At 42.2% G+C, this 144,179-nt stretch overlaps 1 protein-coding gene across 5 annotated transcripts; it reads right to left on the bottom strand.

Moving 5' to 3' along the window:
• Positions 1 to 24,443: 24,443 nt before the first annotated feature.
• On the bottom strand, positions 24,444 to 98,390 carry Fermt2 (FERM domain containing kindlin 2). 5 transcript variants are annotated; one of them, XM_070033171.1, is made up of 18 exons: positions 98,308 to 98,390; positions 96,600 to 96,765; positions 70,242 to 70,475; positions 55,005 to 55,139; positions 50,823 to 50,855; positions 50,276 to 50,501; positions 50,053 to 50,155; positions 47,768 to 47,875; positions 45,420 to 45,554; positions 41,987 to 42,036; positions 40,804 to 40,928; positions 32,985 to 33,091; positions 32,621 to 32,842; positions 29,913 to 29,936; positions 29,390 to 29,410; positions 28,551 to 28,675; positions 28,112 to 28,253; positions 24,444 to 25,697 (listed from the first exon to the last, which is right to left on the bottom strand). In XM_070033171.1, the coding sequence occupies exons 2-18, from the start codon at positions 96,754 to 96,756 to the stop codon at positions 25,524 to 25,526; spliced, it is 2,121 nt and encodes a 706-aa protein (XP_069889272.1). In that variant the 5' UTR covers positions 96,757 to 96,765; positions 98,308 to 98,390; the 3' UTR covers positions 24,444 to 25,523. The 5 variants fall into 5 exon arrangements, with proteins under 5 accessions (XP_069889272.1, XP_069889263.1, XP_069889281.1 ...); XM_070033162.1 differs by lacking the exon at positions 98,308 to 98,390 and adding an exon at positions 97,102 to 97,252; XM_070033180.1 differs by lacking the exons at positions 50,823 to 50,855; positions 98,308 to 98,390 and adding an exon at positions 97,102 to 97,251.
• Positions 98,391 to 144,179: the final 45,789 nt, after the last annotated feature.

Raw genomic sequence — 144,179 nt, 5'->3', positions numbered from 1 at the left:
AGCTCTCTGGTGTGGCGCCATGTCTGGACAGAGACTGAGCAACAGAGAACCATAGAGAGTAGTTTCACTCACCAGAGTAGAGAAGTGGTGTGGACGTGGATGTGAAGGCAGCAATGGTATTGGTGAAAAGTCTCTCGTGGTGTCTCAAGGCAATTTGTTTCATGAAAAGGGGTGGTTAGGAAAGTCTAACATTTCCAACTCAAAAACCCCATCCGAATCACGGCACCATATGTAAGGTATATTAAGTAGGTAGGTTTCAATAGGTAGCCGATGAAGAGAACACCACGTGCTAATCAGGCAGGAAAAGTTTATTTACCGAACTGCTGCCCAGCCATGCATAGTGAGAGGCATGGCTGGAAAGGAAAGGGGCCACCCACTTCTGGGCCAGGACTTATCTAGGCCAGGGTCAGGAAGAGGTGTGGCCACACTGGATCCTGATGTGACCTCGGGGTCTGGGACCCTCCTAAGGTCTGTAGGGAGGCTTGATGGGAGGCATGTGACCAGAGGTGGCCCAAGACGTGACCTTGCAGGAGGGGAAGGTGACTGCTTCCGGGTCTGCCAGTTACCTAAGTAATAGATACTGGGCAGAAACTTAGCCAAGAGGTAGGGAGGTGTCCCTATGCAGACCTTACAGTGTCATCACTAAGAATCTGTGTTCATTTGCAATTGTCTTTCCTTTAGAATCTAGTTGGATTTTTTTGTTTTCTAGTATTGCCTAACCCTTTCAAGACCTTAAATCCTCCTCCTCCTTAGTAGACTGTGGCTTTTCCTTTAACCTGATGCTTAAGAAATATTGCATGCCAAACAAGACCATATCTCAACATAGTATTGGATATCTTACAATATTAAATCATTTGTACTTGCTTTATTTATACTTTAAGAATAATTTTCCCCTGTTTTATGTCTTTTTTTTAATGTGAGTCATTGCTAACTAAAACAATCCACTAGTTAATAAGATTTTGAGTAAGATAAAGAAAAATAAAGAGAACTTTTAATCTTGGAAAATATATTTCTTCCTTTTCTATTTTCCTTCTTTGGGGGGAGGGCAATGTGGTAGTATTAGGGTTTGATCTTGAACTCAGGGCCCTGTGCTTGCTTAGGTAGATGCTCTACCAGCTGAGCCATGCCTCTAGCACTTTTTCAGATAGAGTGTCAAGATTTGTGTCCTAGCTGTCCTTCTACTACATTCCTCCTATCCATAATGATAGTCATATACCACCATACCCAGCTTGTTTAAGATGCGATATTGTACTTTTTGCCTTAAACTTCCATCTTCCCAGTGTCATCTGAGTAACTGGGATTGCAGAAATGAACTGCTGTATAAGGCAAGACATTTCTAATAATAGTAATGATTCCAGGAAATTGAAAGAGATATATACTAGTGGATTGTAAAACTGCAAGTGCTAAAATGTCAACTCTCCCAAAGTAAGCCCAAGCTTCAATAAATCTCATAATATCAGCAGTCTTTCTATAGTAGTTATTTAACAACATCAAAATTCTCTATACCAGTCTGGTGCCTGTGAAAGACCCCCTCCCTAACCAACCAGGCCCTGAGCCTCCTTTTTTTAGGGGAACAGAGTTTTGTATCTAACCACGCTATTTCTGGCTTCTGTAACATGCTTTGCTAAGAAAATTATATTACCCCCATATTCCCCCTTTTGATAACTAACCTCACCAGTTAATCAATAAGCCCACACCCTACTAACTAACCCCACCCCGCAGTCAGCCCCCTGGTGTGAGCGAACGATTAGGCGTCGACTCGGACAAAGGTCACTTCCTCATACCAAGGGCCGGAGACACACAACTCGGCACGTACACCGAGGGACCCCCTCGAACAGTGATTGGCCAAAACACATGATTTGTTTTAAAAGGATTGGCTGCCTGCGTGCAGACCAGGTTGTAATACTTTAAATTTACTGGCTGAAAAAGCGCGGGCACTCCTGTAACGGACAGAGAGGTCCCATAAAAGGACCATCCCCGGGACTGCTCGGGGTTCCCAGCCACTGACCCGAACCTTGCGGATCTCGAGGTCACGTGCACCTGGGAACCTGGGCATGCCCAAATAAAACCCTCTTGCCTTTTGCATCTGGTGTCGTCTGACTGGTGCTTGGGGCAGGGAGGTCCTGATATGGGGGACACCCGAAGTCGGGGGTCTTTCATCTTGGGGGCTCGTCCGGGATCGCCCCCTGACCCACTCCAGCTCGGACCCACCAGGAGGTAAGCCGGCCTTTGTCTTTGTCTCTGTCTGTCTGGTGTTTGTCTCCGCGCAGCGTCTGTACTATTACGCGTAATAGCTCTGTATCTGGGCGGCTTGAGAAGGAGCTGACGAGCTCGGACTTCTCCCCCGCCACCCTGGGGGACGCCTCAGGGATTAGAGGGGCTCGATTTTTCGGAGCTCATGTCTGGAGGAAGGAGGGAACGTGGAATCTCTCTCCTTCCCGGGGAAAGGAGGGAACGTGGAATCTCTCTCCTTCCCGGGGATTTTGCTTCCCCGTCTGAAAATCTGCTTTCGGTTTGTGACCGGAGCCGCGCAGCGTTTGTCTTAACCTGTCCGTTTTTGGTTCTTTTTGTGTTCAGTGTTGGTTTAACTCTTGTTCTTTTTAACATGGGTCAGGCTGTTGTTACTCCTCTGTCTTTAACCCTAGACCACTGGAGAAGTAATCTCTCTCTTCCTGGCCACGCCCTGGAGTCCTACTCCAGGGTGACCTGGAGGAAGGAGGGAACGTGGAATCTCTCTCCTTCCCGGGGAGTTTAGCCGTGGTCGGCCACTCCCATCTGAAGTTGCTTTTTCTGTTTGGCGCCTGTCTGTTTTTGTCTGTTTCTGTTTAGTGTTAATTGTCTCTGTTGTCTGTTTTGTTGCCCTTAAAGGGATGGGGCAGCAACTAACAACCCCCCTTAAGTCTGACTATAGATCACTGGAAGTTACAGCCTAAGCCGAGATTGTCAGGTTTTGGGAACTTGCTTGTTTGTCAATTATGAAATTGCCACTGACCACCTGCGAGTGGCCCCAGTTAGATCTCAGCCTCAGGCCTTGGCTTAGGGGGTCTGAGCGTGGGGGAGAACCTGTCAGTCTGAGGGGATGGCCGCTAGGGACTTCTTTCCCTTGCCCCAAGATGACTGGGAATTCTCCTCTGCCTTGGAAGGCCCCTGGGTCAACGTCTGCAGGAATCTAAGAGAAAAATTTCTCTGGAATGAGTAGAGGGGGTGTTGAGTCCCCTGGTAAGTGGTGAGATGTCGCCCCATTCACTGAGACCTGATTTTGTCTTTGTGACCACTTGTTTGTCTTGTTAACTTTAGTGTGTTTGTTTTATGTTTTCTGGGGTAGGAAAGTTCTGGGTGAGTGTGGCAGGCTCACCCAGCAGACTCTGGATTCAGCTTGCTGAGTGAGAACAGCACAGAGTTCCGGTAGGGATAAACTGGGGCCCATTAGTCCCCAACTCAGCCTTTGGTTCTTGTCTAGTTCTGTTTTAAAATTGGTACCAGTTTTAAATGTGGATCCTTGGTTTTTGTGTGTATCTGTGTTTTTGTTATTTATTTATTTAAACATCTCTGAGGGAATAAAAGCTCCAACTGGGCTTGGTCACAGACCTGCTATGCCCACCCTCCCTGCGAGGCATGGAAGGTTACTGGGCTAGTTTGGTTCCCTTCAAGCCTCAGGCTGCACCTTCTCCCAGTGGAGGCTGCTGGAGGACAGGCGAGGGCGTAGAAGGCTGTGTGCCTGGTTTGGACTTTTCAGCTAGTTCTGTCTAAAATTGGGTAAAATAAATAAATAAATAAATAAATAAATAAATAAATAAATCAGGCCAGTTTTGTTTTAGGTGACTCCCTCCCCCAGCCCTCCTCCAACTCAGAAGAGATTCAAAAGCCTTGCTAACAAGCAAGCTCTGTGAAAATGAAGCCCAACAAAGGTACCTAGTTCTAAAAGAAATACTGTCTTAAATTTTTGTTTAAAAACTTTAGAAGGCGTACATACAACTGATTTTGATTTTTGCGCACTTTAAGATCTGTGTGAGTGTTTTGTGTGTGTCTGTGAACGTGTTCAAAGATGAAAATTGTCAGCATACTGTAACAATTGGGTGAGTTTAAATTTAAAATTCAAAAGATTATGAGGTTTGGACATTACCAAAAATTTTAAAGAATCTTCACATTGTTTTAAATGGCTTTTTAAAGATTCTTTAACTTGCAAATTAGAAAATCTGGTATTTTAAAAGCTAATATTTTAAAATGCATAAGTCTGTTTATACTGTAATCAAGTTATCTGGCTTAACAAAATGCATTGGCAGTTTGGCATTTAATTCCTTGGCTAAAATTTGGGGAAAAATAATAAAAATTTAAATGTAAAAGTTAGTTTAACACTGTCAAAGATGTTACCTGTTCTGTCTGTCTAAAACTGTGTATTTCATTCGAGAACCAAGAGAAGAGACAGGGGGAAAAACTTAGAAGCCAACAGAAGACCTATCTTTAGGGGTAAGGGGTGAACAAGCAGAAGTGCAGTTCAGCTGGTCATGCATGGTGGGACAGGCCCTGGGAGGAGTCCACCCATGGTGAGGCAAGCTGGCACAAACGCAGTTCATCTAACCCTAAAGAGTCGGATTGGGTGTGTGCCTGCCTATTCCATAGGAGGGGCCAAGTGGCCCATCGTTGTTCTGTCTCTTTTCCCTGTGGATAGCCACTGAAAACATGATTAAAATGAGTGATGTGATGATCTGATTAGTATTGCTAAAACTTCCCCTTGGATGTGTTAACATTAAAATTAGGAAGGCCTTAAAAAGAGGGTTAAAAAGTTATTTGTATAATGTGACTTGCTTTTAATGTTTACAATTAGGATGTTTTTAAAAGTCATAAAGACACTAAGTCTAACTTTTTGGTTCAGTTATGATAATTGTTATTTTCTCATTAAGGAAAAATTGTCATCTGAGTTTAAAAATCTTAATGTATGTCTGTTTTAAAACGAGCCAAGAGGCAATGAGTGACACTTGGCCTCAAGATTTCAAGGGATCTTTTCAAAACGCAAATAATAACTAAAGTATAAAATATTAAAGGTGGTTAATAAGAGGTTTAAAAAAAAATAGGGAATGGATTTTTGGATATAAAGTTTAAATGTAAAATTGTTCTTGACATTGGCCTCAATGTGCACAAAGGAAAAATTAGGATTACCAAAATAATTGCTATTCTAGTTTGCTCTTATAGGTTTTTCAAGTTTCCAGCAAAGTCCAGAGCAAAGCACAGAGGATTCCTACAGTTTGTCAGATATAACTTTGACTCTTAATAAGTTTCAGGTAAGAGCATGCTTAAAAGCTACTTCTATGTTGACCACCTTGTTGCTTTCAATTGGAGTAAAGTGGCCTTTTATAAGACTCATTGATCTGCAAACTGGTTCAAAGCCAGCCCGGGCAGAAAAAGGTCCCTGTGAGACTGTCACCTCTACTCAGCCAGCAGAGTGCTGAAAGAGCAAGCAGAGATGCTTTGGGACTCACAGTGGCAGAGTACTAGCCCTGGACTGAAGAGTTAAGGGACAGCATTCAAGCCCCGAGTCTGGGACTCAAAGTGGCAGAGTGCTAGCCTTGAGCTGTAGAGCTGAGGGACAGTGCTCAGGCCCCGAGTTCAAGTCCAGCAACCAGCTAAGGAAAATGCCAATGAGGCATTTATCCAGTGTAGAGAAGACACTCCTGGGACAAAAACAATGGAGGAACATCCAGAGGCAGTAAGCCACTGCTTGGATGGCAGAAATGTCAGATCCTAGAGTCATTTGTGCGTGGCCCTTCAAAACTGATCAGAGCCGGGAGGTCATAGGAAGATAGTTTGGAAGCATGCCTAATGTTCATGACTACCTTGTAAGGGACAGGAACTTGCCAGTCCTCTGTGATAGTAAAAAAGCTAATGTTATAAAATATGGGGGGTAGTTTAAATCTTAACCCCTTTATGTGCCAAAAGCTCTAATTGGCAGTAATATTGAGCTGACACCAGTTACATGAAATTCATCTTCTCAGGAAAAAGTTTGTAAACCTGAGAGTGTGTTTCTATTGATATCTGTCTAAAGGCCTGCAAAGGTAACTCAGGCATTGTGTTAGGGTCACTAGAGATCACATTCCTAAGTCATCCAGAAAGATGCTTTTACAAACCAGAGTGCTAAACAAGCTACACTGCTATAGTTGGAGAAAAGGTCTGTGCAGTTGTCAAAAGTTAAATATTGTTCTTAATGACATCTAACCCTGATGGCCTCTTTGTAAAATAGGCTAAGGTTATAGGCTCCTGGCTAGGTAAGATCAACGCCCCTAAAGTCAGCTTGAAGAAGTTACAGAAGATGGACCTTCGCCCTTCTACCCCCATTTTAAGATCAAGGGTCCAGAGTCAGTTTTGGAAAAATGAGGCAAAATAGATAAAATAATTTTAAAAAAGGGCATTAAAAAATAGTGTTAACTCTTGTAGGTGTGCAAGGTGTGGAGACTGCATTTGTCAGAGATGGTTACAAGACTAAGCCTTCTGTGTCTATTTACTAAAATATCTGGTTAGTAAAAAGTTGTGATTTTGGTAAATTGTCCTCAACTATTGTTTAAAAGATCTTAAAAACCAACAGGATCAAAGCCTGCCAAGCCTATGCAATGTATCCTTAACCAGTCTGTGTAGGAATTTACAGCCGAGCATGAGGTGTGACAGTCCCTTGGAGCCACTGAGAGATCCTGCTGTTGCTGCTGCTGCTGCTGCTGTTACGGTTGCTGCTGCTGCTGCTACGGTTGCTGCTGCTGCTGCATACCTTAATGGGTAAAGTTCAACGACGGCCTGACAGTCACTTGGAGGAACTCCTGCTTGATTCCATCACCTGAGTCTGCTTCCTGGTTGACTGCTGCTAAATCTAAGATCTTGTGGGACATTCTTTTGGGTGATATCCAGAAACCCTCTCTTCCCACAGTGGATATTGGGGACAAGGATATCACTGGCTTGCTTGTCTTAGGCACTTCAGTGCATAATGACTGGAAATCCACTCTATGGTCACAGCCTAGTTTGGCTCTGGTATGGTAATAACCTGAGTGTGTTATCAATGGAGGTAATACTCTTAGCCTTAAAATCTAGCAAGCTTCTGCATCACAGTGGTGCCTTAAGGCTGTTCTAAGATAAAGGTTCTGCAAGCCAAAGGAAAATTGGGCTTGTAACACTGGAATTACCCCGTGTGTGTCAACAGCCGTTTTTAACCCAACTAGGGATTATTGTGTACTAGTGCAAATTTGGCCCCCCATCACCTACCATCCCGATGAATTTGTCCTCCAGTATTTCGAGAACCCTGTATACAGGGACAACAGAGAACCTAGCTGTTCTTTTGGGCCTTGGAGGAATAATGGCCGGAATTGCCACAGGAACCACAGCCCTGATGAAGGCAGATCAATACATGCTCCTACATCAGGCTGTAAATAAAGACTTAAAGACCCTAAAAAAGTCTGTCCGGGCGTTGACAGACTCCGTAAGCTTCTTAGCTGAGGTAGTCCTCCAAAATCGAAGGGGGTTAGACTTGCTTTTTCTAAAGGAAGGGGGCCTATGTGCAGCCTTAAAAGAAGAGTGTTGTTTTTACGCTAACAAAACAGGAGTAATAATCGAGACCCTAGACAAACTCAAAGAGAGGCTAGATAAAAGAAAGCGGGAATTTGAGTCCCAACAGAGCTGGTATGAAGGATTATGGAACAAGTCTCCTGGTTCACTACCCTATTATCCTCCTTGATGGGACCACTTATACTACTGATGCTAATCCTTACCTTAGGCCCTTGCATTGTGAACCGCTTGATACAATTTGTAAAAGACTGCCTATCGGTAGTACAGGCCCTAGTTTTGACCCAACAATATCAAGCCCTCAGACAACAGGGAACTGGTAGTTAAAATAAAAAAAAAAAAGGACAAAGCCTCTAAGGTTAGAGGCACTAACAAAAGAAATGGGGGAATGAAAGACCCCCTCCCTAACCAACCAGGCCCTGAGCCTCCTTTTTTTAGGGGAACAGAGTTTTGTATCTAACCACGCTATTTCTGGCTTCTGTAACATGCTTTGCTAAGAAAATTATATTACCCCCATATTCCCCCTTTTGATAACTAACCTCACCAGTTAATCAATAAGCCCACACCCTACTAACTAACCCCACCCCGCAGTCAGCCCCCTGGTGTGAGCGAACGATTAGGCGTCGACTCGGACAAAGGTCACTTCCTCATACCAAGGGCCGGAGACACACAACTCGGCACGTACACCGAGGGACCCCCTCGAACAGTGATTGGCCAAAACACATGATTTGTTTTAAAAGGATTGGCTGCCTGCGTGCAGACCAGGTTGTAATACTTTAAATTTACTGGCTGAAAAAGCGCGGGCACTCCTGTAACGGACAGAGAGGTCCCATAAAAGGACCATCCCCGGGACTGCTCGGGGTTCCCAGCCACTGACCCGAACCTTGCGGATCTCGAGGTCACGTGCACCTGGGAACCTGGGCATGCCCAAATAAAACCCTCTTGCCTTTTGCATCTGGTGTCGTCTGACTGGTGCTTGGGGCAGGGAGGTCCTGATATGGGGGACACCCGAAGTCGGGGGTCTTTCACCTGTAATCCTAGCTACTCAGGAGGCTGAGATCTGAGGATCATGGTTCAAAGGCAGCCCAGGCAGGAAAGTCCATGAGACTCTTATCTCCAATAAAGCACCAGAAAACCGGAAATGGTGCTGTGGGTCAAGTGGTAGAGTGCTAGCCTTGAGCTGAAGAGCTGAGGGACAGCACCCAGGCCCAGAGTTTAAGCCCCACAACCAAACATAAATAAATAAATAAATAAAGATTCTATATATGAGCCAGATTCTGGTGGGTCATGCCTGTAATTCTAGCTACTCAGGAGGCTAAGATCTAAGGATCGTACTCAAAGCCAGACTGAGCAGGAAAGTTCATGAGACTCTTATCTCCAATGAACCACCAGAAAACCAGAAGTGGTATTGTGGCTTAAAGTAGTAGAGTGCTATCCTTGAGCAAAAGAGCTTAGGGCCAGGGCTGGGAAGGTGGCTCAGTGGTAGACTTGCATGCATGAGGCCCTGGGTTCGATTCCTCAGCACCACATAAGCAGTAAAAACCGGAAGTGGAACTGTGGCTTAAATGTAGAGTCCCGAGGTACAGAACCCAAGCCCAGAATGCAGGCCCCATGACCAACCCCCCAAAAAACCTGTATATGAAAGAAAACATGGTATTTATCTTTCTCAGTCTGCCTTATTTCATTTAACATGATGCTCTCCAGGTCCAAGCCATGTCTTTATGGCTTCAAATACCCCATGGTATACCACAATTTCTTTGTCCATTCATGGGCACCTGGGCTGGTTCCATAGCCCATATTGTGAACAGTGATGCAATAAGACCTGTCTCTTCTTAACACTAGTTTCAGTTTCTGGTCTTACTCTTAGGTTTTCAATGCATATTGAGTTGCTTTTGTGCTGGGTGAGAGATACAGGGGTCAAGTTTCAACTTTGCACATATGGATATCAAGGTTTCCTAGCAGCATTTATCAAAAAGCCTGTGCTATAATATATGTTTTTGACATCTTTATTACAAATCAGTTGGCTGTAGCTACAGGGGCCCTATTTCCGGATTCTCTATTCTGTTCCAGTGGTATGCATCAGTTGAGATGGTCATATGATTTTCTTATCTTCTCAGCTGGCATGGATTATGTTTTTTGATTTACCTGTTTCAAACCATCCTTACAGTCCTAGTATCAAATCAATTTTTTTTTTTTTTTTGTCGGTCGTGGGGCTTGAACTCTGGGCCTGAGCGCTGTCCCTCAGCTCTTCAGCTCAAGGCGAGCGCTCTACCACTTGAGCTACAGCGCCACTTCCGGTTTTCTGGTGGTTTATTGGAGATAGGAGTCTCACGGTCTCTCCTGCCCGGGCTGGCTTTGAACCGCGATCCTCAGATCTCAGCCTCCTGAGTAGCTAGGATTACAGGCGTGAGCCACCAGCGCCCGGCCAAATCAATATTTTTTTAATGCCAATACCATGCTATTTTGGTTACTGCAGATCTGCATTATATCTTGAAATCAGGTATTATGATTCCACTTCAAGATCAATTTGATTATTTAGGGTCTTTAATGTTTCCATATAAATTTTATGATTTTTAAGAATAGTTTTGTGAAAAATATCATTGAGGGGAGTTGCAGTGAAACTATACATAGTTTTGGGTAGTGTGGACATTTTTTCAATATTAATTATTCTAATCCATGAATGTACAAAAATTTTCCATTTTTGTCTTTGATTTTTTTTTCTTCATATGGTTTGTTTGTTTTTTGGGTTGGTCATGAGGCTTGAACTCTGGGGCCTGAGCACTGTCCCTGAGCTCTTCAGCTCAAGGTGAGCACTCTACCTACTGAGCCACAGTACCACTTCTGGTTTTCTGGTGGTTTATTGGAGATAAGAGTCTCATGGACTTCCCTGCCTGAGCCTTTGAACCATGATCCTCAGATCTCAGCCTCCTGAGTAGCTAGGATTACAGGTGTGAGCCACTGGCACCTGGTTCTTTGATTTTTTAAATCAAAGTTTTGAAATTTTTCATTGTAGTTTGTCAGTTTTGGGGTTAAATTCCTAAGCATTTTTTTTTTCAGTAGCAATTGTTGATGGCATTGCTTTTATTGTTTCTTTCTCAGTTTCTGATTTTTGTATGTTGATTTTATATCCTGTTACTATAAGGAATTCATTTATTAGTTCTAATAAAGGCTTTTGGTAAAGTCTTTAGTTTTTTTCTATATGTGGAATCATATCATCTGTAAAGAGGGATGATGTGACTTTTCTCTTTTCCTATTGGTTCTAATCTTTGGTGAAATTCGTGAGTGAAGCTATTCAGTCCTTGGCTTTTTGTTTGTTTGTTTTTGTTCAGGAGACTTTTTATTGATAATTCAGTCTCATTATTTTAGGTGGTCTCTGCACATTTTTTATGTCTTTGTGGTTCAATTTTGGTAGGTCATTCATATGTATTCTGAAATTTGTTAGATCTTCTAGGTTTTCTAATTTGCTAATGTATCTTTTAAAATATATATTTCGGTGGCACCAGTTATATTTTTCACTCAGTAATTTTGTTTGGAAACAATAGAAAAAAGACTTAAATAGGGTCTTGCGTTTTAGCTAGTCTAAGTCTAGCAAAAGGTTTGTTGATCTTGTTTATAATTTTAAAGCACCAACTGTTTTATTGATTTCTTGTCTCTGTTTTGTCCATGTCTAGGAAGATGTTCATTATTTCTTTCCTCTTGACAATTTTGGTTTTGTTTGTTTTTTGTTTTTTGTTTTCTAAGTCCTTGAGATGTATCTTTATGTTATTTGACAACTTGTTCTAATTTGGTTTTGGTATCAAAGTAATATTAATTTTATAGAAAGAATTTGGTAGTATTCGTTCCCTTTCTGTTTTATGGAGTAGTTTGAGGATCATTAATGTTACTTGGTGGGGTTCAGAAAGTATAATAGAGGAAGTTCACTTGATCAAAGTACATTGCACACATTCATGGACACATCACAATTAACCCCTTTAGTACAATTAATTTATGCTAATAAAGTTGTTTCATGAGCAGACATCTGTTCTATTCTAGAGATTCTGTGCGTGGAAGGAAAGAATATGTATTGTTAGGCTGGGATGTAGCTCAGTGGCAAAGCGCTTGCCTAGCAAGTGCAACGTCCTGGGTTTGATCCCCAGTACCAAAAAAGAAAAGACAAAAAAAAAAATGTATCGTTCAGCTGTGGGATGGAATGTCTTGAAATGTCTATCTTATCTATAGTATAGATCAAATACTCTTTTGGTATTTAGGGTCTGGGTATTCTGCCCACTAATGTTGAAATCCACCCCTATTATTTTTTCAGAGTCAATCTTTCTTTTGACTTAATAATTTGTTGTTGTTTTTTGCTGGTCCTGGGGCTTGAACTCAGGACCTAGGCACTGTCCTTGAACTTTTGTGCTCAAGGCTAGCTCTCTACAACTTAGACCCTTGGCTCCATTTTTAGCTTTTTGGTTATTAATTGGGGATAAGAGTCTCATGGCCTTTCCTGCCTGGGCTGGCTTCAGACCATAATTCTCAGATTTCAGCTTCCTAAGTAGCTAGGACTATAGCTGTGAGGCACTGACATCTGAAAGAGTGTTTGTTTTATGAAATTGTGTGCTCTGGCGCTATGTATAGATTTGTAGTCCTTTTTGGCTGAGAGGATGACTTGATCATGATGTAGTGACCTTTACGAGTTCTTGTAATTTTTACATTAAAGTAAAAGCATAGGTACTCGAGTTGCTTTGAGTTTCTGTAGCTTGAGATATCATTTTTCACTCATTTACTCATTGTCTTTAATGGTGAAATGAATTCCCACCCTCTCTCCCTCCCCTTCCCCCTTTGTCTCTCTCCCGTAGTACTGGGGATTGAAGCCAAGGCCACACACCTGCTAGACAAGTGCTCCACTACTGAGCCATGACATCAGACCTATCTACTTTATTTTGGACACAGTCTTGCTAGGCTGTCCAGGCTGGCCTGAACTTAGGATCCTTCTTCTTCAGCTTCCTATGTAACTGGAAGTATATGTTTGTGCCACCACATCCAGTCTGAAATCAGTTTCTTTTTTTTTTTTTTCTTTTTGTCGGTTATGGGGCTTGAACTCTGGGCCTGGACATTATCCCTGCACTCTTCAGGCTCAAGACGAGCACTCTAGCGCTTAAGCCACAATGCCACTTCCAGTTTTCTTGTGGTTTATTGGAGATAAGAGTCTCCCTGACTTTCCTTCCCAGGCTGGCCTTGAACCTCAATCCTTAGATCTCAGCCTCCTAAGTAGCTAGAATTTCAGGCGAGAGCCACTGGCTCCCAGCATGAAATCAATTTCTTGTAGGCAGCAATACTGTTTTGTTTTGTTTTGATTTGATTTTGTTTTTTTGTTTTTGTTTTTCTTTTCTTTTTGTATCTTTTATTTAGAGAATTTTAGTTCATGAACATTCAAGGCTATAAACTGACAGGTTTTAAGCAGGTAAGCTATGAACCAGTGGCTCATGGCTATAATACTAGCTATTCTGAAGGAGGAGATTTGAGGATTATAATTTGAAGCCCTCTTAAGCAGACAAATCCAAGAGACTCTATCAGCAATTAACCAGCAAAAAGCCAGTTGAGGTGTTGGCTCAAGTGGTAGAGTAACAGCCCTAAACTGTTGAAAAAGGTGAGCAAGAGCTCAAGGCCCTGAGTTCAAGTCCAAGTAGCAGCAAAAGCTAGATAGGTAGATAAACTGATAAGAACTTACTCCTATCACTTGTTGATTTCTTTGTACTTGTTTTCACATTTTGTTCTTCTTACAGTCATCTTTATGACATGATGGGTACTGTTCTTATGTTTTTTCTTTTCCTTTTTGCCTTTGGTGTATCAATTTTTTTTTTTTTTTTTTTTTTTTGGGGTCCGGTTGTGGGGCTTGAACTCTGGGCCTGGGCGCTGTCCCTCAGCTCTTCAGCTCAAGGCTAGCCCTCTACCACTTGAGCCACAGCGCCCTCTTCCGGCTTTTTTCTTTTTGCATATGTGGTGCTGAGGAATCAAACCCAGGGCCTCAGGCATGCAAGGCAAGCACTCTACCACTGAGCCACCTTCCCAGCCCAATGTGTATCTATTTTTTCTAGTATGATTTATACTTTCATATGACTTCATGATTATAGTTACCTTTCTTTTACTTCTGAGAATAAGACTTCGCCCTTTTAAGCATCTTTTGCTGGGGTTTGTCTTGCAAGGTCTTTATTTCTCTTTAATTTCTGAAGAATAGCCTTGCTGGGTATTATAATCTTGTTAGTAGAATATAACGAAGAACTTCGAATATATCATTCTGTTCCTGACCTGTAGGCTTTTTGCTAAGAAATCAGCTGTTAGCTTTTCTCTTGCAGATTTTAGAATTTTCTTTTTTTAAAAAAATATTATTATTAAGGTGTTGTACAGAGAGCCTACTATATCATAAGTCAAGTAATGAGTACATTTCTTTTTTTGGACAATGCCACACCTTCCTTTACTTTCCCTTAGTCTCCCTTTCCCATTTTTACCCACAAGTTTTAGATTTTTTTTTTTTTTGATTTTGAACTTTTGTCAAGTTTATGTCATGATGAGGTCATTTCTTATTGTGTTTATTTGGTGTCCCATAAGCCTCCAATATATGGATGTCTGTATCTTTTCCAAGGTTAGGGAAAGGTTATTATTTCATTAAATAGATTTTCTTTACCTACCTTTATTTTCCTTGCCTTTCAGGCATTCTGAAAATTCAGATGTTTGTTCATTTTGCCTTGCTCCCTCCCTCCCCCTCGCTTCTTTACCCTTTTCTCTCTTTTAACTTCAAAAGACCCATCTTCAAAAGAACTAGCTTCAATTTCTGATCCTAGTCTATTGCTGAGACTTTTTTTGGGGGGGGGCGGTCCGGTTGTAGGGTCTGAACTCTGGGCCTGGGCGCTGTCCCTCAGCTCTTCAGCTCAAGGCTAGCGCTCTACCACTTGAGCCACAGCACCACTTCCAGCTTTTTTCTGCTTATGTGGTGCTGAGGAATCGAACCAAGGGCCTCATGCATGTGAGGCAAGCACTCTACCACAGAGCCAACTTCCCAGACTATTGCTGAGACTATTAACAATACTTTTATTTTGCTTTCTGAGCTCTTCATTTCCAAGATTTCTACTTGGTTCTTTGATAAAATTAGTACTACTTCTATGAATTTCTTATTCTTATTGTGTATTGTCTTCTTAAGTTTTTTGTAACATTTTATCTATATTCTAATCATCATTCTTTTAACATTATTGTCAGGCATTTTATCTATCTCAGTGCTTTGGAGTTTGTACTCGAATCGTGTGCTCTTGCAGAGATATATGTGCTTGTCTCATACCTCATTACTTTTGTGGGTGGCCTTCTTAGTGTCTTTCTCATAAAGATGTGTCTTAGTGTATAAATTTTGTTATGGGATGCTGACTTTGATTCTAGCTGGCATCATAGCATAGTCTCCCTGTAGTATCTTCAGCCATCACTACTGAGTTTGGCCACAGGGTGTAGTGTGGAGTTAGAGAGACCCACTGTCATGTGAGTGTGGGGACACCTGTGCACTGTGGTGCAGACAGTGGGTTGTTAGGTGCTTAGGGTGGGGCTACTCCTATAATGAGAGTGATGACTCCCATTGGATCACTGTGGATGCCAACTCTACTATTAGCAAGGGCTTCCAGCTCTACTGCCCTAGCAAAGACAAGGAGCCCGAGACAAGTCTATATAATGTGTGCAAATGCTGCCCCAGAGAGGTGAGAACTGCTGCACTCTGTCTGTGGTGCTCAGGCACAGTCTGGACAACAGTGCATGATCAGTTACTTCTAGGGGCTTGGAGAGGCACATCGCTGGGGTGGCAGTAGGAATTATGGCATTCCTCTCTGTTACTGGGTTGCAGTATATGACTATGAAATATGACTGTAACTAGAGCCCAGCAAAGTTCCTCTTGGGGCCTCTTGGGGCCCAAGGCCAGGACCACAGCTGGATTTCTCTCCGAGTCCCTAGTCTCCTTCAGCTCTAGTGCCTGCCTGGGAATAAACAAGAGTGGGTCCAGGCTGGAGCCAACTCACTTTCAGTCACCCTAGCTGTGCACGTCCAGGGCAGGGGAAGGCAGTAGCCATAGAATTGGACTAGGTGTCGGGCACTGGTAGCTCACATCTTTAAGCTTAGCTACTCAGGTGGTTGAGATCTAAGGATCACAGTTCAAAGCCAGTTCAGGCAGAAAAGTCCATGAAACTCTTATCTCCAATTAACCACCAAGAAGCCAGGAGTGGGGACCTATGTCTCAAAGTGGTAGAGTGCTAGACTTGAGCAAAAGAGCTCTCGTTCTCTCTCTCTTTCTCTCTCTCTTTCTTTCTTTCTTTCTTTCTTTCTTTCTTTCTTTCTTTCTTTCTTTCTTTCTTTCTTTCTCTTTCTTTTTTCTTTCTCTCCTTCCTTCCTTCTCTTCCTCCTTTTTTCTTGTTTGTTTGATTTTGAATTTGCACTTAGTTGTTTTTTTCTTTTTAGAGCACCTGTGACTGAGTTGTTTTGATTGGACCAATATTTAAGTTGGCTCTGTTTCCTGACTTCAAAACAACTAGTAGTAGGGAAAAAGCTAAGGTTTTTGGATCTAGAAATAGCAGAAAATACAATCTATAACTGGCTAATAATAATAATAAAGTATATAACTATATTCAATCTCAGGACTGGACACATTCAGTTCTCTCTGAGTTTAACAATCTTCACCCACTCTGTCCCCAGGGCTGAGATAGAATCAAGGGCCTTGCACTCACTAGGCAAGTGCTCTACCAACAAGCTACATCCCCAGCACAGAGATTCTTTTTATTTTATTTTATTTTTTGCTAGTCCTGGAGCTTGAACTCAGGGCCTGGGCTTTGTCTCTGAGCCCCTATGTGCTCAAAAGTAGCCCTCTATCACTCAAGCCCCACAGTTCTACTTCTGACTTTTTTGGGTAGTTTATTGGAGATCAGAGGCTCATGGACTTTCTTGCTTGGTCTGGCTTTGAACTGTGATTCTCAGATCTCAGCCTCCTGAGTAGCTAGCTAGGATCCCAGGCATGAGCCATGGGCACCTGGCTAGAGATTCTTTTATAAACAGCTTTAACTCCCATGTTGTTCTCATTGGAGGCTAATCCTTTCCTTCATCTCTGCCTTTCTCAAGGAGTTTGATTTGAGTCATGTAATCGGGAGCTTGGTCCTAGAGTTCCTGGGCTGAGAGACAGAACAGAGGATCTCACAGAGATCTCTCAGAGAAGGCGGTCAGCAAGACCCTCCAAGGTGTCATGAGCCCAGAGCCTGTCCCCTGGGAAGGGCCCCACTGGCTCCTTTTTTGTGCTTTACATAGTGTTTATGTTGGTGGCATTTTCTTTAGAGAACCAACATGGAATGTGCTAGAAAGACTTGTCTTTGAAGACTTTTTTCTTGTTTGAACTCAACAAGTAGTTATGAAAACTTCAAAGAAAAGAAACTGGTTAAAATATGGGGTGTCAGTTTGAACTCAGGGCCTGGGCACGAGCTTTTTCTACTTCAGGCTGATGCTGTACCACTTGAACAGCACCTCTACTTTCAGCTTTGTACCGTTGATTGGAGATAAGAGTCTCAGACGTTGCTACTGGGCTGATTTCCAACTCCGATCCTCAGGTCAGGATTATAGATATGCCCATGTCGTGAAGACTTCTTTTTTAGACTTCATAGGCGTGTACAAGGAGGCTACAATGGAACAAAGCTCATTTCTGTCTTGTGCTTCTTGGTCAAAGTCCTCCCTTCCTTCTTTTCTCCCCACATTGAAGCCTTGCTTGCTGCTCTCTTCTTTCCAGAAGCTTCTGGGTGCCCAGCATGTCTTGTTTCAGGAAAACAGTGTGGCTTAGCTGTGGGGGTTGAAGGTCTCCGCACACCCCTGCTGTGAGGCGGAGTTCCCACACTGGGCTCTGGCTGCGGGCTGGGCCTTGTTCCCAGTCCTCCCCGGAGGCCGTGCAGGCTCAGGCTCTCCTGCTCTCTCAGCAATCACCCATCTTTCTCCTCCTCCTGAATATAAATTTGAAAGTGCAAGCTGGCCTTCCCACGGGTCTTCTCCCTGACCCCTGGGCTTTTGACCCTTTACTGTGCTCAACTCCTTTATCTTAAGACTGCCTCCCCCTACACACTTCCCGTGTGGCTCTCCCTTTTTCATTGCTTCACCACTTCTTAAAAAAACATATGCATTTCAATGAACTTAGGTGCCTCACACGTCCTTGTGATTCTTCAGATTTCTTCAGAATGATTTTAATGGTTTGTCACCATCCCAGTCTGGTTCCCCCCCTCCCCCAGTACTTCAGAAACAGTTGGCTCAATTTAACCTCATTTGAGTAACTCAAACATGTCACTCCCCATATTTTAACCAGTTTCTTTTCTTTGACATTTTCATAACTATCTATTGAGGCTCTAAGGCTTTCCTGAGGCAGGGCTTGGATATTCTCCTTCAGCTGGTCTCTTGCTGGCCCCACTTCCCCATCCTCCCCTCTGGGCCTCCTTCCCGGCTATGTCTCCATGGTCAGGCACTTTTCCCTGTCACAGCTGGGGCCTCCTGAACACTTATCACCTCCATCGCTCACTTGGCAGTTAGTCATTATCCACATGTGACACACAGCAGCTCAGCGGATGTAAACTTCATCTTTGGCCCTTTCCATGGCTTACCTAGTACTCTTTCCCTTCTCTCCCCTCACAGATTTAGATTTGTTTACTAAAACAGAAGAGCCAGGCCAGGTGCTGATGGCTCACGCCTGTAATCTTAGCTATTCAAGAGGCTGAGATCTGAGGATCAAAGTTCAAAGCCAGCCCAAGCAGAAAAGTCTTTGAGACTCTTATTTCCAATTAACCACCAGAAAACCGGAAGTGGTGCTGTGGCTCACAATGGTAGAAGCACTAGCTTTGAACAAAACGGTTCAAGGATAGCACCCAGGCCCTCAGTTCAAGCCCCATGACTGACAAAAAAAGCAATGTGAAAGAGCCTCTGGCTTTCTGTTTACCTGCCTTCAGCTTCTGGAAACCACTTGGTCTTAGGCTAAGCAGGGTAATGTCTTCATTTCTTACAAGGGTCAGCCTGCAGCCACCCTGCCAGGATGAGGAATCCTTTGGAATGCAGAGGTCTTTTAGAAGCAAACATGCTGCTGGCCATCAGTGACTTGTGCCTTCTTGCTTACACAGAGCACCCTGTCCACTAGGTATTGAGCAATTAGCTATCATTTACCCCACCCCCCCTTTAAAGACACATTTGCCTAACATGGAAACAAAAAAAAAAGCAAACACAAAACCAAGCAAACCATGCCCCAAGCGTTGCTGGAAACAGCTTCTTAACTTAAAACTACTCAAAAGATAAAACAAAAAAGAGGGTTTATAATCAAAGCTTATAAGGTTTGGTTTAGAAATAATTATTGTTTACAGATTAATGTAATTTGACCCCCTGAGTTCTTGGTATGGAAGCAAAACACTGTCAAAGTCATGTTGTGTTTGCCCTCTTCCCCCTCTCCCTCCCCAAACAAAACAAAACTGAACACTCCAGAAGTTCTGCATTCCACAGATGAGTCTTAACCAGTGACAGGGAAAGAAAACATCTGTCCAGATCTTCCTAGGAAGAATTTGGGGCCTGTGACAGAGGTCAAGTTGATAAGGGTAGGCCTTGGTCTAGAGATGGGGCATTGCAGGGATTTAGTTCAGCTACTAGCAAAGAAGCATTTGTCCTTTCTTCATTGTGGAGTTAGTTGCTGGCAGCAGCATCTGTGTGAAAGGCTTCAGAAGAAGGAGGGAAGTGGTGTGGGGCTTCTTAAGACGGGGATTTGCATACTCAGCAGTTTTGAGTTTCTCTCTGATTTCCTTATAGAGGTCATAGATCTGAAATTCCTTTGTCCAGTCCCTCTGGTGACATTTATAGGACAGTGGTGCAGCCTGTGCGTAGGGAACAGAGCAGAGCCAACTGGACCCCCTGGGGGACTGGCCCCCTGGCCTTGGGCTCATTAGCTCATTCTTCAACTAGGGCAGCCAAACCACCCACCAATTAAGAGACTATTTGGCAGCAGAGGCTGGACTCACGAGCAGATGTAGATCAAAGCCAGAGCAGAGGAGCTGCTGGTAGAGCAGGACTCCTCCGCCAGGAAGTTGCTCTCCCATTAGGAAGGTTCTGGCAGCCATTGGAGCTTTTAGGTCTCTGCTTCACATGGGTATTTGACTCACTGTCTCTCCAGAGTGTAGCTTTAGCCAGGGTCAGTGGTTCACCGCTGTAATCCTAGCTGCTCAGGAAGCTCAGACTTTAGGATCCTGGTTCAAAGCCAGTCTAGGCAGGAAAGGCCATGAAGCTCTTATCTCCAATTAGTCACCAAAAAGTGGGAAGTGAACCTGTGGCTCTAGTGGAAGGGTGCTAGCCTTGAGCAAAAAAGCGAAGGGACAGAGCCCAGGTCCTGAGTTCGATACCACCCCCTTTCCCCCCACCAACATAGCTTTTACACCACAATGAAAAATACTTGTCACTTTTATTTTTTTGCAATTACTGAGGATTGAACTCTACCCCTTGAACCATACCCCTAACCCTCCACTTTCATTTAAAAATGTTTAAAAATCTTGCCATACTAAGTGTCTTCAGAAGCTAGATTTTTTTTTTTTTTGGTTCAACATTAGGCTGATGTTCAGCCATGTTCTATACAGTGGAATTTATTTTTATTAGTCTTGGGATTCCATTTGGGGACTGGGCTAGAATTCATTCCTCTGTTGGTGATGTCTATTCCAAGTTGTGTGTTGTAAGTACTACACCGCAAACCGGCCCCTCCTGCCTCTATCCAGCCTGTGGGAAAAGGATGGCTAGCAGCCTCAGGGGACCATGACCCACCTCATCCTAGAATTACAGAGTTGCAGGACACTTAGGCAATATCATCTGATGATGTGCAAATGTTTCTGTTCCAACTCCACTGCCATCAACCAGCAGCATGCCAATGATTCCAAAAGGATTTGGTTGCTAGATTTCCAGTCTTTTAGTGATACGGTAGATGTGAAGCTACTTTAATGGAAAACTGGTAGCTCAAAAGGCAGAACAGTACTTAATATGCTTGAGGCGCTAGATTCAGCTCCAGTTCTAGAAGAACCATTTTCCAGAATACTAGAAAAGCCAACTTGTTTTTCACATGTTCACTGGCTATGTCAGGTTTCCTCTTTTTAGACAATAACCCAACTAGTGTTTTGTCCATTTTTCATGTGTGTGTGTGTGTGTGTTGGTGCACGCACGTAATCCCAAGTGTTTGGTGATATTGGTATTCAAACCCAAGAATTCGTAATTGCTAGGCAGGAGCTCTAACACTTGAGCCATGAACCCTAGCCTTTTTTGCTTTAGTTTTCAGATAAGGTCTTGCTTTTTGTCTGAGCCAGCCTAAAATTACATCTTCCTACCCATGTTTCCTGCCTAGTTGGGGATTATAGGTGTACTACCAAGCCTGGCTTATTATTTAAGATCAGACTTTTGCTTGGGCTGGTCTCAAACTGTAGTTGTCCTATCTCTGACTCTCAAGTAGCTAGTATTACAAATATATTGTTCTCAGTATATTAATAGTTCTCATCTTAATGTAATTGATTTGCATTGTTCGTGTTAGAACAAAAATCTTTCCTAGTGTTATATGCTCTGTTGTGGTTGCAAAGTTTTTCTGTTCACATTTAAGTCTTTAATCTCTTTTTAAGCGACTGGACCTGTTACATACATGTATGAGGTAATGGTCCAAAATCTTGTTTCTGGACATAGTGGCCAGACTGAGTCTTTGGGAGGCCCTTGTTCTGTGCCCATGGCCTCAGACACCATAGTCTGGCTGTGTGCTGGGCTGCAGTCTCTCTCTGGACTCTGTGCTTACCCACTTTCCATATGGCTTGCTGCCATTTGCTGTCTGAGAAGGCTGGTTCCTCATCTGTGGGTTTTGGGGCCTGATTGGCCTCTTCCTGGTTCTACTGCTTCCCAAATGTTCTGAGAGCTAATTGAAAGGATTACTTCCTTCCATTTCACTTGGTCATAAAACTAGAAAGTTCCCAAAACTCAGAGATGAGAATTTTATGCTAATGACGTGTTTTCTTCATGCAGTATCTACAAATCGTATTAATACAGACAGGATTTTTAAGACTTGTGTGGCTGGTTGTGCTGTTTTAAATCACAGATTTAATTAACATTGAACTTAGACCACTTCCCTGATCAGTAAGTAAGACGGGTAATGCTGGCCAGGGAAAGCCACAGGAGACTATAATTAGATCTCAGGAAATAATGGTCCCGAAGTATTTTAAGTGCTTGTGATTTTTAGTTAAGATGCAGAGCCAGGCACTGATATGCAATCGGGAAGCTCAGCTGAGACTTATGCAGGAAACTGCACTTGGGGGCCAGAGGGTTTCTATGTATACATCCAGCCTGGGAAAGTTCATGTTGTTTATTAATGCAGAGCAAACAAGACAGGACAGCCCAGTGGGGAATAAGGTCGGCAGATATGGCTTTGGGGCTACTCTGCTTCCTGTTCTGAGTCGTACTGACACCCACTGAAAATGTCATTCCCCCTTCCAGACTGCAAATTTCCTATTTCCTGTCCCCCTCCCTTGTCACCCCTCCTTTCTTCATTCTAGAGCTGCCAAAGGAAAGCAACTGAAACAGATAAAGACAGTGTTTGTTGCAGAGCCCAGATCCCTCCAAGAAACCCCATTTTCCTGTGCGTGGCTGTGTAGATGATCATAATGTGTTTGGCAGAATTAAACGTGGGTCAGTTTGCTGGACCGGGTCGGTGAGGGCCATACTAGCACATCAGGTCAGTTCTTTTCCTTCTGCTCCTCCAGGGTGGCAGAGAAGGCAGTGCCACCACTGCTGAGTAGGGGGAAGAAGCTTTGGAGCTAGTTTTAGAGGACAGCATGGCAGGTGGCAGCTGTGCATGTGGACAGGTGGGGACAAGCAGTCTAATACCGACAGGATGCTGCAAAGGGGCTGGCATCAGAAAGCTCTGTTGGCAGACTTTCTGAATTGGCAGAGCAAGGTGTTGCCAAAGGTTAAGTGACTCATGAGAAACTGGCTGCATCCCTCATCAAACTTTACAGGGTGGCTGCTGTTATGAAAGAATTATAAGAGCCAGAGGACAGAGGGCAGAATTCCTCCACTTCACAGAGGACCCCTCCTCCTCCCCCCACTTCACCACACTATGTAAAAATTCCAGTTAACCCAGTGTGAATCTTTCCCAGGGACACAGATTAGCCTAATCCTTCCATGTTACTAGTTGGTAATGCACTGGGAACATTTTAGTAAGACTATAATATGAAAGAGAAGGGGCAAGCCAGGAGCCTGTGGCTCACGCCTGCAATCCTAGCTACTCAGGAGGCTGAGATCTGAGGATCCTGGTTCAAAGCCAGCCCAGACAGGAACATCTGTGAGACTTTTTTTTTTTTAATTTTATATTATTTTATTTGAGAACATACTGTACAGAGGGGTTACAATTACATGGGCAGGATAATGCATACATTTCTTACCAAGCCTGTGAGACTTTTTTTTTTCTCTTTTTTTTTTTTTTTTTTGGTCAGTCGTGGGGCTTGAACTCTGGGCTTGGGCGCTGTCCCTGTGCTCTTCAGCTCAAGGCAAGCGCTCTACTGCTTCAGCCACAGCGCCACTTCCTGTGAGACTTTTTTTTTGGTGAGACTCTTATCTCCAGTGGATCACAGAAAAAGCCAGAAGTGGTGTTATAACACAAACAAGTGGTAGCGTGCTAGCCTTGAGCAAAAGGAGCTTAGGGACAGTGCCCAGGCCCAGAAAAAAAAAAAAAAAAAAGAAGGGGGAAATGCAGTTATAAAATTCAATGCATATTGAACAACATTAAGGAAATTGAGGGGAGGGATGGGGAGAGAATTATGAGAGGAGTGACATGTACTACTTTGTTGAATGGCAACTCCCTGGTAGAACTAAAAGAAAAATAAAAAAAAAAAAAAAAAAAAGAAAATATACAGAGTGACAAAGTCTGGTACTGTTTTGAGTTGGGAATCAGCAAAGGCAAATGGCTTTTTTTTTTTTTTTTAAAGAGGTCAACTTTCCAAATTCAAGGTTGTATAGAAATGTGTTTTGAGATTACTGATTAACTACATTAGGGGCTTCCAACAGGTCTCTAAACTGCTGATGTGAGGAAAAGAGTTGTTTGGTTGGTGTCTATGTGAACCTGAATCACAAAGCACAAACCTGGACATGCATGGTTAAGCATCTGTCTGTCTTTCCACACCCCCAGTCTCGCAGGCCTGTTGGCCTAGAGGCCACTGTCCACAGTGCTCCTCTAGGTTCATGAAAGGTCTTTTTACTTTTTGTAGTACTGGGATTTAAACTCAGGGCCTGCCACTTGCTAGGCAAATGCTCTACTACTGGAACCACACCCCAATCCGTTTTTGCTTTAGTTATTTTCCAGATAGGATCTCACGTTTGGACCATATCCCTTCTACCTATACTTTCTAAATAGCAATGCTCACAGATACATACCATTATGCCTGACTTCTGTGTTGAAATAGGGTCTAACCTTTGGTCTAGGCTAACTCGAACTTTGATCTTTCCAGTCTCCACCTCCTGAGGATCTAGGATTACAGCGCAACTGGATGGGGAGCTGCAAACCTGGTTTCTACCCTACTTTTGATACCTGTTAATTATAGCTGGCAGCTCAGAGGAGGAAGAGGGAACACTTTCAAAGGCTAACATTTGTAGAAGGAAACATTTATGGACTATGAACACGAGCACAGAGTACTTGCCGGGGACTCTGCCATTGGAGCTGAATGTAGCAGTTGAGTGCTGGGGCTGCGAGGAGAGGCAGCTGCTGTGCTGGACTAAAAGGACCTGAGTGGGCCCCATCTCACACAGCTCTTAGGGCTTTTTGCAAGTGACTTAAGCAACAGTTAATTTCAAGAAGTTAATGCTATGTAAATACGAAAGACAAAAAGTACAAAAAATTAAATAAAAGATTTTGCTTTTATTTAAAATAAAATGCTTTTATACAATCTTTAAAGCATGGATTATTGTCAATACTGGTAATCACCCCACCCTGGCACCCTTTTGGGCTGTGAGCTAGGAATTTTCTGACTAGCACCAATGCAGACTGTAACAGCAGAACAGACCCAACCGGCCTGTCCAGGCAGGAGCTAAGGACACTGTGGCAAGTCATGACCATAACAAAGTCATTCTTAATTTAGCAGGTATTAAAACTGCATATTATACCTTTTAATGCAAGGATGCTACATTTAAGCCATTTGCTAGTTGTGAATAGTTTAAAAAAACTGTACAATTTTATAAAATTTGTGTTTGTACATTAGTTACACAAAATGCATACTTCATAGACCTTTTACTTCATATCATAATGCAGAAACTGCATATTTTAGGCAGACAGTGAATATGCTGGTGAATACTAAAAGTGTTGTAATACAATACGGTGTAAAAATAAAAACATACAATATACACACATGCTTGTTCAAGGACAAATACAAACCAAGCGTAACAGACTAACAGAATTTTCCTTCAAGGTCAAACAATGACATCACTAAAACTCAGGCCTATTTGTAGGCCTTATTTCATGGGGGGTGGGGCAGGGAGAGAGGAGGTGTTAAATGGTTACCAGACGTAGGATATTTTAAAATATGACATCCAACTAAACATACATTAAGACACATGCATTAAACATGATAAATAGACTTCATATAGGTTAAGCCCTGGATAACTTTAGAGTAGATGGCTTCTTACAGCTTGGCTAGCTTAAATCAGTGGCGGCTGGCTCCTGATTTGCCCACTATTTCCATTATCAATTCATGGTCTTAAGGAATGAGCCATTTGCCGCAGTCCACACATACACTGTATCACCATAGCAGATTAACAGTCGTGCTTGTTAGTGCACACAAAACCAGTCTGGTAAGGCAAAAACATTTTTCATGATAAAATGATACATTTCAAGCTTACTTTATTAAGCAGCATATAATAAAAATCAGCTTTGAAGTTAAATATTGTTATGGCCGTGAAGTTCAATTACACAGTATCTTTATTCACACCCAGCCACTGGTAAGTTTGTAGAACATCTCTTCATCTAAACTCTCATTTTGGTCTTTTGCACGTGTTGACAGAAATATGTAGCCACCGATGAATTCATGAACTACTTTGCAATCTACTTCAGTACAAATGAAGGACAATCGGACTTCATCTGCAAACTCTACGGTGACCTGGAATAAGACAAAGAACTGTTGATCCTGGTGACATTCCACAGGGCTGAGTCCAATGAAGTAACTGTGCTGCTGAAGGCCTGCCCTATCACCAAACTCTTGTCAGTCTCCAAATAATCACTCTTCAAAATACTAAACTAATAACTGGTGGCACACACCTTTAATCCTAGCTGCTCAGGAAGCCGAGATCTGGAGAATATAAGTTCAAAGCTATCCTAGGCAGAAAAAGTCTGAGACTCCCATCTTCAATTAACCAGCAAAATGAGAGTCTGGAAGCTTAGCTTAAGTAGTACAATACCAGCTGCGAATGATCAAGAGCCAGGCTCTGAGTTGTAAAAATGCCTTGAAGTTCAAAAGAATAAGGAAAGTGTATCAGCCCTTCCCCCATTCCTTTAGTTCTCAAGTGCTGAAAAGGAAGACAGAATGCAAAGGTTTTAGGTCAGTAAGTTCCCAAGTGATCTCTGGTGATTCAATTAACGAGAGAAAGTCTCTCTTCAAGTCCTGGGAGAAAACCCTATTTCCTGTATTTTATTTAATATTTGCTTCAACATTTAACCTTTATGTAATCATGTTTCAGTGTTTCAGAAATGTTTTACTAAGTAGTAAGAGCTGATACAAAATATTCAATATGCTTCTAAACCAAATACTTAGTAAAGGACTGTTATTCACTAGGTATGGTGGCTCACACCTGTGAGCCCAGCTATTTGGGTTTGTGTTGCCCTATCAATCAATAAGCTGGACAGAGGTAACTCATGGCTGTGACTTCAGTCATTTGGGAGGTTGTGTGTTAGAGGATTCAGGTCCGAGACTGGCCAGGGCAAACATAAGACTCTACATGTAAGAGAACTAATGCAAAAAAGGGCTGAGAGGCACAAGACCCTGCATTCAATCTAGTATTAGTAAATGTAACTAACAGGTCTTAAAAGATGAAGCCAAGAGGGAACTAAGGAGAGAATTCTCAGATGTAAGAATGGCAAAGAAACACAGAGGAAATGCTCACCATCCCTGGGCATAAAAGAAATGCAAATCAAAACAATGCTGAGATTCCATCTCACCCCAGTTAGATTGGCCAATGTTTTGAATGTGAACAACAAATGCTGGTGGGATGTAGGGAAAAAGGAACCCTACTGCACTGCTAGTGGGAATGTAAACTCATACAACTGCTCTGGAAATCCGTCTGTAGGTTCCTCAAAAAAACTAAACATAGACCTTCCCTGTGATCCAGCCATACCACTCCTTGGCATCTACCCTGAGCACTATGAACCAGGATATTATAAGGACATCTGCACACCCATGTTCATTGCCGCACTATTCACCATAGTCAAGATATGGAAACAAGCCAGATGTCCCACAATAGAAGGTGCATCCCCAAAATCAGAACCTATATACAATGTAATTTTACACAGCCATTAGGAAGAATAATGTCATTTCCAGGGAAATGGATGGAACTAGAACAAATAATGTTAAGTGGGGTAAGCCAAGATCAGAGAGACAAATAGTGCATGTTCTCCCTGATATGTGGAAGTTAGATCTAAAACACACTGGGATATGACAAATTACACAAGCCTCTAGATACTCACATACAGTGAGACCAAACGAGGATAGGATAGTCTTAGGAGAGAATCAAAAAGGGGCAATATCCAAGCACCTCTTTTTCATGTTATAAAATAATATACATATACTGAAATGAACTCCAAAGAAATGGAAACAAAGGACTTTTTCTTAATTTGTTTTTCTATTTCTGATGATTCCATATTCTTTACCTTATATATGGTGTATGAATGTGCATATCTGTGGAAGGGCTGTGGGAGGGCACAAGTTTCTGAGGGAAAAGGGTGAACAAGTGCAGCATGGAATGCACACTGATGAAAGTGAACTATGCAACTTGTGGGTGAAGATGGGAGGGAATGGGAGAGAATGAGGGAACAGATGACATTATATGAAAGGAAATATACTTATTACCTACTGCATGTAAATGTAACCCCACTGTATATCATCTCTAAAATAACAAGTTAATTAGTAAAAAGAAAACAAACAAAAAGATGTGGCCAATATTCTAAGCAAGTTGTTATGGATAGGTGAGTTCAAGTGAGCAATGAATAACCAGCCATATGTTCTGTACATTAAGAAGGAATGATAGGGCTGGGAAGGTGGCTCAGTGGTAGAGCGCTTGCCTTGCATGCATGAGGCCCTGGGTTTGATTCCTCAGCACCACATAAGCAAAAAGCAAAAAGCCAGAAGTGGAATTGTGGCTCAAGTGGTAGAGCACTAGCCTTGAGCTGAAGAGCTGAGGGACAGCGCCCAGGCCCAGAGTTCAGGCCCACAACCGGACCCAAAAAAAAAAAGGAATGATAAAAACTGTTTTCTTACTTTTATGGAAACACCTATATTCAGGTAACCTTGTATTGGCTTACCATTTTGATCTCCCAGTTTACATTCCACTGTTTCATGTTGCTAAACCGCCACGTCTTAATGGCATCACCTGTGCTGGCATCCATCCGAATCAATCTGTTGTATGCGATTCCAATCAGTTCTTCTTTTTTGCCCCCTTGAAACCTATTACATTATGGAGGGGGAAAAAACACACACACACACACACACACAAAATTACAACTCCTGGGGGCTATTTTTCTCCTGGTCTATTTTTCTTCAAGATAGGTACTCTTAAACCTAAGGAAAGCATTAGTTTTGTGTAAAAACAAGTGCAATCATTTTGAATGTTTATCAAAACTGAAGGTATACAAAAACGCATTCCATCACCTCTGGCAGTTACTGTGAAATGGGTTAGTGTGGTGATGGCTCTGCTGTCAATGCTCCTGTCTGATGCTCAGCAGTGATGACATGAACACTGACCTTGCAATGAAGTGTGTGATGCCGAATTCCGGCAGCGACTGCCATGCCTGAATGAATCTCATTTTGGCTTCGATCAGACTCATCTGAGCCACATTCTGATGGGCCTCCAAGATTCTTGCTGTTATCTAAACATGATCAAACATCCATACCATTAGATAGCATTGCTTCATGTTAATCAAGACAGTAATATACACAGACTGAGACAAACTCCAAAGATATGAAAACAAAGGACTTTTCCGTAATTTGTTTTTTCTTTTTCTGAGGATCAAAAGATCAAAAGACTGGATTATACACGCCACCACAAGAACATGAAAGAGCTGGGATTAGGAAATACAGCTACATTTGGAGATTTTTAATAAGGTGATAAAAGCACTTTTTCAAAATAAGTACTTAACTGTCACACGAGACATAGTCCAGCACACACATATGATAAGCTACTGTAGAACGGTATATTCCAATCTGTATGTATGTGATGAGTTTAAATTTAACAAGAAGTCAAGTTGGAATGAGTGTCTGGAATACAAATTTCTAGCAGCAATACTTGTTATTAGTTTTAAAATATTTGAAATCACCCATTAATTTTGAGGGATTTTGTGTGTGTGTGTGTGCATGCACATGTGCGTGCATTGCTAGGGATCCAATCCAGGGCCTTCTACATATAAAACAAGTCGGTTACCTCCATCATCTCTATTTTTAGAAATTTTTGTAGTAGTCATCAATGCTCTAACCCCCTTTTTAAATTGTATCTACTTTGGGATGACTATTCCTACCAGGAGGGAAAGCTATGGCTTTTAAATTTTTAATAAAATAATTTTTTTTGTTAAATATGGAGAACTTACCAAATCTCTTATATAGCCTGGCTGTAGATGGCAATGCGAGGAAAGAAAAAGGAAGCGGAAAGAAAAAAAAAAAAAGAGGCAGTCAGAAAAAAATGGCAATGAAGCGAAGAAAAAGCTGCGGCAACCTACAAACCAAAATTCCAGCCAAAACCATGCAAAACGGCTTCAGGTAGACACAGGCAAAGTAAATGCAAGAATGGAAATGAAAACCAGGAAGCAACAATTACTTTCCACCTAGAATACCGAGGGGCACTCCACACTGAGATGTTAAACGTTACTGAAATTCCGGCTACAAGTGTGTAGAAGAAAATAAAAGCGCAAATAAATACCTCCTTGCCCTCCTGCACCAGTCCTTACTTGTTAGGAAAGACTGTTTTAGTAGCAAAGTGAAAAATCATATTCAAAGGCTTTGAAGTCAAATCTATGATACATGCGCTACTTTCTAGAAAGGAAGCTGAAGGCTAAGGTCAGTGCGGTGCCCATATGGCTTCATTACTACAAGGAAAGCAAGCCCCCCAATTACCATCTGTTTTTTGCATCCTTTCTCCTGGAAGGGAAAGATAAAGAGATGCCATACGCTACCCTAGGAATTATGGCTAGAAACATGTTAGTTTTATCAGAGAGACATCTACCCAGGCTAACTCTTTAATATTAAAAATTGCATTTTGAATCGTTCATTAAAAAATACATGTGCAGCTTGGGGAAACTAAAGTTGGTTAACTATGGCAATGACTATACTGATGGCCCCACAGAAATCCTGTGCTTGTGCCTGGCAGACATGGATGACCCTGTAGTTGGGGTATGGGGTTCGGCTTACAACCAGAAAGGTCTGCCAGTTATGTCAGATGACTCATATGCCATCTGACCCATCACAGCTACTACACGTCTGCCTTGTAGGGCACCCACAAGGCACCGGGCAGTAGTTCATGGTTCCTAACTTCTGGGAATGACCTGTATGTCTAGTAAAGAGAAAGGAGGATTAGAACAGAATGTGCATTTGATAAGATCCAGGGTAGAACACGGCAGACTCCACACGCACTGCTCTCCTGGTATTATAGACAGCAACAGTGTTTCTGACTTTAAGAGAATTTTCATCTCACACTCCTGTCTAGAATTCCTTTTTTTGTAGAATATCATTTCCTGACACCTGAGAGTGAAAGACAAAATCTCTTATTTTTTACATGAAAAACAAGTTAAAAAATGGAATGAGAACTTCCTTTACTTTCCCTTTTTAACAGAACAGTCTGCATTCTATATGGCTCCCAGGGCAGCATTTCTTCCTCGTCCTCCTCCTCTCCACTCCCCAACTCTACACTGCCACATAAACACTTCCATGTTGCTTATACAACCTTGAAATGTAACACCAAATACTTTTGATTAAAGCATCTCCCCATTCCTGTAGAAAGCTAAATGATTTAGACCCATATAATAAACACTGTATTTAAAGTTAAAGAATTTGGTGTTCTGGTACTTAACAGGCTTTTTCGTGATGTTATAAAATTAATCCTTAACAAAGATAAAACAAAACTAGATAAAAACGCAATATTTATTTTAAAGGTCTTCTCTGCTCCCCTGCCTGAACTGGAGCCTTTCCTTTTTTGGCATGATATTCCGTGCGGAGGATACCGGGGGCACTCCAGCAAAATTCCCCTGGAAGGCTCTTTCATGATGTACTCAAGAACCATTTTCCTAAATAGCAAGCCTTTTATGGCATTCATTTCCAGGGCAAGAATTCTAGAAAGAGTAGACAAGAGCTGTGACTTCAAATTAAAATTTAATCAAACTTTCAAAGTTTGTGTAGGCCCTTCAGGTTCTATTAATATTAAGACAACATTGGAGTATAGACTATTTGTACCAAACTTGGAAAATCCATTCTAACAGCTGGAACAGGTAATAAATATTTGTTGGGAAATGTGGACTGTCTTATATCCCATTTACTTGGTATATATAAAGGATATGAAGTAAGGAACACAAAGCAATTAAAAGACCATCTTCATTTCCCTCAATATTTTAAAGACTACTCTGGGGCTGGGAATGTAGCTCAGTGGTAGAGTGTTTGCCTAGCATTCATGAAGCCCTGGGTTTGATTCCTCAGTACCACATAAACAGAAAAAAGCCTGAAGTGGAGCTGTGGCTCAAGTGGTAGAGCACTAGCCATGAGCCAAAGAAGCTCAGAGACAGTGCCCAGGCCTTGAATTCAAGCCCCATGACAGGCCAAAAAAAAAAAAAAGACTACTCTGTTGACAGTAATTTAGAATAAACAGGTTTGACTATTCCACCTCATTATCTGTTCTATTAATTTTTTTTTTTCTCTTTTTGAAGTGCTGGTCCTAGGGCTTGAACAGAGGACCTAATACTGTCTCTGAACTTTTGAGCTTAAGGCTAGTACTCTACCACTTGAGCCACACTCTACCTCTAGCTTTTCAGTGGCTAATTGGAGATGAGAGTCCCATGGACTTTTGTGCCAGGGCTGGTTTCAAATCGTGATCTTCAGCTCTTAGTTTCCTGAGAACTAGGATTACAGGTGTAAACCATCAGTGCCCAGCTTGTCTTGATTTTTACAAGGGATGCCTACTAATTTCAATAAGGTGGCAATAGTAAGATTTATTTTTCCTCTTCATAAGTTTTCATCCCCTTCCTTAAAGAGCTTGATTTTTTTTTTTTTGCTATCTCAAATGTGAATCTATTATGTGAATGAGATTAACTCTTTTCATTATTTCTTTGATACAATTTTTTTTTTTGGGGGGGTGGTAGTGGAGGAAAGAAAGACCCTATTTGGGACTGTGCTTCTTTTTTGTTTTAAATAATAGTAAGATTTTTTTTTTTTGGTTGGTTGTGGGGCTTGAACTCTGGGCCAAGGGGTCCCTCAGCTCTTCGCCCCAAATGAGCGTTCTATCACTAGAGCCACAGCACCACTTCCAGTTTTCTGAGTGGCTTATTGGAGATAAGTCTCATGGCCTTTCTTGCCTGGGCTGGCTTTGAACTGCCATCCTCAGATCTCAGCCTTCTGAGTAGCTAGGATTACAGGCGTGAGCCACCGGCATCCAGCTAATAAGATTTAATGACCCAATTTGACTAAAGCCTTTTTTATTTCCTATTTTATATATTATAATCAGGTAATGTGAAATTAAGGCTAAAAACTTTCATTAGGGGCAAAGAAATTCACAGTAGACATACAAAACTGTAAAACAAACCAAGATAGGGCAGTTGCTACAGGGCAATGCAAGTTACCTGCTTGTTCTTATACTTCTTCAGGTAGCGAGGAGACACCAAACATTCAGGGTTGATATCAGTGGTGATCTGCTCTGGTATTAACTGAGGATCTGGGTTTAAATGCTGCATCTTGAGGAAAGAGAGGATATTCTGAACTTCTAAGTTGTAAGAGCTGTCTGCCATGGTCTTGCCTTTCGAGGCCAATCTGCAGGCTGCCATCCAGTGTGCGTACTGTTTTTCCTGCAGAGAAGCAATGAGGGATGAAATGCCATGCTCATGTAAATGTCACCCGGTCACTTTCTGAGCATGATATAGAGGATGATGGACCAACTCAAGCAGGGATCACAGGAAACTAGCATTTACTTTTCTCAGGGAAACTTACATTGTCGCAACGAAGCCAGATTTCATTCATGCCCTCTGCTACTGGAATCAGGAGCTTAATGTTAAATTTTTGGCCTGAAATGTTTACATCTGGGGTGACTTCACATCCTGTAATAAATGAGTTAATTTTAAAAGTTCTGAATTTTACTTTTCAAAAATCCCAAACCAATACAAAGCCTCTGTGTGGGGCTTGAATATGCTGAATTGAGTCCCAGCCTGGGAGGGCCTCGGCAACATGTGAGGGGCGCTGGCAGACAGCAGCTCTGGCCTTCACATCCTACTGCACAGAAAAGGCTTTGGAAACACACGGATTTGTGGGCTATAAGAATGCAAACACATGGGCTGGGAATGTGGCTTAGTGGTAGGAGTGCTTGCCTAGCATGCATGAAGCCCTGGGTTAGAGTCCTCAGTACCACATACACAGAAAAAGCTGGAAGTGGCTCAAGTGGCAGGGCGATAGCAGAGAGGGGGAGGGGGGGAGAGAGAGAGAGAGAAAGAGGGGGGGGAGGGAGGGAGAGGAGGGGGAGAGAGAGAGAAGAGAGAGAGGGAGAATGCAAACAATAAACACTTAAGTATTCTCAGTTTTGGACATGTGAGGGCTCCTTAATGGATACTGGAATCTCGTTTCCTTTATGTCACCTGTCACTGCCATCCCTCCAAGGCTTGTGGCCTAATGTCTGTATTGGAGCCATTTCTTTTGGCAAGGAGAACACAAAGAGTAAGATGTTAAATATCAGTGTGTCTGAAATATCTTAGGTAGAGGGGTGTCCTCTTCAGAATAACTACCATAAATTTGAGGGATTTTTCTCTCTTTCATGTTTTCTTTCTTAAGGTATTTACTACACATAAATAACTCCTTTTAGAAGACGTTTTTTGAGGGGGGTGCATTGAGAGGGGTTGGTCATGAGGCTTGAACTCTGGGTCTAGGTGCTATCCCACAGCTCTTCAGCTTAAGGTGAACGCTCTATTCCTTGAGCCACAGCACCACTTCTGATTTTCTGGTGGTTTATTGGAGATGAGTCACATGGACTTTCCTGCCTGTGCTGACTTTGAACTGTGATCCTAAATCTCAGCTTCCAGAGTGGATAGAATTATAGGTGTGAGCCGTGAGAGCCTGGAGCAGAAGTTTTTTGTTTTTTTAAATAGAAGCTATAGAAACAAAGATAGTGTGACAATTGAAGTGGTAAAGGCCAAAGACTGTAAAGACTCACAATGTTTACACAAATGTCACTAATCCTCAATAAGATTTGGGTTTAGAGTAATCCTATAATAATTAAGCCTCTTTAAAAATCCCAAGACAAAAAAAAGGAGACAAAGTCAGAAGACTTCTGGTTCTTTTTTTTTTTTTGGTTGGTCATGGGGGTTGAACTCTGAACCTGGGCACTGTCCCTCAGCTCTTCAGCTCAAGGCAAGCCTTCTACCACTTGAGCCACAGTGCCACTTCCAGTTTTCTAGTGGTTTATTGGAGATAAGAGTTTCAGACTTTCCTGCCCGGGCTGGCTTTGAACCGAGATCCTCAGATCTCAGCCTCCTGAGTAGCTAGGATTATAGGCGTGAGCCACAGGTGCCTGGCAGACTTCTGGTTTTAATGTAGGCCAGAGACACTTCCTGCGTTTTACCTCAGACAGCTTCATTTCCTGCTACCTGGACTTTCTATTGCTATACAAACAGCCCATTCTGAACACACCTTTCCTGTCCCTGCCCACTCCACCGCACCCCCCCTCCCCCCTGTAGTGGTAGTGGTACTGCATTTCATCTCATGGCCTTGCTAGAAAAATGCTCTTCCACTTGAGCCACACACAGCTCTTTATGCATTTACTTTTTTTCTCTATTTTTTTTAAATTGTAAAGGTGATGTACAGAGGGGTTACAGTTACCTAAGTAAGGTAATGAGTACATTTCTTTTTGAACAGTGTTACCCACCCCACTCCTTCATTTTCTCACCGCCCCCCCCCACTCCTCTCCTGCATTTCCTTTTTTTTGGGGGGAAGGGGGTTGGTTGGTTGTGGGGCTTGAACACTGGGCCTGGGCTGTCCCTGAGCACTTCAGCTCAAAGAGCTCTACTACTTGAGCCACAGCGCCACTTCCAGTTTTCTGGTGGTTCATTGGAGGTAAGTCTCACAGACTATTTCTGCCCAGGCTGGCTTTGAACTGTGATCCTTAGATCTCAGCCTCCTCAGTAGCTAGTAGTATAGGCATTATCCACAGGTGCCTGGTTCTGCATTTACTTTTTCTTTTTGTCAGTCATGGGGCTTGAACTCTGGGCTGGGGCGCTGTCCCTCAGCTCTTCAGCTCAAGGCGAGCGCTCTACCACTCAAGCTACAGCACCCCTTCCAGTTTTCTAGTGGTTTATTGGAGATAGGAGTCTCACAGTCTTTCCTGCCGGGGCTGGCTTTGAACCATGATCCTCAGATCTCAGCCTCCTGAGTAGCTAGGATTACAGGTGTGAGCCACCTGTGCCCCGATAGCATTTACTTTTTAGACAGGGTCTCATTCATATTTTTGCCGACTGGCCTCAGACCCTGATCCTCCTGCATTTGCCTCTCAAGTAGCTAGGCTCACAGGCATAGTGATAGCACCCAGCCGTTCTTCAATCTAATTAATTAATTAATTAATTGCCAGGCCTGGGGCTTGAACTCAGGGTCTGGCCAGTGCCTACGCTTCTTTCGCTCAAGGCTAGCACTTTACCACTTGAGCCACAGCGCCACTTCTGGCATTTTCTGTTTATGTGGTACTGAGGAATCAACCTCAGGGCTTTATATATGCTAGGCAAGCACTCCACCACTGAGCCACATTCCCAGCCCCCATTCTTCAACTTCTTTAAGAGACTTTTGTCTTCCCACACTTTCACTTTCTCCCTACCAGAGGTTTATACCTCTTTCTCTCCAATCCAGTCTGGACCCCATTCACCAGATATACCGTAGACTTCCCCAGAACACTGTTTTAGCATTGGTTACACTCAGCGAAACCTTAATCCTGGTTCAGTCCAACTATCTGTCTTTTACTTACCCAGGCTGATTAGCATTGCAAAGGACCAGGTAGAGAGGGAAGGAGGGAAGAAGGGAAGAGGGAGAACAAACCCTCCTAACCCAACAATATAACACAAAACCTAGCAGATAAGTTTCATTAGAAATTCATAGCAATCCTTCTGAGTTTATACAGACACTGTCAACAATGTCAGTTTTAAATCTTCCCAGAGATAATTGCAGTGCCAATCATTTTCAGGGAACAATTTTATTTCTTATGAATCTGAGAAAAGAAGCACAGCCCCTTGGCTTCCAGCCACTACACGAAACCACTGTATTTCCACACAGTGTGAGAGAAATCTCCCCTGCTCACCATGTGGTCTTCTCTCTCTGGACAATATAACTCCCTTTTTCTGGTGTCCCGTTTCCATCAGCATTTAACTTCCAGTCTCACCAATCTTATACCATGAAACCTCTCTTGCCCTCACTGTATCCCACTTTTCTGTCACTGCTTTACTTTCTCTCTTCCTTGGCATAGATAGGGTTATTTATAAAGCCATCTATTTCCTATTTATTTCTCAATGACTATACTTTGGTTCCCATACCAAGAACTACTGAAACCCACTGAACCTGTTCTCATTAACCACCTCTCATGTTCCAATACATCAGGCTTTAACTGTATTACTTTTTTGTAGCATCTGGCATATGGGCTGCTCTGCTACAAGCTTTGGCCTTTATCTTCCCTTATTTTTGTAGTTTTCTTAGGCAATGTGTTATGTCCTAAACAGCTATACTTCATGACTAGCCCTGTCCTTTAGGCCTGGGTGTTCTGTAAGGTTCTGTTCTTAGCCTTTTAATATTCCAGACAACCATTCTAATAGCCACATTCACCACTAGCACTAATTGCTACATTGGTATCTGTAACATGTATCTCCCCTGAACCAAGGGATATTTTGAGATGCCTCACAATATTCTGAATTTACACTCATCTTTTAAAAAATATTTTGTTGTAAAGATACTATCAGAGGGGTTACAGTTACATGAACAAGATAATCAGTCTATTTCCCATCGAGCATTGTACAATCTTTTTTTTTTCTCTAAATTTCATTCTTCAGTATTTCAATCTTAGTATCACTGGATTGGCCCATCTGCACAGGTTTCTGCCTCTTCCCAAGTCAATTACCTGTTTGTTGATGGATTTTCCTCAGCATGTACAGAATCTGTCCCTCTTCCACATGGAAGAACCAGGGCCTCACAAAAGCCTGAACCAAGTGTTCTACACTGAACTAACCTAACCCTTGACTATCATCTCTCTCAAATTACTCTTCTATATGATGGCTTATCATAAATATGGATCTAGTCATTTTGTGTTAGTAATCTATGAGTAACAGTTCACAGCTGCCGATCAAAACACAACTTCTGGGTTTGGGGAGTGTAGCTGGGGTAGCAGAACTCTTGCTTGGCAGGCAGAGGTCCTGGGTTCAATCTCTAGCACTATAAAACAATCTTGTTATTTTAATCATGGAATTCCTGCCAGTTTCTTCTGCATTCTCTCTCACGTTAGCAGAAACCAGTAGCTATTAAGGAAGTATTCATCCTCCCCCTTCAATTCTACGTTCCAGCAGCGCAAGACCCATGGCAGCTGCCTGGCTTTTATGTCATTTGACAGATCTCTCTTGGAAAGTTCTGTTAACAATTCCCCTGTTCTCTTCCACAAACCCCGATTTCATCTTGGATCTTTTTTGATATGTGTATATGTACTGGTGGTGGAACTGAACGTAGGGTCTCCCCCATTGTCGGCAAACACTTCACAAATGAGCTACACCTCAAGCCGTATAACTTAGACATCACTTCCCCCATGAAACCTCTCCACCCTCACTGAGGAGTACCGCAGCACTCTGAGTCCCTTGCTCTTTGTTTTTAATTGATGGTGCTGGCTATGAACCGGGGTTTCACCCACACTAGACAAAGGCTCTGGCACTTCCCTGCTTACCCCGCTGCCATCCTGAGGCCAGAGGTATAATTTGTTCTACCTTCATGCATTTACCACCTAACAGTTTGTAGCATGGGCGTTCAACTAGTGTTAGCTGAATTGACCTCCAAGTACTTTGTGTTTTAGATCTCTAAGGGACCTTAATGACAATCCAGCACTTTCATTTTTCAGAGCAAACAAGGAGACCCACACAGGCTACTCTACAAAACTACAGGCTTGTTTGGTAGAAGTGCAGTGCAGGACCTGGGCTAAGGCCTGTCCTAGTGTCATGGGTCTGATGTGCAGGGCAGGGGAGAGGTGGGGAGAGTCTTAACTCCATGCCTGAAGTGACTTCCCAGCCTCATGGGGGCACGGTTATGACTGTGACAGGGACAGAAGAAGATGAGGCCAGAAGACATGCCTAGTGTCTAGGTCAACGGTGGACAGTGTGGGCTACTCCTCAGCAGCTGCAGAGGGACATGGGGACAAAGTTGCAATGGATTCTGAAAGTAACAAATAATGGCAGAGACCAAGGAACAAAGCTCACCTGACTTAACAGACTAATTTCAGAGTTTAAGCAAGTTATTCCAACATATGGAGATAGCAATCCTCGTGCATAACTGTAAAGCAACAGGTCAGAGGGCAGAATTCACTTGCTGAACTGTACTAAGAAAAATGAAGAATATATTGGGCTGGGAAGGTGGCTCAGTGGTAGAGTGCTTGCCTAGCATGCATGAAGCCCTGGGTTCGATTCCTCAGTATCACATAAACAGAAAAAGCCGGAAGTGGCACTGTGGCTCAAGTGGTAGAGTGCTAGCCTTGAGCAAGAGAAGCTCAGGGACAGTGCCCAGGCCCCAAGTTCAGGACTGGCAAAAAAATAAAAAAATTAAATCAAGAGTTTAGGCTCTAGCTCATGGTTGTACTGGGGAAAATTCTTTTTGTCTCAAGCATCACTGGCTGTTTCTGTAAATGTCAGCCCTTGGATGCTTTTCTGGTGTTCAGGAAGCCCAGGAACCCAAGGGGAAAGCCCAACTGTCAAAGTCAGGGGCTTTTCTTTGATACCTAAATAAAAATATTTTTAGTTAGAAAGGCCTATTGCTGCTGGGCATGTGGCTCATGCCTGTAATCCTAGCTACTGAGGAGGCTGAGATCTGAGGATCATGGTTTGAAGCCAGCTGGGTCAGGAAAGTCTGTGAGACTCTTATCTCTAATAAAACTATTCAGAAAAAGCTGGAAGACAAGGCTCAAATGGTAGGCTGCTAGCCCTGAACACAAAGCAGCTCAGGAACAGCTCTCAGGCTCTGAGTTCAAGCCCCAGGGCTTGAACTTCAATACGCATGCACATACAAAATGAATCCAAAGAGAGATTAGCTGGGCCACCAGGAGCAGCTCAGCAGTGGAAGGCCAAGGGAGGTATAACCCTTGCCACCATCAACTGGGCAGACAGAGGCTGTTATTGCAGCTCTGAGCTTGTTAAGAGACACACCTCACTCCTTTATCCACTGTCTCCAATCCCTGAGGCCAGCATGGAATTTCAGCCTGCAATGTATGTGTCTGATTGGAGTCTCAGTCTCACTGGGAATGAATTTGGAAAGTGTTTTCTAGCATTTGTCAAAAGGGAAGACACAGAGGAGCTTGGGATAGACACTGAGAAGACAATCTCTGCATCCTCCACCAGGAAAGATGGCATCTAGCATGGAGAAGGCTGTGTGAGCTCCTGAGAGACTGCTTCTCAGGGAACACAGACCTGAGAGGAAGTGAGCCACAAGAGACTTCTGTGAGTACTATCAGCATATGTAAGAGACTCACCAACAATCTGCCAGATCAGCTACAGGCTCTGTAAGGAAACCAAGTGAGCAGTGACCTCTAGCTGCAGGAGACCCAGGCCAAGAGAATTCTATTACCAGGTAAAGAAACTGTGAAGAGTCAACAGAAGCCACCAAAATGGGAAATAAAATCATGGCTCCACATTCATGAATAAAAAGAGTAAAGCTAACAGCTTAAGTTCTAACGAGGCTGAAGGAACAAGCCTGCCACTTTTTTTTTTTTTTGGCCACTGGGGAAAAGATGCCTGCTCCTTAAACATCAGCCCCTAGTTCTCAGCTTTGGAATGAACAAGGTGAAAGGAAACTGTGCTTGGAATCTTGGAGCTTAAGGGGGGCATTCTGGGCTTGCCCCAGGAGCCAGGCTGAGAGCAAAGCAAGGCAGACAAAACCAGGCAGCACAGGAGAACTTGGCCGAAGCCCCAGGGAGCTAGCTGTCCCACTAGTGAGCCAGGAAAACCAAGAAGCTGAGGACCCTTAGCAGGGCCAGCCCATTACCAGGGAAAGGTGGAGAAGAGGAGATGGCAATAATAGGTCTGAAGATGAGGTGAAACAGGCAGAGCAGCCCCTGTAGGAGGAGGAAAAACCTCAATGTCCTTAACACTGAAGGTCAGAAAACAGATAACCAGAAACTTACTTGATAAGAAAGAATAGTACTAGGGGCTGGGAAGGTGGCTCAGTGGTAGAGTGCTTGCCTTGCATGCATGAGGCCCTGGGTTCAATTCCTCAGCATCACATAAGCAGAAAAACCCAGAAGTGGAGCTGTGAAGTGGTGAGCACTAGCCTTGAGCTAAAGATCTGAGGGACAGCGCCCAGGCCCAGGCCCAGAGTTCAGGCCCCACAACTGACAAAAAAAAGAAAGAAAGAAAGAAAATACTACTTCAAAGGGACCACAGCAAAATATTCCTGTGGAATTCAATAAATCTATGGAAAAGAAATACAAAACATAGCTAATATAAAAGTTGCCATAGGAGGAAAGAAACTGCTACCTTACCACCATCACAGTGAAGTTTACCAAGTATGAGACAATTCACATTCCAGGCACGCAGGCCTTCCTTACCTCGTAGGTTCATCTGATGAGCAGGTGTGCCACTGGATTCTTCTCTGCTCTTATAGCAAGAAATAGATGTATCTTTGAAAGTGCACCAATACTGCTTGTAACCCTTTAAAGTCAGCTTTTTTGGCCTATGAATCAGATAAAAGGAACAGAAAATCTACTCTGAAGTAACTGTCAATGTTTAGTAGACAAATTTCACAGTATTGAAGTATGAGGCCCAATTTTACACATGCCATAGGGTAGGATCTACCCTCCCTTCTCAATCACTGAGGAAGATCCCAGTTTACCCAGAAAGGTCAGGAAAGAAAGGTAAACCAACTTGGAAGATTTCTAGGATCTTATTCACTTGAAGGTTCAGGGTTATCTTCAGCACAGCCTATGCTCTGCATGCCTGGCAGTGAAGAAAGATCTGAACTCTAGGATACGTTGTGCCAAACATAAAAGATGGCAGTGTAGCTAGGAAGGTACACGTGGATGAAAAAGGCAGGGCAGTAGTACTTGAAATCTTACCCTTATCTCAGAAATGTTACACATCTAGGCCTACTGTATCTTTAGCCACAGTAAATGGTTTATTCTAAAAAAATTTATACACTAGAAAAAAGAAAAAAAAGGATACTCTGTATCACCTCTTATTATTCTGTCCCTTAATACCTTTTTCACACCCACCCACCTAGTCCTGAGGCAAAAGCCTTAGCTTCCTAAGTGCTGGGATTGTACGTTTTCACTACCATGCCCAGCTTGCTCAGCTCTCTTGTTTTAGCTGGCTACAGCTGGATTGAATGTTTAAAAATCTAGATGGCTATGGTGGTCATTATATAAACTGACCACTAACAAACATAATAATAGCATCTGGAATTTTGAACAAGTAAACAGCCACTGGTGGTCATAGTGCATTATGTGCTATTGTATTAGTACGTTTCAGTATCTCTCTTCATGGTGCAATCTAGGTTTCACAGGCTTTTACTAAAAAAAACTGTTCACCAGATGAAACAAGGATCACTGTGACTTATTCTAATAAACATGATTATTTCCTATCATTACAATTTAGTTTTCATCGAACTGGTAAACCTCCTTACAGATCCATCTGATAGTCACACTTACTGTAAATTTAAATTGAGAACATGATTATAAAATAGACAGTAATTAACCCTTAATGTTTGGAATCCCACCCCCATTTTGCACTTACTTGAAAACTTTAATATAGTCAGCAAGTTCAGGAATGGAAGTAATGTCACCCTAGGGAAAAAATGATAAAATATTTTTCTTACTTTTTTTAAATTCGAAATTCTAATGTTTCATTTAGTATCTGATATCATGAACTTGCTTATTTAATAAAAAGAAATAAAATAGACTACAAACATTTAAAAGATGAAATCATATTATATGTTTGTGTGAACCATACATTTTCTTGTTACAAACAAGAAACATTTTCAAACAGCATAGAAAGTTGATGAAATTTCAAAGTGAAGACTGTAACTCTTTTTTAAAAAAAATTCTTACCATAGCCTGTTTATTAATCTGTGGAATCACAACAACACTAAAAATTCAAGTTTAGACAATCAGCATGTAAAATTAGGTACCTTGTTCACCTAACAATATTCTCCAGAGGCCTTCTATGTCTAATGATGATCAATGGAGAACTAAACAAATCACGAGTCCAGGATTTTAGTTACTAATGAATACTTATGTGACTCTTCACATGAACCTTCTGATATCATAGTCAACTAAGAAAATTAATCAAATAGATCTAATCTGGGGGCTGGAAATCAAGCTCAGTGGCAGAACACTTGCTTAGAATATGTGAGGCTGAAGGCTGAATCCCTAGGATCCCTTTCTCTCTGAAAAAAAAGTAATTTCAAATGGATTTGTCTTCATTTTTATTTATTTTTATTTTTTTTTGGTAGGTCATGGGGCTTGAACTCTGGGTTTGGGTGCTGTCCCTGCACTCTTCAGCTCAAGGCGAGCGCTCTACCATTTGAGCCACAGCGCCACTTCTGGTTTTCTAGTGATTTACTAGAGATAAGAGTCTCATGTACTTTCCTGCCCAGGCTGGCTTTGAACCAAGATCCTCCTCAGATCTCAGCCTCCTGAGTAGCTAGGATTAAAGGCGGGAGCCACCGGTGCCCAGCTTGCCTTTATTTAAAAAAAAAAAAAAAAAAAGAAACAAACAAACAAAAAAAAAACAGTCCTGCAGCTTTAACTCAGGGCCTGGGCACTGTCCCTGAGCTTCTTTTGTTCAAGGCTAGTGCTCTACCACTTGAGCCACAACTCCAGTTCTAGCTTTTTGATGGTTAAGTGGAAGGGTGACATTGTTCCATAAGAAATGTACTTAATTCCTAACTTATGTAACTGTAACCCCTCTGTATATTACCTTTACCAAAAAAAAAAAAAAAAAGTCTCAGACTCTTTCTACCTGGGCTGGCTTTGAACCATAATCCTCAGACCTCAGCCTCCTGAGTAGGTAGGATTATAGGTATGAGCCAACAACACCTAGCTTTGCTTTTTTTTAAAATTAGGTGTGGATGGGGGCTGGGAAGGTGGCTCAGTGGTAGAGCACTTGCCTTGCATGCCTGAGGCCCTGGGTTCAATTCCTCAGCACCACATAAGCAAAAAAAGAAAAAAGCCAGAAGTGGCGCTGTGGCTCAAGTGGTAGAGCGCTAACCTTGAGCTGAAGAGCTGAGGGACAGCGCCCAGGCCCAGAGTTCAGGCCCCATGACCGGACCCAAAAAAAAAAAATTAGGTGTGGATGCAACTGTGTGCCCTATAGCATTGCAGCCCAAAACATTTTCTCTAATAATGGAATCTTGTCTGATAAAGCAGCTAATGAGACTGAGGTACTAAGTTCTTCATTTTTTTTAGCTACTTGTGGATACTGCTCATATTGGGCAGAACAGTTCAACTAACTGTTCACTCATTAATATCAGAAATAAAAATTTATATATTGGTATTGAAGGTTGTAAGTGCTCCACCACTTGAGCCATGCCTCCAGCCCTTTTTTCCATTGGTTATTTTCAAGCTAAGTTCTCACATTATGACGAGGCCAACCTGGGCAATGATCCTCTTCTTGTGCTTCCTCGTGTCACTGGAGATTACTAGCACGCACCATTGCACCCAGCCACTGTGCTTCCATTGAATCTTAAGAACTTTTATGGGAAGACTGTAGCTCTTAATAGCCCCTAGAAAGCTGCTTCTCCAGCAAACTAATTCTGTAGCTTTAAAAATGAACTCAACCCAAATGATCACAAACAAGACCACACTAAAGCTACCAGCACAACTATGTTTATTGCAGCATTATTTACCTTAGCTAAGATATGGAACCAACCCAGATGCCCCTCAGTAGATGAATGGATCAAGAAAATGTGGTGTGTGTGTGTCTGTCTCTCTCTCTCTATATATATATGAATGGAATTTTATGCCTCCATCAGAAAGAATGACATCGCCTCATTTATTAGGAAATGGAAAGACTTGGAAAAAAATATATAAAGTGAAGTAAGCCAGGCCCAAAGAAACATAGGTCCCATGGTTTCCCTTATTTGCAATAACTAGTATGTGTCTGGGACAAGCAGAAAAGGTCAAAAGATACGTACATATGACCAGATAAGATGTTAAGCGAAATGAACCCCAAGATAGGGACACAAGGGATTTTTTCTTTCTTGCTATCGTTTCTAACATATTTATAATGTACCATGTGATTTTTTTTTTGTTTCTTTGTATGTTCCTCCCCCAGGGTATAACCCGTTTTCACTGTATTTGATGTCAGTGCCATGCACCTTGTATATACACTTCTCTAATTTGGGGAGGGGAAGGAAAAAACAAAATGCTTAAATAGGGATACAGGTTGACCCATTGTAACAATGAGATGTACAAGACACTATGTTAAAAAATGAACTTTACAATTTAGGTGGGGAGGGTGTAGTTGTGAAGGTGGGAGGGAAGATGGTAGGGGAAAAACAAGGAGGAGGCAACAATGCTTGATAGGAAATGTATTCATTACCTTGCTCATGTAACTGTAACCCCTCTGTACATATTAAAACTTAAAAAAAAATGAGCTCAGTACTTAAAAGACAGTGTGAGAGCTGATTCTCTACTTTTTCTTTCTTTCTTTCTTTTTTGGTTGGTTATGGGGCTTGAACTCTGGTTTGGGAGCTGTCCCTCAGTTCTTCAGCTCAAGGCAAGCACTCTACTGCTTGAGCTACAATACCACTTCCGGTTTTCTAACGGTTTATTGGAGATAAGAGTCTCATGGACTTTCCTGCCCTGGCTGGCTTTGAACCACATCCTCAGATCTCAGGCTCCTGAGTAGCTAGGATTACAGGTGTGAGCCACCTGCTCACATCTGTCTGGCTTGCTTCTCTATTTTCTGAAGCAAATCAAATGAAGAGATCATTAAATGAATTTCACCATGACTTGAATTGCAGGTTTCCTTGCAGAATTGTTTTCCCCCTAACTAGTGACAGAATGTGCAGTGTCAGGTCTTCAGCACTGGGAGCCACGCAGCTCACAAACACTATCCCTTAAACAATCTTTATGTCCCTTCTCAAAGCATTATCTCTCTCTCACTCCCATAAAAAGGTAAACATCAATTCAAGCTTAATCAACAGGTAAAAGGTTCACCCTACCAAAACTGTTGATGTTTTACCCCCTTCCAAAGTAATCTCCAGGTCTGACAGGGCAGCATCAACTTCATCAACTTCTTTGTCACTGTTATTCAAATGATTCTCTGACGTCATGATTGACAGCTTATTGATATGATACTGAAATCAGAAATGACATTTTATTGAAATGACTTGTAACTATAAAACTTAAAAATGGAATTACTATCTGAATCTATACTGGATGCCTTAAAAAAAAAACAACAAACACAAAACCCAAAAGGATCTCTTCATGTAGCCCAGGCCAGCCCCAAATCTTCCTGCTTCAGCCTCTCAAGTACTGAGATTATAAGCTTGTACCACCATGATAAATTCATAATTTAGATTAGAGAGTTATCTGGTCTTCCATTAAAACCTTCAGTTGAGCAGAGATCTTTTTTTCTCCTCTTCTTTTTTCAGTGCCATCATCCCTATGTCTAGAACAGGCCTTGGTAAAAATGAATATTGAGTGAATGTGCAGAACAAGTATAAAGTCTCGTAGAAATGTAGGTTTAACATTGATTGCTTTACCTTCTACTATTACTTAGAAGTAGAAAATTAACCTGATTGCCTCAGACTACCTAATAAAAATAAAAAGTAAAACCCTTCTAGAATCTGCATTGATACCAGTGGCTCAGGTTATTCGGATGCAAAAGGTCTAGGTATAGGACTTGCTATAAAATGCAGTTCTGTTTCAAAGGTATGTGGGGAATCTATTTTACATAAGGATGTGGATGTCTCAACAAGAATCCAGAGCATAGGTCATCTCTGAATAACAAACACTAGGATCTTTCACCATACTTGCAAAACTTCTTCCTGGTGGTAGTGGATGACTCCTAGCAGCCTTTGGGCAGTCTTTGAAAAGGAGATTTGCACTCCAAAATTCTCTTATGGAATCTGTGGATTATGCTTTGAGACTACTCATCAATTTCCATTAATTGAAATCTATAACCAACCACTGAGGTCACATCTAGTGGCTCCATGCCAAGGAGAGAAGGGTTGTAGCACACTGACATTCACAGCTGCATAGATAAGTCATTCAACAAATACTTTCTGAGTACATATTATGGCAGGCTCTATATGAATCTGCAGTATTTTTTAAATAAAGCACAGAGAAGCTCAGGGACAGTGCTCAGGCTGAGTTTAAGCCCCAGGACCAGCAAAAAAAAAAAAAAAAGAGAAAGAAATGAAAAAAGAAAATAAAACTGTAAAGAAAAGAAAGAAATCTTCATAGTGAAAGCTTTCCCCAAATTTCAGCTCTGTTTCCTGTACTTCTCTCTGAAGACTAAAGAGCATCAACTGGATCTGGACTAGAATCCACCACAGTTGGAGAACACTGGCCAAAGCCTGACTTAGAACTGAGAATTTAAAAAACAAAAATCACAATACACACTGCTTATGGTTTTATAAAAAAAAAAAACTACAAACAATACTGTAAGAAGACATGTAAATTCCAAGTGCTGCATCTTAAATTGAGATGGCAAAGTTGACATTTAGCAATCAATACCAGTTTACTGTTCCATCTAGAAACCAGATCCTATAAACTGTTAACAATAACAAAAACCTTTCCTATACTTTTGATAGTTTATATGTTAAGATTGTAAATATAAAAGAATAAAAGAATTGGCTTCTCCTTCAGAGTTTACCTTTTCACTTCACTACCCCAACTCATGGCTCCACAGGCAATTCCCCCATTCCTGCTCCCTGGGCTTTTGGGGAACTAGCTGGTGAACCTCACCAATGAAGAGCTGCCTCATTCATATGTGAAATTTAAGAAGGACGATAATCAATCTGGCAGTCATTTCTAAAAATGCTGATTTGAGATTACCACATACTAATGCTATTTTACTAGTGTGTGATAAGTGGGTGTTTTAAAGTAAGTGTTACAGTAATTCTCAAGCAGGTTAAATATGCAAGAATCACAACTAGAAAAACACCGGTTTAATCTAAGGACAATATTAGCTGACCGCTTCTTAACAATTATTATTTTAAAAGAACATTTATATTTTGGCTCCTGAAATATCGTCACTTAAAAGACACTCCTTCCCCAGCCATTCATAAAATGATGTGGTAAGCATCACCTTGGAAATCTGACTTTAAATCAAATGAGCATCTTTAAGCTAAGATACATGGGGTGCAGTATAACCTTCCCCCATAGAAAATAGAAGAGCAACCAAATATGCTACTCTTAAATAATACAAGTAATTTAATTTGTGTATTTAACTTTTCAAAAGTACTCACTATCTACATATAAAAGTTATTCTCCAATGTTGCTAGTCACCAAGTTATTATTTTAAAATAACCCCTGCCCTGCACCAACAGGTCCCATCAACTACCTGCAAGGCCGCAAACATCATCATTTCCTCTTCTGTGCATTCAATTTCTTCTAGGAGGATGGCCCACTTGGCCTGCTCATAAAGCTGATTGATTCTGATTGCATCATACTGCAGAGCAAAAGAAACACTTTTGTAATATATTGTCTTTTAGCATTAAAGTTTTCAACTGAATATTTTTTAAAGCTTCACAAGAAAAAATGAATATATGTATGTTTTTTTTTCTGGGATCTGTATTTACTAATATGTATTCAATTTTAAGAAAGATATCTACAGGGTTAGAAATACCTATACATAACCAGATCTAATTTTCATTAAAAATGACATTAAATCATGATAGAAAGTAATTATCCAGTATCAGAAGTAGATTCCAAGGCTATAGCTCAGTAATGCAGTGCTCAACTACCATATACAAGGCAATGGATTCAATACCTGAACCATAAGAATTTATTTTCTAGGATACAACTACTAAATATAGCTCTACTATAAGAATTCTTACAATTGTAAATCAGGTGTGATAGTCCATACCTATAATCCCAAGTTCCAGGCCACCCTGAGCTACACTCTGAGCAAGACTATCTCAAATAAACAAAAAAGAAATCAAACTTGCAGGTATGAAAGCAAGGTAGAACTACAGATTGCTTTTCAATAATCTTATTTAGACTTTGACACCTATACTACCATATACTGTTATATGGGTGTTTTTTGTTTTTGTTTTTCCTTTTGGTGCCGGTACTTGAGCTTGAATTCAGGGCCTCACCCTCTCACTTGGACTTTTCACTCAAGGGTAGCACTCTACACTTGCGCCATGTCTCCATTTGTTTGTTGGTTGTTTTTTTTTCCTGATTAATTGGAGGTAAGAATCTCATGGACTTTCCTGCCCACGTTTGCTTTGGAACCATAATCTTCAGATCTCAGCCTCTTGAATAGCTAGAATTACAGGTGCAAGCCAGAAGTACACAGCTAAAATTATTCTTTATGGTGTTGTCTAAATAATAATGAAAGCTCAACAGCTTTCTGTAATCTTAGGAAAACTCGGGAGGTAGAGCACAGAACTACAATTTGAGGTCACCCCAGGCAAAAACTTCACAAGATCCCATTTCAACCAATAAAAAGCTAGGCTGGGAAGTTGGCTCAGTGGTAGAGTGCTTGCCTTGCATGCATGAGGCCCTGGGTCTGATTCCTCAGCACCACATGAACAGGAAAAAAAAACAAAAAACAAAAAAAAACGGAAGCAGTGCTGTGGCTCCAGTGGTAGAGCACTAGCCTTGAGCTGAAGAGCTGAGGGACAGCACTCAGGCCCAGAGTTCAGCCCCCACCCTCCCAGGCCCAGAGTTCAGCCCCCGTGACCAACAGTACAAGCCTGTCATCCTAGCTACCTGGGAAGCATAAACTAGGAGGACTGAGGTCTAGGCTGACCAAAAGTAAAACCCTACTCAAAACATAACAAAAGCCAGGCACTGATGGCTCACACGTATAATCCTACTCAGGAGGCTGATATCTGAGGATAGAAGGTCAAAACCAGTCCTGCAAGTAAGTCTGGAACTCTTATCTACAATTAATCACCAAAAAGCCTTAAGTAGAGCTATGGCTCAAGTAGCAGAGCACTAGCCAAAGGCAAAAACAGCTCAGGGACAGTGTGACTATGCCCTGAGTTCAACCTCAAGAACCAGCACCAAAAACACAAAATAAAAAGATAACAAAAGCCAAGAGACGGAGGTAGGAAGGGCAAGTGGTATCCCTGACTAGCAAACATGAGGTCCTAGTTAAAACCCCAGTACTGCCAAAAAATTAAAATAGAAAAAACAATGTAAGCACACATTAAAATTTAGTATATTACAATCTAGACTAATCCAGATATGAAAAGGACTACAGGATAGCCAAGAGAGGATGAGCAAGAAGATTTAAAGTAGCTGTTCCAAGTATTTTCTGGGGAAAATCCTGATCTTCCCAGCCAAGCTAAATCTCACCCCAAAAGCAAAGCGCTTAACAGTAGCACAGATGATGCCAGCCACAGAAAAATAGGTAAGACTTGAGTATTAGGAAAAGATATTATAGCTCAGTGGTAGAATGCTTGCCTAGCATAGATCTTTTTCCATATAATTAGTAATCTAAAAGTACTGTAAGAGGTAAACATTCATAAATTTTCTTTCCTTACAGTACAACTGAAAGAGGTACTAAACAAAATAAAAGAAAAAAAAACCCAATGCTACCAGCTAGAGAGAGAGAGAGAGAGATAGAGAGAGAGAGAGAGAGAGAAATCAACCATCCCTTCAAACCCTTGGTACCTTTGGATTCAAATCAAAAAAGCTGTAATACTTGAATCTCAGCAGCAAGGCCTCATTTTCCTTCACATCTTGCTCCATGAGAGATCTTGAGGAATCAAGCCACCTGAGCCAATCAGTAAGAACAGCAAATAAAGCACCACAAAATTAACCAAATGCTTCTACCTCTAGTTTGATAAATTCTTCAACTGTATCTATACCTTAAAAACAAAAACAAAAAACTTACCCTTGGTTAATTTTTGCTTTATCAAGAAGAGCTTGAGGCTTGAACATTTTTGCCAAGATTTCTGGTGATGTGATTGGTTGACTGACAGCAAGTATACCAGGATTACCTTCCGAAAGAGCACTGTCACCAAACCATGCAGAAGTTGGTGATAGGGGGCTTCCATCGTGAGCATCGTAAGTGGGAGTCATTGTTCTACTATAAAGTCCTGGGCTTGAATATATACTTCCTAAGAAGTAACAAGATAAAGAGGCCATAAATATGAAGCACAGAATATTAGTTTTTACTAACAACATATACTACAACATAAAACACAACATAAAACACAAACTTCAGTCTGGAAGGAAAGCTTAGCACATTATTTTACCTGACTGCAAAGCATGTTTGACTAGCTCCACTTGTACAGCATTAGATCATGTCAAAAAAGCCATAAAAATATAACTAAGGTGGCAGAAATTGTGAGGAAGTCGATTCCAGGGAGTTAGAAAATAAAGGGTGTAGCTGAAGCAGACAGACCAACACTTTCTGCATTTAACTGTGGCAGGCTCACCTTTCAGAGGACCAATGTAAAGAACATCAGTGCCTATAGGAAAGGAAAGAAAGGAATTCAGAGGTAAAGGAAAGACAATATTAAGAGGACAGAAACAAAAGAATGAAAAGAAAATGGGAGAAAAGGAAAACCAGATAGTTCCTGATTGTGAATTATAAACTCAAGTTTATATATCTCAAGTGTATCTGAGAAAAGAACCTTAAGACAGGAAAGGTGACTCATGCTTTAGCCCTAACTATAGGCCAAGACCGAGAGGATCATAATTTATAGCCCATGGGCAAAAAAGTCACAAGACCCACATCTCAACATCTATAAAGCTGAGTGTAGTGATGCATGCCAGTCATCCTAGCTATAAATATAAATAGGAGGATCACGGTCCAGACCAACACAGAAAAAAAAAAGTTCAAAAAATAACTAAAGAAACAAAAGAGCTGAGGGCATGGTTCAAGTGATGTAGTGCCTGGTTAGCAAGTGTAAGGTTCTGAATTCCAACTTATGTACTATTAATAAGAGAGAGAGAGAGAAAGAAAAACTTTATAAACTTTAAACTAAGTCTAAAGTAAAACAAGTTTTTTCCTCAATCCAAAAGAAGTTGTGTACCAGTCAAGAATATAGTGAAACGTCCACAGTATTTATCATCATTTAAAATATATTGTTTTAAGACAACTCAATTTAAATAATTAAATCTATGTAAGTTAGGTAAACAATTTCAGAGTTAATATTTTCCCAGTGAATATCAAAACTAATTTCAATAGATTTAGAAAGTATTAATGTAAGAGGGTGGATAGGATGGTGTTCTAGAAAGAGGCTAACAAAGATACAATTTGCATTTCTTCTGAGGTCTTATTTTATTTTTAACAATTCCTTAACACAATAGGGCTAAGGCATACAGTTGAGGCTACATATAAGCTTGTAAAATTAGTATGTTTCTTCACTTAAGTAACAAAATTATGGAAATGAAATTTACTTTAAACATTTAAAAAAATTCAGAGTAACACTGGGTAAAAGCATCTCCCCCAATCGTAAATTCTGTTAAATTATACCTTGTTCCAGTAATCATTTCTTTTTAAAAAGTCACATAAGGATATCTTTGTAAATGGATAATGGAAAGAAACGCTTTCCTCCATTACCAAAGTGAGAATTATGCTTAAGAATCCCTCTCCTTCCAAACTTCTACTTCTATGGTGATGGAAACAATGATGGGTGAAAAATGATGGTGATGGAAGTGGTGCTGTGGCTCAAGTGGTAGAATGCTAGTCTTGAGCACAAAGAGGTTCAGGGACAGAGCCCAGGCCCTTAGTTCAAGTCCCACAACTAACATGCCCTCCCAAAAAATGGTGGTAATATTACTACCCTTTCTGTTATTAACCCAACCTAGTCTACTGGGAAGAGAAGGCAAAATAAAAAAATCAAAGGAGGTTTACTGAATATAATTCAACTTCTTACTAGCCACAGGATGCCTGATTCAACAATGCTTCTCATATGTGTTCTTCTGGCATTAGTTCTAAAACTGTAAGATGTAATGTGAATCCTTCTCAACACTAAACAACACTAAACAACACTGGGACAGTCAGTCATGGTGACTTTCAAACTTAAACTTGTGTGATACTGCACACAAGGGCTGACATTTCTCTAGCTCAGCTTGGCAGAGGTAATTCTGCCACAGTGAGTACAAAACATTACCTTCTAGCAAGAACTCGGGGATTCCAAAGTTCGTTAAGTAAATCTTTGCTAAGAAATGTCAGGACATTGAAAATTTGTTCCTAAATATGATAAGCTATAATTACTACTCAAAATGGTGTCAAGCTAGATATTAATCAGTTTTCTTCATCTAAACTTCCTAACAGAGAAAATGTTTTTCCTAAGTCACACACTTAATAGAACCAGACAACCACCAAGTCCTTTCAAGCCTCTTCCCACAAGCTGCTCTGACCTGTACTTTACACTTCATCTTTCTCACTTCATGGTTCCAATTGTTCTATAGGCAGTAACTCATTACTTCTCCCAACAACTCTATTTTTCATGTTAGAGAGATTAAAGAACTTGCTCAAGATCAAGAGCTCTGCAGAGCCAAGCCATAAATCTGCTAGCCCTGCTTGTTTGTAGTTGAACATGCTTGCCCTGTATATAATTCATTTGAGCCATTTCCAGCTAGTGTGCATCACTTATTCACAAACCCAGTACAATGTGACTAATGCAAAGTCTAGCTTTACTGCACCATGCCCAGCTTCAATGCTCATTATGAAATATTGATTTGTTCATTTTGTAACATACTCAGAAAACAATGGCTCTGTAGTGCACTAATCAAAATTTATCAATTAAATATACTTTAATGTGATCTTGAAATACCTTAGAGGTCTCTATCCAATAAATTAGTTCAACTGATTTATTCCTATGCTGTACTTTTTTATTTGCTAGGCTATTCTTTATTAGTATCACTCTTTCTGCTTGACTCTTTCCATCAAAGTTCTAGCAACTGGAACCTAAATGCTTAATTAACAAATTTAATTCCTTAGTTCATAAAACAATATACTGTACTAGAATGAGTAATTCTGTTTCCTGCCTAAATTTCTACAACATTCTTTTAGCATTATGTATTCCACCCCTTAAATATTGGAGTTATGTCCTTACTTCTTCCCTTCCTTCCTTCCCCTCTTCCTCCCTCCTTTCCTTCCTATCTTGTATGTGTATATGTGTGTTGATCCTGGGGGCTTAATCTCAGGGCTTGGATGCTAGTGCTGTCTCTGAGCTCAAAGCTTGCTCTCTACCAGTTGAGCCACAGCTCTACTTACAGTTTTTTGCTGGTTAATGGAAGATAAGGGTCTCATGGACTTTCCTACCTGTATTTGCTTTTAACTGTGATTCTCAGCCTCCTGAGGAGCTAGGATCATCATAGGGATGAGCCACTGGTACCGGGTGAAACCATGTTTTTGTAACCTATAAATTACCTGAGTATTGTCTTATTTCTATGTCTTAAAATATAATCAGAACCTGAGTAGTAACAGAGGTTACTTTCTTAAGCCAGGCACTGAAGACTCATGCCTATAATCTTAGCTACTCAGAAGGCTGCGATTTGAGAATTGGAGTTCAAAACTAGCCCGCTCAATAAAGTCTATGAGACTCCTATACCTAATAAACGGCTAAAAAGCCACAATGGAGCTGTATGTAGCTCAAGTGGTAGAGCACTTGTCTTGGGGACAACACTCATACTGAGTTCAAGCTCTAGGGCTGGTGCTTGAGTGCATGCTCATGCACGCTTGCGTGCGCATACACACACAAAGGTACTTTCCTAACCTAACTGTGCCCTAAGTTTTTTCATCCTAATAGTATGAACAATAACAAAATCTTCTTCAGAGAGTTATAGTGACAAGTGTCCATTGGTAAAATTCATATATAGTTTGTGTGCATTGCTTATACTTACGTGATATATGCCACACACTGAGTTAGATCCTGGTAATAAAACGTTAAGAGAGAGCCCTTGTTTAGGGAGCTCACAATTATTGGGAGACAATGTGCAAATACAATATTAAGTCTAATGACTGTGACCAAACTATATGTAACTGAGGCTGAAAAATTATGTAATAGGCAGTAATCTGAAAAAGCTTCTCAATGAGTAAGCCTTAGGTACTGATAGCATATGGAAGACTGATGCACTGCACTTGGGAAAAAAGAAAGAAAGAAAAAAAAAAGAACCTATGCTTCTATATTTCATAATGAGCATTAAAGCTGGGCATGGTGTAATAATCCTCAGAATGGAGGTGGGTGGCGGGGTGGGATGTGTGTGGATTATCTACTGAAAGTACTTCTAGGAGGCAAAAGGGAATACTATATTCAAAGCAAAGAGATGGTTTTAAGTAAGGTTTTAAGTTGTAGTGTACTAATTATTGGTTTTTACGTCTACATACTAAAAAAACAAAAACAACCTCCATTTCTACAATCCAAAGAGCTGAATCCAATTATAGAAGTATCCTTTTTGACTCTTCCAGCAAGGAAAATCAAGTTTCCTCTTTATTGATTTATCTATTAACACATGACAGCAACTAAATGAGTGATGATGATTTCATGATTAGAGAATGATTCTGAGGGACACTGACTACCTAACTTGACCACTGTCCCGACTAACAAGATCCATTTATTCTAAACCAAAAGACACCAGTCTGCTCCTTGATTTGTCAGACTCACCTGACCCAGGAGTGATAAGAGGCCCTTCTAGTTCAAGGGCCTCATCTTCAGACTGGTCATCAAGTTTTTTCTTTTTTTTCTTTGTTGGGTCTCTGGGTTTCTTTAAGAGAGAAAGTTCTTCGGGGTGTCTGATATCTGTTAGAAAATACAGATTAAATTAGAAGAAATTAAACAACAATTTATATTTAGTAAATCTGTTTAATCTATTTCAAGATAAGAATTTGCCATTTCCTGCTGTGTATATCTGTATCTAAATTCTGTCAGACACTGATGGCATATGAAGATTGATGTATGACACTTTTCAAAAAAAATCTACAGCAACAGAACATTTGCCTAGGCCGAACAAGGTCTGGGATTCAATCCCCAGCCGTTAGAAAAAAAAAAAAAAAAATCTACCACAAGCACTGTGTGTATGTGCGTCCTGGGGCCTTGGCACTGGCCCTGAGCTTTTGCGCTCAAAGCTTTGAGTCATAGCACTATTTTTGGTAGTTAACTGGACATAAAGTCTCATAGATAGTTCCTGCCTGAGCTGGCTTTGAACTGTACCACAAGCATTCTTAATTCATTTTTACTAGTAAATATTAGAAGCTTTATTTATATATTAGCTTTTATCTAAGGCTAGAAGTCAAGCTTTATATTATAATATAGTCCTCATACATTTTGTACGTTATAAGGTATACATAGTACATCCAGTGAGTGTAATTTTCTTTAAGCACTTGGTCATTAGCAAATCTCAATTAATTGATAAAAGCTTTTCTATTGTGTGTTTGATAGAGGCAAGTTTTTGTGGTTTCTGGGCTCTTCCCTCCTTACTCTTTGCCCTTTTTACTATTTTCATTTGAATCTGAATCAGAGGCAAAATGGCTAAGTAAAACTGACAAAAGAAATTAAGAATGATCCCAACAAAAGGGAATTTCTTACATATTACATTACATATTACATTATGTTCATGAATTGCCAAGACTTATTAAGAAGCTGGTTATTCCCACTCTGAGCTAAAAGAGTCAGTGGGATCTCAGTCAAGCTTCTGATTTTTCTGGGTAGAACTCAACAAGGATATTGCATATTTATGTGGAAATAAAAATCATCTTAGAAAATTTAAAGCAGTACTTAAAAAGAACAAAGTTGAAGGACTTACACTAATCGACTTTAAGACATAAAAACTGTAACACTAGTGCCAGGGCACTCACTAAAGTGGCTAAATTTAGTGCATGAAGATAAATCAAATAATAAAAAAGGGCCTCCAAATGGATCTTATAAGAACTGGTCAATAGTTTTTCACAAAGATGCCAAGTAATTAAAGGAGAAAGAAAAACCTTTTCAACAAACATTTCTCAACAATGAGAGATACATATGGCCTTAAAGAAAAAAAATACAAAACTGTAGGGGCTGGGAAGGTGGCTCAGTGGTAGAGCGCTCGCCTTGCATGCATGAGGCCCTGGGTTCGATTCCTCAGCACCACATAAGCAGAAAAAGCCGGAAGTGGTGCTGTGGCTCCAGTGGTAGAGTGCTTGCCTTGAGCTGAAGAGCTGAGGGACAGCATCCAGGCCGAAAGTTCAGGCCCCACAACCGACAAAAAAAAAAAAGAAAGAAAAAAAAACTCTATAGCCCAGTGTGCAAGAATACTAATTGGATGCTAGACTAAATATAACAATAAAATAATAAACAAATAAAACAATAAAATTGAAAAAAAAATCAGATTTCTTAGATAACCAAAAAAAAAAAAAAAAGAAAAATTTTCCTTTATTAAAAAATTAGCCAGCTTTGTCTTAGAAAAATATTAAGAAAATAAAGCAGCAATCAAATATTAGGCCAAAATATTTGCAAATATAAATGGAGAACCCATACAACTCAATAAGACCAACTTCATCAAAGATCACACTAGACTCCCATCAGACTGGCCAGCGTTTAAAAGACTTGCAAAACCCAGTGTTAGGTGCCATGATACGATGGGAATGTGGAAGAGGAACTGGAACTCTATTCAACCAGTGTGAATACAAAATGAGACAATATGAGGAGAGTTCAGAGGTTTCTTATAAAGGTAAACAGGCATCTACCATATAACCTAATCTTTTCCAGGTTTAACTTTAGTTAATAACACAAATGGATAAACAAAAATGTGACATTTGTAGTATCAATGAAAATGACTAGTTACAAGGAATAAAACTCATCAGTAAAACAATAAAACCCCACCTTTGACACATGCAATAAAACAAATCTAAATAACTCATACTAATTGGAAGAAGCTAGTTGGAAAAAAGAGAATATATAATTTCATTAATGAAATTTCAGAGAATGTCAATCAATCTCTAGCACCAGACAGCAAGACAAAGCTGAGGAAATTCTATTTGCTGATTGTGGTGGTGACTGGACAGGTATAATTGAATTTACTGAAATTCAAATTGTACACTTTAAATGGCTAGTTTACTGTATGTCCATTATATCACAATTGAGTTGATTTTTTAACTGAAGACAGCTCAAAAATACAACAACAAGAACAAGAACAACAAACAAAACAAACAGAAGCACAGTAGAAAGCAGGGGGACCAGGTCTGTAATCTACCAGGATATGAGAACAGACAAGACAGCACACATCACTGCATGACTTGAAATGCAGACTGCTGAATTACTGGATGACAGCTTTATACCTGAAGTTTATATAGCTTCAGGATATACAATATCTACTAAATGTGGCTCACTGTTAAAATTCAGGAAGCCTGAGAATAAGGTTGACCATACTGCTTCATGGCTGAGAGGTAAAACTTAAGACACATTTATACTAACTCCCTGTATTCTAATCCCAGCTCCAAGTATTTATTTACTGTGTGACTGACTAGGTAAGGTACTCAGCCTGAGCTGCTGTAAAAATTAAATACACACCAACTGCTTTGTAAGTATAGGTATCCTGGGAGTCTCCCCTTGATCCATGGGAACATGTTCCAAGAACCCCAATGGAAGCTTGCAATGGCAGACAATACCGAACCCTAGACATGTTACTATTTTTCTTGTACATACTTACATACCTGCTATGGGTTAACTTATAAATCAGCCACAATAAGAAATTAACAGAACAATTATAATTTTATTAGACTAATAAAAGTGATACTAACAGTCAGCTGGGCACTGGTGGCTCATGCTTTTAATCCTAGCTACTCAAGGGGCTGAGATCTAGGATTGAGATTCAAAGCCAGCCCTGGCAGCAAAGTCAGTGAGACTCTTATCCCCAATTAACCAGCAAAAAGCTGGAAGGAGAACTGTGGTTTAAGAGGTAAAGGCTAGCCTTGAGTTCAACAGCTCAGGAACAACATCCAGTCCCCGAGTCCAACACACACACACACACACACACACACACACACACACACACACACACACACACACACACACACACACACACACACACACACACGAATAAGCCTCCTACACACACACAGTGATGTGAATAAGCCTCCTACACACACACACATACACACACAGTGATGTGAATAAGCCTTCTACACACACACACACACACACACACACACACACACACACACACACACACACACACACAGAGTGATGTGAATAAGCCTCCTGCCCCTACTATCAATATTCTCCCCCTTAAAAAAAATACAATAGTCACCATTTTTGTATTGAATTGAGATGAAGTACATTCAGGCTTCTCAGTGGTAAGTCAGAATGGCCAGCAAAACTGCTCTTGCCTTTTAGGATCATTATGAAGTAAAAAAGGAGTTATTTAAATAGTAGCTGATCTGATACCACCAACACCATTAAGTGGCTGAGGAACAGGGTACATATATACTGCATAGACTCCCTGACAAATCAATTCACCACACCAAAGGGGGCACATTTAAAACTAATAAATTAATAATAATAAAATGAATAATATTTTAGGAATTTTCTATTTGTATCTTAGGACCATGCCTGACCACATGTAACTAAAACCTTGGAAAGTAAAAGCACAAATGATGTCTATTGTAATGTTTTTCTCAAATGTAAAGGAACAATCACAGTAGAACCATGAAAATAACAAAAATTTATGAGTCAATCATTTTAATACCTGCATTATATTCTACTGTGTAAATTTATCATAACTTACTCTTCTTATGATACTGTGCCCATTATAAATCTTCCAACATTTCTGTATATTTTTCCTACAGCATATTTTTTTTTGAAATTTATTACAGTGAAATTACTGCATTCAAGGTTGTGGAATTTTTAAGGCAAAAGTGGACCAAAACAGGAACTTGTGTTTTTAAAAATCTTGTGCTTATTTGGAAACATCTTGTTTTAATCTTCACTTAATTCCTTCCTTCCTTTTCTCCCTCCTCCTTTCCTCTTGGTCTTGCTCCCTCAGTTGGCACTCTACTTGACCCATGCTTCTAACCCTGCTTTTTCTTGGTTATTCTGGAGATGGGAGGCTAGAGGACTTTCTTGATCAGGCTGACTTTCAGCCACCATCCTCTGGATCACAGCCTCTTGAGTAGCTAGGATTCTAACCACTAGCACCTGGGATCGATCTATATCTATCTATCTATCTATCTATCTATCTATCTATCTATCTATCTATCTATCTATCTATCTATCTATCTATCTATCCATCCATCCATCCATCCATCCATCCATCCATCCATCCATCCACCCACCCACCTACCTACATTGTTTTACATTTCTTCAACTAGTAGTGATATCTATCTACTTCTGAGTTCTTAGTCATGAATATTTCTTTTAATTTTTATCAGACTTTTAAAATTTACATATAAGGCAGCAACTACTACATACTATACTGGACTTCCTCTCCCTCTCCCTCTCTCTTGGTTGTGGAGCTTGAACTGAGGGCTCGAGTGCTGTCCCTGAGCTCTTTTTGCTCAAAGTTAGCACTCTACCATGTTGAGCCACAGTGCCACTTCCAGTTTTTCAGTAGGTTCGAGGTAAGAGTCTCATGGGGACTTTTCTGCCTCAGCTGGCTTCCAACCACAATCCTCAGATCTTGGCCTCCTGAGTAGCTAGGAGCGCCTGGCTCTATACTGGATTTCTTTAGTATTTTTTCTTTGTGCAGGTCATGGGGCTTGAACTCAGGGCCTTGGTACTGTCCTTGAGTTTTGCTACTAAATTTGTAATCCTCCTGCCTCTACTTGTGTGTGCCAACATACCAAACCTTTTTTTTTTTTTTAATTCTTTTGTTTTTGGTTGGTTGTGGGGCTTGAACTCAGAGTCTAGGAGCTGTCCCTGAACTTTTTCACATAAGGCTAGCACTGTACCATTTTAGGCCATAGCATCATTTCTGGTATTTTGGTGGTTAATTGGAGATAGAGTCTCAGAGACTTTCTTGCCCAGGCTGGCTTTGAACCATGATCCTCAGATCTCAGCCTCCTGAGTAGCTAGGATTACAGGTGTGAGCCACTGGCATGTGGCATGACTGTTTCATCTATTTATTTTAATTATTATTGTTCTCATTAAGTATTTGTACAAAGTGATTAAAAAATCTCAAAGTCAGGTTATGAGCACATCAAACTATTTATCATCTAGGGTTTCACAACTAAAAATCAGCAATTTCTTCAATCTTATATACTCTGGATGCAAACTCATTTATCCCCAAACGTAATTTTTAGGGGCTTCACGATAGGTAATTACAATAAATTTACATCCAGAAACTCAGAAGATATTTCTTTCTTTCTGTCTTTATTTTGTCATGGGGCCTGAAATCGGCCTGAGCGCTGTCCCTCAGCTCTTCAGCTCAAGGCTAGCGCTCTACCACTTGAGCCACAGCACTACTTCAGGCTTTTTCTGCTAATGTGCTACTGAAGAATCGAATCCAGGGCCTCATGCATACAAGGCAAGCACTCTACCACTCAGCCACCTTCCCAGCCCAGAAGATATTTTTTTAAAGCCAACTTTATCTAGGGGGAAGGAGAAAGATGACTAGCACAAGCAGTCTCTCTGATTCGTGGCCTCCATGATGTGCTAGCTCCACTATGCTCTCCCCACCAGGATGGACTAAGTCCAAACTTTAAACCATTTCTCTCAGGTACTTTTGTCATAGTGACAAAGTCTGACCAACTAACCTAGTGATTTATGAGTGCACTTTTATTCTTAGCATACTCTTCCCTGGCTTTAAATGCTACCCTGGCCATATTGGGAGAAAAGAGGCATTAGCAAATTCCAGGAGGTCAGGTCATCGCTCTCTCCATTCATTCATTCTTTCTGGCTAAGTAAGTCATGTACTAGTAAATCATAAAAGATCTGAAAGGTACTGCAGGCACAAAATGAACCATACTTGGGTGATGTGAGGTACTTCCACTGTACCACCCACAGTCTGTGTCCAGTGGCAGAGGTGAAAGCAAGCAAATGTTTCTGGCATGTTGCCCGGGGCTTGAGAATTACTTCACTACATGATTTATATGTTGAAACTTTTGTTCCTAAGTCATTTCCTGTCCAGCTCACAGATAAGCTATTATTATAGTATAACAATGAATAGTCAATTCAGTTTTCAGTCAGTTATAAGTAGATGAAGTAGTTCTTAACTAGTTGAGCCTGTGAAAACTGCTTGTGAAGCCAATAATAATACATTAAAATACATACTTGGAACACCCATGTCCCTACACACATAATCTCAGTAGCTTAGAGCTCCCAGAAACTTGTTTTATAAAAGCTGTACAGGTAATTGAATCCAACTTCTCATTACTGAATAGTAGCTGAGAGAAGGGGAGAAAAATGACACCTTGATTCTCTAATGGTAGTAAGTTCCATACTGGAACTGAGTAGTCATAGGTTTTCATTTTATTTCAGTAACAACAACAAAAAAATCATCCATACCATTCATATAAGATACTTTTTCATTTACATGACCATTGGTGATTATGCTTCATATCAAGAAGAAATGAAACTTGTGAATTTAGGAATCGAAACCCCAAGTATAAGAGTGAGATTGGAGAATAGTATAGCTTTACACCAAAATACAGATCTACAGAAATATGAGGTATAAAAATTTTTTTAAAAAGGATCAAAGTGCCAATTTATTGATTAAAAAAACAAGCTACATCAAGGATGTGCAAACACAGAAATGTGAATTCGTACATTACTGGTAAAATGATCAACTGGCACATCAACTTCAGAGGGTAATTTAAGAATGTCAAGTCAAGCTTATTACCCTGGGAGAAATTTAACTTCTAGAGAAACTGGTACCTGTCTTAGTATACAAGATGTATTGTTTGTAATGGTGGCTACTAGAAATAAACTGAAGACTAATCTAGTCTAGACAGACTAACTGAAGGACAAAGAAGAGCTCTTAGGAAAGTAATCATTTTAGTTTTTACTTTCATTTTATCTTTTAAATTGGTATATATTAACTGTACTCAGTAAGGCATTTCCTGGTATTTTCAAAAACACAAACAATGTACTTTGATTCACCCTATTTCATCCTTAAATCTTCCCTGAAAGCTTCTGGCTGGATAAGAATATGAGCCTGTGCATTATTTTCACCAGTCTCCCAAAGTCACATACACAGAAAGAAGTAGAAGCCTGCATGTTTTTTTTAAAGTGTGTGTGTGTAAGTGGGAGACAAAGCATCAGATAAGCAATGTCAGAAAAAAATGTAAAGGAAAGGCAGAAGCCAGAAGCCAGATGAAACAACAGGAAATGGCTCATCGGTATGGAGACATGTAAGTAGAAGACACTGATGGGGACACCCAACTGACTCACTGGGCCAAACATCATGCATAGAGGCACTGAAATAGACTACGGAAAACAGTCTGCTAAACATTCCATTCCTGCTCCATTACTGGACTCAACACACATAACTCATCTTTATGATCTTTCAGAAAAAAAAGAAACCTGAATAGCCCCAGGGAAAAGATCTTTGAGATCACAATATGTGAAAGTTTACTCAATCCCTAAATACTGTACCTTCTGTCACCCTTTAGATGACAGCTAGTGCCCCTACTAAATATAGGGATGGACAGCAAATGATGATTAGACATTCAAAAGGCCTCCTCGGGTGTATGCAGACTTCTAAAGACATATCTTAAGATTTCTACACTTTCAGTATACAATGGAATAATACTCTAGTTATTGCTGTGAAGAGACTTTACAGTGGAAATAATGTAATAAACTGATTTTAGGAAAGTAATCCAGGACCTGGCACACTCAATATACTAGTGGGGGCAGGGTGAGCAACGAGGAGGTAAGTTAGGAGAGGTCAGATAACTTTGAAGAGAACTTATTTTTTGCTAATAGTTTTGTTGAGGATTTGTTTATTTGGTGCTGGTCCTGGGGTATGAACTCAGGGCCTGGGTACTATCTCTAAGCTCAGGGCTAGCACTCCACCACTAGAGCCACTTCTCCACATCTAGATTTTTTTGGTGATAAATTGGAGATTAGAGTCCCGTGGACTTTCCTGCCTGGGCTGGCTTTGAACTGTGATCCTCAGATCTCAGACTACTGAGTAGCTAGGATTACAGGTGTGGACCATCAGTGCCTGTTTTGCTAATGGTTTCTAAGAGGAAAAAAAGAAGACAGAAATTTAGGAAGTCATCAATTCTGCTGATACCTAAATTCCAACCTTGAAAGACTAAATAAAAATACCTAGGTGAGCCTAATTTCTGTGCCTAGACTGTTTTTCCCCTTCTGTCTCTGCTCACAAGTTGCATAATTCATTTTCCACATAGTATAGAATGAACACACTTGTTTACCTTCCTCACTCCCTTTCTACATTCCCCCTTTGCCCAAATCCCCTAATAAGCAGAAAAAGAAAACAAACAAAAAATGCACACATATACACACAAACACCATCACTACCACCAACAGCATAAATAACCCTTATCTCCATTTCCTGGAATTCAGGAAAACATATCTGATTTTAACATAAGTTAAATTTCACCCCAAATTATTACTCATACCTATTTGTTCAATGCAAAATTTATTCCCACAAAGCTTATGTGTAGATGGTCACAGAACTTTATTTATAATAGCCCAAACTGGAGAAAACCCATGTGCCCTTCAACTGGTGAATAAACAAAATAGGTCTATGCACACAAGAGAATACTATACAGTAAATGAACTGGTATGTAAAATAACATGAAGGCCAAAAAGCATGCTGCTGTTAAGCTAGTAGATCCATACCATTTATGTGACATTTTTAAGAAGGCCACATCATATTGGTTAAAGGCAGATTGGTGGTTGCTGAGGCTAGAAGGGTAAAGAGGACTGAAGAGAACTTTTCAGAGTGATAAAACATGTCACATCATCCTGGTGCATGACTGTAAAAATGAACTGAATTTTTCTGGTAAGATTTTCCTTTCCTCCCCTTCTCTTCTCTTCTTCCTTCCTTTCCTTCCCTCTCTCAGTCTCTCTTTCCCTTCCTTTCTTCCTTTTCTTTCTCACTGAGATTTTTTGTTCAGGGCTAGTGCTCTGGCACTTAAGCCGCAGCTCCATTTCCAGTTTTCTGGTGGTTAATTAGAGATAACAGACTCACAGACTTTTCTGCTTAGACTGTTTCGAACTATGATCCTCAAATTTCAGCTCCTGAGTAGCTTGGATTATATGTGTTAGCCACTGGTACACAGCAAGGTTATTTCATTTTAAAGAATGCCTTAAGAAAACTGATGAAAAGTTAAGTAAAATTAAAGGATACAACTTATGCAAGGTCTTAGGTATTACCCTCCTCCCTCCCCCCACCCCCACCATCCCCAACTTCTGTGACTTTTGCTCAGTTCTACTGACTATGCAAGCAGGCCTGTTGATGGATTAACTGGTCAAAGTTTTCTCCCCCTTTGGTACTGGGAATTGAACTCTGGGCCTTGTGAATGCTATGTAAGCACGCTACCACTTTAGCCACATACCCCAGCCTTTTTGTTTTGTTTTGTTTTGTTTTTTTTTTTTGGGGGGTCCGGTCGTGGGGCCTGAACTCTGAGCCTGGGCGCTGTCCCTCAGCTCTTCAGCTCAAGGCTAGCACTCTACCACTTGAGCCACAGTGCCACTTCCGGCTTTTTTCTTTTTGCTTATGTGGTGCTGAGGAATCGAACACAGGGCCTCAGGCATGCAAGGCAAGCGCTCTACCACTGAGCCACCTTCCCAGCCCCAGCCTTTTGTTTATAAGACAAGGTCTCACTACTTAATTTGTCCAGACTAGCCTCAAACTCAGGGTCCTCCTGTTTTGCCTCCCAAGTAGCTGGAAACAGGCATGTACCACACCATTTTGTTGTTGCTGTTGTTGCTTATGGGGCTTGAACTGAAGGCGTGAGTGCTGTCTCTGAGGTTTTTCACTCAAGGCTAGTGCTCTATCACTTTTCACTCAAGGCTAGTGCTCTATCACTTTGAGCCACAATGCTACTTCTGATTTTCTGGAGGTTTAATTGCAGATAAAGAGTCTCTTGGACTTTCCTGACTGGTCTGGCTTCAAATCTCGATTCTCAGATCTCAGCATCCTGAGTAACTAGAATTACAGGCATGAGCTACCAGTCCCTGACTTTACTAGTTCTTAACTCTCTTCTCCTCTGCTTGTTTGTAGCATAAGGAAACTGTGAACATTAGATATTTATGTTCTCTCAGCTTCCCTTGTAGCTAAGTAGTCCATGATCCAAGATGGAACAATAAGGTATGTAATCCTAGCTACTCAGGAGGCTGAGATCTGAGGATTGCAGTTCAAAACCAGCCTGGGCAGGAAAGTCTTTGAGACTCTTATCTCTAATAAACCACCAGAAAACTGGAAGTGGTGCAGTGGCTCAAGTGGTAGAACGCTCAGCTTAGGCTGAAGAGCTGAAGGCAGCGCCCAGGCCCAGAGTTCAGGCCCCACGACTGACCAAAAAAAGCTATTTAGTTTAAATATGCATTGTATAAAAGAAATCAGAATTTTTTGCTAACAGTGTCTCTTTCACAATTAGAAAGTAAAAAAGCAACTAAAATTCACTTAATCATTTTGTAGACCATTTCTAAGAGTTAAATTTAAAAGAAAATTAATTTTTAACTAATAAAAACTTTCTGGCAGTGAAGGTGTGGCTCAAGTGGTACAGAGCGAAAAAGCCAAGGGAGCATACTAGGCTCTGAGTTCAAACCCTAGTACTAGCACATGTGTGCACGCAAACACACACACACACACACACACACACACACACAAAGCTTTTTAGCAAAACTAGATTATTTCCCTTTAAGTAAAAAGTACTCTTCCAGCTTTGCTTCACTGTCCCTTTCCCATAGCTGGCATGCCCTTCCCATGACTGAGAAAGGCTATCAAGTAACAATGTATTTGGTAACTGGAAATGTCAGCTTTCCTTTGTTTTTATTCTGCTGCACTTAACATTAAGCAACTGCCACAAGAATGGACCCAAGAGAGTTCAACTAACTGAACCATGGTGACTAGCACTCAAGTGAATTCATTTTATGTTTTTGATTAGTTTGCTTGAATATTAATTAACTTAAAATATTAGGAAAAATCATTCCTGAGAATATGCATACATAGTCACGTCAGTATTCAATTTCCAGTGATGGAAAGAAAATAATCCACAAGAGCATCTCCTAATTGCTAAACTTGGGTTGGTGAACTTCTTCTATAAGCCAGATAGCAAATATTTTGGATCTGTAGCTCTGTTCAACTCTGGAAAAGCAACCAAAGACAACAGCTAAGAAAATGAACATGACTATATCTAATAGTATCTAATACAGCTTTATTTGTGAACAGTGTTTTTTATTTTTCTTTTGGAGGGTGGAAGATGAGACTGGTAGCTGGGTTTGAAATAAGTTTCAAGCTCACCTGGCTTGTTTTCTTGGCTGGCATTCTACCATTTTAGTCATGCTTCCAGTCAGGCTTTTTGCTGTTTTGTTTTGTTTTTTGTTGGTCATGTGGCCTGAACTCTGGGCCTGGGCACTGTCCCAGCTTAAGGCTAGCACTCTACCACTTGAGCCACAGCGCCACTTCTGGCTTTTTCTGCTTATGTGGTGCTGAGAATGCCCAGGCTCTGTTTTCAAGGCCTACAACCAACAAAAAAATAAAATGAAAATGTAAAAAAGCTAGGCCATGTGTGGTAGTGTAAACCTGTAATGCCAGCTACTCAAGAGGTGGAGGTGGGAGGAATGCAGACAGAGGTTGGGCGGAGTAAACATGCAAGATCTTGTCTAAAGCAGACTTAAAAAAAAAAAATGGTTAGGGGATAAGAGTAAAGTGATAGAGTACTTGCCTAGCAACATGAAGCCTTGAGTTGAAGCCCTAGTGCCACCAAAATCAAACAAAAGAAGTAAAAAAAAAGGAAAAGAAAAAAAAATTAAAAGAAAAAAAGTGGGCTGGGAAAGTAGCTCAGTGGTAGAGTGCTTGCCTTGCATGCATGAGGCCCTGGGTTTGATTCCTCAGCACCACATAAACAGAAAAAACCTGAAGTGGTGCTGTGGCTCAAATGGTAGAGAGCGAGCCTTGAGCTGAAGAGTTGAGGGACCGCACCCAGGCCCAGAGTTCAAAACTCCACAACTGACAAAGAAAGAAAAAAAAAAAGAAAAAAAAAAGCTGCGCACTGGTGGCTCATGCCTGTAATCCTAGCTACTCAGGTGGCTAAGATCTGAGGATCTTGGTTCAAAGCCAGCCCAGGCAGGAAAGTCCGTGAGACTCTTATCTCCAATTAACTACCAGAAAACCGGAAGTGGCACTGTGGCTCAAATGGTAGGCACTAGCTTTGAGCTGAAAAGCTCAGGGTCAGTGACCAGACCCAGAATTCAAGCCCCACAACCAAAAAAAAAAAGTGTTTTGTTTTTTTTTAAAAGCCCTTCATGTTTTGATTTTTTTTTTTGAGTGGTAGAGGAATTTTAAACCCAGAGCTTTGTTTGCTAGGCAGATGCTCTACCTCCTTCTCTTTTTGCTATCTCTTAGTACTAGTTATTTTTGAGATAAGATCGTGCTTTTTGCCTGGGCTGGCTTGGATCACAATCCTATTTATGTTTTCCTCTGTAGCTTAGATGAAAAAAAAAAGTCTACTGAACTTTGCAAGGCGGAGGGGGGCGGGAATGAGGGGAAGCAGTGGGGCCTGGGCTGGCTCAGGCTGCAGTTTTCCCGATTGTCTAAGTAGCTGGAGATTATAGGCATCCACACAGTCTCAGTGATGGGGTTAAGTGATTCTCATTTATTTGTTTATATAATGACTCAATGTTTAATAATTTTCTCTTATTCTTCAGTTAATGGTCATCGCTATGCTTTATACTGAGAATACAAATAATAAAAAGAAGTGGTTGTTATGTTCTATGCTGAACACAGATGGCTCATGCCTATAATGCTAGCTACTCAGAAAGCTGAGATCTAAGGATGCCTGTTCCATGTCAGCCCAAGAAAGTCCAAGAGACTCTTACCTCCAAAAAGCTAAAAGTGGAGCTATAGCTCAATGGTAGGGTATTAGCCTTGAACAGAAAAGATCAGGGATAGCTCCAGACCCTGAGTTCAAGTCCTGGGACTGGCACACAAAAAAACCAAAACCAAAACAAAATAGCTGAGCACCGGTGGCTCACTCCTGTAATCTCCTAGCTGCTCAGGAGGCTGAGATCTGAGGATCAAGGTTTGAAGACAGCCAGGCAGAAAAGTCCATGAGACTCTTATTTCTAATTTAGCACCAAAAAGCCAGTAGTGAAGCTGTGGTTCAAGTGGTAGAGCACTAGCTATGAGCAAAAGAGCTCAGAGTCAGTTCCTGAGTTCAAGCCCAAGGACCAGAATAATAAATAAATAAATGAATAACATATAAAGTGATCCTTTTCTTTCTTTTGGTGCAGGTCCATGATGGGGACTCAAACTGGATAGTAGCTGCTTTCACTCATTGGCTACTAGTATACCAACTGAGTCATGCCTCCAATCCCTAAAGTGATCTTTTAATGGAAAAAATTCAGCATGTAAGAACAAACTAGAAAAAAATCACTAAACTTAAGAAAAAAGTTACTTGTAGGAAGGGGAAATTTACTATGTCTATATTCTCGATTATTTTATATTATATTCAATGTATTATTTTATAATATATTCATGATTATTTTATATTATTTTTATAAAGTAGTTGTACAGAGGCTTAATTTTGAGTACACTGTTCGTTCTCTTCCTCTTTCTTCCTCCGAACCCTATCCGCAAGTTATGCAGTTCAATTTTTACATAATGTACACTGAATACAGTAACTGAATTTGTTCACTCTTCCTCCCTCCAGTATAAATAATATATTATATAATACATTAATAATTAGTATCATTTATCATTATTATTAAATTATTAGTTATCATTTTAAAACACAACATGAAAAGGCTAGAGCCCTTTTATTTGGAATCAAAACACAAAGTCACTAAATGCATCATGAATTGATTGTTTTTAAAGAATACAGTAGAAGTATATACTAGTGATAATGACAGCGGTTCATGCTGTCTCTGATGGTAGATTAGAGAAAGATCAGATGACTTCTGGTCATCTGACATAACTGGGTCAGCCAAAAATAATCCACTGGGTACTTCAGACAGTATAAAGAGAGTGAGTAAGGAGTGTTCAAGTTGGACAAGGGTTAGGGAAGACAACACTCAAGAGTCATTTCCTCAGGAGAGTGTTAGGCCTTCACTGAAGGAACTGACCTCATCTGCCTGAATTACTACAATCAAAGTGACTTGCGTGGAGGAAAACTCCAAAAACTCCCTGACCTTATCTGCCTGAATTACTACAATCAAAGTGACTTGCGTGGAGGAAACGCCCTCTGCAAATGTCTTTCCCCTGCCCATAAAAGCAACTAGATCACCAGAAGGAACAAAGCAAGAAATATGCCAATTCTAGACCAGAATCCAACATTTATTTAAATTAGCATTAAGAACTTTAAATATTAAAATCAAAATTTAAAATACATAAAAATACATAACTTATACCAGCTGGCACCAGTGGCTTACGCCTGTAATCCTAGCTATTCAGAAGGCAGAGATCTGAGTATCTCAGTCTAAAGCCAGCCTGGGCAGGAAAGTTCACAACTCTTATCTTCAATTAGCCACCAAAAGCCAGAAGTAGAGTTGGGGCTCAAGTGATAGAGTGCTAGCCTTGAACAAAAAGCTTGGGGACAGTGCCCAGCCCCTGAGTTCAAACCCAGTATGAGCACACAAAAACAAAAACCATAGGTTACCCCATAGGTGTATGAGCACACAAAAACAAAAACCATAGGTTACCCCAATTCCCACACCTTAGAAGAGCTAAATACCAGATACCAGTCATATGTAACATCACATGAAGTAGAGTTTAATAAAGAATTAATCGAAACTTACTGAAGGTCTTACAGATGTCTGACACAGCTTTGAAGACTCTATCAGAGAAGTTCACTTTCACCTTTACATACTTCATGTTGGGAAGCTGCAGGCGGAGCAGTTTGTGCTGTGGGGTGAACTGAAGCTTGGCGTCTGCCTGGATGCCATACTTATCCAATGTCCAATGAGTCTTAAGCAGCCAAGTTTTCTTCTTTTCCCACCACAGAGCGTGGTCAGACCAATCTTTTTTTACATCTACAGAAAGAAAACAATATAAAGAAGCAAAACACTTAAGAATAGAAAACTAGGTATTTAATGTAAACACAGTAAACTTAACTAGGTATTTAATATAAATAACACACAGTAAATGTGCTGAGAAAAAAACCTTGTCTGCCTTAGATAGCAAGTATACAAGGTAGCTCAGAGTGAATACTCAGGATGGTAGACAAATAGAACCCTGGGGCTAGAACAGGAGGATTAATAAAGAAAGGGATTGGTGAGTAAAAGCTCAGCTTTCAAGCATTCTCAAACAGGTAGAAAGGCTGTGGTATATAAGGTGCAGATATATATTTTGGTGCAGGAAACTGAGAATCAAAATGAACAAGCCCCAACATTGTAGGTGTAGAAGAGCAGCCTAGAAACAGCAATGTTCACAGGCAGTATCTTAAACTAAGAGAGTATGCTAAAAGTAAACCACATGGAAGAAACATATCATGAGTAGACTTTCATTTCCCTATGCATTGAAAAAATATTTTATCATAATATTAGAAAGATACCTGTTAACTTCAGCCCTGTTCACAATAGCCAAATGATGGAATCAGCTGATGTACCCGACCAACAAAAATAAAAATAGTAGTAGTCGTAATGTGTTTTAACAAGTAATCACTTGTGATTATAACACCATACTGAAATTTCAGTATTTCTGCCTGTCTTAACTACAATCTTCTTCCCTACATTTCATCCAGTCATTTATGCAAATTTTAGTATCAACATCAACATTAAGTAAACTACTTAATTTTCCAGAGGCTGAAAGGGAGGGAAAGAACTGTAATACTAATAAAACTATCTGAACTGTGCTCCCGTGCATGGCTCATGCCTTTAATCCTAGCTACTTAGGAGGCTGAGATCTGTGGATTGTGGTTCAAAGCTAGCCAGGGCAGAAAAGTCCATGAAACTCTTACCTCCAATTAATCACAGAAAAAGCTGGAAGGGGCGCTGTGGTTCAAATGGTATAGTGCTAGCCTTTAGCAATTAGAGCTCAGGGACAGTGCTCAGGCCCAGAGTTTAAGACCCAGGACCTTCCTAGTACTCCCAAGGCTGAGATATAAGTATCTGGGTTTAAAGGCGGCCTGGTCAGGGAAGTCTGTGAGATCCTCATCTCCAATTAACCACCAAAAAACTGGAAATGGAGCTGTGATACAAGTGACAGAGTACTAGTCTTGAGTGAAAAAACTAAAGGACAGCATCCAGACTTTAAGTTAAAGCTCCAGCCCAGCATGGGTGGCTCACACCTGTAATCCTAGCTACTCAGGAGGCTGAGATCTGAGGACTGCAGTTCAAAGCCAGCCAGGCAGGAAAGCCCATGAGACTCTTATTTCTAATAAGCCACTCAGAAAACCAGAAGAGACACTGACTGTGACTCAAATGGTAGAGTGCTAGCCTTGAGCTGATGAGCTGAGAGACAGCACTCAGGCCCAGAGTTCAAGCCCTATAACCGACAAAAACAAACAAACAAAAACAAAACAAAACAAAAGCTCCAACACTGGCATGCATGCAAATGTCAGTTTGGGTCCCAAAATACTAAGTTTTATCATTTGGGTTCCCCCAAAGGGCAACACTGAGATGAGAACTTGGATATCTGTAGCATGTGTGAGAAACACTGGAGTGAAACCCTGGAGGCAGAAAGGTAACTTAAGGGTTCATTAACTGTTGGGAGACAAATGAAGCTGGTCCTGAGGAACCAGATAGAACTTGTCTTAAAACTGACCTGTGAAGCAAAGAGAAGGCAGGTTAAAGGTTGCTCTTGGGGCTGTTCAGTTGCTAGCTCTCCCTCTCTGGCACACACGGGCTCCGGTAATGAGACACAGCAAGCTCAGAAATGCCCGTGAGTGAGGACAAAAATCTGCTACACATTAGGAATCTGCCTCCCATAACTGTGGGGTGGGTGAGGCTCAGCAGATGGTTCAAGGCCTGGAAGAAGTGCTGCTGCTTTTATAGCAGTAGCGGGGCAGAAACAATGCTGTAAAGTCACAACAAGGGACACACTCAAAACAATGTGGTCAGCCCAGCAAGAGATCTAAACATAAAGGCAAAAACCTAATTCTGATAAGGAGCTAAGTAACGTAAGTTACAGATAAGTTTTGACAAAGAAGCAACGTGCCGCCAACCAGAAAAGTTACAGTCTACATTCTAAAAGGACTCCAAGTCTAAATTATACTCAAGTCAAAACTACATCAACGGGGGCTGGGAAGTTGGCTCAGTGGTAGAGCGCTTGCCTTGCATGCCTGAGGCCCTGGGTTCGATTCCTCAGCACCACATAAGCAAAAAGAAAAAAACCGGAAGTGGTGCTGTGGCTCAAGTGGTAGAGCGCTAGCCTTGAGCTGAAGAGCTGAGGGACAGCGCCCAGGCCCAGAGTTCAGGCCCCACGACCGGACCAAAAAAAAAAAAAAAAACTACATCAACGGATGTCATTACTGTAAGCTGAGGGGTGGCAAACTATTAACTGCCTTCTACCTCAGGGTGGTTTTCATATTTTTAACTGGTTGCAAAATTCAAATTTGTGTCCATAAGTGATGAGTTTTATGGAGTATCTGTCCAGATACTGGCTGGCTATAATTGCTTCCATGGTTGTATGACAACATAGGTATGTTCCTGATGGAGACTCTATGGCCCTCAATACTCCCAACACCATACTGATTCTAGAGTTTTACATAAGACTTTCCCTGCTATAAGCAACGCCATTCTGGACCTACTCAGATAGTGATACAATAATATTGCAACTTTCTACTAATTAAGCATTAAACCGTGTCCTCATAAAGACAAACTTTTCTGATGTCCATCTCACAGCAAATGTGTAATGTGCCCAGGTATTAGCAAAGCTTGTGGGAGAGGAAAACCCAGTTAGCACGTTTATGAATCACAAAAGGATCTTTCCCTTTAAAGCTGACTCTTCTCATCTATTCTACCTCAAGTTTTTCATTAAAGGGGCAGCGAATGCACCTGTGTCCACCATCTTGTCTAGTAAGCTAGACAAGATGTACCAGGTGGTTTGGGTGGTGTTTACCACAGAAGGGAAGAGGCTCTGACTGGCTGGTAACAGCACTAAGATGACAAAAAAACAGAGGCTATCCCGAATGTCAAGAAACAGAAACAGAGGCCGGGCGCTGGTGGCTCACGCCTGTAATCCTAGCTACTCAGGAGGCTGAGATCTGAGGATCACGGTTCAAAGCCAGCCCGGGCAGGAGAGACCGTGAGACTCCTATCTCCAATAAACCACCAGAAAACCGGAAGTGGCGCTGTAGCTCAAGTGGTAGAGTGCTCGCCTTGAGCTGAAGAGCTGAGGGACAGCGCCAGGCCCAGAGTTCAAGGCCCACGACCGACAAAAAAAAAAAAACAGAAACAGAAAAATAAGCATTCTGGCAGCAAAGTAGAGGATAAGAGTGGGAGTTTTTGACATGTTAAATGGTAGATGTTTTGGTGGCATTCTTTTCTTTTTTAATTTTTTTTAGGGGGTCCGGTCATGGGGCCTGAACTCAGGGCCTGGGCGCTGTCCCTCAGCTCTTCAGCTCAAGGCTAGCACTCTACCACTTGAGCCACAGCGCCACTTCTGGATTTTTTTCTTTTTGCTTAAGTGGTGCTGAGGAATTGAACCCAGGGCCTCAGGCATGCAAGGCAAGCACTCTACCACTGAGCCTTCTACTCTACCTTCCCAGTCCCTTGATGGCATTCTTTTAAGATTCCACCTACTACACCAACCCCATCAACATTACTTATAAAGTAATTACTACTATAGAATATTAGCATTAGACTAATTGGGCTTTAAGCAGGGGTGACTTGTGTTTCAAAATAATCACTAAAGACCACACTCCAGTGAATCACGCCTGTAATCCTAGCTAGTCAGGGGGGCTGGGAAGGTGGCTCAGTGGTAGAGCGCTTGCCTTGCATGCTCGAGGCCCTGGGTTCAATTCCTCAGCACCACATAAGCAAAAAGAGAAAAGCTGGAAGTGGCACTGTGGCTCAAGTGGTAGAGCGCTAGCCTTGAGCTGAAGAGCTGAGGGACAGCGCCCAGGCCCAGAGTTCAGGCCCCACGACCAGACCCGCCCCCCCCCCAAAAAATCCTAGCTAATCAGATGGGAGTCAGACCAGCTGGAGCAGAAAAGTCCTTGGGACTCCATCTCCAAAATAACCAATGAAAAGCTGGGACATAGGTGTGGCTCAAATGGTAGAGCTCCTGCCAGCAAAGCAAGCCAACAGAGCCCCGAGATCAAAATCCAAGCCCAGAAAAAGAAAACCATAGTATAGTATAGTATAGTATAGTATAGTAACACAGAATGCCAAAATGAATGTGAGACTAGGAACAATGCCTACCTGAAACACAATGGCTGCACAGTGAGGAAGTATAAAGAGGAATACAGGCAGCTTTTCTATAATAAGGCACAGAGAGATGGATACCATATGCACAGAAAGGAGATGGCAGATTCAAGGAATATTTTTGGTTTTTCTTGTTAAAGCTCCACTCACACAGTATCTCCACAAGAAGTCCCACAAGTGGCTTTCCTTAGGATACCCTAGACTATATTCCATTCTATCTACCAGTAGCAAAAAACCCTGAGAAAAGTGATCATACACCAATTGAGAAGCAACTGCCTAAGTAAATTTAAGAGCCAACTGCTAATCAAAAAACATTTAACTGCACCACCACTGGGAGAAAAGTAGAAGGGTGTCTCAAGGCAAGAGTTCTTCCCCGCCCCCCCATCCCCCCCCCCCTGGTCTTGGGGTTTGAACTCAAAGCCTGAGAACTGTTCCTGAACTTTTTTTTTCCCCCCTGAAGGCTAGCATTCTTCTAGTTGAGCCACAACTCTACTTCCAGCTTTTTAGAGATAAGAATCTCATGGACTTTCCTGCCTAGGCAGGCTTTGAACCCTGTTCCTTATATCTTATCTTCCTGAGATGCTAGGATTACAGGTGTGAGCCACTGGTGCCTGGCAATGCAAGACTGCATCAAAGGACTCAAGCTGTCTAGTATTTTACAGTATAGCTTATTTCTACTGGCACAAGTTAAATCACAGGTACCGAAAGATTTCTGATATCAATACATACTTAAATATTCCTTTATTTAAAGAGCAGAAGCAATCAAAAACATTATGATGACTTTAAAAGGAAAGTGGATTCCAGAAGTAAATAACAATAGATATCTACAACTTAACGCAATTTCCCCCACCCTCACTGCTATTAAACAGCATAAAACAGCAGCCCAGTTGCTCAGGAACTTAGGTCATAGATTTCCCCCACTTTTACCAACAAGCTGCCTCAACTTCTCTTCCACCATGTTCCACTGACATCCTCACACTGCCAGCCTCTGTACTGACCATGGCAATAGCTCCTGAACTGCCTTGGTTCCACAGCATTTTACCCAACAGTCAGAGTGACTTGGTCAGCACTTTTATGCCAGTTCCTGTGAAGGCCAAATTCTTTTCAACAGCTTCCAAGTGCATTTAAAGCAAATCCAAATGCCTCATCATGGCCTATGGAGGCTCATGACAAGGGCTGTCAACTCCAAGTTCATTCTGTGCTACTGTTCCTCTGCTCCAGACACCCTGGATCCTCAGTAAGTTCTTTTCTGTCTCAGTGGCCTTGTACATCCTATTCCACTCTATCTTTCATATTCTTGTTTTTAATGTTGCCAGTCCTGCGGCTTGAACTCAGGGCCTGCACTCTGTCCTTGAGCTTCTTTGCTCAAGGCTAGCACTCTACCACTTGAGCCACAGCTCAACTTCTGGCTTTTTTGGTCTTTAGTTGTAGATTAAGAGTCTCACTGATTTTCCTACCCAGACTGGCTTGGAACCATGATTCTCAGACCTCAGCGTCCTGAGTAGCTAGGATTATCGATGTGAGCCACTGGTGCCCAGTCTCCATCTTGCATTTGCTTAGAGAAGTTTTTCTTACCCTGTGTTAGCTTTCCATCATTGCAATAAAATAACTTGGTACAATCAAGTTGTAAGGACGGAAGGTTTGTTCTGGTTCGTGATTTTGAAGGTTTCAGCCCATGGTCTGTTGGCACTGTTGCCTTTGGCTTCTGTGGAGGAGGCAGCACTTGTGGTGCAGTTACAAGGCAGAGAGAGGAAGGGCCAACATTTTACCTAGGTCTTAAAAGATATTGGAATCTACCAGCTGCCCAGAGGAGGGGAGCAAGAATTGACAAATGAGACTACCTCAAATTAACAAGTTTCTGAAAAGCAAAAGAAACAGTCACCAGAACCAAGAGACAACCCATGGAATGAGAGAAAATCTTCTTCAGCTGTTCAACAGATAAAATTAATACCCAGACTATACAAACAACTCAAAAAATTAAACAAAAGAACAAAGAATCTACCATAAATGAGCAAGCCAACTGAATCACAATTCACGAAGAAATACAAATGGTTAATAGATAGATGAAGAAATGCTCAGTATCCTTAGTTCTAAAGGAAATGTAAATCAAAACCACACTAGGATTCCATATCATCCCAGCAGAACATCAGTCATTAAGAAAACAAACAACAATAAACACTGGCTAGTATACAGGACAGAGGCAAGGAGAGAAACTCTTAAACACTGTTGATGGGACAGTACACTAGTGCATCCACTATGGAAATTAGTGTGCCAGCCCAGGCAGAAATGTCCAGTGAGACAACTATCTCCAACCAACTATTAGAAAACTAGAAGTGGAGCTGTGGCTCAAAGTTGAAGAGTACTAGCCTTGAACCAAAAAGCTCAGGGACAGTACTCATGCCCTGAGTTCAAGTCCCACATCTGACCAGAAAAAATAAAATGATATGGTATGTGTATACTTGGAATATTACTCAATCGTAAAATGGATCATGTCATTAGCAGGAAAATGGATAGAATTGGAGGATGTATTGAATGTGACCAAACAAGCTAAAAAAAACCCAACAAGATATTTTATATTTTCTCATTTGTGGAAGCTACCCCCTGAAAGATGTATATTCGTGTGAGTGTGTGAGTGTGTGTGTGTGTGTGTGTGTGTGTGTGTATGTGTGTGTGAGAGAGAGAGAGAGAGAGAGAGTATATCTGCATACTTAATTATATAAATGGGCAAACACAGAATATGAATCTAATTAAGGGACTACTTTGAAAAAGGGAAAGGGAAAAAGAAAGCGAGTGATTTTGAAATACACTGGACTATATATACAAGCAGCATAAAGAACCTCAATGAAAGTTGTTCATCAATAGGGAGTTGAAAGATATAAGGAAAAGCTCTGTTGGTGGTGGGGAAGAATTACTGAGAGGGGGCTGGGCTGACCAGGATGAAAGAGGATGGATACTGTCAAAATAAATTGTTGGTAAGTAAGGAAATAGAACAATGAAACCTCTTGAAATTGTGTTAGTAAAGTGGGCAGGGGAGAAGGAGGGCCAAGGAGTGGTTGGGGGCTTGATTGGAACACATTATATACAAGCATTAAAAAAAAAAAAAGATATGTGAATTCTAGCTCATGCCTATAAGTGTAGCTACTCAGGAGGCTGAGATCTGGAGGACTGAGGTTGAAACCAGTGTTGGCAGAAAAGTCTGAGATACTTCATCTCCAAAGGGACCAGCAAAATGAGAGCTGGAGACATGGCTCAGATGGTAGAGTAGCAGCTGAGCAAGCAGAAGGTTCTGAGTTCAACCCTTCCCCCACCAGAGGGGGGGGGGGAGGGAGAGAAAGAGAAACTATCCTATAGACACAGCGACTCTCCATGAGACTGCCGTACAAAGGACTCATGAGAATGGAATAAAATCTGTATGAGTGTCTGGCAGCAGGAACCTTACTATTCTGAGAAGCACAGCCTGACCTTAGGCAGCAGCTGCTGGGAAGACAACAAATACAAGAACAATGGCTCAGTTAGAATCCTAAGTCTCAATGACATTTAGTGCACCTGGGGAAGGACAACTAGAAGGGAAATAGCCAAGCTGATAACTGAGTAATCACAACACTATAATTCACTTATTTAATACATCCTGAGCACTTGGCACTCACTCACTTAATTTTTAAAACACACTAAGAATAAGTACTTTTATAATACCTGTTTTATAATGTTTATAATGAGAGAAACAAAATTCTAGAATTTGGCCTAAGGTAACAAAAGTTAGCATGACATGAGTTAGGATTTCAATCCAAATTCATTCATTCATCCATTAATAAAGATAAAGTTGTTTTAAAGAGAAAAAAGAATCAGGGATATGTTGAATTTGAGGACAAAAAGACTAACTGATTTCCAGAGGCCAGACATGGTGGCACACACCTGTAATCTCAGCTACTCAGGAAGCAGAAATTGGGAAGACTGAGGTACAAAGCTACCATCATACCCAGAAAGTTAAGACCTCTAAACAAACAAACTGGGATTGATTGTAAATACCTGTCATCCCAGACACAGGCAGGATGACAGCAGTCTAAGAATGAGCCCTGTCTAGGGGTGAGGGGCTAAAACCAAAAAAGGGCTGGAGTTGTGTCTCAAGCACCTGCCTAGAAAGCAAGACACCCTGAGTTCATCAACATCAATGCAAATCAAACAAATAAATACATTCAAACAGTGCCTGCTTTTTCCTAGCAAATTAACATGTAGAACAAGCATCTCTTGTGCTTTGACATAGGAAAAAATTTATATTTTCTTTTTTTAACTTTGGATCAGTGTCTATTCTGAGTACTTTCAATGTCTGAAATATTTGATTGCTCTCCTTTAATGAGTGGGGTTTTTCCTGGCATCAATTCCTTTGGGACATCTTCCTCCTACACCACCCTCCATATGTCAGTAAATTTATCTTTACTAAATTCCTTTGGTTGCATGCATATCTAGAGTATCACAAATAAAGGATGTACTATTTCTTCTGTGGCTCCATTTACATATAATTTGCATCATATTACTACATCTATTATGTTTCTTTATTGTACTTTTTTTTTTTTTTTTTGGATCATGGGGCTTGAACTCAGGGCCTGGTCCCTGTCACTGAGTTCTTTTGCTCAAGGCTAGCACTCTACTATTTGAGCCACAGTATCACTTCTGGTTTTTGAGTGCTTAACTGGAGATAAGAGTCTCATTAGGACTTTTCTGCCGGAGCTGGCTTCAAACAGCAATCCTCAGATCTTAGCCTCCTGAGTAGCTAGAGATTACAGGCGTGTGCCACTGGCTCAAGCCACCAATGCCTGGCTGACTTTATTGCACTTTTATCTTTATGGTTCTCTTTTAATTATCCATTTTTATAACATAACACACGAGTTTGTCACTGGGAGATAAGGAGGTAAGGCAAGCATACACTCTGCTGAATGTAAACTGTGTACCAGATATGCAGTGGCAAATCACTGACAAGTATGTAGTAAATAATCACAGATGGCATGCAGTGACCAACCAAAGACTGACTCTAAGATAACATTACACAATTAAAGTGGGAGGAGTTAAAATGTGAGCCATGTTGTTAGAAAACTGGTGTTATTTAAGTGGTAACTGAAATGTGCCTACTGACTGCAAAAAGCAGTGATTTCAAAATCAGTCCTAGGTTGGGAATGTGGCTTAGTGGCAGAGTGTTTGCCTAGCATGCGTGAAGTCCTAGGTTCAATTCCTCAATACCACATAAACAGAAAAAGCCAGAAGTGGTGCTGTGGCTCAAGTGGAAGATTGCTAGCCTTAAGCAAAAGAAGTTCAAGGATCTTGCCCATGTAATTGTAACCCCTCTGTACAGTATTTCCACAATAAAATAAAAAAAAAAAAAAGAAGTTCAAGGACAGTGCCAATGCCCTGAGTTCAAGCCTCAGGACTGGCAAAAAAGAAAATTCTATTGTATTTCAAGAAACATTTTAAATCTATTAGTAGAAGCTACTGTTTACATATCAAATTCCCAACAAATTTCAGTTAAAGTAATGCTTCCATTAATCTAAGGAAAGCATGATTTTACAGTAAGGCTTCAATGGCTAACCACTGTAGACAATGTCAAATTATGAAACCCCTTTAGAAACTGCTATGGTTGAATGTCTGTATCCACTCAAATTCCTATGGTGAAATCCTAGTCCTCATTGAGAGGATATGAGCAGATGGGGTTTCTGGGAGGACAACAAGTCAGAGTCCAGATCTAGAAAGGTGGGAACCTTTCCTCCCCTTCCTTCTCTTATTTTTTTTGGTAGTACTGGGATTTGAACTTGCACCCTTGCACTTGCTAAAATGGTACCCTACCATTTGAGCCATACCTCCAGCACTTTAGTTATTTTTGAGATAAGGTCTCCAGACAACCTGAAACTTGATCCTCCTACTGTCACCTCTTATGCAGATGGAAGACAGGCATCTGTTACCATGATCAGCTTTTTTTTTCTTTTTCTTTTTTTTTTTTTGGTCGGTCGTGGGGCTTGAACTCTGGGCCTGGGCGCTGTCCCTCAGCTCTTCAGCTCAAGGCGAGTGCTCTACCACTTGAGCTACAGCGCCACTTCCGGTTTTCTGGTGGTTTATTGGAGATAGGAGTCTCACGGTTTCTCCTGCCCGGGCTGGCTTTGAACCGCGATCCTCAGATCTCAGCCTCCTGAGTAGCTAGGATTACAGGCGTGAGCCACCAGCGCCCGGCTTTTTTTTTTCTTTTTAAAGATACACCCCTGATAACTGTTTTCCCAGGCTGGCTCAAACTGCAATCCTCCCAATCTCACCTCCTAAGAAGCTAGCATTACAGGGTTAAGCCACCACAACCCATTTGGATTTGTCTCTAAAGGATAGCTATATTCAAAAGATTAAGTGTCATTTTAAACTTCTCTCAGAAAACATTAACAAATACTGATTACCTTCAGATCTGAGCTTATAAGCAACTTTCCTGCAGAAAGTCTTTCCTACATATCAGGTCAAGTACTCCAGTACTAACACGATCTCAATTACCAGAACACTCACCACATTACTGTAATTACTATTCAAAAAAAATTTTTAAATAAGATTTTAAGTGGACTGAAGGTAAAAAATGAGTTAAATTTGTTCACTCCAAGTTTTCTTATTTAAAAATACTAAGAAGATACATGAGAGAACAAGTGCAGGCATTAACGATCGTCACCTTGCACTTACTTAAAGTAAGTTTATCTTCTACTTCCCCAAACTAGCTACACATCACAAACACTGTAATCCCCAACTAACCCAGAGTGCCTTTCTTCTTCCTAACTTTTCCATCTGGCCTCTTTATATAAGACCAGTCCATTACTCATACTTTCAGATCTCCATCATCTTGCTGTGCTCAAATGTCAACTATTTGGCAGTTTTCAACAGAACTATCAACTTAAAGCAATTTTCTATTTTCATTGTGGTTACCAGAAAACTGTTCATGTTGAAAATAGGAATTAGACTGCATTACCTAAAATAATACTTGGCCTTCTACAAATGTTTGCTGTTGCTCTGCCAATGAGGTCAAATTCACGTACCTCCATCCCCACAACCTAAATAGACACCATCCGTGTACAGAATTTCATACATGCAGAAATGTTTGCAGCTGAATGGGTCATCTCACCTCTGGCATTCTAGGTTAAGATATTTATTCCCCAGACTCATGAGGTAAGATGCTTTCTTAGTGAGAAGTCCAGCACCCAAGAGGAATTCCTCAAAGTAAGCACGAGTTATTTATGGCTACTACTAATTAAGTGCGTTAAAAAAAAACCAAACAACTGTCCTAAGCCAGGCACAGGTAATCCTACTAGGAGTAGCTCAGGAATATCTGAGGAATGTTGTTTGAAGCCAGCCTAGGCAGAAAAGTCTATGAAACTCTTATCTCCAATTAACCAGCAAAAAGCCAAAGTGGAGGTGTAGCTCAAGTAGTAGAGCACCAATCTTGAACAAAAGAGCTAAGCAAAAGTGTGAGGTCCTAAGTTCAGACCCCATACTTGCACAAAAAACAAAAGCAAAAACAAGAACATTCTAAGGGCTTTTCACACCACTACATATGTAATTTTCACTACAACGGTCGGAGGTGAGGTATATTACTTAGAAGGCAACTAAATGGCAGGGCTGCTTAGACTCCTCTAATGAGATCACAAAGTCATATGGAATAAAGCTACTATTTCAAACTCATGCAGTCTAGCTTCAGAGAAGGACTAAAAGACTCCATAACCATTAAACAGAATTGATTAAAAACAAGAAAATCTTCCAATATTCACCTTATTGACAAGAGTTAAAGAGTTTCTAATTAAGCACTACAATTAGAATATTTTAAGTTACAACTGAAATTTGTTTTAGGCTTAAAAAGTATTTGAAGGGGGCTGGGAAGGTGGCTCAGTGGTAGAGTGCTTGCCTTGCATGCCTGAGGCCCTGGGTTCGATTCCCAAGTACCACATAAGCAAAAATGAAAAAAAAAAGCCGGAAGTGGCACTGTGGCTCAAGTGGTAGAGTGCTAACCTTGAGCTGAAGAGCTAAGGAACAGCGCCCAAGCCCAGAGTTCAGGCCCCACGACCGGACCCAAAAAAAAGTATTTGAAGGGTAACATTTTATTACTACTTATACTAATTCTACTAAATACTAAAAATTTTGTTGAACCACATTTAGTTAATATATTAGCTCTTAGTTACATAAACAAAGTGAGATTAAACATTAGAAGTTCTATAATTTATCCAAGGACCTGTTATTACTTATGTGGCCAGGTCTTAGACTAAATTCACCTTCTAAAGAAATCATCTGTCTAGCTGAATTTATGGAAATGCTCATTTTGGCAGTTTAGCTACAATTTTAGATGTGCTAAAGCATAAACTCTACTGCTCCTAAAACACCTTTGCATTTGGTTCTTTATGATATTGTGAATATTGGTAAACAGTAGCACAATGAATTTAAAATACAATTCTACTGTTGTAGAGAATTAAATTACTATTATTGGCCTCAGCTTCATAAAAGATATAGTTTCAGGGCTGGGAAGGTGGCTCAGTGGTAGAGCGCTTGCCTTGCATGCATGAGGCCCTGGGTTCGATTCCTCAGCACCACATAAGCAAAAAGAAAAAAGCCGGAAGTGGTGCTGTGGCTCAAGTGGTAGAGCGCTAGCCTTGAGCTGAAGAGCTGAGAGACAGCGCCCAGGCTCAGAGTTCAGGCCCCACGACCAGACCCCCCCCCCAAAAAAAAGAAAAAAAAGATATAGTTTTAATCTTTTACAAAATACTATTATTTCCACCGCTTGGTGTAAGATTTATAAACCACCAAAATAGCCCCAAATGCAATCATTATTATCACAGATATTATAACACTTCCTAGGCATTAACTAACAAAATCCTATCTCCATCTCATAGATAAGGAACCAGAAGTACAGACAGGTGGCAGGTCACAGAACCTAGTACACACATAGCTGAACAGGGTACAGGATTTTGACAGGCAGGGAATCTGACAGGCAGACTGCCCCTCAGAGCCCATGCTGCGCACAAGAACACTCCACCTCCAGCAGAACCCATTATTATCCTGCAGGGGGTGGAGGAAGTGTGTGTGTGTGTGTGTGTGTGTGTGTGTGTGTGTGTGTGTGTGTGTGTGTGTGTGTGTGTGTGTGTGTGTGTGTGTGTGTGTGTGTGTGTGTGTGTGTGTGTGTGTGTGTGTGTGTGTGTGTGTGTGTGTGTGTGTGTGTCCAGGAGTCCGTGTGTGTGTGTGTGTGTGTGTGTGTGTGTGTGTGTGTGTGTGTGTGTGTGTGTGTGTGTGTGTGTGTGTGTGTGTGTGTGTGTCCAGGAGTCCTGGTTCATGCCTGTAATCCTAGCTACTCAGGAGGCGGAGAGCTGAGGAGAGCCGAGGATCTCGTTCAAAGCCAGCAGGGCAGAAAAATCTGTGACACTCTTATCTCCAGTAAACCACCAGAAAACTGGAAGTAGCACTGAGGCTCAGTGGTAGAGTGCTCACCTTGAGCTGAAAAGGTAAGGGACAGCCCCCAGGCCCAGAGACAAAAACAAACAAACAAACAAACAAGCACTTTTTTTTGTTGTTTTTGTTGGTTATAGGGCTTGAACTAAGACCTGGGGGCGGTCCCTTAGCCTCTTTGTTCTCAAGGCTAGCAGTCTACCCTGTGAACCAAAGCCCTACTTCCTCAAAACATTTTTTAAATTGATGTATCATGTGCTTTTTTTCAAGTTAATTTTGATAGTTAAGAATTCTTTCATCTGCACTAAGAACTGTATTAAGGAATCCTGAACTGGGAAACACCCAACATACAACTTCATCTATAATCAATAATATAATCAATAATCAATAATGATGTTTTATTGGTGCTTTATTTAGAATTGTGTGTGTGTGTGCGCGTGCGCACGAACACACTCACTGATCTTGAGGCTTAAACTTGGGGCCTGGGCACTGTCCCTCAGCTTTTGTGCATGCTACCACTTGAACCACAAGTCCACTTCTGCTTTTTTGTGGTTAATTAGAGAAAGTCTCTTTTTAAATAATTAAATAAAAATATTTTCTGCAGACAGTAAGGGATTCTGCTGAAGTGGAATGTTCTTGTGTGCAGCATGGACTCTAAGGGACAGACTTTCCTCCCGGGGCTGGTTCTGAATCATGATCCTCAGATCTCAGCCTCCTGAATAGCTAGGATTAACATGAGTCATTAGTGTCCAGCTCTGCATGTTTCATTTAAGAAAAATATTCTTACATTGATGTTGTAAAATTATAATGAATTTTTAAAAACTTGATGCATTTAGAAGTTACAGTATGGTATAAAAATTAAAGACTGGGCTGGGAAGGTGGCTCAGTGGTAGAGTGCTTGCCTTGCATGCATGAGGCCCTGGGTTTGATTCCTCAGCACCACTTAAAGCAGAAAAAGCCAGAAATGGCGCTGTGGCTCAAGTGGTAGAGCAATCACCTTGAGCTAAAGAGCTGAGGGACAGTGCCCAGGCCCAGAGTTCAGGCCTCACGACCGACCAAAAAAAAAAAAAAAAAAAAAAGATATCATTTTAATCTAAATTTAAAATATTCCATAAACTATATATAAATATTGGCAAGCCAACATGAATAAATATAATATTCTCAGCATACAAAGCAGATCACACTTTCATTACTGAATTTCATCCATAATGGTATCTCTCCAGATACACTTAAATATATTTAGGTGTTTTATTGTTTTAATATCTTCTAATCTACAGAGATACTATATTCGAAGAACAATTTTCAAAAGCTACTATGATAGTACACTTTACAAAGGGCAGGGGACAAATTTTGAATAACCCCTCCCCTCCTCTGACCCCATCCTCCTAACTCCTCTAACTACATAGTACATGGCCAAGATCTGGAACTAAATTTAACTCATTTCTTCTACAGAATTAGACCAAGAGATCATTCTTTGCTTGAAAAACTGCACTGTAGGTCCATTTTTATGAATGAAAGTAGTTTCCAATGGAATCAACAAACAAGACTATTCTAAAATAAAAATAATTGTTAAAAATTAAAATAATATTTTCACTTGGTATGATGTATTTAAATTGACATAATTGTTTCCTTTCAAATACACAATCACTCATTTATAAAATGTATAGAACAAAATCGTTTAGACCTTTAGGTGTTTCACATATGACAATTTGGGGGAGGGGGGTCAGTTGTAGGGTTTGAACTCTGGGTATTGTCCCTTAGCACTTCAGCTCAATGTTAGTGCTCTACACATGAGCCACAGTGCCACTTCTGGTTTTCTAGTGGATAATTGGAGATAAGAGTCTCACCATCTTTCCTGCCTGGGCTGGCGTTGAACCGAGACCCTCAGATCTCAGTCTCCTGAGTAGGTGGGCCTGTAATCCTGGCTATTCAGGAGGTTGAAACCTCTAATTCTACTTGGGAGACTGAGATCTGAGTATCAGTCACCGGCTTAACACCTGTAATCCTGGCTACTTAGGAGCTTCGGTCTGAGGATTTCAGTTTGAAGCCAGCCTGGGCAAAAAAAGTCTCTGAGATTCTTATCTCCAATGAACTACTCAGAAAAAGCTGGAAGTGGTGTTGTGGCTCAAATGATAGAACCCCAGCCTTGAACAAAATGAGGCTCAGAGACAGCACCTAGGCCCTGAGTTCAAGCACCAGAACCAGCAAAACAAACAAGTAATAATAAAAACAAAAAACACCTGATAAACTGAACGTCATTAAAATGAAGGACATTTGCTGGCCACCAGTTGCTCATACCTGTAATCCTAGCTATCTAAGGAGGCTGAGATCTGAGAACTGTGGTTCAAAGCCAGCCTGGGCAGGAAGACTATGATACGCTTCAATAAATCATCAAAAAGCCAGAAACAGAGCTGAGGTTCAAGGGGTAAAGCACTAGCTTTGAGCAAAAAACCTCAGGGAAGTGCCCAGGCCCTGAATTCAACCCCTAGGACTAGTGCACATGCACACACACGTGTACACACACACAAACTTCTGCCCCTTGAAGATACAGCTGACTGAGGTTCTAGTCCTATCAAGATGCATTATTAAAATTGTCGTGTCTCTATGAAGCCTTCTGGTAACCCATTTCACCAGAAATTTGAGTAGCAGTAAGGTTAATGAGGTCATCATTTATAAAATCAGGAGTACAGATAAAGGCAAAGGTATGAAAGGTTCTGATCCTGTACTTGCTCATTAAAGATTGCAGCGAACTATGCTAGATGGAACATGGAGCATTGCTCTACACTTGCGAAAATGCCATTACTATGTGGCATGAATACATGTATCTGTGAGAAATAAAGGAAGAGAGGGAGAAAAGGGGAGGGGAGGGGAAGAAGGGAAAAGTTGTAGACTGTTAGAAAATATTTGCAAAACCAAAAACTGACAACATGTATCCACAATACAAACTAAAACTCATCCAAAAGACGGTACACAAGGTAAGTGAGTACCTGAAGAGCTCCTCCATATCCTTATTTAAATGGCTGAAAGTGAAACAACAAAACCTGACAATTCTGAGGGTTGGGGAGGACTGGGACCAACAAGTTATTATTATTTTTGTGCTGGAGATTGAACCCAGCAAACTAGAAATTCTCACACTATACCAAATGGAATTAAAAATATAATGTGCTGACAGCTTGGCAGTTTCTTATAATTTTAAGCACATACTTTGGGTCCTAATTAGGTATTTTTGTTATCCAAGAGAAATAAAACTTCAAGCCTGGGACTGGAAAGGTGGCTCAGTGGTAGAGTGCTTGCCTTGCATGCATGAGGCCCTGGGTTCAATTCCTCAGCACTGAAATGGCACTGTGGCTCAAGTGGTAGAGCGCTAGCCTTGAGCTGAAGAGCTGAGGGACAGTGCCCAGGCCCCATAACTGACAAAAAAAGCCTGGTGCTAGTGGCACACGCCTGTAATCCTAACTACAGATCTGAGGATCATGGTTCAAAGCTAGTCTGGGCAGAAAAGACTGTAAGACTCTTATCTCTAATTAACCACAAAAAGATGAAAGTGGAAATGTGGCTCAAGTGGTAGAGCATTAGCCTTGATCAAAAACAGCTCAGGGACAGTGCCTAAGCTCTGAGTTCAAGCTCCAGAACTGGCATGAGGAAAAAAAAATTTTAAGAAAAAAAATACTATAATGCTGCAAATAATTTGTTAAGAATGATGCCTCATAAAAAAAAAAAAGAATGATGCCTCATGTACAATGTAATTATAGCATAAGCTAATTTTAATGAACATACTGTATACATTTCAGAAAAAAATTACAGCAGAGATAAATTTGTACCATAAATCAAATTACAGTGTCACATCTCTTAAAAACAAAAAATTGCCTTATTTTTCAAAATATTTCTTGGTCAGGTATATCCTTTTTATTTTATTTTTTTTTTTTATTTTTTTTTTTTTTGGGGTCCGGTCGTGGGGCCTGAACTCTGGGCCTGGGCGCTGTCCCTCAGCTCTTCAGCTCAAGGCTAGCGCTCTACCACTATGAGCCACAGCGCCACTTCCGGCTTTTTTCTTTTTGCTTATGTGGTGCTGAGGAATCGAACCCAGGGCCTCGAGCAAGCAAGGCAAGCGCTCTACCACTGAGCCACCTTCCTAGCCCGGTATATCCTTTTTAAAGGAAATGAAGAAACTATTTAAATGAGAACACTACAGACAATGATGAGCCTGTGGCTCAATGGTAGAGTGCTTGCCTAACATTTCCAGAACCTGAGTTTGATCTTCAGCATCTCTAAAACAGTATCAACAACCAAAGGACACACCAAAAAAGCCTTTCATACTTTACCTTTTTTTCTTACAGTATTTAAAAGACCAATGTTTGCACATACCAAGAAAACAATTTTGTATCATTCCTTTGTTGGAAATGAGTAAAAGAATAAAAACAAAAAATGCTCTTATTAAATGTATTAAGTAGAGAATTAATTTACTGCTGAACTATCATGGCTATAAAATTTCCAAGTCCTTGAAATACTACTTTCTACTTATTGGTCTACTGCATTTCAGAAATCTCAGGAAAACAGCAGTAAAATAGTTCTTTGTTACATTTCTGACACAGGTGTTTGTTTCAAAAGCCTAAGAGTGGAATGGCAACTATTTTTCCTGTTGTTTACGGGTGGGAATAGAAAATTCCCCAACTAAACTCTGAGGAATACAATTTCCCACTAATAAAGCCAAAACTTATTAAAACATTCCAGATTACCTTTTAACCATCTTTTCCTCCTCTCATCAATTCAATATTCTCAGAGACTTTCAATCTACTTAAAAAATAACCACTCTCATTTACCTAGCACTAAAAATGTCTATAAAGCATCTTCATTATATATTGTCTATTTAATTCTCATCAAAATCTACTAGGAACCCCATTTCACAGTCCGAGCTTACCCAGCATGTAGGACTAGTTGTCCAAGGATAATACAGATCAGTAAGTGATAGGGCCAGCATTCAGGGATAAAAGATCACAATGCCAACAACTTACTCCAATGGCTCCAAAAGGTGAGAAAACAAATGCCAAAATACTAACACATGGTCCAGATGAAGTTTATACAGTATTCATTGAATTACCTTTTGAACCTAGTTTCAAATTTTAATAATTGAAGTGCTGGATATAGAAGTTAAATTTGAAGTGTTTTCTCTCAATTTTATTCAAAAGCTTTTAGACATTACCAACAAGGTATTTTCTAAGTAACTGAATAAAACCTGATATATTCTTTTTTAGTACTGTATCCCTATAAATAAGTCAATTCTAGTTATGAAACAGCACTTTTTAGAATGAAACCATATTCTAGAATGAAGCAAGACTTTATAAAAACTAGGCACAAAACATAGCAGGAAAAAATTTAAAGGCAGCAAATGCCATACAATGTACCTACATATTCCACACTTTGAAAGGTGCTGTAAGATTACAATAAAGTTTAAGGACTGTCCTCTATTCAGTTCCTGTGGCTCATTTACAAACTGTGTAAAAACTGAGTGTATAAACTGAGTGAATTTGTTATCAGACTTAATTAAGACTTGATTCACTTTAATATGTTTTCACTATTGATCCTTCCACCCCAACTCCAACATTCTTCGAAACCTTTTTTGGTGGTTGTACTGGGGTTTAGAATTCAGGGCCTTGTTAAGTGCCAGCACTTTTTGCTTTAGTTATTTTACGGATGTAAAGTCTTTGCTTTTTTTTTTTTTTTTTTGCCCAGAATGGCTTGGAACCCTGATCCTTTTAACTTGCCACTTTCAGACTGGCCTCCAACCATGATCCTCCCACTGTTGCCTCCTGTAAAAAAAAAAATCTCTCTCCCTCTCTGCCAGTGTTGGAGCTTGAACTCTGGGCCCTGATTTTTTTTTTTTTTTTCTCAAGGATAGTACTCCCACTTGAGCGACAGTGCCACTTCTGGTATTTTTGAGTAATTTACTGGAGGTAAGAGTCTGGCTGTCTTTCCTGCCCAGGCTGGCTTCAAACAGCAATTCTCAGATCTCAGCCTCCTGAATAGCTAGGATTACAGGTGTGAGCCAATGGCACCCAGCAAAAATTTCTTTAAATATATTTTACCACAAAGGAAATGAGTTTGCATTATGTAGATATTTAACTTCTATGATATCAACCATAAGCCCTCAAGAGAAAAACAGTATTATAACAGCATGGACGTGGTCCCACTAAGTGCATGCATCTTCGCCAGGGAGCAAAGTATGACTATGGGAAAGTAACTGTCCACAGTTACGCCCATCTCTCTTCCTGTATGTATCTTGCCAGCTCTGATCCCAGTGTTTACAGCATTTTTTGTGTAACAATGCTCCTAATGCCGTCTAACTTCTTTACCTGGTGCTCACTGAAGAAACGTATTTTTGGAGATGCAATAAATTAATACTTGGAAATCTCTTTAGGGAATTGTGTGTGTGTGTGTGTGTGTGTGTGTGTGCCAGCCAGTACTGAGTCTTGAACTCAGGGCCTTGAGCTCTTTCTTGTTCACAACTGGTGCTCTAATAAGCTACAGTCTCCAGTTCTCGCATTTTGCAGGTTAGAAGTCTGGATTTTTCTGCCCTGGCTGGCTTCAGTCAGGAATCATCAGATTTCAGTCTCCTGAGTAGAATTATAGGTGTGTGGCCACCATCTCTGCCAGGCTTATTTTTAAGGTATGTGTACGTGCGGGCATGCTATGCCCATGCCAGTTCTGGGGCCTGACCTCAGAGCTTGGGTGATATCCCTGAGCTTTTCTGCTCAAAGCTAGCACTTTACTACTTGAGCCACAGCTCCACTTCTGGCTTTTTGCTGGCTAACTGGAGGTAAGTATCTCAAGAACTTTCCTGCCTGGGCTGGCTTTGAACTGTGACTCTTAGACCTCAGCCTCCTGAGTAAACAGGATTTTTAATGGTAATTTTATTAAGACCTATGAGGTTTTTTAGTGTCATGTATGCTAACTTCACAATCGAACTGGATCTCAACATGCAATTCTGGCAGAAATGTACTTTGTTATTATGACATAATATACTTCAAAACTAAAGGCCCTATTCACAAATTAGTTAGTTCCATATACCCTTTTTTTAGTCATCCTGAGTCCTTCAAATTGCCTTTCTGCATCTGTATCGTGGGACCTGACTTAACCCAATGTCATGGTTCCTTACTCTCACAGAACCAGCTAGAAGAAATTAAGTCGCATAGGCAATTCTCCCTCCAAGCTCATGGAGCTGGGAGCTGGAGACTTCCATTCAGTGAGCACTACATTACTATCAATTCTTTACTCTCCATCTAAAAGGAATTTTGTAGAGAGGAAGAAATTGGTCTTTAAAAAAGCAAATGTTAGGGCTGGGAAGGTGGCTCAGTGGTAGAGTGCTTACCTTGCATGCATGAGGCCCTGGGTTCAATTCCTCAGGACCACATAAGCAGACAAAGCCAGAAGTGGTGCTGTGGCTTGAGTGGTAGAGTGCTAGCCTTGAGCAAAAAGAAGCTCAAGGACAGTACCCAGGCCCTGAGTTCAAGCCCCAGGACTGGCAAAAACAAAAAAACAAACAGAAAACACCAAAACAAAGACCATTCATTTATGAATACATTATTTTATTTTTCTTTATCCCTTTCTTTCTTCTAGTACTAAAGATTTTTTTGTTTTTTTCATGTTTTGTTTGATCTCAAGGTCCACTTGAGCCAAACATCCAGCCCTTTCTTCCTTTTAGGGTTTTCTCCAGATACAGTCTTGCTTTTTTCTCCAGGCCAACCTCAGATGAAGGTCCTCCAACCTGTGGTACCCAGTATAGGTGGGACCATAGATGCATCCCCATTATCTACTTTTTTTTTTTTTTTGGGTCCGGTTGTGGGGCTGAACTCTGGGCCTGGGCGCTGTCCCTCAGCTCTTCAGCTCAAGGCTAGCGCTCTACCACTTGAGCCACAGTGCCACTTCCAGTTTTTTTCTTTTTGCTTATGTGGTGCTGAGGAATCGAACCCAGGGCCTCATGTATGCAAGGCAAGCACTCTACCACTGAGCCACCTTCCCAGCCCCCCATTATCTACTTATTGAGTTATTGAGATGAGGTCTCTCCATATCCCTATCTTTCAAGTAGCTAGAATTACAGCTGTGAGCTACTACATCTGGCTAAGCATTAGTACTAGCTTAAATCCTTTTTTTTCTGGTGTTACTGCAGCTTGAGCTGAGGGCAAGTGCTCTACTACTAGGGTCACATTCTCATCCCCACTTTTTTTTTCTTCAGTACTAATGCAGAATGACAAATGTATTTTACATTAAGAATTAGAAAGAGAACTTTCAAATTTTTGAATTAAAGTCAAAGTTGTCAGGTGCCTATAAATCCTAGCTATTTAGGAAGTTGAGACAGAATATCAAGGTTTAAAGCTCAGCAGGCGAGTCCATAAGACACTTATCTCCAGTGAGCCACCAAAAAGCTGAAAGTAGAGCTGTGGTTCAGGTGGTAGAGTGCCAGCTTTGAGCAAAAAAGCTAAGGGAGGGCTGGGCAGGTGGCTCAGTGGTAGAGTGCTTGCCTTGCATGCATGAGGCCCTGGGTTCGATTCCTCAGTACCACATAAGCAGAAAAAGTTGGAAGTGGGGCTGAGGCTCAAGTGGTAGCGTGCTAGCCTTGAGCTGAAGAGCTGAGGGACAGCGCCGAGGCCCAGAGTTCAGGCCCCACAACCGACAAAAAAAAAAAAAAAAAAAAAAAGCTAAGGGACAGAGGCTGGGAATGTGGCTTAGTGGTAGAGTGTGTGCCTAGCATACATGAAGCCCTGGGTTCAATTCCTCAGTGCCACATACACAGAAAAAGCCAGAAGTGGAGCTGTGGTTCAAGTGGTAGAGTGCTAGCCTTGAGCAAAAGAAGCTCAGGGACAGTGCCCAGACCCTGAGTTCAAGCCCCAGGAATGGCAAAAAAAAACCCCAACAAAACAGCATTGTACCCAGACCAAGTTCAAGCCCCAATAACATAGAAAATAAAATAAAGTCATAAATCTAAGAATAATATCTTGGTGACCTTTCTGAAATGCTTTATAAAGTGCAAAAATTATTATTTATGCTTTTTTTTCACTTAATTAAAATATCGCCATTTCACCCAGCCCCAATGGCTCACACCTGAAATCCTAGCTACACAAGAAGCTGAGATCTGAGGATCATGGTTCGAAGCTAGTGCAGGCAAAATGTCTCTGTGAGACTCTTACTTCCAATTAACTACTAAAAAAATAAAAGTGGCACTGTGCCCCCCACAAGTGGTAGAGCACTAGCCTTGAGCATAAAGAGGCTTTGGGATAGCACTCAGGCCTGGAATCAAGCCCCAAACCACCACCACCACCACCACCAACAACAACAACAAAAACCAGTTTGTAGCTTCACAATAAAACTGATATTCAAGGGCTAAACTACCATCTCAAAACCTTTTCTGATCACAAGGAGAAATCTGAGACAAAAATCAGGCAGCCAAGCTGGGCGCCAGTGCGTCACACCTGTAATACTAGTTACTGAGGAGGCTGAGATCTGAGGAGCACGGTTCAAAGCCAGCCGGAGCAGGGCAGGAAAGTCCGTGAGACTCTTATCTCCAATAAACCACTAGAAAACCGGAAATGGCGCTGTGGCTCAAGAGGTAGAGCACTCGCCTTGAGCTGAAGAGCGCAGGGACGGTGCCCAAGTCCAGAGTTCAAGCCCCACAACCGACAAAAAAAAAAAAAGTCAGGTAGCCTTTTCCCAGAGCTTCACATGTGCACACATCTTAATGTAAAGTTGAAAGGGGCCATCCTGGGATCTTTGAAGTCCAGAAAATGAATTCCTGCCTTGAACATCACATAGGAAGACAGCCTGAAAACATAATGCCTCAGTATTCATTCAGGATCCAATGACATTGAGAGGCATATCAGACAGGTATTTGGAATTCTGAAATTGTAAGTGGAGGCTGCTGAATACCTTCTGTCATTAACTGCTCCTTGGCCATTGCAGCCAGGTTCTGTTAATCACCCATCACTGCTCTGCAATCCAGGAATGCCAGGCTGTGTGCCATTACAACCCTACCACCATCTCCACCTCTTATCTGGATTCTGCAACCTGCTTTGATCTCAGCTAGCCACTGCTGACAAGCAGTCATCCAGTTTGCCCTTCAATACTGTCAGTGACATAGGTCAGAGCTTCAGAAGGCAAACCTGAAAAATTACAAAAATTCTTTCCTAATTTGACAAAGCCTGGTCTTGTGCACATTAAATGCTGCCCTGGTCAACTTCTCCATCTACTTGCCAGTAAGTAACAAAATAACTTACTCAAAATACCTAATTCTAAAAATCTGCAGCCAAAAAAATAAATAAATAAAAATGAGGCCCTACTTTTTCAAACAGGAAAATCAGAATTATGCTGACAAGCACTTTTTATTTGGAGCTTAAAACAAGTGAGATTAGTTATTCACTTCAAGAAAGGATTCAGGGGCTGGGAAGGTGGCTCAGTGGTAGAGTGCTTGCCTTGCATGCATGAGGCCCTAGGTTCAATTCCTCAGCACCACATAAGCAGAAAAAGCCGGAAGTGGCCCTGAGGCTCAAGTGGTAGAGCGCTAGCCTTGAGCTGAAGAGCTGAGGGACAGTCCCCAGGCCCAGAGTTCAGGCCCCACGACAGACCCCCCCAAAAAAAGAAAGGATTCAGATGAAAAGGTTCATATGCACCCCATTTCCTAGCATTAGGCTCCTTTACACTGCATTACAACTGAAAATCCATTAGCATTAAAAGATTACAATTACAATAACAAATTAAAATTACTTAAAATTCATATCAGCTCTTACTGAAAATACTTTATCCTCTACATGTCTATTTTTGACCGATTTCATAACCAGCAATTATAATCAATACAACAATATAAATATAGTAGAAAGCATTATTTATTCATTAAAGCCTGGCTTTTGAGAATTACAAGTTGTCTCAGTCACCTTCAGCAGCTCCTTTTCAGCCATATTAAAAAAAAATCTTCCTAAAGACAAATATTTTTATAAAGTCTCTTTATCACATATAAGGCAAACTGATACAAACGCTTGTTCCCATTTAAAACAGGAAATGCAAATTACATTTGATATTTTCATCATTAAATAATCTCATGCCAGTGCGTCCATAGATATTTCAGCGACTAATTATCCCAACCAGATAAAACTGTTAACTGACAGTTAATTTGTTAACTCAGCAAAATGTAATTTTCAAAAGGGAGGGAGGGAGGACTCTCCCTGGAGCCTACCAAGGGGCAGCCCTAGGGAGGAGACTACCCTGCAAGGAGTTTTCCTTTAGTCCTTCAATAATTAAAAATTCCCTTTAGGATCACAAAGAAGGTCCACTTAAATGAATTCTGTAAGCCTTATCAGATTGCTATTTCAAACAATACTCTTAGTAAGAAATACATTCCCTGATAACTAACTTCTCTACTTTTCCTAATTGGCTTGAAGAGTTAAGTGCTGTTTAAAAGAAAACAGACAACAAAAACAGCCCAAGAAAGACAATCCCATACATACTACCTTACCACAACTACATTATACAGAGAAAGCTTTAGAACCCCAAGAAAGAAGTCCCCCTGAGTAATGACCTCCAGATTCATCTATTTGGTGGATCTTTCCTGGTGAAAATACTTCCATTCATCACAAAATATGTGTGTGTGGGGGGGGGGGGGAGGGAATGTTCTTAAGACTGTAAGCTATCCTACCATTTAACACCGGGTCCGAAGGCAGCCCGAATTAGTTCGAGTCGCCTTGTAGCACAGAGTTCGTTCTCTGGCTTGGTATTAGTATAAAACGGAATGCTCGAAATAGCTGACTTCCGAAACGCACCACGGAGACCCAGTTGGCCCCACAGTGCCCCACCCCGGGGTAGGAGTGGAGGCCGGGACGTGTTTTGTATTTCTGAATGCCGTCCCGTCACGTACAAGCAGACACTCCAGACCCGTGAGTGGCACATTTTCCAGTTCGATGGCGCACTGCCCTCCACACCAAGCCTCACCCACACCGGGGGGCGCGCCGAGGGGACGTGGAGCGTCCCCGATCGCAACACACCGTCTCCCCCGACCCACCCCACCCCACCCCGCACGGCTTCCAACGGCAGGATCGGCCGCGGAGAAGAGCTCAGGAGTCCGCCCGCCTCCCTAACGGGCAGGCTGCACTTAGGAAAACCCTGAAGAATGGAACCGAACAGATGCCAAGGGGGACAGGTCTCCCGGCTTAAACATTGCCAGATTTCCCTTTTTTTTCCTCCAGAGCCGGGGACGCGAGGCGCGGATCCGCGGCGCCCCCCCCTCCCCGTCGACGGCCTCGGGCCCCCGTCCCCTCCCCCCTCCCCGCGCTGCGGGAGTCGGTGCGCGGACGCGGTGAGGGTGCTACTCACCGAGTTTTTCCACCAACTTAAGCATCACCCCTCCGATGTGCACCTCCCCGGTCACCCGGAGGGTGACGTCGCGGTTCAGGTCCGTCACGTGCACACTCAGTTCCCACGTCCCGTCCGCGTAGCAGCCATCTGGCATCCTTATCCCGTCCAGGGCCATGGCTCCTTCCTGCGAGCGTGGAGGAAATGGCTCTCGTCAGCGTCAAAGGAAGACCAATCCCCCCCGAGCTCGCGGCGTGGGCCGGGAGAGGGCGGAGGACCCGTGCCAACGCCGAGGGAGCGAGGACCGACCAGCGGGCTGGCGGGCGCGCCCGGGTCCCGGTCCCGGTCCCAGTCCCAGCCCTAGACCCGGCCCCGGCCCGCGCGGCCCTCTGCGGCCCCGGCGTCGCCTGTGCTACACAGCCCGCGCCTAGCGGACCTCGGCGGCTTCTCCAGCCGGCCGCAGCCTGGCGCCCGCGGCTCCCCGCCCCTCCGGCCGGACCTCAGCCGGGCCCGGGTGACTCACCGTGCGCTCCGAGCGCTCGGGGTACGGGGCGCGCGCGGCAACAGGCGGGCGCGAAGGCGGCGGCGACCGCGTCCTGCTCCACAGCCGGCGAGGCGCACCGTCCCAGCCCGGCTCGAGTGGCTAATGGAGTCCCGTCGTCGCAGCCCCTCGCCTGGCTCCCCGCGCTCCACCCCTCTCTACCCGCCCCTCCTTCCCAGTCCACCCGGGCTGGGCGCGTCCGCTCCCCCCCCCCCCCGCCCTCCTTCTCCTCCTTCTCCTCCCCCCCCCTCGGCCCTCAGAGCCGCCCCGCGCTCCGCGGGCCAGGAGGAGGGGGGCAGCGCGGCGGGGCGGGGCCCCGGGGCGGGGAGGGGTCGGAGGGGGGAGGAGGGGCGGGGCCGGTGGGCGCCGGAGGCCGCGGCGGCAATCTCAGCGCGCTGCCCTTTTATGGAAGAGAAGGACCCGGCGCAGGGATGGAATCCAACATCCGGGCTTTGGGCGGCGGGTTCTGGGGAGGGGGAGCGCGGGGAGCGCGGGCGGCCTCTCCGGGGACGCGGCTGGCCGGCGGGGCGCGCCGCAGGTTAGCGGAGCGCGGGGTGCGGGCTGGGTGCGCCCCCCCCAAGGGACGGTGCGTCCCCTCGCTCCCCACAGTAGGGTGGACGGGAGAGAAGGGGGCTTGTCCGTGAGAAAAGGCCACAGGAAATTCCCAGGGCCGGGACGATGGGGGGGGGGTAGGGGGGGGATGCGGTCTTCCCGCCCCCTTCCCACCCCTGGAGCGGATCCAGAAGTGTCCCCGTGGTGAGGGGCGCCGTCTCGCCCCCAGGAGCTGGAGAGAGGATTGGGGTGGTGCACGAACTCCCCAAAGTCCACGCAAGCTCCCTGAGCACCCCCACGGAGGAATGAGGATCCCCCCGAGGGAGGGGAAGCGCCCCAACCGCGCTGCCAGCGAAGCCCGGCACCGAGGACGGAAGCCCCCACCCGAGGCGACTCCGGGGCGGCCTCCCACGTCTTCCTCCCAGGGAGAAGCCCTGGCTGCGGTGGCTGGGCTCCCAGTCGCGTCCTTCGGCCTGGACGTGCCCTGCGCGCGCCTGTGTGCAGCCCCTCCTCCCCCGGCCACTGGGAACCTCAATTGTAGATGGAGGGACCTCGTGGACCCCGCCACCGCCGCGCTCGGAAGGGATTCCACTCGCCCCGTGCCTGCAGGCCCAGGGGAGAAGGGAAGAACTTTACCTGTGGCGGACTGGCCGGGGATGATGATCAGCCCGGTTCCTTGGCCTCTGCACAGTGCCTGCTGCGCTGTGTAGACGGGACTACTCACAAGCAGCAACCCAGGCAGACTGCCTTACTAGCAAATGCACGACTCCAAAATATCCAGGGCAGGAAAGACTCCCTAACAGATACCGCAAAAGATGCCCGTTTTCTAAGTCGCTTGGTCTCCAACTGTCCCAACCGGGCAAATAATCCAGTGTTCTTGCTCCACAGCTGGAGGGTAGAGCCTGAAGAAAGCGGGTGGGACTCTTAAGTGAACACAGTAAAATTTAGTCAAAATGCCAGAGGTTTGGCACACACACACACAAATAGGAGAAACCACTATAGTGAATTTAAGCTAGTCATCATGGAGAAATTGATGCGTTGTTTCTAGTCTTGCTGCTCTCCAATTATTCCTACCCATGAATGTTCCAAAGCGTTCATGGACGCACAATATAATTGTCTAAGAAGGAAGAAGTGTTTATGTAAATTATGATGTTAAAAGAACATAGACTAGGGTGAACAAATGCAGCAAAGGTACTCACTAGACACTATGTTGAAAATATACAACTTGTGGATGGGCTTGGGTGAGAAAAATTGGGTGAGGGGAAGGGGTGATATTGTCCAAAAAGAAATGTACTCTTTACCTGACCTATGTGACTGTAGCCCCTCTATACATCGCCTTTACAATAGCAATTAAAAAATTTAAATACACAGAAAAACGTAATGAAATAGGGAAATCCTTGTGAGGGTAAAAAAAAAAAAAACTACATGAAGCTATGAAATCAAGAGATTATCTGGTTTTAAATATCAGAGAAAATCCAGGCTCAAACCTATACCCCTAGCTACTTAGTAGGCTGAGATCTGAGAATCCTGAAGCTAGTCCAGGCAGACAAATCTGAGACTTAGTTCTAATTAATCAGCAAAAAGCCAGAAGCAGAAGTGTAGCTCTAGTAATAGAGTCCTGTCTTGAACAAAATAAACCTAGACAGAGCACCAGGCCCTGAGTTCTAGACCCAGTAGTGGAACTCATTTAAAAAAAAAGAAAAGAAAAAAAAGCTGGAGGCTGAGATCTGAGGACCAGGACTTGAAGCCAGCCAGGGCAGGAAAGTCCATGAGACAAGGTCCACAGCTACCTAAAAAGCTGGACATGGAGCCGTAGGTCAACTTTGAGCAAAAGGTTCTAACCTTGAGCAAAAGGGGCCCTGAATTCAAGCTCCAGGAATAGCGCGCACATGCACGCATGCGCGCGCGCACACACACAGACACAGACACACACACACACACACACAGAAAAAAAGAGGGAAAGAAACTCACCAGGAGCTGGGAAGGTGGCTCAGTGGTAGAGCGCTTGCTTTGCAAGCCTGAGGCCCTGGGTTCGATTCCTCAGAACCACATAAGCAAAAAGAAAAAAGCCGGAAGTGGCTCTGTGGCTCAAGTGGTAGAGCACTAGCCTTGAGCTGAGGGACAGTGCCCAGGTCCAGACTTCAGGCCCCACGACCGGACCAAAAAAAAGAAAAAAAAAAAAAAAGAAACTCACCAAATGTTAAGAACCCATCTTGGGGTTGAAATCATGAGAGGTTTATTTTTCTCATACTCATTTTCTATAAACTCACAAACCACGTTTAGGGGTTTTCTATTACCATCAAGCTTGGCATCCAGTGTCACAATTTCTCTGTCCATGCAATTGCATTCACCATGGCAGAGTGGCTAAATCAGCTGCAGGACTCCTGGGTAAGGATATTTAGAGGTTTCCTTTTGTGTTTTTAGTATCCACAAATAAAATTGAAGTTCTTTAAGAGCAGAGATTTTCAATCCTTTGCACTGTACACACATTATGAATATGTTGGAACAAGAAAAATAGAAAAACATGCCAGTACCACATCCATACAGAGTCAAAGAATCTATAGGTTTATCCCATGGAGAAAATTAGAAGAAAATTTATTAAAAAATAGAAGAAATTTACACTTTAAAGTTTTAAGTATTTCTGCCATCTTATATAGCAACGTATAAAGGATTCATAAACATGATAACACACATTATGTTTAATACAAAACAGAAACGAGATTGGGGGTCAGAGAATTAGAAGAGTAGGCTAGGGATTTAAAATGGGTCTGGAAATGAGTTTCAGAATTGCACTGTAATGACTTGTGCATGTACTCCAGTAAGCTGGGAATAACTGCAGCTTCTCAAATTGTGTATGTGTGTCTGTGTTGGTAGTGGGGCTTGAACTCAGGATCCCCACTTTTGTGTAGCTTTTTGGCTCAAGGCTGGCACTCTACCACTTGAGCAACACTTCCAGTTTCTGCTTTTTGCTAGCTAATTGGCCATAAGAGTCTCTTAGATTTGTCTGCCTAGGTTGGGTTTGAACCTCAATCCTCACAACTCGGCCTCCTGAGTAGCTAGGATTAAAGGTGAGAGCCACAGGTACCAGCTTCAAACATGTGTTTATAAAACCAAAAACCTGCTGGTGCTGGTGGTTCACACCTGTAACCCTAGCTACTTAGGAGGCTGAGATCTGAGGATCTCAGTTCAAAGCCAGCCTGAGTAGGAAAGTGCATGAGTTCCTTGTCTCCGAAAAAGCTGGAAGTGGAACTGTGGCTTAAGTGGTACAGTAGCTAGCCCTGAGCAAAGGAAGCTCAGGGACAATGCTTAGGCCCTGAATTCAAGCCCCAGGATGGGGGCAGGGGGGCGGGGGAAAGAAAGGAAAAAAAAAAAAAAAAGCAAGCAAGATGTTTAAGCAGTGTATGCACCAGGAGGCAGTTAAGTACCACAGGAGGAGTATAGATCAGGGTGGGCACAGCTGTTCCCTTCAGGCTTTGGTTTTGAGCATTTCAAGCTGTTGCTGCTTTGAAGATTAACAAGGAGCCAGTTCTAAACCTCTGAAGCCAGGAATGTTTTTGTTTTTTGAGCTTATCAAGTGAGGTCTTCGAGTGCATTTCTTAAATATTTACTTCCACATTCTGTTTCCAATGTATTTCATGCAGGACCTCATCAGAAACTCCCCCACCCTAACTAGGCCCCCTAAGATGATGTGATACTTATGGTACTTACATCATACTGAGAAGTAGCCGACAATGCCAGTGTTTGGAAGAACAGCTCACGCATTAAAAGCAGCAATATCCAAATAAGGTGCCAAGCACTGGACTTAGATTTAGACCAAATGATATCTCACAGAGCTGCAGTCAAACGCAGCCCTGGGTCATTGTAATCCTCAGATTGACTTCAGCTTTTCCACTGAGCCTCTTGGTTCTATTCTCTAACACAAAATTTCTAAAAGGTTTGAACGAAGAAAAGAAGTCAGAGATAAGAGAAAGTATGCTTTTTCATATGCTTGTGTAAAAGGGGCTTAAATTTGTAATAGGAAGTCACAAAGGTGAAATGTCATGAATCATTCCTGTCAAACACTAGGTGAGCCTCATTCTTCTTGCCAAACTCGGCAAAACTGATAGTGAGAAAGAATCATGGGAAGTAGGCTGTGACTTCTGAGTGGGAAGGAAGCTTACAGAAGCACTTGGCGGGAATTAGTAGAGATTCCTTGTAGAAATCAAGAAAAGGTAGGTATGGGTGGCTCACTCCTGTAATCCTAATCCTACCTATTCAGGAGGGTGAGATCTGAGGATTGCTGTTTGAAGTCAGTTGGGGCAGGGCAGTCAGTGAGACTCTTATCCTCAGTTAACCAGAAAAAAAAAAAGCCAGAAGTGAAGCTGTGGCTCAAGTGGTAGAGTGCCAGACTTGAGTGAAAAAGTAAGGGACGGTACCCAGGCTTTGAGTTTAAGCTACAGTACTCACACAACAACAATGAAGGAGGGAGGAGGAGGAGGAAGAGGAAGAATAAGAAGTCAGACTAACCCCTTTGAAACCTTGGCTTCTTAGGACATCAAGGAATAAGTAACAAAAGGAAAATTAAAGGAATTCTATTTCATCAAAATGTTAGAGTCTAGGAATGTAGCCAGCCCATTGCTAGGGCACTTGCCTGGGGAATGCTAGCACTACAAAAGTCAACCAACCATATTATTTTGAGGAAAATATTTGCAAATACTATATCTATTAAGGGACTTGGATCTAGAGTAATATAAAGACCCATTAAAACTTCACAGTAACCCAAGACAAATAATTTAAAATAGGCAAAGAACATGAGTAGATAGAAGGCATAAAATTGGCTAATCTGCACATAAAAACACACTTGAGCAGTATGTTCTGGTGGCTCATGCCCTAATCATAGTTACTCAGGAGGCTGAGATCTGAGGATTGTGGTTAGAAGCCAATTCCAGCCAGGAAATCTTCAATTAATCACCAAAGAGCTGGAAATGGAGAGCTATGGCTCAAGTGGTAGTGTCAGCTTTGAGTGAAAAAGCTAAGGGACAGCTCCCAGGTCCTGAATTCAAATACTAGTACACACACAAAATAAGATACTTGACATCATTAGTCAACAGGGAAATGCAAATCAAAATCTCAGAGAGATAGCACTTCCTCTCCACTGGAAATACTGGAAGAAAAAATATGACAATGGCAGCTAGATCTGGAGAAACCTCCATTCTTACACATTGCTGAAGCAAAATGGTCAGTTCTACTGTAAACCAGTTTGGCAGTTCCCTTGTAAAGTAAACATGCTATGGTCAGAATGTTCATGTCTCCACTGAATTCCTGTTGAAACCTTCCTCTCTAGAGGATGGTAGTAAGAAGTGTAGATTCCAGTTAGATCATGAAATCTCTCCTTTGATTATATCACTAACTCTCTTAAAAGGGGTGGCAGGCAAAACATTTTTTACTCTTTACCTGACTTCACTGTAACCCCCTGTACATCACCTTTATAGTAACAATAAAAAATATTTACACCAGGTGCTGGTGGCTCATACCTGTAATCTTAGCTACTCAGGAGATCTGAAGATCGAAGTTCAAAGCCAGTCCAGGAAGGAAAGTCCATGAGACTGTTATCTCTAATAAACTACTCAGAAAAAGCCAGAAGTGGCACCATGGCTCAAATGGTAAGCGCTAGCCTTGAGCAAAAGAAGCTCATGGACAGAGCCCAGGCCCAGAGTTCAAACCCCAGGACCAGCAAACATAAAATAAAATAAAATTTAAATAAATAAATAAATAAAAAGAACGGGGTGGTGGTGGTGTAAGGTGCACAGCTAGAACACAACCAAAAGGGTGCTCTCAGCAGACCCAAAGCTGGACTTCTCAGCTTCTAAAGCTGTGAGAAATAGATGCTTCTGTTTATAAGCATCCAATTTAGTGTTATTTTGAAGCCTAAATGGATCAAGCATCATAGGACCCCCTAATTTTACTCCTAAGTATACATTTGCAAGAGGATTGAAAATATACATAAAACCTTGTATCCATGGGCTGGGGATGCATGCAACTCAATTGGGGGGGAGCACTTACCCTGGGTTTGATTCTCCAGCCTGGAAAAAGCAGACAAAACAAAATAACCAACCAACCAACCAAATAACAACAACAACCCACATAACTTAAAACCTTGTGTATGAGAAATATTAGGATAGACAAAACCAAAGACGTAGAAAGTAGATTTGTGGCCATCAGGAGGGGGGTGAGATGTAAAAAGAGAGTGGGCAATAGTCCTAATGGGTGCAATGTTTATTTGGGGGGTGACAAAATATTCTGCAATTAGTAGTGATTGTTGCATGTTTCTGAGAAATCTCACTGAATTACAGTAGATTTTGTGGTGTGTGAATTATGCCTCAGTAAAGCTCTAATTTAAAAGCAATGATTCATTTTTAAAAAATGAGAAGGGAGAAAAAATAAAGGCTAGATTGTGAAGCACAGATCCATTCTGAGGTCTGGTATAGTGTGGACTTCGAAAGGTCATTAGCACAGATACCTCATAACTGAAATCCTAGCTACTCAGGAGGCTAACATCTGAGGACTGTGGAAGCCATCCAGGACAGGAAAGACCATTAGTCTTTTACCTCTAACTAACCACAAAAGCCAGAAGTGAAACTGTGGCTTAAGTGGTAGAGCATAGCCTTGAACTAAAAAGTTCAGAGATAGCACCCAGACTCTCAGTTCAAATTCTAGTATAGGTGCGCATGCGCGCATACACACACACACACACACACACACACACACACACACACACACACACACACACACACACACACACACACACACACACACACATTATTAGCAACCTGGTGCTGGTGGTTCATACCTATAATCCTAACTACCCAGGAGATGTTTGAAAGCTTCCTGAGCTGACAAATTGGAGACTTTGATCTCCAATTAATCAGGCAAAAGCTGAAAGTGGAGGTGTGGCTCAAATGGTACAGCACCATTGAGCAAAAACCAAGTGATCACACAAGGCCCTGAGTTCAAGGCTTAGTACTGATGCATGTGTGCACGCTTATTCACACGCTTGCGCTGGCGCACGTGCACTCGCATGCGTGCACACACACACACACACACACACACACAAGTTATTAGCAAAGTGATGGGATGTTTTATGGAGAGGAATGTTTTATGGGATTATATGAGAGGCAGAAGTCAACTTGCTTGCTTCCCAGCCAAGAGAAAGAAGGAGGAAATGCCAGAGAAATGATGGAGAGAGGACAGAAAGTTACACTCTGAGGTTGAAACCCTAACACCATTTGACGGTTGCTGTATGGTAGGCTTCCATGTCATAAAGTCAATGTCCAAAGATTAATCTAGTAATATGTATGTATGTATGTATGTATGTATGTATGTATGTATGTATGTATGTATGTATGTATAGATAGATAGATAGATAGATAGATAGATAGATAGATAGATAGATAGATAGATAGATAGATAGATAGATGCATGATGAAATAGGTACTAAGATTCAGAAGCTTGATTTGGAATCTGTTCACAACTTAGATTGAGAAAGAAAAAAATACAACAACTAAAACACTTTAACTGGTATGTTAAATAATAGAATGAGGTATGTAGAAGATTCCAAAAGGATTATTATTTTAAAAAATCTCCCAGGCAGATGCTGGTTACTCACACTTGTAATCCTAGCTACTCAGGAGACTGAGATCTGAAGATCACAGTTCAGGCAGGAAATTTTGTGAGCCTCTTAGGCTCTTGACTCTTAGACTCTTGCTCCAATTAACTATCAGAAAACTGGAAGTGGATCTGTGGCTTAAAGTGGTAGAAAGCTAGCCTTGACCAAAAAGATCTCAGGTCAAGCCTCATAACCTCAAAAAATAAAATAAACAAGCAGAGTATTTGTAATGGTCTTTTTTTTTGTAATGGTCTTTAAATGTGCTATGCTTTAAATGTACCTTAAATATCCTCAAAATAACCCTGAGGGTAGTAGTAGTAGTAGTAATAGTAATAGTTGTTACTATCCTTATTTAATAAAGTTAACTGATGGCTACATTTGTTATCTAGATATATAAATTGTTATAAATCAAACTGCTGGCATTTGCAAGCATTGAGATTAGAATTTAGGCCTAAAAAAGTGGTTAGAAATCCTTCAAAGTTTTTATATTTAAATGACCAGGAGAACAGGGGAGCAATGAACTGGAAAATGATATTTGTAGATGCTGATTTCAGGGATGAGAGAAAGATGAGGAAATTTTATAAAATGTCTAACTGCTGCTGCTGGAATTATATCCTACAGTAAAACTAAGAGAGAAATTAGATATATAAGCCTGGTGATCTTGGGAGCGGATCAGAAAGCACTGGGAAATCAGTACACAGGTGAGCTATAAGGAATGGCTCAACCCCCTCATTGAGACTAGGGCAGAAGCAGGAAGAAAAGTCATCTAAGGTAACAGAAGGATCAGAGGGGGAAAAATCAGGTTAGTCCAGTAACAGGCAAGGAAAGAAAATAAAGGGAATCAATTTCAAGAAGGAAAAGATTGTGGTCAGCAGTATCGAATGATGCAGAAGAGGACAACAGAGACTGGTGACAATTACTGTTGACCTTGAAGAGGACAGTTCTAGAGTTCCAAGAGGTCCTGGGCAGCAGCAAAACAAGAAACAAGATTGTAATTTGAAGGGACAACAGAAGCAAAGATGTTGCCCACCCAACCCTCCCCCCCCCCCCCCAAAAAAATAAAAGAGACCTGAGCATAAGACTCTGGACAATACAAGGAGGAAATGATTGCTTAAAATCAAAACCAAGATTTCTCATTGGGATAATTCCAAAAGATATGAGGGAAATTGGAGTGAACACTGCCAAGCCAGTAGAAATACACAGTAATTTGCAAAGACAGGAAGGGTTAGTGGGAGGCTCTGAATACCCTGTAACAGTGAAAAGGCTGTCAGGATAGAGAAAATTGAGGTCTAAATGTATTTAAACAAATACCATCAATATTAGTCTGTGAAGAGGGTGGGGCTGGTTGGGTTATTGTGCTGCTCAGATGAACGCCCTCCAGGAGGTCAGATCTGGGTGGGGATGTAAGAAAGGAAGGATGTGATCGAGAAAGATTATCTTGGTTCAACTAGGGCAGAGATTGAGAGGCCCATAAGGGAAAGTCAGTGGTTACATCATAGGTGCAGAGGGCCCATACTACAGGTGTGCTCAGGGTGGGGTAGGGAATCCACTGGTCTGAGACAGCCAGTATGGCCAATGCTGTGTGTCACTGGAAGGACACAGGCCAAGAGGCCAGTTTCTACAGCTGCTTCCATCCTATAATGCAAAACATTACCCCAATTAGAGTTTGTTTGTTAATAAATATTCTAGGCCTCCCTGCTGATTTTACTGGGATTGTCCAGTTGGTTCCTTCTAGTTTCTGGTGGCAGGTAAACTCTTAACTCCCAACCCCCATTCTGAGAATCAATTTCTACCTCTTGCTCTTTGTATTATAAGGCTCTTTTCAAATGCATACAGTCTCTATTCTATCCAAGCCAGAAGTTGCAGTACCACTAAAAGAGCCAAACCAGAAAGTCACCAGCATTTCCAATTACCCTGGGGCCAACTCAGTCCAACTTGACAGGACAAAAGTGCTTTTATCAGCTAGGTCTTAAGAAGGTATTCTCAGGTGACAGAGAACTGGCCAATAGCTGAACATTGCCATCTGGTGCCTGGGAGGTGTCATTGTAAATCTTCTCTCTCCCTTGAATTAATTTCCATTAATAGCTCATGAAGAATTTATTAAGCATTGGAAATGGTGTAAAACAAAAAGAAAAACAAAAAAACCTCCTGGTAGAAATTCAGCAATATGGATAATGTTTGCAAGTCTGTATAGTAAGTGAAATAAGCCAGTCACACTCGCACACACACAAAAACAAATAACAGATGTGGTCCAGTTATATGAGGTACTTAAGAGTAGTCAAAATATGGAAAGGACATTTAGAAGAAGGTGGTTTTGGATGGGCTGGGAAGGGGTGAGTGAGATGTTGATAGAGGTGACATTGATCAAGACATGTTTTATTCATAAACTTCTTTGTTGAATGACAAATCCACTGTACAACTACTTAAAGATAATAATTTTTGCCAGGTGCCGGTGGCTCACGCCTGTAATCCTAGCTACTCAGGAGGCTGAGATCTGAGGATCGCGGTTCAAAGCCAGCCTGGGCAGGAGAGACCGTGAGACTCCTATCTCCAATAAAACCACCAGAAAACCGGAAGTGGCGCTGTAGCTCAAGTGGTAGAGCGCTCGCCTTGAGCTGAAGAGCTGAGGGACAGCACCCAGGCCCAGAGTTCAAGCCCCACGACCGACAAAAAAAAAAAAAAAAAAGATAATAAAAAGGTTTCCAGGGGAGAGAAATTGGGGGTTATTGGTGGGTAGCACAATATTATGAATGAATTTAACTGTAAACTGAAAAATAGTTAAGGAGGAAAATATTACATGTTTTACCCCAATAAAAACTGGATTTTTTTAAAAAGCTGTGTGCCAGTGGCACATACTTGTAATCCTACCTATTCAGGAGGCTGAGATCTGCGGATCTTGGTTCAATGCTAGCCCAAGCAAGCAAATCTGAGGAAGTCAGATTAATTTCCAACTAACTAGCAAAAAGCTGGACGTGGAGGCATGGGTTAAGTAGTAGAGCATTAGTCGTGAGTGGAAACCAGGTGAGAGTGTGAAGCCCTGAGTTCAAGCTGTAATATTGGCACAAAAAAAAAAAGTTGAAAAAAGCTGTTCACTTGGGATCCAGTCTCTCTGTAGGATTGTCTTCTTGGAGATACCCTATTCCCATATGACTCATTTTTCCTGCTGTAGCTAATTTCTCCCCTTATTTTTAGGTCATTCTTCTTGTCCTATTCAAAAACTCTACTATCTCTAGTTCCAAAACATAGAAAATAAGCTGTCTTGATTACACATATCCCTCCACTACCTATTTAATGCAATAGTCTTCTTAAACAAATAAAAAACCCCACTCACTTGGGATGCGTATGTGTAGGATCCCTATGTCTTTAATTCTAAATTACCTCCCACACTTAGGCCAGGCCTCTAAAGCAAACAAGAATTTATGCCTCTTGGACTTAAAAATAAGTGTTTTTGATCTGAAAGTAATGAAGAAGCAGTAAATGACAGAAAAGATCTCTAATCTTCCTTTTTGCTCATGATAGCAGAGAAATTCTGCACTGGAAACAAAGTCTAACTCTTGACTCACACTAGAGCCTAGATGTGATACTGGAGGGAGGATCCATTCGTTTTCTTCCCACAGTTTCTTATCCTTTGAAGTCTAAAACAGCTTTCTTTCATCCTGTCAGTTCTCAGCTATCTCTCCCCCTCCCCCTTTCTCTCTTTCCTCCCCCTCCCTCTCCTATTTATATTTTCTCTCTTTTCCTCTCCGCAGCAACCCCATTCCCCCCCCCCCCATCTATCTGTCATCTTATCATCTGTCTTTCTGTTCCCAGGAATTGAACCTGTGCATGCCAGGCAAGTGCTCTACCACTGAGCTATGCTCACTACCCCACTCCCACCCCCCCCATCCCCCCAAGCCCTCTGGGTTGGGTGGAGGTGGGATATTAGCTGTTTGCTTGTTTTGTGGTACTGGGAATTGAACCCAGGGCCTTAAGCTTTGCAGAGAAGTGCTCTATTATTCACACCACAACACACCCCTGTTTGTTCTATTTTGAAGATGCCATATAAACTAGAGTTCTCAGTCACCACTTGGAGTTGTTTAATTTGAAGTTTTTCCCACATGATGGGTACCATGTATATTTATAGACGTGTTCTTTTCTTTCTGTCTGTGTGGTGCGTGTGCCTGTCTGTGTGTCTGTCTGTCTCTGTGTACCAGACCTGGAGCTTGAATTCAGTGCTGTCCCTGAGCTTTTGTGCTCTACCATTTGAGCTATAGCTCTACTTCCGGAGTTTTGTGGTTAATTGGAGATAAGGGTTTCACAGATTTTCCCTGTTCAGGCTGTCTTTGAACCACAATCCTCAAATCTCAACCTCTTGAATAACTAGGATCACAGGTGTGAGCCACCAGCACCTGGCATACCATACTCCCCCCCCTTTTCTTAATCTATTCTTTCGGGGGGAGGTTATGGGGCTTGAACCCAGGGCCTAGGCACTGTCCCTGAGATTTTTTTGCTCAAGGCTAGTGCTCTGCCTCTTTGAGCCACAGTGTCACTTCTCGTTTTCTGGGGATTAATTGGAGATAAGAGTCTCATGGACTTTCCTGCCTGGGCTGGTTTTGAACGGCGATCCTCAGATCTCAGCCCCCTGAGTAGCTAGGATTACAGGAGTGAGCCACCAGTGCCCAGCAATCTATCTTTTATTATAGGTGTCCCAGCTAAGAACTATCAGATGTTAAGGAAAAATCACTTTACTTCCTCAACCCTTTTTAACACTTTACTAATTTTTTGGCCAGTCCTGGGGCTTGAACTCAGGGTCATATTCTGGACATTGCCATATCCTGTTTTGTTTCCACCTGTCTGTCCATTCTTCCTTGTTGGCTTTTCCTGTAGCTTAGCTTTAAATTCAGCTTGCTCTAGAGCTCTGTCTAGGACCTGTTTTGTTTTCTGCATACATGTCCTCTCCAGCTAATCTCTTCCTATCTTTAGGCTAATTAAGGTACTATAACTGAAAACCCCCAAGATTTTAGCCCAGATCTGTCCCTTGTGGCTCCAGAATTACAGATCCACCTGTAACAGACACGTTGAACTCTTCTTGCAGTGGGACTCAGAGCTTTTTCTCTAATATCTGTTCCTGTTCCAACATTGTTCATCTCATCAAGTGTTACCATTATACCTATTTGCTCAAACAAACAAACAAAAAATCAGCCCTGATTTTTCCACTTCCCTGAACTGCCTTTCTCCAGTGACTAATTTAGCACTGAGTTCTGTTAGTCTGTCTCTAAAATGGATCCAAATGGATTCACCTCTCTCCATCTCCACCATCCCTCCCTAGTCTTCCCTCTTTATTCAGTGGCTCCTAATTGCTCCATCAACTCCTCCCCCTCCAATCCATTACCTAGTCCAGTATCTAGGATAAGCCTCTATCTCAATACTTTACTCTCTTCTTAGGAGCATCAGCAGCTTCATCGCACTTAGAATGAAACTCAAAGTTTTTACCACAGCTTGAAAGACCTCCCATATTCTGACCTGCTCCACTCCTCTGACCTGCTGGCTGTGTCCATCAGACAAAACCCTATTTTTCCATCTTAGCACATACCACTCTTCTTGCCCTGGAACTTCTCTGTGGCTTTCTGTTTCTCAGCTCAGAACTGTTTTACTTCCAGTTACCTTCTATCCTTGGCTACTTTTGTTTGGTATAAGACATCAGATATTTGAAATGATCACATATTTGTTCATTTATCTCCATGCCCTTTCCATCATTGGAGTGTGAGCTCCTTTAAACAGAGGAACTCCAGGTACATGCACTCTTAGAAGGCCATTAGAGCTTAGACTAGGAGTGACACATTGCTGTTTCTTGGGCCCACTGGTGCAGATACTAGTGCGACATCTTTGAGAGCTGAGCCATGAGCAAGTGTATCATTGTGCAGAAGTGGCCTGTTCTCATCTTTCCATTCACCTCCACTGTCCTTCAGTAGTCCTTCTGGCTCCTGCCAACCTACTCCTATTTTCCACTAACTGAAATCATCAGGACATAGGCCTCTGACATACTCTAACAGACATCCAAACCCCTTGTGCCTGCACAAGATGTCCTCTTGTCCAGCAGGCAGAATGGGTGTTCCTGCTCCCATCAGAGCATAGTCTACCTGAACCTGCATCCCCTTCCCCAGGTGTCTCCATCCATCGGAGCTTCAGATTCCCTAAGAGTCTCCATCCATTGGAGCTTCAGATTCTCTCCTTAACACAGACTTTTATTGGGGGGGGGGGGTCTGATTGTGGGGCCTGAACTCTGGGCCTGAGCGCTGTCCCTCAGCTCTTCAAGGCTAGCACTCTACCACTTGAACCACAGCACTACTTCTGGCTTTTTCTTCTTATGTGGTGCTGAGGAATCGAACCCAGGGCCTCATGCACGCAAGGCAAGCACTTTACCATTGAGCCACTTTCCCAGCTCTTAACACAGACTTTTGTTCCTGTGTTAGTACCAGGGCTTGAACTCAGGGCTTCAAGCTCTCATTTTGGCTTTTCCCACTTACACTGGTGATGTACCACTCAGGCCACTTCTCCAGTCTAGTTTGTTTTCTGGTTAATTGGAGATAGAGTTCGTTGGAGTTTTCTGCCTGGGCTGGTTTTGAACTGTGATTCTCACATCCCAGTCTACTGAGTAATTAGGTGTGAGCCACTGGTGCCTAGCCTGACTTTAAAAAAAAATAAGTTTTATTAATGCTTATACATAATGGGGTCGCAGAAAATAGCTTGGCTATAATTGAAGAGACTGGACACAGGCACTTATTTCTCTGCTGAGGAAATAAGGAAACAAAGTTGCAGCTTGTTAAACTGTGTTTATGGGAAGCCACTGTTCATACTGAGCAAACCAATATGGAGTTACTAGAGTAAGAACCCATGGTTCTAATCAAACAACTTGAAATGTCAAAATGATTTTTCTAAAACACAGGAGAAACACACCACCATTAGACTGGATTTGATTTATCTGAAGAAGCACAAGGGCATCTCCTGTTAAAATAACAACAAAACCCCTTTGGGAAGCTGGGTGCCTGAGGCTCAAACTTTTAATCCTAGTTCTCAGGAGATGAGAAAAAGAAGTCTTCAAATAGAATCTTCTTCAGTCTTCAAATTAGATCTTTCTATAGCTAGATTATGAAGGTCACACTTGGGTTGGAGAGGCTATACTTTAAAAGATAAACACATAGCCGGGCGCTGGTGGCTCACGCCTGTAATCCTAGCTACTCAGGAGGCTGAGATCTGAGGATCGCGGTTCAAAGCCAGCCCGGGCAGGAGAGACCGTGAGACTCCTATCTCCAATAAACCACCAGAAAACCGGAAGTGGCGCTGTAGCTCAAGTGGTAGAGCGCTCGCCTTGAGCTGAAGAGCTGAGGGACAGCGCCCAAGCCCAGAGTTCAAGCCCCACGACCGACAAAAAAAAAAAAAAAAAAAAAAAAAAAAAAAAAAAGATAAACACATAAAATCAGAATTAAAGAAAAATAGGGGCTGGGATGTGGCTTAGTGGTAGAGTGCTTGCTTAGCATGCATAAAACCCTGGGTTTGATTCTTCAGCACCACATAAACAGAAAAAGCCGGAAGTGGAGTTGTGGCTCAGGGGGCAGAGTGCTGGCCTTGAACAAAAGAAGCTCAGGGACAGTTCCCACACCCTGATTTTCAAGCCCCAGGATTGCAAAAACAAAACAACAAAAAAGAAGAGGAGTAGTACTGCATAGAGAATAACATTGTTCTACAATAAAGTGAAGACAAATGAAGAAAAGGTTGTGAGACTCTTATCTCCAATTAGCCATAAAAAAAACCCTAAGTGGAGGTGTGGCTCAAGTGGTAGAACACTAGCCCTGAGTAAAAAATCCAATTGAGAACTTGAGGCTCTGAGTTCAAGTCCACAACAAAAATGAGAAATACCAGGTACTGGTGGCTCACACCTGTAATCCTCAGGAGGCCAAGATCTGAGAATCTGAAGTCAGCCCAGACAGGAAAGTGTATGAGACTCCCAAGCATCAATTAACCACCAAGAAGCCAAAAGTGGAGCTGTGGGTCAAGTGGTAGAGAGCTGTCCTGGAGCAAAAAAAACACCTCAGGGACAGTGCCCAGGCCTGCCCAGAACCAGCACCCCTCCCCCACCTGCACCCCCCAAAAAAGAAAGAAGAGAAAAACCCTTTGGGAAAGAGGACATAGTCTAGTGGTCGGTTAACTATGTTATGTTTAATCCCTCCCCAAATGATAATAAAAGATAATTTTTAACAAATTTTGAGAAGATTCTGGAAAAAGCTGTTTAGAGCTTTAATGTTTCTATTTGTGTATTTTTTTTTCAATTTTTTCTTTGACAAGCTTCGAATGAGGAGCTGTTGTAGAAATATGTGGGTAAAGTACTGGCAGACAAGGACCAAGTTACACACGATCATCCTGGTGTTGACTCTGCCTTTAATGAAAATGACAGTTCTTGTCTCCCAACTACAAGAGATGCCTTCCACCAGCAGCAACCTATGCCTTACTTTAGGCAGAAAAGGCACATATAGATAATTTTTCTTGTGCCGTTGACTCCTTTTTTTTCTTTTTTTTGGGGTCTGGTCGTGGGACCTGAACTCTGGGCTTGGGCACTGTCCCTCAGTTCTTCAGCTCAAGGCTAGCGCTCTACCACTTGAGCCATAGCGCCACTTCCGGCTTTTTCTGCTTATGTGGGGCTGAGGAATCGAACCCAGGGCCTCATGCATGCAAGGCAAGCGCTCTACCACTGAGCCACCTTCCCAGCCCGTTCGTTGACTCTTGGTTGCACTTAGCTCAACATAGTTCTGATGCAAAAGCAGCCAAGGCTGGGATGGCCAGTTCTGCTCCTTCAGAGCCTGCTCAGACAGGTCATCCGAACAACTAGCCTCACACAGCCAACCATTCCAGAACATCCCCTAAAATCCTGATGACTTCTGTAAATATATTCTGTAAATATATTCCATGGGGATCCATTGCCAGGGTCCACTTTCACTTGATAGCTGCTTCTTACAAAGGATCCTGAAGGGAGTGTCACACCTTCACCTTTCCTAATGTCTGGGCAGATTTGACACTGATGGTCCATTCCTTAGAACCTTCTCCTTGGTCTTCTATTGGGCAAAAGAATTAAACTTGTGCATTCCTGGGGCTCACACCTGTAATCCTAGTTACTCAGGAGGTTGAGATTTGAGGATCAAGGTTTGAAGCCGGCCTGGGCAAGAGAGTCCTTGAGACTCATTTCCAATTAACACCAAAAAGGCCAGAAGCAGAGCTGTGCCTCAAGTGGTGGAGTGCTAGCCTTGAGTGGAAAAGCTAAGGAACAGCACCAGGCCCTGAGTTAAAGTCCAATGCATGTGCGCGTTTGCATACACGCACACCTCAAACCCTATTATGGCCCAAGAGCCCTGATTGACTCCTGTGCACTCTGCTGGCTCCATCTTTTTATATGCTCTCTCCATTGGGCATTTCTTTTGCCACCTGGAATCAGATTTCCCCCTACCTCAGGGCTGTTGTACAGGGAGTCCTCTACCTAGATGGCTCTCGGGTCCCTGTGACCAATAGGATATTATGATTGGCAAACAGGCCCTGCTCACAGCTGGCCTAGACTAGTTCTTCTCAATGTGTTATCCCCAAGTCACAGCCTAATTGTCAACCAGAAAAAAAACTAGAAATAGAAACTTTCACCAGGTGCCCATGGTTCATACCTCCTAACTACTCAGGAGGCTGAGATCTGAGGGTTGCAGTTCGAAGCCATCCTGTGCAGGAAAGTCTGTGAGACTATTTCCAATTAACTACAAAAAGCCAGAAGTAGAGCTGTGTCTCAAATGGTAGGGTGCTAGCCTTGAGCAAAAGAAGCTCAGGGACAGTTCCCAGGCCCTGAGTTCAAGCTCCAGGACTGGGAAGGAAGAAAAAGAAAAGAAAAAGAAATACAAACTCTCAAACCTCATCCCATACCCTCATCCCTGGAGTTGGAAGCTCCAGGGTAAAGTTCTGAGATTGGTTTTGTTGAGACCTCCAGATGATTCACATGGTTTGAGACTTCTAGTCTATATGTAGCATCCATATAAGCTTCCTGGGTCCCCATTCCAGGAGGAGGCAGCAGGTGCTGGGAATTTAATACTCCTGGAGAGACTCCCTAACTAGTGAGGGATGGGAGTGATGGATAATGTACCGGCTTCTACCCGTGAGAGGCTTGGGTGTTTCACAAAGTCTCCCTATCTCTTGTGGGACAAAGTCCAGTTATTCAGTGGTTCATTTGCTCATTAGTGTCCCTCTGTTAGTATTGGTTTTCCTCCTGCTATGGGAGCAAGTTGTTATAAAAAGAGAGCCTGACCCTTGAGCTCTCTCTTTTTTCTTTTTTGTCAGTGATAGAGCCTGAATGCTGTCCCTAGTGCCACAGCACCACTTCTGGCTTTTTCTGCTTAGGTGGGGCTGAGGAATCCAACCCAGGGCCTCATGCCTGCAAGGCAGGCACTCTACCACTGAGCCACCTTCCCAGCCCTGCTCTCTCCTTCTTGTTTTGCCATGTAACTGTTCTCTCCCTGCTGGCCCAGGTTTCTGTCTTGATCCCACCCACCCACCTTGAATGCAGCCAAGGGGCTTCTCCCTAGATGCCAAATAGATAGGATCACTCAACTTTGAAACTTTAGCTTCGGAACTCATACGTTAAATAGACTTTTCTTTTCTTTTAGAAATACCCAGCTTCTGGTTATTTTGTTACAATAACAGAAAGAAACAAGATCTCTCCCTTTCCTACTCCTTAACAACACATTCTAGGATCACTTCTTAAATAAATCACTTATGCCTAAACCCTTGTCTCATTTACTGTTGTGGGGCAAACTCACACAAAGACACAATGGAAATACTCTTGTAAAGGATGCTTTCCTTCACTCCTGAATTATATACATTTACCCTGTTGTATGCTCTTTGTCACATTCATTTGAGTCATAGCATTTTTTACAGTCTATATAGTTAGGTTTTTGCTATTGCTTTGATTAATATATATCATCCCACCTGGATGGAAGATTGCCTTTTCTATATCCTCCTGCAATCTAGTTTGTCCTCAGCACCAGTGCCAAGCACAAATATAGACACCTAATAAATGTTGGCAGACCCAAAGTGGACAGATGAATAGGAACCTTTTATTCATGGCTTGTTCAAGACTTATCTGAGAAATCCTCAGGTGTTTGCCATCTTTGTGCGAACCATATTTCTGCATATTTTTCTTTTACATTCCTTCTAAGACCTTTACAAAGTCTTCATTATATGTGTAGGACAATGCCATTCTCCATGTACTACTACTTCTCTTCCTTAATTCTGAAATTTGTGTATTTGTTTATCTTTTAAAGTATAGCCTCTTTCAAGTTGTAGCCTTGAGCAAAAGATGCTCAGGGACAGTACCTAGGCCTGGAGTTCACGCCCCAGGACTGGCAAAAAAAAAATGTATAGTATCTCCAATTCAAATATAGCCTTAATAATCTAACTATAGAAAAGTCTCCAGTTGTAACAATGCCTTTTATCTTCAAACACCAATTTTCTTTCAAGTCAATGAAGGATATAAGAGAATTGTGGATGTGGCAGTATCCGAGTTTGAACTCAGAGCCTCACACCTGTTCATTCAGCTAGTACTCTACCAACTGAGTACTGTTCATTCAGCTAGTACTCTACCAACTATGCCTTCAGCTTGGCTTTTTGCTTATTATTTCAGAGATAATGCATCTCAAAGGTGTTTTTCCTCTGGGTTGGCTTTGAATTTTTATCCTCTGGATTGCAGCCTTCCGAGTAGCTAAGATTACAGGTGTAAGCCACAAATACCCCAGGTTTTGTGTTTTTGTTTTTGTTTTTAATCGGGTTTGTATTCTTGACCTTCTCATATGTAAAGGAGGTGGGCATCTGAATATATATGAAGTCATTTTTCACTTCTGAGAATTGTCAGGAGGATGTGGACTGCAGCTTTGTTGGCTTTCTACTTCAATACACTAAAAATAGATCCAAAGCTTTATCTCTAGCCCCTAAGAACCTGTTTCTTCAGGAGCTCTAAATAGCAGTTTGGAGCTTATGTTGTGTGGGTTTTGTTTCTTGGCAAAAATCTTTCAAATTAATAATAGAAAAGTCCCAATATGTCCTCCAATCTCTCCAGTCCCCAAACCAGAGCAGAATCATTTCCTACATTAGGCTCATCTAATGTTTTATCTGATTTAATTTTTAATATTTTGGATGATGACTTTCACAATTTGCCTGAGGAGGCCATTTCATAATTTAATATTTATCTTCCAGATACGGAGTGTTTCCAGTAATCAACCTGAATTTTTAAATCTCATTTTGTTCTCTTGGAGATGAAGCACTTCGTCCCTGCAGAAGGCAAACATTTGCAAATATGCTATCTGTATCCACAGACTCAAAGTAGGCAATCGATTTCTTCAGTCTTCAAGGAAATCCATGCCTTGAACTACTGATATTCATTGCTTTCCTGAAAACCTAGCATTTTTTTGATTCTTTTATTAGCTACTTGAACTTTCTCTTAAAAAATCATTTATTGGCATATTTGTGTTGGTACTAAGGCTTGAACTCGGGGCCTAAGGGAGATCCCTTAGCTTTTTTTCCCCCTCAAGGCTAGCACTCTACCACTTGAGTCACAGCTCCACTTCCAACTTTTTGGTGGTTAATTGGAGATAAGAAGCTCACAGAAGCTGGGCACGGTGGGCAGTTCAAAGCCAGCCAGGGCAGGAAAGTCTGTGAGATTCTTATCTTCAATTAACCACCAGAAAACCAGAAGTGGCACTGTGGCTCAAGTTGTTGAGTGCTTGCCTTGAGTTGAAGAGCTCAGGGACAGCGCCCAGGCCCAGAGTTCAGGCCCCATGACCCCCTCCCCCCCAACACACACACACACACACACACACACACACACACACACAGCTCACAGACTTTCCTGCCTAAGCTGGTTTCAAACTATGATCCTCAGATCTCAGCCTCCTGAGTAGCTAGGACTGTAAGTGTGAGTGAGCCATTGATGACTTTTTTTTAAAGTTTTTTTTTTTAACATTGCGACTTTTTTTAAACAGTGGCAGGGGATGTGTAATGTGAGGGCTTAGGGAGCTGGATGGAGACTGTGCGGTACACAGGTTTCAGGGGGTAGCAGGGGCCACTGGCATCCACCCAGGAGTGGCACAGGCGCCCATGGAAAGCTGCCGTGGGCTTCTCTGTGGAAAGCAGAGAGGCCAAGTGCATGTGCAGAGCTGGGGAAGTCGAACCCCGAGAACCCATGATCTCTTTGTGGACTGAAATAATGAAAACCAGGATGGATTACAGAGACATTTAGAGAGTAAACTTGGAATAACATTTATCAAAAATGAACTTCAGGAAATGGAAGCAAGAGTTTTTTTTTCTTTATTGGTGCTTTAGTTTTCCTTTCTTCTTGTCTTCTTTGTTCATTTATCTGTCTTTGGGAGGGTAAGGGGAGTCACAAAAATGGAGGGACAAAAGGTGAGCAAATGTAGCAGTGGTACTCACTAGACACTATGCTGAAAATGAGCTATACAGTAGGTGGGGATGGGAGGGAAAGACTAGGAGAAAGCAAGGGAAGGAATGAAAGCCCCCAAAAGAAATGTACTCTTTATCTGACTTATGAAAATGTAACCTCTCTGTACTTCATCTTTACAATAACAATTTAAAAAGTTAAAAAAAAAACTTGGCCAAAATGGGAGATAAACAGATGTAGGCTGTAAGAAAGTTGGAAGGAATCCCAGACCTCCTGGGTCTTCAGCTTGGATCATAGGGGGAGCAGGGAGCTCCCTTTTAGAGCTACCAGGAGCAAGACCGGGTTCGGTCAGGGAAATGTGAATTCAGGTCTGACAGGTAGAGTCTGGTGGTATCTGAAATACCCAAGTGGAGATGTTGAAAAGCCACTAAACACATGGATCTGGACCTCAGAGGAGACAGCAGGGCTGGAGGTATGCACTTGTGGGTCATTGTACTAAACACATACACATACACATTCATAGCTGCAATTATGTGATATAGATATATTAGCAAATATTAGCCTTGCTCCTTAAGACAAGTGGATTATGAGATTACCTAGGCAGAAAGGATAGATGTTGAGGGAAGTACCCTGGAGATCTCCAAGAAGAGGTCAGATAAACTCGGCTCAGGTGGCTCATACCTGTAATCCTACCTACTCAGAAGGCTGAGGATCACCTGGGCAGAAAATTCCATGAGACTCTTATCTCAAATTAACCTGCAAAAAGCTGGAAGCCAGTAAGTGGTTTAAGTGCTAGAGCACTAGCCTTGAGTGAAAAGACACAAAGCCCTGAGTTCAAGATCCAGTACTGGCATCGTCCCCCAAAAAAGAGGTCAGATAGAGGAAAGGTCACCCACAAAACTGGCTGAAAAGCCACCAAAGAGATGAGAAGAAAAGGAGAGCCAGGTGCCAGTGGCTCATGCCTATAATCCTAGCTACTCAGGAGGCTGAGATCTGAGGATCACAGTTCAAAGGCAGCACAGGCAGAAAAGTCCCTGGGAGATTTTTATCTTCAATAAACCTCTCAAAACCGGAAGTGGCTCTGTGGCTCAAAGTGGTAGAGAGTGAGCCTTGAACAAAAGAGCTCAGGGATAGCTTCCAGGCCCTGAGTTCAAGCCCCATGACTAACAAGAAAAGAGAGTGTGGAAGCCAAGGATAAAGGATGTTTCAAGACCTTATGTGTTCTATAAGTTCAAGATCTAATAGGTATCTCTTAATTTTTGTCCCTTTTTATCTAGGCTCTCCGAGATTGTTTTAATTTTTACTTACTATTTTTAAGTGTATTTAAATACTATCACAAAATAACTTATATCTGGTTATTTATTTATTTATTCATTTATTTAGGTTCTGGAACTTTAACTTAGGGCCTCAAGCTCCCACTTGGCTTTTTCATTCAAGGCTGATGCTCTACCACTTGAGCCACTTTAGACTTTTTTGCTATTTAATTGCAGATATGTGCTCCTCAGCCTTCTGAGTAGCTATGATTATAGGTATGAGTTGCTTTATACCCAGCTCACTGGGCAATTTGTAAAGTGCAGTCATTCTTTGATGATCATTTTGGAGGCTAAGACATGCAAGGTGAAGGCCCCAGAGGATCTGGTGTCTGGTGAGACAGCTCCTGCTGTGATTCCAACCTGGTGGGTGAGGAAGGTTGAGCTCCTTTGGGATCCTGGAGATGGAGTCCCGGACTTCATTATTGCTGTCTTTAATACCATCACAGTGGGGGCTAAGTTTCAACATCCAGGATGAGACCTCTCATCTGAAGTGCTTGGGACCAGAAGTGTATCAGAAACTCTGTTTTGATCATTTGTTTTTCTGATTTGCATAGACTTTACAGGTTGAGAATCCCTAATGTGAACAACCCCAAATCTGAAATTCTTCATGTAAGTTCTCAAAAAGTTCCAGATTTCAGAACCTTTTAGATTTGTCTTTTCAGCATAGGAATGTTCAACCTGGATGAATTTGGGGGACACACAAACATTCAGACCACAGCATTACCTACAATGGAAAAATACTTCACCGCACATAGCTCTCTGAGTGCTGATGAATGCCATTCCTATGCAAAAGTCCTGGGGTTTATTTAGTATCATTTTCTACAGAGAGAGAGTGTGTGTGGGAGAGAGGGGGGGAGGGACAGAAAGGGAGAGAGAGAGAAGAGCATGCTGTGGGCAATCTTCTCAAGGGCAAAGAAGAAATGGAAAACCAAGCAAATTCTTACTGAAAACTTGATGAGCTATGCCAATTGATCAGGATAGAGTAGGGAAATAGATTGTTTTGCATTTAGGACTTTGGAGGTTGTGAGAGACTGCTGTGGTATAAATTCTATAATATTGGATAGCCTTTAATACCTACACATTGAGAATATTTTGGCATCAATAATTCATAACTCAACCCATCAGGGAGCACCATTGGGGAGACTTTGAGGAGAGGTTCTTTCCATGTCTGGATGATGCTTGTTTGGGGGTCTGAACAAGAACAGGTATAGCTTGACTTTTGTCATTTTTAATCTTGGACTCAAGTTTGTCTACACACACACACACTGCTTCTGGTGCTTGAACTTCAGCACTCAGAGCCTGGGCACTGTCCCTTACTTTTTTCACTTTTTTTTCAATGGTACTCAACCACTTGAGTCACAGCTCCACTTCCAGCTTTTCAGTGGTTAATTGGAGACAAGAGTCTCATGGACATTCCTGTCCAGACTGGCTTCAAACCTTGATCCTCAGACTTCAGCCTCCTGAGTAGCTAGTATTACAGGAGTGAGCCACTGGCACTGGCATGGTTTGTTTTGTTTTGTTGCCAGCTATCAACACTCTCCTCTGTATTTGTTTGTAGTTATTACAGCAAGGATTATGAAAACTAGATAACACAATCAGCTTGCAGACATTCCGACAGCTGCGACATAGCTTTGTTCAGTGTTATTTTGATGATGCCTGCTGAAGAGCACATGCTCACTATGTGTTCTGTAAATAACCGAATAAATGTGAGATCATCTTCACTCATTATTCTTTAAATGATGAAGAGCCTTCCAGACCCTGATGGATCCTTTCCCCTCTGCCTCCTGTTTGCCCAAGCTGGGCAAAAGGCAGCTGAACCCTTTGCAGATGTCCCACATCAGGTGGAGGCAAGGCTCAAGCCAGAAGAGCCAATGATGAGCTAGGACTTGCAATCTGTGGACACTCAGGAAGTGGCTCTGCCTTCCAGATGACTGAGTGCCATCCATGTATTGCAGTTCACAGTCCCTGAGGTCCTGCTTTCAGGGCTCTATCATGAATTAGTTAAGGTCACTGGCCTGCTCACTGGCTGCATCTGAGACTAATACGTTCCCACAAACTGGACAAAAACCAAGTTTATTTCCTCTCTGAATGAAGAATGAAAGGGATGACCTTGACAATTATGAAGCATGAAGCAATTTCTTGAAAAGCAGTGTCATAAATCAGCAAAGGTCCAGTTTAGAAAGGCTGAGAGAACAAAGCATAAGGTATGGTTTTGTGATAAATAACCCTTGTCTGACTTGTCTAATTTCCTTCAAAGCTGATGCAGAGGCCTAGTGAAGGAAAGAGAATAATAAATTAAACACACTTTTAAACCTACTGAAACTTTCCATTTTGTCTTGTATTATAATTTAAAACAAGAAAAATATCCCTGAGGTCGTTACATAGGTAAGATTAACTTGTAAAGAAAATGACTGTCAGCCACATTGTAAGTGTGTTTCAAAGGGATTTTGAAAGGATGATGTTTTACTGGCTCTACCTTCACTTACGGAAAAACATTTATTGAAAGCATATGCTTAGCCGGCGCCAGTGGCTCATACCTTTAATCTAGATCCTCAGGAGGCTGAGATCTGAGGGTCAAGATTCAAAGGCAGCCTGGGCAGGAAAGTCCCTAAGACTCTCATCTCTAATTAATCACAGAAAAAGCCAGAGGTGGCACTGTGGCTCAGGTAGTAGAGTACTAGCCTTGAGCAAAAAAGAGCTCAAGGACAGCACCCAAGCCCAGAGTCCAAGCCCTAGGACTGGTGTACATGTGCATGCAGACACACACACACACACACACACACACATACACACACACACACACACACTTTTCAGGCATAAACTTAGATGTTATAGACATAAGCCCAGAACAAAATAGATAAAATCCCTAGACTAAAGTGACTCCAGAGAGAAAATATACATAGGTTTATTAGATAGTGTTAAATGTTAAAGAGGAAATAATGAGTCTAGGAATGTACCACTTAAACAGAAAAGGCCAGAAGTGGCCCTGTGGCTCAAGTGGTCAAATAGAGTGCTAGCCTTGAGCAAAAAGGAGCTCAGGGACAGTGCCCAGGCCTTGAGTTTAAGCCCTAGGACTGGCACAAAAAAAAAAAAAAAAGAGGAAATAAGGCATAAGACAATAGAAAATGTTGACAAGGGGGTTATAATTTTAAATAGAAGGGCTATAGGAAGGCCTTATGAAAAATATGGCATTTATGTAGATAGTTGAAGAAGAAGGGGTGAGGTATAATGGTTCATTCCTGTAAGCCCAGCTAACCTGAAAGACATAAACAGGAAAAATTGAGCTTCAATTACGGCCAACCCAGGATAAAATGTTAGTGAGCCATTATTTCAAGGAAGAACCCAGGTGTGGTGGTTCATATATATAATCCCAGATTCCAGGGGTTGGATTAGGAGGAATGTGGTCTTAGCAAAAGCTAGAGACCCTATCTGAAAAGTAACTAAAGCCAAAGGGCTGAGGTTGTAGCTCAAATGGAGGAGTACCTGCCTACTAAGTTTGAGGCCCTGAGTTCAAACTATATTGGAGGGGGAGAAGAGTGAGGGGAGTGGGGGAGGAAGAGAGAATACACTCAATGTTCTGCACTACAGCTAGAGCTTAGTGTGACCAGAGAATTCCCAAGCAGCAGATCATAGCAATTTCCTGATTTGGGCTATGACTTGAGTTGTTCAGTACTGGCTAGTAGTTTTTTTTTTTTAATTTGGGGGTGATATTCCATGATGTAAGTCTTGATAGGAGATAGAACCATCTTAGCCCCACCCTTTTAATGAGGAAGAGGCCCCTTCCCCACTTCCCAGTCAACAGGGAGCAGGTAGCCACAGAGGAAAAGCCAGGCCCAGACAGGGCAGCAGGGGGGAGAGCCTACTGCCAGTGTTGCACCAGCAGTGGCCCAGCCCTACCCAGAGTGCCCTGCAGTGCAGGATGGGCATGCCTTCCTTCAGTTCCTCCATGTTCTGAGTCCAGTTCTCCAGTGTTCCTGCCTTCTGTACTGGAGTCAGGAGTCTCCAGTGAAACCAATAGAAAATTCCTTTTGGAAATGGAGGCATGGCTCAAGTGGTAGAGTGCCAGCCTTAAGGAAAAAAAAAACCTAAATGAAAACATGAAGCCCCGAGTTAAAGCCCCAGTATAACTACTCACACACACACACACACACACACACACTCATGCATGAATGCACATACACATGTGTACACACAAAGACACGCTTTTTTTTTTTTTTTTTTGGTAATGGCAACCAGATTTACTTCTTGGGTCCTCAAGCTTAAAATACTGACTGATAGTGATAGAATTTGGGGTTATAATGAACGCCCCCCCAGCTAATACATTGTAAAAATCAGACAAATAAGTGGAAGAACATCCATTCAGTAGTGGTTCACTCATGGTTCATTTCTATGGGCTGGCCCTCAGCAGCTAGCTGACACGGCAGTGCAAGGTGGCTGCTCCTGCTTCCAGGGAGGCCGCAGCACATTCTCCTGCCCCACGCAGCCTTTGGTGAGACCCCGGCACTCCTTCAACAAGAGTTCCCCTCTTCTGTTGAATCTATGCTCATGTAGTGGCCACTTTTAACCAATAAAATGTGGCAGATGGGATGAATAATTTTCAAGACTGAGGCTTCATGGTGGGCACCTGCGGCTGCATAAGAGACCTCATTTTGCTGGAGAGATGGGCCAAGTGAAGCCCCAAAACTTTTCATGTTCTCACTCAACCCAACTCCCACCTAAATGGCAGTCCCATGAGTGAATGCAGACCCATGAGTGAGCCCAGCTAATGCCCTCAGCCCAAGCCAAATTCCTTATCTACGGAATCATGAACAAGTTAAATGATGGAGTCTTAAGGCTACTAAATTTGGGGGGTGTCCATTACATAGCAGACTATATTACTGGACTAGAAAGGTACTGTGTCAGTAAAAGGTTTTTTTTCATAGTACCTGGATTTGAGCTCACTTGGCTTCTGTGTGCAGCTGGTGCTCTACCACTTGAGCCATACCCAGTCATGTTTTTTTGCTTGATATTTTGGAGATAGAGTCTTGAGGTCTTTCTGCCCAGGTTGGCTTGTCCCAGTCTCTGTCTTCTAAGTAGGTGGGATTATAAATATAAGCCATGGTGCCTGGCCTGGTTTTGTTTTCTTGGGGTAGAGAGTCATCATCAAATTGGAAATCATATGTATATGTATATATATATGCATATGTGTATGTATATGTATCTCAAACTGCTAGACCTCTGGCACTGTACTGCTTTCAGTGAACTTAGATCTGGTGGCCAGGTAGGAAAGCCCTGGTGGAGGGTAGCAAGGCCTCCTGGAGGGCCCTTACTTGGATTTAGCTAGGAGAGCAAATCTAGCCCTCTTGATTGGAATTAGTCTTGCAGGTTTCTTGAGCCCAGGCACTGCACTGGCTGAGCAGCGTGGTGGTGACGCCTATTGCTTCCCTTTGAGGAACTGTGCTCTCATGAACCTTTGATACATTCCAGCCATATTCGATTATTCCTCTTCAGTCCATCACTGCCTTCTACCAGATGCAGATGTGCCTGGTATGTCTGCGCATGCTCCTCCCTGGGCACCCTGCCAATCAAACCTTACAGCAGGGGCAGCCACATGGAATTTCCCCTTCGGCCAAATGGAACACAGGCCTCCTTCCATCCCCAGCAGCAGGTATGTGTAAGATAAACAAGGACTCCCACACACATCTCTTCTGCACTGGGGAGCAGCCAGGGAACCCACAGCGGACCTCTCAGCCTCCGAGAGGAGCCAGGGTCTTGAAAATGGGGCGCTGAACTCTCCTAAAGGGCCTGGGGTCCTCTGGTTACAGAGGGATGGGCGCGGCCCCTCCCCTTTTTGGTAAACCACGGCTGTATTAGCATTCGATATCGCAGCTCATTAAAAGTTCCAGATTGATTGAGAGCCTTCCCAAGGAAAACTCTGGAATGCGGTGTTTAAATGACCCTGGCAAGGAATGGTAACATTGACAACACACACCCCTGCCTGTTCCATTGAAATGAACTGCTGTAGCTTCCAATATTGTTGTGGATAAGTCCCCAAAAATGAACTCATCAAGTTGAAGAGCTTTTTAGCTTATTGATCTAGGCTAACCTTAATTTATCTTTAGCAAATGTCATGTATTGATTTGGCTTAGAGAGGAAAAGTTTTTTTTGAAGAGTATAATGTAGATGCGTATCATTTAAACACTATTTTTTTAAATTAAGAGTAATTCAAATGTTTATCAATAAGAGTTTGGTTAAATAAGTGATGATGCTTCCACATTCTGAAATACTATACAGCTGTACAAAAGGGAAAGGCAACCAGGTAAGAAAACATATTTCCCATCTACGTTAAGTTAAAAAAGGCAAAGTTTGGGCTGGGAAGGTGGCTCAGTCGTTGACTGCATGCTTTGCATGCATGAGGCCTTGGGTTCGATTCCTCAGCCTCACATAAGCAGAAAAAGCCTGAAGTGGTGCTATGGCTCAAGTGGTAGAGCGCTAACTGAAGAGTTGAGGGACAGTGTCCAGGCCCAGCGTTCAAACCCCATGACCAACAACAAGAAAAAAAGACAAAGTTCATAAAAATATGCCTTTTGCATATTTTCACTGCCTTTACATACTGCAAATATGCATAGTTGCAGTTTTCTTGCAAGTGCTTTAAACAATCCTGGAACCAAGTATATGTAAGATAGTTGGGAGCGTGCTTACTTGTTGAGTGTCAGAACTGAGGGAAGTGTGAGACACTGGCTGCTGCGATTTCACCATGGAACCTTCTATATATTTCTGTTTTGACTCATGGGAATGTATTGCTTATTTAAAGGATGAAATTAAGAATAGATTAGAGCAAAGCTTTAGTAATTCAGGTCCCACACATTGTGCACTGTGATGAGGTGAACAGGGTAAATGCTGTGGAGTTAGCTCTTCATTCTGGGGGGAGAGGGAGGTGAGTTTGCCAGAGGAACCGCCATGGTTCCAGCTCCTGTGAAGGTGGGGGTGGGGAGTAGAGGAGGCTTCTCCGGGCCTCAGCTTTATCAACACTGGAGGATATGCATCAGCCGGCACCTAGACAGGAGAGAGATAGTGATACTAGGCCTTTAGGGGATCACAGTGCATGAGTGAGGAGCAGGCAGAAAGATGGGGGTGACAGGGCACACAATGTCACATGATTTAGAGGGGGACCCAGGGGGGCAGGGAGCCTGCCATGGGGAGGGTTAGGAAATGGCAGTGAGGATGCTGGAGGAGACAGAGTCCAGGAGGGGCTTTGAATGTTGTGCTAAGGGGACTTACATAGTAGAGATGGTTGTAGGGAGAGGAGAACTTCCAGTCACCTGGAAGCTCCATGTATACCCCTAGGAAGGAGAGCTACTATGAAATGTGGCTTATGATAGTTACTGATGGCTCAGAAATGGACAACGGCTCTATGGGTTGTGGAAACAAGGATCGTATTTGCTCTCAGTGCTTTAGAGAGTGAAGACAGAGTAATACAGTGATCCCTCACCTATCGTGGGAGTTATGTTCTAGAGATCCCCGTGTTAGGTGAAAAATCCACAAAGTAGCAGCATTATATTTTATTTTATTATTTATATTATATTTATTGTATTATTTATATATTATATTTATATTATACATTGTATTATGTTATTTGTATTATTTTCCACTCTCCTATAAACCTTTTCTACTCTCTTATTAACCTGTCCCACACTCTTATAAACACTTCATATGCTCTTAAACAGTTTCTACACTTTTAAACATACGTGATTTTAACAGCATATAAAATTCTATATGGGTACCCACTAGTGAAGTCTACTACAACTTGAATGATGAAGATCATGAATCATGCAGCCGTGTAGTACTGATGGTGATGAAGGCGATAACAGTGAGATGAATGTAAATGTACTGCACCGCCAACAGGAGCATTACAGTTCTTCTGAAGGCACCACGTCATCGGGCGCTTTATCAGGTGGTATAGTATCTTCTCCCTGGGCCATAACTTCGATCTCTGCTAAAGGCATAGTCCTAACTGATCTCTTCCTCCAAGTGATGAACATAGGTATGGGGAGTTGCTGGAGCTGCTTTTTCTTCTGAATGAGAAGGTTTTTATAAACGGACATGCCACTCTTGGTTGTATTTACGAAGCGCAATGAACAAAGCATCTGGGGTCCCATTCTTCAGCCACTCCCTGAAGTTCTTTGACCATTCTGACCATGGGTGCAAGAAAATCGAGTGGTAGGCCAACCTCCTCCTCTTCTCCAGCCTGTAGATCATCTTGTTCCTCATGCTCTTCTTCACTTGCTGACTTCCTCTCATCCATGTTAAAAACTTGTTCAGACTTATAGCCTCCTTCCTCAATGATGGATATATATGTATGTATGTATGTATGTATGTCAGTCAGTCATGGGGCTAGCACTCAGAGCCTGGGTGCTGTCCCTCAGCTCTTCAGCTCAAGGTGAGTGCTCTACCATTTGAGCCACAGCACCATGTTCGGTTTCCTGATGGTTAATTGGAGATAAGAGTCTCATGGACTTTCCTACCCAGGCTGGCTCTGAACCGTGATCCTTAGAACTCAGCCTCCTGAGTAGCTAGGATTACAGGTGTGAGCCACTGGTGCCAGGCTTGATGATGGAGTTGAACGTGTTGTTCATGGTACTCCTCGGCTTCAGCTTTATCTGCAGAGGCAACTTTTCCATGCACAGAAATGATCTTGAGTCAAAAGCATCTCTGGAATTTGCCGGCACTGAGTGGGATTGATCTGGTTGGAGAAGTACTTGTCCTGCTTCTGTGTTGTGGTCCTCATCTTCATCCTCATGACCATAGTGAACGTTGTGCTCTCCACGAAACTATCATGAAATTTCTTGGCCTTTGTCGGGCAGATATTCTCCTTCCTGTAGTAATTTTTTTTTTTTTTTTTTTTTTTTTTTGTCGGTCGTGGGGCTTGAACTCTGGGCCTGGGCGCTGTCCTTCAGCTCTTCAGCTCAAGGCGAGCGCTCTACCACTTGAGCTACAGCGCCACTTCCGGTTTTCTGGTGGTTTATTGGAGATAGGAGTCTCACAGTCTCTCCTGCCCGGGCTGGCTTTGAACCGCGATCCTCAGATCTCAGCCTCCTGAGTAGCTAGGATTACAGGCGTGAGCCACCGGCGCCCGGCTCTTCCTGTAGTAATTTATCCACAGGGTCAATGCAGACTCCATCCTCACGTGGCCTTATTGAGGGAAGTGAATACCTTCTTTGCAGTCTTGTTAAAAGTCATTGCTGCCATAGACCTAACATTCTTCTCATCTTTCTTTATGTAGCAAACAGTAGATTCATTGATCCTTTCATGGTGGCTTACAGCCATGTAGCTTTTGCCTTCCTTTAACATGTTGAGAAGTTCCACCTTTTCTTTGATGGTAAGCATCTTCCTCTGGTGCTTGGGTTCACTGCCAGAAGCCTTAGAAAGTGTAGTACATTTGGGTGGCATCCTGGGCTTGAAATACATTCAAACTTTCATGAAAAGTTCCCCCAAACACAACACCGCAGTGCAACACTATGCACAGAAATCAGACATTGATGTGAAGTAAACAAGGAGAGATGTTGAAGATGTGGGCTCAGAGCAGGGAGCAATCTCATATTGGCAAACTTGCATAAGCAGCAGTTATGTACTACATTTCCATTGTGTCCAGTACAGTATCCACCGAGAAAATACATACCGTCTTTTATTTCAATTTAATATTCTTTTAACATGAAAAAGGTATTTTATATTGTTTTAAACTTTGGGCAAAAATAATTAAAATAATACATATTATATAATTATCTATATATTGCAAAATCCTGTGATTAGTGAAAACTCCGTGATACAGAATTAGGTATGTATTTTTTTTTTAAACCTGCTATACAATGAAGCCACAGTAAGTGAACTGTGATATAGTGAGGATATCTGTACTATCTCATACAGATGGCTCCTGGGGAGCAAGTGGCACCTTCAAAGGAAGACAACTTCAAGATGGCTCATTTGCAGAGCTACAATGCAAAGATGTGAGTTAGGTGTCCCTGCGAGGGATGCTGCAGTACCCTGCATCTCTAAGCAGGTTGAGTAGTTGAGGACACCCCCCCCCCCCATGCCCCAGCATACAAAGCAGGAGACCCAGCTCTGTGTCCGGTATTGAGGAGTCAAGGAAACCAGGGCTAGTGGTGGATAAGAATGAACTTCTGGTGGCTTGTAGCTCATGCCTAGAATCTTAGTTATTCAGGGGACTGAGGTCTGAGGATCAAGGTTCAGAGCCTACCCAGGCAGGAAAGTGTGTGAGATTCTTGTCTCCAAAAAACTATGTAAACAAATGGAAGTGGAGTTGTGGCTCAAGTGGTAGAGTGCTAGCCTTGAGCAAAAGAAGCTCAAGGACAACACCCAGTCCCTAAGTTCAAGCCCTAGGATTGAGGGGAGTGGGGAAGGGTGAACTGTTAGATGTAGCTGGCTAAAGGGACCTTTCTGGGAGTAAATCTGCAAGAAATATCCTTCTGGGTATGGTGGCACATGGCTGCAATTCCAGCACTTGGAGGGCAGAGACAGGAGGACCATGAGGTCCAGGCCATTCCCAGCAAAGGTAGTATAGCAGGATCTTGTCTCAAAAGCAAGTAGAAGCAGAAGGTCTGGGACACAGCTCAAGTGGTACTGTCCATGTTTAGTGTGTATAAGGTCCTGGGTTCAATCCCTAGTACCATGAAATAAGTAAATTAAAAAATAGAGAGAGAGAGAGAGATACTGCTAATAATCAAAGAAGTTAAAAACCTAAACAAAAAAGCCTGGATGGTTTAGATGGCCTGGAATCACAGTCAGAGAACTGTAACCTAGGCCTGTTAACATAACTGACCTTCTCTATGACATTTACTCTATTAGCGTAAGTTGCTGTCCTCTGAAGCTTGGCAGACACAGCCCTCCACGTTAGAGCTGGCCACTCACTGCTGTGGCCAGCCCAGTGAATCATATACACACATCAGAAGTCTGCCCCATGCACAGCAGCTTCTCTGTGTTATGGCCTGGGGGGAGGGGGGATGTGTGTGTGTGTGCACACACTCACACGCATGCACGTGCGCACGCACACACACACACACACGTGGGCCAGTCATGAGCCTTGAACTCAAGGCCTTGTGCTCTTGCTTGTCTCCTTTTGCTCTACCACTTGTACCACAGCTCCACTTCCAGTTATTTTTGTGGTTAATTGGAGATAAGAGTCTCACAGATTTTTCTGCCCGGATTAGCTTTGAACCACCATCCTTAGATCTCAGCCTCCTGAGTAGCTAGGATTACAGGTGTGAACTCCCACTGTCCGATTGAGTAATGGCTTTTGTTCTTGACTCTAATGCATTCTGGGGCACGTGTAAGCAATATGTTTGAGTGCCAGACACAAAGAACGGGCAATCATGAGTGCAGTTTTATTTTGGGGCCTATGTGTGAAAAAGCCAGCCTTGAGTGAAAAAGCCAGGCTTTTCAAACACTATTACTGGAGAATCTAGCTGTCACACTATTATAGCATGTCTTTGCATTTTTTTCTCCTTTTACTTTCCCCTTGGAGTGGCAGGAATTGAGTCCAAGCCTTGTACTTGCCAGGCAAGCCCTCTCCCACCGAGCTACCTCTCCAACGATCTTCATTTCTCTGCAGTGCACATACCCTTGCCATCCTAATAAAGTCATAACAAAGAAATCAAGCAAGTGGAGACAGAACGAATTTGATTTGCAACAGATTTCAAGCAACAGTCTAACAAAGCCTGGGAGAGTGAGCCCTGCTGCCTGTCTGTTGTCTGCTGTCCGCTGTTACTGTGCAAACAAATCAATGGCTTGACTTTGATGAAGCAGTTGTTGGTAAATGATACTTTTGTGTAACTCTGTGAAAACCATGTCCCAGTTTATAGGAGCAACAGGAACAGCAGGCATTTTAATTTCATCATGGGTTTCTGTGTATTTAAGAGGAGAAAGAATCTAGGTTAAAAACTTCCAGAGCTCCACACCCAAGCTCCCTGGCTCCCTTACCCTAGTCCCTTTTCCCAGAGGAATACTGTCACTTCCATATGTTGAATTCTCAGAATTGGTTTAAAAAAATCCCTCCCTCCCTCTCTCTCCCCCCCTTCCTCTCTCCCTCCCTTCCTGCCTCCCTCCCTCCCTCTCTCTCTCTCTCTTTCTCCCCCTCTAGTCCTTCCTTCTTTCTTTTTTGTCTAAGATGGGGATTCAAACCAGATCTCATTCTCCTGAGTAGCTAGGATTACAGGCATGAGCCACCAGTGCCCAATGGAAGCAGATTATTTATTTTTGTCAGTCATGGGGCTTGAACTCAGGGTCTGGGTACTGTCCCTGAGCTCTTCTGCTCAAGGCTAGCACTCTATCACTTTGAGCCACAGTGCCATGTCAGGTTTTCTGGTGATAAACTGGAGATAAGAGTCTCATGGACTTTCCTGCCTGGGCTGGCTTCAAACCATGATCCTCAGATCTCAGCCTCCTGAGTAGCAGGAGGTACCCTGCCAGGAGGTTATTTTTTAAAAAGCTACAGACATAGTTCGCAGTATGATTGACTACTTATAAAAAGGAGGACTGGCAGAAATGTTTCAAGGGGCAGGGGGAGGATGGGAAGGGATAGGAAGGGGAAACAAAGGAGGAGGCTACAATGCTTGATAAGAAATGTACTCATTATCTTGCCCATGTAATTGTAACCCCTCTGTACAGTATTTTCACAATAAAAAATAAATAAATAAAATAAAATAAATGCTAACACTGAAAAAATGTTTCTATCCTGTATTAACTTAGGGCTGTCATAACTAGGTAGCTGAAACCAAACAAATTTATTCTCTCATGCTTGTGGAGGCCAGAAGTCTGAAGCAATGTTCATCAATCTAGTGTTGATTCAATAGAAAACCTGATATAGTTGCATCTACCAAACAAAGCAATACCATTTTTATAATTTATTTTTTATTTTTATTTTTTGCCATCATGGGGTTGCCAGGCAGGCATCCTACCACTGAGCCATGCTTTCAACTTACTTTTTTTTTGTTTTGCATTGGTAACTATTTTTATTGCCAGTACTGGGGATTAAACTCAGAGCCTGGTGCTTAATTGGCTACTCTGAGGGTGTTCTATTACTTGAGCCACACCCCCTGGTGCTCCTGGACTCCTGATGTGAGAGGTTAGAACTGATTGCCAGTTAGGAAAAGTAATCGATGGAGCTCTAGTTTTTTTCTTGCTGTCCACAGCCTTCTCCCTCCAGGTATTTACAGATGTCAAAAACTCCAAGACATTGGTAAAACACCTGCTCTGTATTTCTTTTTTAGGATTCTACTTTGGGTGAATGTCATGAATGAACTCTCTCTTCAGAACTGTCAATAGAAAAGTCAAAAAGCAAAGCAAAACAAAACAAAAACCCCAAACCCAGTCATGTTTTGACACCGGATACTGGGCAGGACTGAGAAGTGGAATGTAACTTCAGCAGGGAGAAAGAGCCGTGAACTGGAGCCCTGTTGGCCTCAGCGGGAAGAACGCTCACTGCATATGCAAGTGCATCTTAAAATAGCCTGTTGCACACAGAGCTCACTGGGCTCAGCCCTGATGACGGCTGGTTAGAAGACAGTGAGGAATCATGTTCCAAATGCCAACTTACAATCCTCTACCATCCAGAAGGTTGTCTGTTGGATAGAAATGTTGAGGATTCAGACAATGTGGCTGGCTAGAAGAATGGACAATTCCAGGCAGAGCAGGTGGAAGGCTCAGAGCCGCAGCTGTTTCCTCAAGATCTTATTTCTCCCTCTTCTTCCTGGGGTCCAGCCTGGTGATACAGCGTTGCAGCTGGGGCCTTCCGCCAGCCCTGGCCCTCCTTGGCAAGGAGCAGCCCGACGGGCAGTTCAGCAGCTGTGACTCATTGCTTCGCATTCCAGGCTGGTTCTGTAGGGGATTCGTTGGGGCTCCCCCGGGGCTCCAAGCACTCGACAAGCCCAAAGGCAGGAGAAAAGGGGACCCCACAGCTGCCAAATATCATTGCAAAGACAAGGGGGAAATTGTTAGGAAAGCTCAAAGGATTTTGTGCAGGAAGGACCCCCGCCAGACAGCCACTCCCTGTCCCTGGCTTGGCCCTGCTGGTATTTGAGGAAGGCCCCTGGAAGATGGGCCTGTTCCACAGAGGGAGGCTCCATTCACACATTTCTGAAGCACAACTCCTCTCTCCAGACTGCCTCATCTGCCCTGGAAGGCTTGGGGAGAAGCCACTCTAGAAAGCCAGAGTATATACCACCCACAAGTCGCTCATGCCTCTGATCTGAGGCTGAGATCTTACAATCTAGGTTTGAAGCCAGCCAGCTGGGCAGACACAGCCACGGACTCTGAACTCCAATTAACCACCTGAAAGCTGGCAGTGGAACTGTGGTAGGGCACCAGTCTTGAGTGGAAAAAGCTAAGGGACAGTGCCTAGGCCCTGAGTTCAAACACACACACACACACACACACACACACAGTCAAAATATGTCTGGAGACATGGTTCAGCCATAAGATTGTCTAGTAAGTGTGAGAACCAGAAAACCATACACACACACACACACACACACACACACACACACACAATAATCACGGGGGAGGGGGAGGGGTGGGAGATGGGAAGGGATGGGAAGGGGAAACAAAGGAGGAGGCAACAATGCTTGATAAGAAATGTACTCACTATCTTGCCCATGTAATTGTAACCCCTCTGTATGGTATTCTCACAATAAAAAAAAAGGAGAAGAAAAAAATCAATCACTGCCCTCCCCCCCTACCCCCCCCCCCCCCCCCCCCCCGCAAAACGAAGAACTACCTAGGGATGATCATATTGAAGAGGACACAGAAGTGAATGGAGAGCCTTGGGGAATTCCTCAGCAAGAGTAAAGGACAACATGGAACAAGAATGAAAGTTGACACCTAGTACAAATCCACCACTCCCACCCCTATTGCTAGGCCTCTTCTTGTCCCCCCCCAGAACTTTTGGGGTCTCTAGGCTTTGTTGTAAACCTCTCTCTTCAAAATCTGGTCCATATTCTGAACAAAATTCCCTAATGCCTAAAACTCTTCAATCAACTACCCAGCTGCCTGCTTTAAGTTCCACTTCCCTGCGAGATTTACACAGATCCACTCTGACTGAAACCCAGGCCACAGGTGTACAGGTTTCTTATGTAAATCCAAAGAGCCAGGAAATCTATCTGTCACAGGCTTCGGGCTGTCACAGCCAGCTTCTCGTCTCCTCCCACATACTGAAAATCTGGAATCAGTCTCCAACAGCTCCTCACTTTCCTGTGCAAATATCCCAAGGAACATGCCCTGGACTCAACCACAACCCAAGAATTCATGTATTCTTAGTAGCAGATCTTAAACTTACAAAGCCCCTTTGCTGGCGGGTTTTCGGTCCTACCAAATTTATAGAGGAGTTAGGAAGATTGGTGACCATTTACAATGATCTACCTGTGGTCATTCTGTTTATTGGACAGGCCAGACAACCACTAGGGGGTTGTAGCGGTCAGAAAAAGTGATACCCCCATATATGGTATTGTTTATGCCATCCAGTGGAAAAAACTTAGGTAGTGGCAAATGCAGGGAGGAGCTTTCTTTGAAATCCCTTTATCTAAGGGAGTTTCTCTAGAATGAGTGCAATGTCTTGACCTCCTGTGCTAAAGACCTTATCCAAAGAACTCGATTTTTTTTTTTCTTTTTTTTTGGGTCCGGTCGTGGGGCCTGAACTCTGGGCCTGGGCGCTGTCCCTCAGCTCTTCAGCTCAAGGCTAGCGCTCTACCACTTGAGCCACAGCGCCACTTCTGGCTTTTTTTGTTTTTGCTTATGTGGTGCTGAGGAATCGAACCCAGGGCCTCGAGCATGCAAGGCAAGCGCTCTACCACTGAGCCACCTTCCCAGCCCTCGATTTTTTTTTTCTTACACTAAATACAATGCCTGCTCTTCTGAAGAAGACCATCAGTGAGATCTGGTTTTTGCAGCAACATAGACTTTGTGGTACAATTTCTTCTCACACTTTCCTGGTCCTATATCACCTCTGGAAGCCTTTCTGTTGTTCCTTGTCCCTGTTATACCAGAATTCAATTGTGAGAAACGGAGAAGCCACATTTTGAGAGGTTGAATTGTGAGTCTTTATTAGAAACCAGCAACTGTGTGTGGACATATGTCCTCGAAAAACTTGCAGCCTTGGATGCACTCAACACTTAGAAAACTGAGCCAAGAGGATAGTAAAGAAAGAGCAAAACACCCCCCCAAAAAACAAAAAAACATCGAATGGAGTTCAACTCTAATGGAGAGCTGAAGAGAGACATCATGGTGGCCTGAGAGTCTGGAGACATGAAGCACGGTGTGCAATGGTGCCTGAGCTAATTGGGGTTGGGGACAGGGCCACAGGGAGCTCAAAGAGTTCAAAGAATCTCTTGAGTTCATGGTACAGGTCCAGTAACATTTTGTCCAAGTCCTTGCCCCTGCTTCTAGGAATTCAGGCACGCCCATCACCGGGGGTGGGATTTCACCTTCATCCACCAAGAAGCCAAGATGGTACCAGTTAAACCCAATTCTGTATCATCCACCACATTGCCAAGATAGTGCCAGTTAGACCCAGTATACTTATTTTAGTCCCTAGGACTCCCAAATCTTTACTTCTTTCTATAACTCAGATGCTACTAAGGTCCAACCACCTGGCCCTTTGAGTATCCCATTTTGTGCGGCACCTATGTGTATATGTGTAACTAAATCTGTACATTTTTCTTTTTTTTTTTTTTTTTTTTTTTGTTGGTCGTGGGGCTTGAACTCTGGGCCTGGGCACTGTCCCTCAGCTCTTCAGCTCAAGGCGAGCGCTCTACCACTTGAGCTACAGCGCCACTTCCGCTTTTCTGGTGGTTTATTGGAGATAGGAGTCTCACGGTCTTTCCTGCCCGGGCTGGCTTTGAACCGCGATCCTCAGATCTCAGCCTCCTGAGTAGCTAGGATTACAGGCGTGAGCCACCAGCGCCCGGCTCATAAATCTGTACATTTTTCTTCTGTTCATGTCTCTTGTTATTTCATTGTAGCCGGACTCAATTCAGAAAATATCAGAAAGTAAGGAAAGTTCCCTTTGCTCCTCCAAGGGAAAACTCCACAGAGTAACACACAGTCAGGACCACTCCCATACTCTCCTGCCAAAGACCAGGATGTGGCTCAGCCAGAAAGTGATACACAGTGCCTGAGTCCTGGTTCACAGAGGTCTTTCTTCTCAAGGTGAGTTGGTCTAAGGTTGAATTCAGTGTTTAGATGGAAGGAGAGCATCGTAAGGCCTTTATAGAGTGCTTTATACAACCAGGCACCAGTGGCTCATGCCTGTAATCCTAGCTATTCAAGAGGCTGAGATCTGAGGATTACAGTTCAAAGCCAGCCCGGAAAAGTCCATGAGACTCTTATCTCCAATTAACCACCAGAAAACTGGAAGTGGTGTTGTGGCTCAAGTGGTAGAGTGCTCACCTTGAACTGAAGAGCTCAGGGACAGCGCCCAGGCCCAAAGTTCAAGCCCCACAACCAACAACAACAACAGAAAAGATGCACTGCATTAAGCCATGAAGCTCCAGAACACAGGAATATTTAAATTTCTATCTTGGTCAGAAATCGCCTCTTTATATAAAGAAGCAAAGCCAAAAGAGTGTGGTTGGCTTGGTGACTCAGGCGTTCAGCATCATTATAGAAGCAGCTATGTAATTCTCTGAAAATAGCTTGCAGAAAGTAAGAGGAAAAGAGGCATGAAAATCAATAGCCCTTGCTTAGCAATTCACGTATTTACAGAAACGAAGGCATGACCATGAAAGTCACTGAAAATCTTTTAGTTTTTCTTGTTGTCCATAAAGTTTTCCCTTCAGGTATTTACAGATGTTGAGAAATCCTGGACATTGGTAAAAGAACTGCCCCGTTTTCAACAGAAAAGAAAGCCTAATAAATAACTCTCCCTAAGCTCCAGATTTGTTCTTCCCTTTCTGTGGTATGGTAATCCATGAACTGATGAGGTCAGTTGATCCTTAGCTGACCTCAGAATCCATCATTACACTTGAGAACTAAGATTTAAAATTTTCTCGCTTGTGTCTTTCCTTTCCTTTATTCCCATTCTCTTTTCTTTCTTTTTTTCTTCTGCCAATAACAATGTTTGAATTCAGGGTCTTGCTCTCACTTTGCTTGTTAATCTAACTAGCACTCTACCCTTGAACCATGCCTCCAATCTCGCTTTTTTGCTGGTTACTCTTGAGAAGGAATTTCATATATTTATTATCTTTAAGGGAGATGGAGTCTCTTGGACTTTTCTGCCCTAGCTGAACTCAAATCCTGAGTCTCTGATCTCAGAGTAGCTAGGATTGAAATCCTTTAGTGCTGGTGTGAGCCACCAGCACCGGATGAGTAGAAAATCTTGATATATATTTAATGCAGAGTAAGCCTGTTTTATTTGTAGATTCATTACACTCAGTTTTGACCAAGCATGGCCAAAAAAAGAGAGAAATAATTAAAACATTTAAAATGGAAAAATAAAAATGTAAATTTCATTGTGGATAGTCTTAGCTCAGTTGATTTGGAGAAACTGTCAGCCAATCCCATGTTACTGTCAGTTGTGGAGTCTCTGTGTGAATAATTGAGGGTTCTCTGGCCTTCATTTTGTGGTAATCTGCGTCCATGCCAAAGCAAATGGTGCCCTTTACAAAAAAGTGAATGTGTTTAATTTAAGCAATTAAGTGAAAAACTTGAGATTTGTTCGAAGGTGACATGTCTTTAGTGAAGGGCAGGTGGAATTATGGGAAAGATAGAATTAGCAACTGAATGCAGCATAGACCCTCCTAGGACATTCTTGTTTTAATTTCCTCAGCATGTAATACCCTAATCTTATCAATAAGGAAATCAAGGAAATTTGAGTCTGATAGGAGTCAAATCCAATGAATTGTACAAGATCCAAGAGCCATCAACTCTTTCATAACTCTCTTCTGTCCCATAGTCTCTAATCTAGCCATTATTCTGACCTTAATTCCTGTTGACATAGCTCATTTACAGTAATTGTCCTCTACTAAGTTTACAGTAAGTGATATCTACCAAGACTTTTTTTCTTTCTGTTTTTATTCTATTGTATTCTGACTCATAATTTCCTTTTGCATTCACAACTTAAACAGAGCCAACATAGACTCCCATACTTCAGGCACGTGGTGAGTCTTCCTCAATTGTTTCCCCAAGGCCTTATAGCTAACTTAGACTCTGCAGGCTTTACCCAAACATCACTCTTGTTCAATATGCTGATATCCTCTTTCTTTTCTTTTTTTTTTTTTGGGAGGGGGGTCGTGGGGCCTAAACTCTGGGCCTGGGCACTGTCCCTCAGTTCTTTAGCTCAAGGCTAGCGCTCTACCACTTGAGCCACAGTGCCACTTCCGGCTTTTTTCTTTTTGCTTATGTGGTGCTAAGGAATCAAACCCAGGGCCTCAAGTATGCAAGGCAAGCACTCTACCACTGAGCCATCTTCCCAGCCCCTCTTTCCTTCCTTTCTTTCTTTCTTTCTTTCTTTCTTTCTTTCTTTCTTTCTTTCTTTCTTCCTTCCTTCCTTCCTTCCTTCCTTTCCTAGTCCTGAGGCTTGAAGTCAGGGCCTGAGCCACAGCGCCACTTCTGGCTTTTTCTGTTTATGTGGTACTGAGGAATCAAACCCAGGTCTTCATGCATGCTAGGCAAGTACTCTACCACTAAGCCACATTCCCAGCCCCTTGATACCCTCTTACTTTGTAAATAAACTAAACAAGGTGCTCTAATAGACTCTAGTAGTCCAATCTACTTCTTCCTTCACCTAGATGAATAATTTCCCTATTTAAATTTCAAACCAACAACTCTTACTTAGGATAGGAGATGTCTCAGGGTATTTAGAAACTCAACCTGAGATACCTTGAACCTGTTTTTCTCTCTCCTCCCCAAAATGAAAAACAACTGAATGAATCTCTAGGGGAAGCTGGCTGTTGTTGCTAATGGATTCCTAATTTTGCAGCCTTGACTAAACTTCTGTTTGTTTTCCTCCCAGACACTACCTCAGAACCCATTTCCTGGCCCCCAGAGGCAGTAGCCTCTTTTAAAGCTTTAAAATTAGCATTGTTCCTGCCGCCTTGTTTTGGCTTTCCTAATTTTGACAAATGTTTCCATCTACATTGTCATTATATAATGGGATTTCTGCAGCTAGTCCATGACAAATGATCCCATTCAAATAAGTCCTGTGGGATATTTCTCATTGCCATTGGCCCTGATGATAGCAGGCACATAGTAGGGCTTCACCACTCTAATAGACAAAGTTAGTTACCTTAGTCTTCCCCATTGACTTCTGTGTTTCTTGGGCTGTGTCTTCTCTCTCACAAGTTTACAAGCCACAGCACCTCTTGAGAGCATAATAAACAATGTAGAAACAGGCCTTGTTCACCAACCCCTCCATTATATTGTATCCATTTAAATCCAGCTACTTCATTACCTTTTTTGTTGCCTTAAAGCTATGATTTTAAAACTATGAAAGGATCTCTTTGATACCCTTTTAGATGATACAAACTTCTATTTTTTAAGAGGTGCCATAATCATAGGCTCATACCCAATGCTCTTTGCTTAAAGTCAGCCCAAGCTGTAAAGTTCATAACTAGCTATCAGTAGCGTTTGCACACTGCAAAAGAAAATGTGACACTATTTATAGTGATGTCAGGTATGAATACACTGAGAAGTTTGAGCAGCTGGGAGCCTGGGCAATGAAGGGGATGGTTGCCTGTGGCCTTGACTGCCTAGCAAGGAGTGAGTCCCTGAAAAGTGTGGAAACAGCACTGAGCCTGTGGCTGGTGACGTGCTCAGCCTCTGGGAGCTGCCTCCTGGCTGAGACGGAGAACTTTGCACCCAGATCCTGTTTATCACATGGTTTTCTCACCTCCCTCTCTCCCACCGTGTGGTAAACTGCTGGGATGGGTTTTCAAAGCATGGAGATTGGCCTTCTGGAGCAGTTTGCTGGCTGTTTTTTCTGCCAGGCAAGGCTAACAGCTCTGAGTGTAGGACATATGGAGTGTTTGGGCCAGGTGTTTTTCTCCAGCTTTCCTTCTCCCACGAAGTGATGAACTGCTGGGCAGGTCTGAAAGCACTGAGAGCAGCAGGCAGAAACCTATTAATTTTTCCCTCTCAGTGTTCTGTTTACTCCTGCTATGCTTCATCACGTTTGGGGGACATCCCTAGGATTACACAGTTGCTGCTCTTGGAGGTGCAAACTTGTCCGAAGCAAGCGGGTACTTACTTGGCCTTGGGGTTATAAAGTCCCATATGGCCAGCCACAGCACCCAGTATACAAAGAAGGGAAGCTTCTAAAATGAATTCTGTCTGGAAGTGAATAACTGACCCGTAATTAACCTTACCCTCAGCCCATATATAGCACCAACCTGCAAACTAGGATTTCACTAGTTTTCCTCTCTCTGAGTCATGATATTGTTCATCCCCAACGCCAGGATTGTTGGCTACCAAACTATACCCTCAGTTCAATGGTGAGAAACTGCAACTTACCTTTTCCACTAAACAGTCCCTTCTAAACATTGAGAATACCTCAACAGAAAGACTACAGGCCAATGACTTGGCCTCAGAAGCACAAATCCCAATGCAGAAACACAGGAAATACAAAAAAAAGCATTATGACTACTTCAAAAGTCAACAACTCTGTGGATAAAATTACAAAAAATTTGAAAGAATGATTATAAAACAATGAAAGTAAACACCAACAAACACCAGCATGAATTCCAAGAGAATATGCCCTCCCCGCCCCCCCTTAGAGCTGAATGAATTCAAAGAGAATGCAAATAATCAGCTAAATGAAATGAGGAAGGCAACACAGGATATGAAAGAGAGAGTCAATAAAGATATAGAAATCCCTCCAAAAGTTAAAAAGATACATTGAGATTCTAGAAATGGAAAGCTCAGTAAGTCAAATAAAAAACTCAGTTGAACACTTTGTCAATAGACTGGGTCCAGCTGAAGACAGATTACTAGGGTATGAGGACAAGGTAATAAGAACTAGAACATTCAGATAAAGAAAAAAATAACTGGAGCATACAAGAATTCTGTGATACCACCGAAGATCAAGCATGAAGTATGGGCAAAGAAGAAGTGGAACAAATTCAAGTTGAAGCCTCAGAATACATATTGGATGAAATAATAAAAAATTAATCTATCTACTCAGGAGGCTGAGATCTGAGGATTGCAATTCAAAGCCTGCCCAGTCAGGAAACTGTGTGAGACTCTTATTTCCAGTTAATCACCAAAGAACCGGAAGAGATGCTGTGGTTCAAAGTGCTAGAGCACTAGCTTTGAGCAAAAGAGCTCAGAGACCAGAGCCCAGGCTCTGAGTTCCAGCCCAGGACTGACAAAAAAAAAAGAATATGAATAAGGAAAAAATTAAATTATCCCTAGTTGCTAGTGATATGATTATATAATTAAAGACCATAAAGAGTCTACCAAAAAGCTCTTAGATCTGATAAACACTTTTGGCAAAGTAGTAGGATACAAAATTAACCTGCAATAACCAGTAGCTTTCCTACATACCAATAAATGAGAAAGAAACTAGAAAAACAATTCCATTCATATCAGCCTAAAAAAATAGTAGCTGGGTGCTGGTAGCTCATAACTATAATCCTATCTACTTAGTAGGCGGAGATCTGGAGGATTGCAGCCAACTTGGGCAGAAAATTTTACTAGATTCTATCCATCTACAAAATAGTAAGCAGAAAGAGCAGGTCTGGAGGCTTAGTTCAAGTGGTAAAATACCAGCCAACCAGATGTGAGGTTCTGAGTTCAAACCAACATAGCATCGCCAAAAAAATTAAAAGGGGGGAAAAAAAGCTAGGAAAAAACCCAACTAAGGAGCTAAAAGATCTCTCCAGTGAAAACTATGTAACATTTGTGAAAGAAATTGAAGGAAACATTAGATGTAATAATCCCTTTTCATGAATAAGCAGAATTAATAGTGTAAAAATGGTTCAAGTGCTGAAAGCAAGCTACAGAACCAATGCAATCTCCATCCACATATTTTTTTCAGATACATTGCAAAGTTTCTATGTCTCCTTGGTTGATGTTGGGCCCTCAGCTCAGAAGTACATCTACTTGTTGAAGCTCTTCAGTGTTATAATAGAAACCACCTATGGCCACGGAAAGCAGAAACAGACATATAGAAATGTATAAGAAGGAGCATCTGGTGGCCCCTAGAATCAAAAAAGGTGCAAGTGGATCAGAGAGGGCTCAAGCATGCAAGGCCAAGCATGGCACTGCATAATGCCAGCTGTGCGGGCCATGCCACAGGCCCACTGGGCATTCAGCACCTTCACACATTTCAGACATGCATAAGCACCCAAGGATACTGCTGCAGGGCTGGATTGAGCTGTCACAGCAGATATATCTTCCTTCCCCACTCTTCCCTGCAGAGCCACCTGAGGCAGCTCTAACAGACCTGAGCTTCATCATCAAAGTTCTGGCCTTAAGTCCCAGGTTGCAGCATTCAAACGGCTGTGCCTCTCATGTGCTTGCTCAGACTCCAAGGTCATTCTGTCCTTGGACCTCCTTCGTGGAGGGCTTCCCTGTTATTATTTTAGGGCTTCCACAAATAAGAAATGTGTTTGATGGTGAGCAAGGTAACCTACAAATATCTGTGACACATAAATTCTCATTTTGTTAATTTGGGTTCATTATTTGAGAATAATCATTTCTTCTCTGGGACATTCATTGGGTACATACACCCTCCCCTCCCCCCCCAATCTTGGAGTTCATAAATGAACTAGCTGTCCCAAAAGAGTATGACTCAACTTTTTCATCAGAGGAGAAATCACAAGAGCAAAATTTGCTGGAATACTCTAAAGGTATTACTACTGTGTGCTTGCCTGTTTTTGTTTTTGTTTTTGCTAGTCCTGGGCTTTGAACTCAGGGCGTGGACACTCTCTCTGAGCCTCTGTGCTCAAGGTTAGTGCTCTACCACTTAAACCACACCACCACTTTTGGCCTTTTCTTTGTGTGTGGTACTGAGGAATCAAACCCAGGGCTTTATGCAAGTGAGGTAAGCACTCTACCACTAAGCCACATTCTCAGACCTTGCCTGTTTTTATTTATGCTAACATTAAGTCTGAGC

Source organism: Dipodomys merriami, unplaced genomic scaffold (genome assembly GCF_024711535.1).
Source record: "Dipodomys merriami isolate MVZ:Mamm:240054 unplaced genomic scaffold, mDipMer1.0.p SCAF_1, whole genome shotgun sequence".
Taxonomy (NCBI): domain Eukaryota; kingdom Metazoa; phylum Chordata; class Mammalia; order Rodentia; family Heteromyidae; genus Dipodomys; species Dipodomys merriami.
The sequence above is the reverse complement of the archived record's forward strand: the minus strand, read 5'-3'. Positions and strand labels throughout refer to the sequence as shown.

Excerpts from the sequence above, each read along its gene's own strand:
- Fermt2 (XM_070033171.1), bottom strand. The coding sequence starts at position 96,756 with ATGGCCCTGGACGGGATAAGGATGCCAGATGGCTGCTACGCGGACGGG. Across the intron at positions 33,092-40,803 it reads TCATCAGATGAACCTACGAG|GATGTGAAGTCACCCCAGAT; the intron begins GTAAGGAAGGCC and ends CATTTATTACAG. Across the intron at positions 25,698-28,111 it reads TAAACTGGGAGATCAAAATG|GTCACCGTAGAGTTTGCAGA; the intron begins GTAAGCCAATAC and ends GTCTTATTCCAG.